At 38.0% G+C, this 119,570-nt stretch overlaps 1 protein-coding gene across 2 annotated transcripts; it reads right to left on the bottom strand.

The window, feature by feature from the left end:
• Positions 1-33,545: 33,545 nt before the first annotated feature.
• RAB28 (RAB28, member RAS oncogene family) lies at positions 33,546-96,710 on the bottom strand. Of its 2 annotated transcripts, XM_088056580.1 has the most exons (8): positions 96,301-96,710; positions 89,252-89,348; positions 83,982-84,070; positions 75,079-75,208; positions 43,234-43,337; positions 40,372-40,449; positions 35,135-35,232; positions 33,546-34,223 (listed from the first exon to the last, which is right to left on the bottom strand). In XM_088056580.1, the coding sequence occupies exons 1-7, from the start codon at positions 96,376-96,378 to the stop codon at positions 35,140-35,142; spliced, it is 669 nt and encodes a 222-aa protein (XP_087912706.1). In that variant the 5' UTR covers positions 96,379-96,710; the 3' UTR covers positions 33,546-34,223; positions 35,135-35,139. The 2 variants fall into 2 exon arrangements, with proteins under 2 accessions (XP_087912706.1, XP_005517890.1); XM_005517833.3 differs by lacking the exon at positions 35,135-35,232 and having other exon boundaries at positions 96,301-96,701.
• Positions 96,711-119,570: the final 22,860 nt, after the last annotated feature.

The following is a 119,570-nucleotide window of genomic DNA, read 5'->3' on the forward strand; positions in this document are numbered from 1 at the left end:
TTCTGGATCTGATTAATTATAACAGGAGATCAAATGTTAACAAGTTAAGAATCTTCACTCCCATCCACACATATAGAGTACTTTAAAAAGTACAATGATTTCAGAGTAATAAATAATAACTCACCTAAATTATATGGACATTATCTTTTGATACCTTTAAGGTGAATGCACAATACAGAGTTTTTATTGCAGGCTCATTTGGTAGAAGTTGCCCATATATGGCTGCTGAGAGAACCAAAGAGGAAAATTATGTCCTTTGTAAGAACATTTAATTCACATTCCTGTTCTGTTTTCTGTACAACAGTTATGCTTATGACAGGTGTGCATTCCTGCAGTACTTACAATGTGTTTTTATATGAAAAATACATTCATATTCATCCTTTGCTGAGAACATGTCTTGCGTTGCTCTGAGTGTTACAGTAATCTTGTTTCTTAAGAGAATAAGCCAGGCCAACTTTCTCAGTATTTAAAGTCCAAATTCAATTTGTATCCTTACCATTTTGCTTCCAGCTATTTTCTCAAATACTGGAAAACTTCCACTAAGCTCTGCTTCTTACAAAAATATATTGAATGTTTATTGCCTGATAACAATTATAGCAATTTTCAGTGTGATTAGAACTGCCACATCCTGTAGTCACCAATTTAAGTGAAAGGGAAAAACCATCTCCAGTCCAAACCATAACACAAATAGTCCATGCTCACTCCAGATGAGAAAGAGCAGAAACACAAGCATGTGATCCCACGCTACCAATACAGGCTTTTATATGCCACATATCACCTTATAAAATTCAGTAATGGAAGTGAATCCTTTATTTGAGGTTTCAGCTATTTTCCTTTTTCTTTCCCTTTTTCAGAAGCAGACATACTGGCCCAGAGTTTCATTTTGAATTAATAGTCAAAGTAGTCAACCTTAAGATGAAAGACTTACAAAGAAAGCAAGCCCAGTATTTTGGAAAAATTACAGCTGTAAACTTCGGCTGAAATCTACTTCCATGAGTTTTCATGGTGTACAATCAGACTTTTGGGAGAAACACCTTTTGCTTAACATATATGAGTCTGGCATCAACCAGCAGCCTACCCCTGTTGCAGGAGTTCAGCAGTACCCAGACCCTGAATCTGGATAACTTCAGGCCATGAAACACAGAAGGAGCAGGGGAACATACTCACAGCATTGCTTTTACTCTTGCTTCAGTGTCGCGCTTGAATCAGCATCAGGCAGGATTTGTACCAAGTCACCACAGCATTCTGTTAGCTCCAAAGACATGTCATCTTTATATGCCACTGCATCCACCCTCCATTTAAAAATGGACACCAGAAACCAAACTTGCTCTTATGTAAAAAAAAACAAAGGATGTTCCAGAATTCAAAATGTCCACTTCCCTATAATACCTATCACACCTTTATCTCATTCACCACAGGTAACTCAAAGAAAAAGTTTAACTTCTCCAGCTGCTTTTCTTCAGAAAGCAGCAATTGAATGGTTCATACTGTTTGCTGTTTGACTTGCTAAATATAAGAATTTTTTTACATCAGAACTCAACTAAAGTTTCAAAACAAGCTTACTTTCTACTGGATACATGGGGGAAAACAACAACAAAAAAAGAAGACCCAATGTTTTGTCTTGAAAGTGGTGAAACAAGAAAAAGAAAAATATATTTATTTCAAATTACACTACTCAAAATAACCTTATTCTTTAGACAAGCTCATTTGTTTTCCATTATATACTGTTGTTTTCCAACAATAAATGGATAAGCAGAATATAACTAAGGAGATGTAATTGTTATTTCCAAAACTGACAAGGGAAGAACTTAGATATTTGATTGGTGTCTGAGCTCAAACCAGCAGTGACTCAACCAACTTCTATCTCCTGAAATGAGCCTCAAGACATTAGCCCTGTGCTATTGTCCCACCCTCTCCTCTACCCTTCCCAAACCCATCCCATTGCACAATGATATCACCAGGAAATCACCTCACCTGAAACATGACCTTTCATTTCAGCACCTCCACTATCTTCTTTGCTTCCTGAAGTTTCCATTTCTCACCAATTCCCTTTTGGTCCATCAGCATGCATCACATTTTCTTTAAACATTAACCTCATATTTCCTCATAAACATGCAATTAAGAGTAATCTTCAGAAAGAAAGGCAGATAATATGATAAAACTTAGGAATCTGGGGTCTTTTGCTTTCTTTGTCCTACTGTTGGTGAAGGCAATTTGCTGTAGGTCTGAAGAGGCACAGTATTATTCATTGGCCTTGACCAGCTAGGCACATATAAATATTTCTGTACAGTACCATTTCTGTCTAGATTATTTTTAATATGTAAATTGTATGGTTAGGATGGTTTGTGTAGAAAACAGATATTAAATGCTACAATGATGATGGCAGCATTAACTGCATGGAAAACTATCAGTTAATTTTTGTACATTAATGTTAATATTTTTCAATACTGTGTCAGAATGACTTACCACTACAAAACAGCAAGTGGATACTCCTGTGGATAAGCACTTTCTGGATTTCAGCTGCATGAACTTCACAAGAAAAATGCAGAAACCTTCCAAAATATTAGGTGATGTTTCTAAAAACATCTTTGTTGTTAAGGAGCTTAAACATATATCTTTTGAACTTGCACTTAAGCAATTATGAAAAATATAAGGCAAATGTGAAGAAATGTAAAGTGTTGGAGTCTAATACCTGAACTAAGTTCAAGCCCTGTGGAATATGTTCATTCTTTTAAACTTAGCTCAGGATTAACAAGTAACACTAGTCAGAGCCAGGGTGAAATATGGAAACTGTCTTACTGAGAGATGAATGCATAGTACAAGCTTACAGAAACAGGTCTGGACTTTTTGCTTGTATAATGGGTCAACCAGACAAAAGCTGTAGCTCCAGGTTAAAGGTACATATATATGAAACAGGTGCCACCTTCCTCCCTTTCCCCTGGTCCCAGAGGAACACACACTTCTAACACAGTGGAGTTTTGTCTGCTGCTGGTTTTCACTGCTATGACACTATAGTGACTCGAAGGATGGAGTTCTAATTCTTTAACCTGATGCAGAAACCTTTGAGAGAGAACCAGACCTCCAGTTTTTTTACTTATTTACTCCATACATGACTCATAGCTGATACAGTCACCTGTTTTATTCACCCTTCTCAATACTGCTCAGAAAAAAAAGACAGCACATTTCCTATCCAGCTAAGCCCTGAAAGAACTATGATCTCTTTGGCCTTCTTGAAACTATGACAAGGCAAGGAGTCCTTTGACTCTGAGGGTTTGTGAGTCCTGTCACAACAACAACAATCAGCTCAGAAGGTGTAAGCAGTGGTGCTCTGTGCACTCTTCACTCAGGGCATGCCTGGCCCTGAGACACTGGAATGCATGGCTGGCCCATGGTCCAGGACAGCCTCAGAGTGCTGGGCTCACAGGCTGGAAGTTCTTGTTCTGTCAGGCTGCTGCACAGCCTCACCCCAGGACGGAGGAAAGCAGGATCCCAGCCACAGTCAGCAAAAACAGGCTCACCCTCTTCATTTCAGCTACAGCACATTGTCACAGATCCCACTCACTGTGTGCAGAGACCAACACAACCTGCTGCAGTAAAAGGTAGAGCCCTGTCTGTAACTGGAAATGATGCCCTGTGTGTCACAATTTGGCAATACTGAGTACAAGAATGCTGGGATTAGGTGAGACGATGAGTCTCCACCTTGGAGCTGCTGCCAGTGTCCGTGAAGTGGTTGGGTGGTGTTCTTAGACAAATAGTTTAAGTTCAAGATTGCTCTGTGTGAAGACTGGATTTGGATTCACTGATCCAAAGGGGTCCCTTCCAACTCAGGATATTACTAATCCAAGGACCTGGGACTCGGGTGACTTCGTGGTTATGGAAGAGATCTTATTCAGTGCTTTAGTCCAGCAAATGAGCTTCATACGATCCTTTCATGACAGAGATGATTGACACAAACCCTGCAAGGTCTGTAATTTTTAAAGGCTGCTTTTAAAGGGAACAAACTGCTGAGAAGTAGAATTATCTGGGACAATTGTGTCCCAATGTAAATATTTTTCTATTATATGTGGACTGTCATTAACTTCTATATGAATGAAAGTTTTACAAACAGAGGTTCCATCTCCTTCAAAAAAATAAAAATAAACAACTATGGGTGAGCCAGGGTAAAACTCACATTATAAGCAACAGAGTTCAATGTGCTAAAAACCATTAATCATGCTGAGGTCAACCAGTGCTTTACATATTTCCTCCCCAAGCTCTGTCTTGTGGGTGTCTGTATCCTAACAGGTTTTGTATTGCTGAGTTGTAAAGCGTTCCTGATTAATTGTTTTTGGCACTCAGTCCAAAGTCTTGAAAGCCCAAGCCCTTGAAAACAAAAAGCAGATCCCTTTTTTAACATCACTGTTGGACACAGCACTGGAACACACTCTACATTGTGTGCGTAACAGGAGAGGAGTCTATGGCCTGTGCATTGGTTTGTCTGTGATATCAGGGAGGCACAAGGCTATCAGCAGTGCTATAAAGCAAAGCCACTAGAGAAATGAGAGCACTTTTGAAAGAAAGGCTATTGATATTAAATTTATTCCGCCTTTACCCCAGTAACTCTGGGACTTGTTACTGCCTGTCTAACTCTCACCATCAGACAGTGATCCAGTACGTTCTTCTTGCTGCCCTGTTACTCTCCCTGCCTTTACTTAACCTCTCATTCTCATTAGTTTCCTCACACTTCTGACAGAAATGTGCCTTACTCTCCTTCAGTGTTTGAAGAAGAAATGCACAAAACCCATTCTGGCTTCCATCCTTCTGTTCTGCCTTTTCAACAGTTGCCATGAACAGTCATTCTGCATTCTTCCCCACTGACCTCATTCTTCACTCAGTCCAGTGTGACCTCTCCCTTGAAATTTCATCCTTCCAGATACAGTGAAGCACACCTCCTACCTGAATCCAGATGTTCTTATTTCACCTTTACAGTCCCTCAACTTTCATCTCTTTGTCATGATTCTCATTACATCTAGTCTTCCTTTGCTATTTGTGTTTTGATTTGGCACTCAACACATCTTCTTCCTTTTCTTTCTGACTTTCAACAAAGAATCCAAACACTCAATCTTCTGCTTATGCCCTTTCTCTTTTAGTTTCCATACCTTCCATAACACCTTCATATTGCAACCCACACAAATTTGTTGGAAAGACTAATTTTATCAGCTATGTATTAAAGAGTCAAATTCATTACATTCAAAATAATTAGTACTGAATTCTGTCATTCTGTAAACAGTGTTCCTAGACTGCAGAGAAAGTGGAGCCTCTCTTTTTATTTATTTTCTCTTTCTATCATATAGAATTATTGTCTGAGAACTGCTATGGTATTTTTAAGAAATAAGTATCAAAACAATATATAATTCACTGTCATATGGCACTGTTATGGTATGCTATACAGTTATACCTCATCTACACATAATCTGTCATAATTTATTTTGTCCTTCAGAAGACCACACAGAACTTCCTAAGTTATTAATAATTAATATAATATAATATAATATAATATAATATAATATAATATAATATAATATAATATAATATAATATAATATAATATAATATAATATAATATAATATAATATAAATACATATATAAAATACATATACATCTATTATAATATATATACATTATAATATATATATATACAACTATTATAATATATATATTATATAATCATAATATTTCTATTCTCACAAAAAATAAAACTTCAATTTATATCCCCTTTCGGTGTAAAAATTATAGTATTAATGTGCCTAGTGCCTGGGGGTTTCAATGTGTTTAACTACCCAACCTAATTTTTCATAAAGCTTGCAATGTGAATTGAAAGATCATTTCTCTTTTTGTTTTTACAAAGGTCAATAGGAATATATTCCTGGATTTCAGCAGAAGCTTGATCAGACACCTGTTTTCTGTGATACACAGCTTCATTCATCACAGTTATCTACTATTTATTCTGCACCACTTGACTAGGGTTGTGATTAAAACACAACTAAACTAAACAAGTCAAAGAAAGTTAAGAGACATTAAAAATCATGGCAGCTTAATAATTAAATAATAAATGCAAATAACAGTTTATAACATAAGAAAAATATAGTCTGCATGAGAATTAGCAAACTGTAATGAAGAAAAATTTATTGAAATTCTGCAGTCTTCATTCCAGCAGGAATTTGTCTAAATACAGCATACAACCATTTTAAAAACACAGTTATGGATTGTTCAATGGGATTACAATTTCAGCTGTGAGTGAAAAAGCATATTAATATAGGGCTGGGAGGACCAACTCTTTCATTCATGCGATTACATTCACTTACTTATTCCACTTTTTGTTGGATTATTTCTCCATGTCATGTCTTGTCCTTTTTTACCATTAAATGCTCAGAAATGGAATTTTTTACTTCATGTTTATAAATAAACTAGCTTAAGAGGACCTCAATCCTGGTTATGATATTCAGAAGCAATTAAACTTCTAATTATAGTGCCTTCATCGTTACTCATCGCCAGCCACAAGAACAGTCCCATTTAATTCTAGTTAAGTAGGTCTGTGAACAATATTGCTGTCAGCCCCTTGTTTCTGTGATAGAAACTGTAGAATAAATTAATGCTTTAAGCATTATGATTTTCTCTCTCATGTACAAGACAGCATGTTTTTATATAGCCTCTTCTGTCAATAAACTGAATGTGCCATTTAATTCTTGATGGAAATCAGTGATCAATGTTCCACCTCCAAATTGCTAAGAAGCATTGTGCTGGCCTCTAACCTCAGCTGCCCCAGTATCTGCTGGGGGTAAGTGGATACAGCAAAAAATTCCTTGGTCCTTCGAGCTTGCCTGTGGTCTGATTTAAAGCAACCCACGCCACGTCTGACTAGCTGTGACCCCAGAGGGCTGCCTGCCAGCTGGGATCTGCCAGAACATCGTGTGCTTTGGACATTCCCCTGTTCCCACAGAAACGTTTCTGTCGGGGGCTGCAGGGAATGTGCTAAGAAATGAGAATACCCAGCTGAGGAGACGCAGCAATTTTCCAGACATCTACAGTGTAGAATAAAGGAGCTCAGACTGACACACTCCAAAGCTGTTTGCAAAAGCAAACTGTCTTATTCCGGGATTCAAAGATCACACCACGCTACACCAGTCGTGGCTCTGAAGGAGAGAAGGGGCAATGTTGCCTGTGGAGGCATTTCTATTTTCATTTACAGGATAGCTAAGATAAACAATGCAAAACTGCAACTGTACTCAGATAGAGAGCACTAAAATAAATCCAGATAACAAGGATTTGTGTTCCAGGGCACCACTCTGTCTTGAAGCAATCCTATCTATCTTGTCTACAGTTTTATGTGTGCATCTAAAACTGTCCATCTATGGAAAAATAATTTCTATAAAATCAATGTATATAAATATATTTGATATATTAATGAAATATTTTTGCAGCCAGATACCTTTGCAAGATAAAATACCTACTTGGGATGGGCCTAAACCAATACCCATCAGCATGTTAAATTACGTGTTCCTTGAAAACTTTTTTTAATGAGGCTTAAAAGTGAGGTTCTAACTGCCAAGAGCACTTAAAAATCCCAGCCCATTTCCAGTGAGGACCTAATCAACTACCTTGGCTCACTGTCTCCTGTTCCTTCACTTCCCATCCCAATTGACTACCCCTGACTGCTCAACAGCATTGGGTGGTTATTGAATTCCTCTCCCATCGATCATGGTGCTCCAGTGCTGGGTTTCTGAGGCTGTGAATAGTTTTGCAAATCCCTGATGAAATGCAAAAAGCACTTTGGGGAAAAGTTGATAAATGAAAACTCCATAGAACTTTTTTGTTTAGCACAAGAGCTTAATGGAGCATGATCGTGGTGGGTGGTGTGCACCTTCGATGGGGGGCGAGGGGCAAGCCAGAAAACAATTGTGCTGAGAAAAAGGAGGAGGCAGAGGCATTAAACATGTAGCCATGGGCTTTGTAAGAGATGATTTTTGAAACACGCGCATTCTACTATGCAACACATATTTTTAATTGCTTTGAAATTGCATCTGCTTTTTATAAGATTATTATGTAAGAAAAGCCTATTTGCCTGAGTATGTGGTTACACATTTTCTACTGACTTTACAAATTGTTCAAACTTCAGTATTTGTTGGCTTCATTATAGACCAGTGTTATTACTGGCAGCTACTATAAGGCATTAAAAAAACTTTTTTTATTGTTACTATAGTGTGGCATTAAGGATCAGAAACTCTTCTGAAATAAGTGAAAGCTGAAAGGGCAGGAGTCTATTTACACTATATTACATTTTAAAATCTTACTAAAATAAATTATATTTTCCCAAAAGGTCAAGGTACACACAGGTCTCCCAGATGTGTGATGGTTCAGAGATATCCTCCATAAGAGCCTTCTGTGTCAAACCAAATCCTGCTTGGTGATTCTGCTCAGTTGACTGGCCTTTGTGCTTCAGCTCACTTCCTATCCAAGGCCCTTTCTGGACTCATTTAGAGTTGATCTTCCCCACATACTTTCATATTTCCTATTGGTTTTGATCTCATTCTAACTGAGCTCAGATTTTCCACCACAATCACCCATAAACATAAGCAGTAAGGAGGAAGCCACAGTGTGATGAGCCGTGCACATGGAAGCTGAAGGGCTGGCCTAGGTCAGATCAACAATAACCAGCCCTATGGACAAATTGCCCACTGCTGGGTGAGATGTTTCAGTGTCACATTTCTGCCAGTGTGGCACACTGACAGGCAGAGGAACCAACAGATTTCAACCAATTGCTCATATAAGTGGCTGATAATCTAATTTAATGGCTCAACTAATTGCCCATCTGAGTGGCACCAAGCACCAGGCAATCCTGTGTCAGAGGTGCAGGCTCCTTTGTAGGATCAAAGAGTGAACACATACAGCATTTTGAGGAAAGTAGAAAATCAGAAAAACTCCATTCCCAAGTGATTAAATCTGCTCATTGCTTATGTTTTTACTTTGTTTCATCAGAAAACTGAAATACAAAAAACTGGTTTATAAAATCTCCAATTATACACTCAGCTGAGTGGTTTCCTTCAAAATACTAAACTAGAATTGTAGAAGCACATGGAGTTTTAGGGCAGCAAACCTCTGCCTACATTCATCCTGATAAACTGACACCACAGAATGCTCCTATATGAATTAACAAGCGGGAAAATTTCAGGCTGAAAAGAATAAACACACGTGAATGTTACACAAGCTGTTGATTTTGAAAACTCTACAAAAACATCAATTATTTTTCTGTCTTTGAAATTAAAGTTCCCAAAGAACATGAGAGTTGTTTATAATCCAAAAGCCCTGAGTATGTACAGGGGTTCCCTAACTTTTCAGTGACATACCAAGTGCAGGGGGGGCTGAACTATTTCACTTCACAGAGCTGTGTTGAATGCTAATGTCAGCAGAAGCCACCGTGCACCCCTGAGGGCAAAACTCATCAGGTCTGCTCTCAGGTCAAAACATTCAGAAAAATCAGGTTTAAGGTCAAATATGGTGGGATAAAAGGGCAGAAAACAAAGCCAAGAAGCCAGGAAAATGAAGCTTTCATCTCAATTTATGGCAGTACTATATGCCGACTTCTAGAAAGTATGCACCCAGTTTGCTAAGTTTTACTGGAGGAGACGGAAGGTCAGTCAGAGGAGAGCATGGCTTTCTGCAGCATTACTAGCCTGAGGAAAAGTCCAGTGTCTACTGGTTTCACTGGATTTGACACAGCATCTGTAAAACAATCAGTTACAGCATTGCCACACTCCTGATAAATTGCCACAACATCAGCTCCATTGTTGGGTAAGGACACATGAACCTCGCTGAGCCCACTCTTCATAAACACTACACAAGAGAAAAGATGATCACTCACCCATCGGTGTCACACTGCAGTGGTACAAATGACAGGTTATTTTGACACCTACTGGCCAACTCCACGTACAGCATTGTTAAATTCCCAAATTTCCAGGCTGCGACAGTGCCAAGAGAAGGCAGACCCAGTACAGTGAAAACTATTTTTATTTCCTTTTAGGCTTTTTTTTTTAGTGGAAGTAAATTATGAGTGGAAATTGTAAAGGTAGGACTGACTCCTATATATCCTAGGCTAGTCTGACTCACAGATTTACTTTAAAATAATTTGAGAAGATAAGGACAGGGAGAGGATAGGAAGGAAGAACACAGGGACTGGGAAGCAGGATGCTGCTTGGAGAATGTAACATTTACTTGCAAGCACCGGTGTGGTTAATGGCTCTAAAATAGCTCTTAGGCATTGAGGCATGAAATCCATTGCCAGGTCCAGGTGTTGAAAAAGGACTTGACTGATAAGAAAAGGCTGGCCAGGCTTGAGAGCACTACCAATGACATAAACAGCTGTCACTGGGGGGAAAAAAGGATTAATCACCACTGGAAGCTAATCAGAACACCATTGCCCCCAAATACCGTTAGAGGATTATAGTATCAGGATCCATGCAGAGAGAGGGTGCTGTGATATCACAAGACAGTTAAAATACATCATGAAAGTAAAACCTGGGGATTCAGGATGAAAAGATTAATGAACCTTACAAGATTTTGGCGCTGTGAGTCAAAAAGCATGATTACTGTCATTCTGTCCTGACAGGTAGAGAAGCAGTAGATGTGGACACAAAGTAATGATTCTGCTTAGTTAGTTGGATCTACAAAATGAAGGAATTATTAAGGACCAGAAATTATAATACTCTTTGAGAGAGGAATCGAGTGCATTCATTTAAGCACCATTCCCTGGGTTCTCCAATCTTCTTTGCAAGAACTTCCCCACTCCACATTTCCCTGGCTGTGCATCTGAACAGAAAAGGGATCCCACAGTGCAAAGCAAAACAAAGTTCAGAGAAATGCTCAGTTGAAAGCAGAACAAATTTTCCATCTTTCTGCTGTTCCCAGCCAGTCCTTTGGATTTAGCTACACTGTAGAAAACTCAAGCAACAAGTCATATATTTTTTGCAAGTAAGGAATACAAGCAACATATTGCAAGAAAGCAAGACAAACATACTTTCCAATTACTTTTTTTAACCAATGAAATTTAACAATTAGCACTAGAGTCACCCTATAACACATTATGCACTAAGGAGAGGTGAGAAATGGGCAAAAAAGATAGATTCTAAAGAGTTGAGAGCTGGTACTACCCTACCTTAGTCAGCCAGACTTTGACACGCAGCAGCAGTTCAGCTGGAACACGGAAGAAGTAAATTTATGATAAGAGATGGAAAAGTTTTTCCAAGCTGAAAAGTTTGTGAAAAATCCTCCTAGTGAACATTGGTAGTAAGAGAGATCAAAGCCTTAAAAATTTTCCTTTTTTTCCTCTCTTATTATCCTAAGGGCAATTTAGCTTAGCTGTGCCATTAAATGGAAACTTGTCCTCCATGGATAAGGAAACTGGTTTAGACCCAGAATGGTGATTGCCCATATAACACAGAGAGTGCAGACATTTACATACAAATTTCTGCCATTTTTAGTCCTATTTCTTTATCACTCTCAACCTCTGTATTTATTTTGTTTAGAGAGAAGCACTCCATTACCTTTCTTTGCTTTATGTTTTCACTGATTTTTTCCCTGCCCTTTTACCATACTCTTGAAACATGAACCTAGTAGTGTTCAAGAGTGAGCTGAACCTTGAGAGTGATGATATCTGAACAGATTTTAAATTAGACAAAATGAATTCTTCATTCAGTTGCTCAGGAAAAGACATCAACCTGTTTAGAGAGATGTGGGGACTGACTTTTGTTTTCAAACAGCACAGAATGTTTTTACAAGAATTCTGCACAGTATTTGGGATACTGAATCATTGCAGAAGGATTTTGTACCCTTCCACACAGAGGGTTCCAGTGTTGATTGTGCTCATACAGAGTCCATATTTTACATGTGACTCAGAGAATACAGCCATTTTTTAGGCAATCAGTTTATCAGTTAATATCACCTCTGCATGGCTGCTACAAAAAAAGCAAAGCAAGGCTGAAAATTAAATACCATGAGAACATTTTTTTTAAGTTTGTCCTTATCTGGTAAAATGTGTCTCTTCAGGCTGCTTGTCTCACTGAGATGGAGGAACATTTTTTTGCTCTCCTCTGAAAATTATAGTCCCAGCAATGTAAGTAATTGTGGTGGGAGTGATATGAGCATAAATATGGATACAAGAGGAATTACAGTGTGAGGATTTAGCCTGTGCCTGTAAGCAAGGGCAATTATTGGCATCTGCAGAGTAAGAGGTGCTGACTACAGTTCCTCAAGTGTTATTAAACACATTTTTCTTTGTATTTGACTTCAGGGAAAAAAGTGCTGGACATGGACGTCACTGTTTTAGGTGTAGCCTGACCCTGAGCAGAAGAATGACCTCTGTGACAGAAACATTGCAATTCCAGTATCAGACAAGAAGGTACAGAAACTGCAGATGAGCAGGGAAAGCGTAAAGAAAACTGAACAAGTCATCCAGAAGGGCAGCAATCTCAGCTGCCAGGTGCTAATACTCCTTTTGCAGGCTTCTTGGGAAAACAGAATTTTAAGAACTGATACTTAAAATTCATCTGCATGTAAAGCCAGTGTCAGTCTCACTCATCCAATAAAACAAGAAAAATTCTTGAGTTTATGCCCTCCAGCTACTTCAGCTAAAAAGCTAGAGGGAGCATCCATTGCATCTCATTTTAGCAGTGCAGAATCAAGGTTCTTGAAACTTTATACCATCAAATGATGAAGGTAAAATTCCCTGGTTTCCATTGAGCCTGAGGTCAGATATTCCACAGCTGCACTCCAAACACAAAAAGAACTTTAATCTTAAGCTTCCCATGATACTTCAGATGCCTTAAGCAAAATTCTCCCCTTTCACATGCACACTGGGTTTCATCTCTACTGGTTTTTGCTCTCCTCCTGTGGGCAGTTAGTGGGATTGCCACTTGAGCAGAGCAGGCAGAATAGCACAGACAAGATCTCTTGATTCCTCAGGGAAAGAAGTTTTATTTTAACAAAGCTGCCCAGGAGGATCAAAGGGATACTACTACTACTACTACTACTACTATTGTTGTTGTTGTTGTTGTTGTTGTTGTTATTGTGATGATGATGATGATGATGATGATGATGATGGTGATGACACATTCAGTTCCCTCCAGCATCAAGAATGCATGTACCCATCCCTGTTACTTACATGGAAGAACAGGAAGATTGTGAAAAAGTTTTGTGATTTCATTGCCCCACCTCACCAAGACTTCATCTCCTCGTTGCATCATTAACAAACAAACACACCACACTTTTGGTGGACAGGGAAAGACACTGTTAACACATACCTGAGTGTAATGACACCCAAAATCGCTTAACAAAGCCTTTACTTCCAGTGATGAAGGCTACCCGCAGGTAGTGAAGAGAATAAATGCAGAGATGACAAGGCTAGAGTAACACTAGCATTAGTGCTATATGCTACGGGCTGTGCAGCTGTAGTTTGTATAAGTAGAAGGAAGTCATGTGCCAAGAGAGGGGAGAGAAGAGGGAGTCAGTAGCTGGCCAAACTAAAGCAATTTTGCATCTGTATGGGCTGCAGATATATATATGGGTAAAACAAAGGAAACCCCAGAGCCCACTTTTCCTTCCACTAACTGTCTGGCCTCTGAACTCTGATCATCTGCTCCCCCTACAGCTATAGTTCTCCTGGCTTGTTTGAGGATTTAATTGCAAATTATACATGTGCAAAACCAGACTGAAATCCCATTTTACCACTGGTTTGATCACTAACTACTGTCTGAACTATAATTCTAAAATATAGTGACTGTAATGTAGTTATGCTTCTTGTTTGTTCTTTGCAGTATAATAAGATACAGAAGCCAGGAACCCACTGTGTCAAGCACAGTGCAAACATATCCCTGTACAATTCTTCCTCCATGAGTTTACAATTTAAATACACAAGAGCTGAACTATGTTAACACTACTGCTACTTCCCTTTTTTTAACTAGGTTCTGAAAGGCCTAAACACCAAGTTGACTGTATATGTTATAAATATTTTCTAAACATTATTTACCCAAAAGGCAGGATAGCAACTCTGAAAGTATAAGTACGATGCAGAGTCACTTAAAACACACAAAACTTTCCCATGCCTCTCCTTTGCAATCCATTTAACACAAATACCCACTACTGTTTTCTCTTAACACCAGTATGTCAAGTATTTCCACCAAAAACAGAGCTTCCTTTTACCTTCAAGGCACCACTTGACAATCACCTCATTCCTTTGCCCAGAGAGCAATATCTTCTAACTGCCCCATTTCTGACTGGCGTTTTTCCACACTATCATAAGTTTAGCTGAACTTCCAATTAGACATGGCAGAATCCACTTTAAAATATTTCTGTTGCAAACTAATTTTTCCTTGCTACATTTAACAGAGAGCAGTTTCTGTACTGTGCTAAATTACCTTTTTTTTTGTCTTAGATGATGCCCAAAGGCAGCAGGTCCTGCAGGGCCTACGACTGAAATGGCTCCAATGAACAGCTTGACACATGTTGTAAGATGGAAACAAAGATGAAGTTTATCATAAATATATACCACCTTCACTTCTGAATCAATTCCAACTTCTTCTTCCCAAATATGTAACTTGAAAATTAATCCTTCCAGTGCGTTTCCCAGTACATATTCTCTTTCTACCTTTAGGCACTAAACTGAATGAGCAAGGGACTGGTTCTGTTTTGTATCTCACACAGAACTGAGAAGTTCTGTAATTTGTGATGAATATGTGAAAGTGAATGAGGGAATTTACCACCTGAAGTTTCCACTGCAGACCACTGACTAAATTCATACCCAGACATTAAATATTGATTTCCAGAACAGACTGGAATAGTTTCTGCTTCGTGACCCACTATCAGACCTCTTGTAATTCAGCTTTTTTTCTTTCAGGAATCATATTTAAACTTAAGGTTTAACTAGTTGATTGAAGTTGCATAAATTTATCCTCTTGATGGAGATTCTCGCTTATTGTAAAAATGTATCTTCTCCTGCCCTATTAGAGAAGCTATTGTGGTCACACATTATTTAGAATGAAATTTTCATTATAATGAAAGAATATCACAGAATCATCTTTCTGTCACATGTGCATCACTCAGGAAAATTTTCCACATTTTAAGCAGTTTACCCTTATTGCCATCAGTGGCTTCATCTCCATATATTGAATTTTAAAAACTGGTCCTGGTGATTAAAAAGATCCAGAAATTTATTTAATGGACATTTATTTGCTAAGAGGCTACCATTTTAAAGCTATTCATCATGTGTTAAGTAGTTTATTACATGTAACTAGCCCATTCAAAATTCAAGGAGCTTTGATTTCACTAATATTAATATTTGTCCTAAGTTACTATTAATGATGGATACCAGTTTGAAACAATCTCTTTTCCTTTATATATATGACCTGCAACCACCCAAGCTGCAATCCTGCTGCAGATGCACCGAAGTATCCATCTTCTAGTTACAGTCATGTCTAGGTTTTCCTCTTTGCTCTATAACTTATCAAAACAGCTGTAGGAGCTTGGCGAGAAACGAGCAATCTGATTTTATTGTGTATTCTAAATAGCTGACTACTCAGCCAAAATAAACTTTGGCCTTGTAGTAGCTTAAAGGCAGTATTGGCACATGTAAAACAAAACGTACAACAATACATACCACGATGAGTGCCAGATGTTCATGGCCGAAAACACACAGCTGTTTGGCTTAGATCACCTGAACTCATTTTAGTGCCAAAGACACCAGTCACCTTTGTTGAGCTGTCAGATTAACAGAGGGACTGCAAAGACTGGAAGCAAGGGTGGGTCGTCTCAGTTACACTGAAGAATGCCAATTTATGCCTCATCAGCCAGCTGTCATGTAAAATTCCTTATGATAGACAGAACTAAAAATAACCCATTTGTCTTAAATGCAATGTTATGTACTTTTAAATAATCTAGTTACTCTTCTATCAGAAGTTGAATGTTTCTCAAGTTAACTGCAAAACCCAATTGACCACAATTCTGTTCTTCTATCCAGAAATATCATTGAGCAGTTCAGAGAGAGCTTATTCAGGAAGACTAAATATCACCATGCCATGAATTACAAGCAAATGGACTTCCAACCCCTGAATTCTATATAATAAAAAAATATCTAGAAATTGTTGTTATTATTATCCTGCATACTCAAGCACAAGATAAATATTGAGTGACACATATCACTGATATGGAGTTCAATAAAGATTAATAGATTACAACAAACAATTAAACTATTAAAGGTGGAGTTGCCCTATTGCTGAAAGAAACTCTGCCAAAACAAGTCCCCAGAAGAGCACTTCCCTTAAAAGGATATAGCTACAGGATTTTAAGTCATTTTGATGAAAACCAGTTGTAAGACAAAACAATACTCCATTCCCAGTGCTGAATTACAGTAAAAGTAATAAATATTTTCCTCAGTTTTCTGAGCATTCAAACAGCAGGATCATGTATTCTATAAGGATTCAGGAGTTACAGTGTTTGGATCAGTGATCTAAAATTCTGCTAGTTTGCACAGACACAAACATAAGCAAACTATTTGTAAATGACAATAACCAAGTTAATAATCTATTTTTAAACCTATTTTTGTTGATATTTATCCTACGAATGTATCCTGTGAAGACACCTAACAATCTGTTGTGTTTACACATGTTGTTTCAGTTCTTTCTCTGAAATTTAGTTGGGGCCAGTTCGGTAAGTATGTTTATCGGTGTGTTTTATTTCCTTATCTTCTTGCTATTTGACAAAGTCATCTTTTACCCTTTTTAATTTCATTAATACATAAAATAAAACTCCTTCTGGCATGATATTCTTGCCCATAGTAAGTAAATATAATGATGTACTTCTGATTACATAAAGAAGCAAAGCTTGAACAAAAGCAATCTTAACTGGCAGCCATCGTTCTACTTGAGACACGAGAGCACATCTGGGATGTTTTCTCTTACTGAAGACAAAAGTGAAATTCACATGGTGGTAGCTCAAAAAAGATTTGGCTCCCAGAGTCCCCAAATTAAGTTCCTTCTTCTCAATATCCACAAGTACATCCATACTGAATTTCCCCAAGAAAACACTGTAAATGGTAAAATTATACACCTAAGGTCTTAAATGTTGTATCTCTTACTTAAGAGGACTTTCTCTGGCGTCACTTAGAACCAATATGCTCTAACAGTTATCTGATATGTAAATTAGGTCAGGGTAGAAAGCTCAGGATGTATTCAACATTTTCTGAGAAATTTAAATCAGCCTTTATGCAAAGAATCTGAGGCCCATCTGCTTCCCATAGGGTATGGGAGTCCATGAGATTCTAATAGTTTCATATTCTGCTATTAGTTAAGGACTTTATTGCTTCCTAAATAAATACAGCAATTCAATCCATAAACTTACCACTGTATAACATATTTGGTATGACAGGCCTGACATTACCCATCTGAACATGTGATTACCAAAAGCAGGTGAACAATTCTTCCTTCAAAGCACTGTATTTCTACATGTGCTGAAAGAAACATCGAGGGGAAAAAAATAAAACTATCCTAAGGAAACATTACAAATATCTTAAATATTTTCATTGCTGTAAAATCTCATGGGTGGTTTCATGGAAACACCCCTTTTTTATTAAGTCTAATAAATTCAGTGCTTCCTAAAGTTGTAGCCTCAACTGAAGAATTTAATTGCTATAATAGCACAAAATATTTATTCACACATTTGGTTGGAATTCCTTTTCTCTGACAAATTTAATCATTATAATTATCTACTTGACAGACACATAGACAAGGAAAAACCTCACCAAGATACATGCTTCAATTAATCTTTCCAAAAATTTGTATAATCTAACAGATGGATCAAACTTTATGCAGGTATTTGACCAAAGGCTATAAATCAGTGATATGTTTTCTTTCAGGCAAAGAAATTAATATTGTTTCACAAAGTCAGACAAAGGAATTGTTAATCTTACAATATTTTCCTTCCTCATAAAACTACCTGCTACATACAGAATATTAATGATACAGCATTCTTAACCATAGCAAAGAAACGATAGGTTTAATATATGTCATTCTTGTTAAATCATTTTCTTTTATTACTGTAAAGAACTTCATAGCTTTGCACTACATCAAATTAATTCACAGTAATATTTATGAACAAACAGTAAAACTCCCCAAAAGGCAGACCCCACCGTTACCATCTAATCCCACAGCACTCTGTCAAAGCAGAGACACTGCTCTGGTTTCATATTTTTCATTGCATTTTAAAAAATGCAAAAAAATTGTGATATGAAAATAAAATTTGACCAGGTAAGGTGGCAATATTCCAGGAAAAGCTCCAAAAGATGACTTGTGCTGTACAGGAGAGAGGCCTATGTCACTGACCCTCCGTGTCACAGATGTCCCCACAGTAGTGCCTGTCCCTGCTGCCCCCGTGTCCGGAGCTTTGGCACCACTGGGGCTCGGCACACCTGCAGTCAGCTCCCTGAGAGCTGCTCTGGCTGTATCAGCTGAAACCCTCCCAGTTTAGATCAGTCTGGACCTCCCAAACTGCCCTCAGAAGGAAAAGTAAACTCACAGCTTCCCCCCCAGTAACCAAAACACAGAGCAGCTGAAGAGCCATGGTCTGCAGCAGGTCACCGTGTCACCTCCCTCTCACTCTCTGTGCCCTCTACACCCACCTGGCCACGCTGGCAGTGGCACTTGGAGCCTGAGCACCCACCGGAGCTCCTGCCACCCCCCCCCGAGGAGTGACACACCAGACACATGCCAGATCTCATCAGGGAAGGGGCTCTTCTTGCAGTTGAGTGCCTGCAGGCCCTATAAAGATGACCAGAACTGCTGCTGCCTTGTACACAGTTGCTGATCAGCTGGGCACCGGCATCTTCCTACAGACCAGCTCAAGCAGCTTCAAACAAAGGGAAGAATTAAACTTTAAACTCTCTCCTGCTATGAGAGTGAGCTCCATAGCACAGAGGAATGCCAAATCCATTCATTATTCAGGCAATCTTCAAAATGAAGCCTTGTTCAGCAGCAAAGCATGCTACCATGTTGCTGTCACAGTATGCCATAAGATTGGCAATACTTCTTACCCTTTTAAGCACAAGTGAGAAGCCATAGGAAGAAAGTTTGTCCGGCATAAAAATAGTCTCTTGGTTATGACCTTCCACATTCTGCTCTGTGAGAAGTAATAGGAGCTTTGACAGCAATTAAGGAGCTGGCAACATGAAGAGCAATCCAGACAGTGTAGTGTGGAATTGGGTGGGAGAAAGAATTTAATTTAAATCTTCCACTTGTTAAATACGTCTTTCCATCTGTCTCTGAGTCAGAAACATCCCCCTCAAGGCTGACACAAAGCTCAAGAGGAAACAAAACTGCTCCAAAACGTTTTTGAACTTCACCTATCAAGCCAAAATTTAAAACCATCTGAGGTTCACTCCCTCTAAAAGAGGTTGGGGGTATTCCTTTCTGAACCATGAGTGGACTTCAAAGGTATACCCTTTTCACTTCAATGTGAAAAGCAGACCTAGTCCTCTAAAGCTACAAAGCCCTAATGCCCTTGATGTCTTAAAGATTATTTAAAATCAAATCAAAATTAATACCAGATGGGGAGGGGCAAGAAGGCCAGAAGAAGTGAAAAAAATTAACTTTCTGTTTTATCTGCAGTTATTTTTGGCATTTCATAGAGGTACTTTTAATTTCTTTACCCTTCAGTCTGCTATGACTAATTCCAAGCTTAACTGGTAGTGACTATTGGCAATTTTGCTCCCTTGTCAGATAACCACAGCAGTTAATTTTTCCAGATTTTTGTATTTAATAGTGCTAGGCAAATACATAAAAATTTATTTGCAAATACTATTCCCTTTTTGGTTATGTCTTTTGCTTTTTCATTGCACTGGTATTTGTAACCTGCTTCTTTACTTAGGCCCTGGATCCTGCTGGAGCTTGTGGACAGAACTTGGTGCTCACATGGAGTCAGACAGTGGGATTGTACATGAATTAAAAACTATCTCAAGCAAACCATGAATACATGTGGTCGAACTTTGCATTCAGAGAAAAAAAACCAAAAAAACAAAAAACAACTGTTACTTCACGGTGTAGAAATAGCTATTACAAATTCAACTTGGAAACAGAGAACAAGATAGCACATTTTTCAGTCTTATGCTTTCCATAAGGAAACAAAAAGAACAATGTGCAAAACCAACAAATGATCCTATGGCATGAAAAACTTGCAGTAACCAGCATAAGAAAAAAACCCACAGACTAAAATTAATTTGCATGGATTACTGAAGGAACTTTAAGAGCATGAACTCATTCCCAACACAACCTGTTTGTGGTAACTTGGAATAATCTTGAGGGATATATTTTAAGAAGATGGAAAGGTCCCTTTTTACAATGTTGCTAGTTCAATCTAATTGAAAACCCAACAAAAATGTAAGATAATTTGCTTTAAAGTCTACTAAACTTCTCTTGGCAGCCTTGGCTTCACCATAGCTTATTTATTTATGCATGTATATAATATCCAACATATATATTATATTATACTATAAATATAATATAATATAATATAATATAATATAATATAATATAATATAATATAATATAATAATAAATATAGTATTCAATAAAGCCATATGGAAAAACATTAAGGCTCCAAAACCAGAAACAGGAAAATCAGGAAAAAAGGCAAAGTTACCTGTTCCACCATAGTGCTGTCTGCACATGCCCATACGTTTTGACACCATCTCCCATTACACAACGCTTACTCTTTCCCCTAGAGAAACTCTCACCCAGATATTGGATATTTTCTCCCTCCTTCACCCAGAAAGGTGTGGCACACTGTTATTTACTGCCTGAAAGCCTTGCTGTGAGGGCAGGATTCATTTCCTCACTGGTGGATGTGGTGTTGCACATGCCCATAGTAACCGACTGCTTCATCCACATGTGGATTTTCACAACACCCCTGTCTCCATCCTCCATCACTCTGCTTGATCCCTGTCCCTTTGGCAGCCAGTCACCTTCCACAGTTTCATGCCCCAGTTACCCAATTCCTCACACAATCTTGGTCTCAGCCACACCTAGAGAACAAGGTTTCCATCCAAGTCAGAACTCCAGCAAAAACAAAATTTAGAAAAGGTGGGGTTTAACCCTGACTTCCTTGAATTCTTTCTGATGAGCTCCTCTCCAGCTCCTGCAGACCCACTCAAGAGGAGAAACAATCCCAACAGACAAAATTAAGCAACATTTTTAAAAACTCTGCGCAGAGAATTGGAAGGGATAATTTAATGTGGTGAATCATTATAGAAGAAGTTGCAGCAGCTCTGCCAATAATTTTTGTACAAGACACCAATTTCTAGGAAAAATGAATTTGAACTGAGAAAAAAAAAAAAGAGCACATAGGGTTAAAAACACCCTCTGGAGTAGAGGGAAGCACTCACAAAGACCACTTTCAAGGTTAGGTATAATTCATTCTGCACCACTTTAAGGGCCAGCTCTCAGCAAAACATGCCAAGGAAAGGAAAGGAATTTTATAGAAAGCAGACAACATGAACAGTTGTAGCGAGAAGTGTTGTTTATGTGTATTTTCTAGTTCAAAAAGCAAAATATATTACACATTCTGAATTGACTCTTGCTATCTTTTTAGATATGAGGCTTTTTTAAAAAAATAATAATATGAAATTATACCTCATTACTGGATTTGTTGGGGGCAGGAGTTATGTTTAAACACAATGGTAAAACTTGGAAAAAAGATTCTTGGAAACTCTCTCCTACAAAGACACATTTTGGCAGTTAAATTGACACACTGGTGCATGTTGAGGAACAGCCTCTGTTGATGAGTTGGTCACTCACAAACACAAATCCAGATTCTCATTACTATGGCTGTGTTCCTCTGCATCCCTGCCTTCAGGCTCTCCTGGAACTGACAAACAAAGCTGCATTACAGGATGAGATCTGGATAATTCAGGCAAACCTAAATTATGGGTGCATACCTGGGTTCAAATAGATCTCTTCTGCATTATTCCAAGGTTGAACTCAATGGTCTTGGAGGTCTTTTCCAACTTTAATGATTCTATGAGTCTATGATTTCTGAGCACCAGCTCCTAAGAGGAGACCATAGAGCCACATGGGGAATGCTATGTGAAATTAAAACTTTACTGTCCTAAAACTTAATGGTCTGTCCTCTGTCAGCCTCTGAACAGATGCCTCTCCAATCCTCAGAGTATGACTCTGGCACCATCTCTGCATCTCAGAGTTCACAGTCTGAGTGCAGATGCTCGAGGCCAAGACTGGTGGTCTTTGATCCAAGTGCTTGAGGCTGAAGGCTTGTCTGCACTCCATCGGTCACTGCTGTCCCCTGGAGCTCCGCTGCTGAGGACAGCACTGCAGCTGAGCTCCTTCCATGCGCTCCCACGGCCAACACCAAAACGTTTTCATTTATGTAGACTGAAAATGCCATGGCAGCACAGACATACTGGCCTTTCACTGTGCAGTTTCAGTTCTGGTAGCAAATCTCTGTTACAGGTATGAACAAAACGAACCTTTTATCAAACAATTTATACAAGAATTGCATCTGCAATGTCAGCTACCATACAAGTCGCAGCAAACAGGAGCATTCAGACTCTGCAGGAAGCCTCCCCATCCCCAAACATCACAGAGCAAGGCAGATAAATCTTTTCTACTTGCAGCTTTAAGAGCAAATACAATACATCAAGTAAAAAAATAAAAAATTAGCAGCATGCTGGAAAAAAAAATGGACTGGGGTTTATTTCAGTTTTTATCAAATCCCAGTAAATTTCTGGAACATTTATTCAGCTGTTCTGGATAAAAAGTAATATTTTAAATATTTTGAAGTATCATGAGATGAAAGACTCTCTCATAAATTACAAATAGAAAGGTCAATGATTCTGTGAGTGTAAATGGTAGCCAATCAGAAATCAAAGGCAGCAGTCCAACTATTATGAAATCTATCTCCCGACTCTATTAAGTAGGAGATTAAGTACTGTGTAGGTCCATGGATAAACTCAGTCCTTTAATCATCTATTATTTATTAAAATTCAACAAATGTTTTGAAGGCCACATGACCTTAGTATAAAAACAAACTTGAATCAAGGAGCCTCTGCTTTTTGTCCATAATTAATTTATAATTAAATACTTATAATTACTTGTAATTTTAACGCTTTCTAAAAGAGGCACTCTGCAGGTGAGGAACATAAAGTCTCCTTGGGGTAATGCCAGCCATCTCCTTGGGTTGTGATGTATTGATCTGAAGGAATGGAAAACATGTAATCTCACTACACAACAGGTACAGATTTCCTGAGCTGTTGCTGCATGTCTGTAACAGAACCAGGGAGAAGTCCAGACCTGGCCCTGAGCTGAGAGCTCTGTCCATGGCTCTCTTACAAGTGATAAGTGCCACTCATAAGTGCCTGATGAACAGCATTTAACCAGAATTTCTTTCTGATTGGGGTCCGCTAATGGTGTCACCATTTAGTACCGAAGTAGGGATTTTTTAGTCAGTAACACAGAAGTTCCTGTCCAGTCAAGGCATCCTCTGATCACAGCAGTGATGGTTCAGGCAGTGTCACCAACCAGGACAGGCATGTGCCTAGCTCTTGCTTCCGACTCAGACGGTGTTGCAATGCCACCATGTAACTTCCTCATGCTGAACATATATTGTGGGCATTACTATTCACACTGCTCATGAATGGGCCATTTTGAAGAGTAGGAATTTATGGACAGACTCCCTTTGCATTCCCTGGGAATCCACCTTGAGAGCTGGAAACAGAAGGGCTACTCAGCCTTTACCATCCAAATAAGTAATTTTAATGAGCAAATTCAATGTCAACAAGCATCACAGAAGAGTGGACTGCCTTTGTCAAAATCCAACCTATAGAGCTTTTCATTTCCACCTCTAAGGGTGCATCTGAACCTCTCTTCACTCTTATCTTTCTGCATCCATGTTTGGCTCCCGAGTCCTACTTACAATGTGAACTCTTTGTGACAAGGCCATCACTTGTTTCTGCATTTGAACAGCATCAAGTTTGGCTAATTCCAGAACAACTCTGGTGTTTTAGCACTTTTTGATAAAGATAACAAATAGGTATTTTTCTGTTTCCCCTAGCAAAGAAACAAAACCCTCCAAATCACAAAGAGGAATGTCTAGATTTGATTGATTTGACCAAATGTATATCGTTTACATGGCATCTTCATTTATGTGGCATAAACGCATGCATGACAAGCTCACACAGCAAATACAAATTAACAGGCTATTCCTAAGGATTCTAGCTTCTGTACAATCAGGCAACTTCAGCTTTCGTGCCTGTGGGCATAATGACATTAATCAGTGACAGCCATATGCTAAGCACATGATTCTCCCCACATGGCGGTTCCTGATCCAGGAACAAAACTATACAAGAAAGCTTCTAACCAGTATGGAGTCATATATGTCATAAAATAACATTCCCTTCCTCAAGTCATTCATTCACCTTCAGATGGAAGAAGAGGACAGGTACACTGTAAACTGCAACTGCTCTTTTTGTGAAAAAAAGTGCCAGAAAACCCAGGGAGGAATGTCAAGTGTTTCTTTGCAATGGATTTCAGATAGGCTGAAAGGGGACTGTGCATTTCCTCTCTCTTCTCTGCTGTTTCAAGAAACCACTAAAGAAAAAGGGTACATCATTTTGTGCCTAAGGTAATCATCTTTCTTCATTGAAATTTATATTTAAAAAAGAAAACATAAATGATTTTATAAAGAAGTTAAATATATTAATTTCCATAACATGAGGTAACCCTAGCCCTGCAAGCAGACGCTCAAGTACTCATCTCATTTTAGGAATCTAAAATATCTCTTATATAGAACAAAGTCAGACCTGTCTTTTAGTGCCAGCTATTCTTTTTTGAGGCAGCTAAAAAAATCTTAAAAATCAATATCAATATCTGTTGTGTTTATGCCATTAACAACAACATGAAAGAGAAAGCAAATGATGGTTTGAATATTTCGGAGTCCAGGAAAGGGTGTGTTTGCAGACTGGCTTTCTGCAGGTGCAACTGATGTCAGGATGAGGTCAGACAGTGGTGAGCAGGATGAGAAAAAGGTCACTTGTCTTTACAACTTTTGGATGGCTTTGAGGACTTCAGGTCATAAAAAGGTATATATTTTCCCAGGTCTGTGATTCTATGAGTTGTCTTCACCTAAACACTGACCAGCTCCAGCTCACTGTCACCTCAGCCATGCTTGAAGAATGTACGCCAGGCCACACTGAGCCTGTCTTCTAATGCTCCTCTTCCACATTTTTTAAGCTGGATCATTTTCCCATTCTAGATTATAACATAAATAATTGTGTTCCCTTAATGACAGGGAAGTGGAGGGAAGATTTCAAATACTGTATTCTGATACTGCTGTGAACATCCAAGTGCTTTGGTGAAATGACAATGAGAGTTGGTTTGCATTCCTATTCTCCAACCATCTCCCCATTGCCCTACTTCCCACTACAGCTCTTATTGCACCATATAAATAAAAGAAGGTGAGTTCTGGTCAGGCATGCCATTTTTGCTCCACAGCAAGCAACAACATTCTTGCAAGGGTCCTTGGACCTGCTTTATTTACTGTATCGATGTAGTCAACATAGCTTAGAGACAGATATATCTAATATGTGCCACTAAATATTGCAGGTATTTCCAAGTTTTAACCTCATAGTTTAATGTGTGCTTCTAGCAGTACTGAAACACTTGGTTTAAAACAGTAAATAAAGAGAGGTGGAGAGAAACCAAGCTCTGAAACTTTGCTAGCACCAACTACCAAGACACTCACTGTGTGTAAAAGTGTATGGAGGCTCACATATATTTATATACACACAAAGGTACATGTGTGTGTGAGCAATACAATGTCCTGCTAAAGTACGAAGGGACAGAAGAAACTGCTCAGCATGATTGCTGCTGAGGGTGGCTGTAAATGAGAAGGGCACAATAGAAACCACTGCTCAATGAGTGGAATGGTAAAAGAAAAGACCAGAAAAAAAAAGACTAATTTTTTTCATTAATTTAAAAGAATCCCAAGACTGACTAAAGTGATTAAGGCACACATAGGCAAAGCATTCATCTATCCCCTAGCTTTGCCAGAATGCCTCAGTGATCACTTGCATTAGCCTTCAGCTGACAGTTGAGTGTCTTCTGAGCAGAAATATACATCCTCTTTTAATGTTTATGGCTTGTATGATGTAAACAGTCAACTAAACTTGCTGGGATAACTTTTATAAACTTGGGCCTATTTGTTACCTGAAATACACCTTGTCCAGGTCCATCCCAAATATTTGTCTGCAAGAGGGATACCATCAGACTGTACACTTGCACAATGGAAGCATTGACAGGAATCCTAGAAAATACTGCTTGATGTCTCCCATGTCTAAACAAGGAACCAGTCAAAGCTACCACTCCACCACAGTACACAAGCACAGGACATTCCCACAAATGCCCACAGCAGCCCCGCTGGATGGAGTACTGTGGTCAGCCTGCAAAGAGTTCCAAGTCATAGACAGCTTAAGTGGTTTGTACAAACACACACAGGGAGCATTTGCAGCTCCTCCAACTCGGAGCCAAAGATTCTGTCATTTTTCCATTGAAAATGCTGGTGTGCCGTGTCCAGTTCCAAATAAATTCAGTGAACAGGTGCCAACTAGACCAAATTCACCAATTTTCCTTGCCTAGCACTTCTACCACGCTGGGGTACAGAAGAGCAACAATCTCAAAGACCAGAATTATGATGAACTGCTTATAGCACCCCCTCTGAATGGATACTACAGCACCATACTGAATGCTCCTCAGAGAGTCAGCTAATGAAGTGCCTGCACAAGGATCAGGATTCAGACTTTCTCAAAGCTGCATCAAAAACTGTGTCCAACCTGAATCAGTTCAGTTACTGAGTCTGCACTGCAACAAGCTTCTCAACCAAAGAGGAAAAGACTGCCCACAGCAGGAGGATGCAGAAACATTCAACCTGTTGTGACAACTAGAACAACTACAGTAACCTTACAACCACCTGAAAAAAATAATAATATTAATTTTAAAAAGTCAATTGGTGTCTTATCCAAAAGAGAGTGGAAGACATTCAACTGCTGCTGACATGTACAAATCAAACTAATTGTATCTCAGAAACTTACACTTCCCCAATTGCAGTATCTGGCTGAAGCTTCTCCAAGCCTGCTCAGCTGCACTTCCGTGTCACCACTACCTGTCACCTCAGTCTCTGCTGCTGGGGACCTGTGTGGTACCAGGTGCCCTTGACAGAGGGGATTGGAAAGCCACCTCATCATTTCAGCAGCTGACCACATGGAAGCAGAGTTAAATTCTCAGCTTTTAAAGGTTGGTCAGGAAGATTAGCAGAACTACAGTGAAAATCTAAAAGATAGAGAGTACCCTCTTTAAGACTCCTGATTACATTCAAGCTTAATTGGCACAAACACATGTTGCACTTTTGAGAATGTATAACCTGTTGAGTACAGGCTTATTTGCATCCCTGAATTTCTGGGTGATAAAACCAGTTAAGAGGTTGAAGTGAAAAACTTCCATTTCCTTTCTTACATCAGTGTGTGACTCCTGGGGGATATGTTTAGTTTTCTTGTAGCTTATGCTAAGTTGTGAGCTCACTCCCTGTTATAAATGGGTTGTCTGTATAACTGTTACCAATTGCATGCAAATTGCTCCTAAATGGCACACACGGCCCATTTGTGCCAAATGTTGGTTTACACTTTGCTCTCTTTCCAAGACAGTGGAGAGATAAAAAAGCAATTGGATTGATGAGTGGGATGTCAACATTTCTCTCCAGTTTCCATTATGCAGTTAAACATTGCTTCACCATTCTTTGACAAATACTGGAATATTTCCAGAAATCACACTTCATTATTTTCAAGATGGTGATCAAATACCTCCCCAAATCTGAGTAAGAAGTACCAGCTCTTGTTTATCCTCCATGTCAGATCTGCAATTCAGACACTACAAATGGGAACTCGATATGTTTTCCTGCACTATCAGTTGGAATTCAGTTTGCAATGAGACTTGTCAAGCACCTCCAGATTCTTTTGTTTCTGATTCATTATGGATCTGAGAAGCATTTGTTCCAAAAACAGCAACTTCCCCGATGTCAAGTAAATGCTCTGGTCACAAAACTGAACCACATTTCAACTTCTATTTTTTTCAATTTCCATATCATTCATGCTAGAGAAAATATCAGAAAAACAACATCATATGAGAAACATTTTTTTTCTTTTTTTTTTTTTTAACTTGGGAGTGGCTTTAGTTTATACCCTTTACAATGGGTAGAAAATTTAAGAAACAACACTGAAATTCCTGAAAGAACTTTAGCCTCAAAGGCATTTATTTCAATGGAGTCAGAATTTCTGTGTCAGCAGAGTATGACAGAATATATTTAGCTTCAAGTGTGTACTTAAACAGCATAGACTTCAAGGGAACTTAAAGACATGCTTAATTTTGAGCATATGCTTAAGTGTTTTTGGTGAACAGTATAGAACCACAGCATTCACCTCTTTTTACAAGGAGAGAATGCTTTCCAAAGCAACATTTACTTTTCAGGGCACAGTGTGTGTCTTTTAAATCCTCCTTTGATGTTTCTTGGTCTACTTTGTTTTTAAAAGCTCACCAGAAATCAAAAAGGATTAGTAGGTCATGATCCTCCAAGCTACCTGGTATGGATCAGCCCAGGAAAGGACAGAAACGGAGTTTAGCAAGCAAAGAAAAAATGTTTGCCTGAAGCAGTTTGAAGGACTTTTTCTGAGGCACAAATTAATTAAAACTGCTTTGGTATTTTGTTTCCTATTTATAATCATTATAGTTTTAAAGAATATTTTAAATAAAAAAAGTAGAAAGAAGAATATAGGATATTTAACAGATCATAACAACCAAATATGATTTTTAATGTGTACTAGATATCTTCAACTATGCCAGTGATATTTCATACAGCAAGCAATTTTTTCCACTCATCCTTAAAAGAAAAACTTTCCTGAACCAAAGTATACTTACCACATTTTGTTTTTAAAATGAGGACTTGAATTAATATTTTTTTAAAAACATTGCTTGCTAGTATGACATTATAGAGTAGAAGCAGAGGAAGTCTTGAAAGTGATATTAAAAAAAGATCTGGATTCCTACTTCCTCCAGAATTCACTGTTCTAAATGTGGTATCTGAGCAAACACAAGCTCTTGACCTCAAATCTATATTATCCTCTGAGGTTCGTCCACTAGGATAAGGACTGCTGTGTAGCAGTTAAATACAAAACAAACCTGAAATTTGTACCTTCTGAGGTTTGGTTCTGACCAGCCTTTGAAATAAGATTGCTTTCAGTCAATCGGTTATTTCTGCACTTGACATCACCCCCACATAAAACAAGGCAAATGGCCAATTAGCTAACTAGAAGTTTTCCAGTTCAAAATGGTGCCAAAATGAATGAAGATGAAGTAGAGTAGAAAAAAAAGAGTTTAAATTGGCTGAACAGTCAGCTCTCTATGGGAAACTTAAAATAGAAATCAGTTCATGCAACTCAGGAGCTTCACTATCTTCTATTTGGGGAAGATCAAACTTCGGCATTTGCAAGTTAAACAGGGATCCCCAAGGCTTCTAGAGAGTACTTTATAAAAAGAGGTTTTATACAGGACCTGTGTATTTTGCAAATAAAACTGCAGCACATTAAATTCTAATCACATTCTATTCATAGCATCTGAAATCAGAGTATAAATTTGCTTCCTACAGATAATTATCTGGACTGGAGTTTTAATCTTATATGTATGCCATTACCCCTATGCAAACATGGATAACTTTTGGCTTTTTCTTTTCAGCAACATTCAGCTATTTTGACATTTTAAGTGGTTGTGAGTTGGTTTTAAATAAAGACAGCCTAAAGAAATCAGATTATATGTTAAGCAGTAGTATTTGAACTGAGAAAGAAAAGAATACACCATTGTAGAATAACATCTTTGCTTGGGAAATAATGTGCAAATTCCAGAAAGAAAAATAGTTAATCATGCCAGCTTTGTAAATATAATTTCTATAAAAGTCAATGTTGCTTTAAATACATCTATCAGGCACCTCATACAAACTCTTAAGCTACATCAGAAATGCATGTAAGTATTCTAAATAGGAAAAATTCCCCTGCAGAAAATTTCCCATTATTATAAACTTGTTAGCTATGTTACAGAACAGCACTTTAATCTTCTGTCAAAACATTAGCAGCACAGTACAGCCCAAGTAAGATATACCAATATTTACTTACTAAGAAGTACTCTCTACTATAACTTTGCAAAAATGTCAAGAACATCATGAAGATTATAAATTTTTGTGAAAAAGAAACCATATTCCTGATAAAATAAATGCAAAAAAGAATAATACAACTGCAATTTCTCTAAATTTCTGTTCTCAGAAAAAAGCAGAATAACCAACTTCAAATATTATTATAATATTTTTCTTTACAAAATTATAATAACATTTTTGATATCAGGCTATCATATTTTTGATATCAGGATATCAGGTGCACCTGCTGAAAAGCAAATTGACTTTGCATTTAAAAGACTCTGCCTGATGGAAAAGCCCTTTTCTGCCAGTGAAAAATCAAGCAGTGATTTGAAGAAAAGGGGGTTTTCAGATGCCTAATGATGCAAATAGATAGCACTGAAAATTATCAAATTCCTCAAATGAGCACATTTCACATAATTTCACAGTGACCTTGTATTTGTCTATAACTTTTTTCAAAAAGAAAAAAAAGTTTGGTTAAAAAGCAGCTTCATGTGTTTTTATGACTTTTATGAACTGTCAAAAGAACAATGTATTCAGAGAGATCGTGAACTCATCACAGATTCTGGCACTCACAGTATCTGGTTGCAAGGGAAAATAACTTCACGCTGCTGTTTGTGAAACAGACTCAATTTGACTCCACCAAACTTTAGAACCACAAAAGACAAGAAGTTGCACGAGTCTAACGCTTCAGATGCGTGTTTTAAAAGCACTGATACTCTACCATGCAGCCAGACACAATGAACCTACTGGCATCCACCACATCACGGAGACTGACCTTAGCAACAACCTTTAACTGCAGAGCCGTTACTGAAATGATTAGTTACAACAGCTCTGAGCAGGCAGATCACCAGTATGCATCTGTGTAAGATCAGGGCCTGAACATGTTTCTTCCCTTCATCTGGCCTCAGCTTCACAAAAAAACACGTTTCACTTGTCCCAGCCCACTCTCCATGTCAGTGGACATTAAGCACATGTTGCCTCACTTTCAAAGAGCATTGCATTGCATTTTTTTACTTTGTAATTGTTCACTGAATTTCCTTCCACCAGCTCTTACCTTGGAAAAAACTTTTAAAGTACATTTATATGGCACAATTCAACTCTACTACACATGAACCATGTGAATCAGTAGTAGTGGGACATTACTTACAGAAGGCAACCGGACCCAGAGTCCTTACACAGTCCTTCTCTGGATTAGTGTCTATCCCTCCAATCACCAGAGTCCTTGTCTTCCCTGCAGAACACTATTCCCTCTCTCCATACCCTTTAATCCTCCAGAATCATCTCTGACCTTTCTGCTCTGCCTGGAGGAACTTGAGCCATAGCACCAGCAACAGCAGTGCTGCATCTTCAAACACAGCTGCTGCAGCACTTCAAAGGCAGCTACCACAGCCAAGGATTTAGACTGCAGCTGGAATTCGAAGGCTCAAGGTGGGGTCCCCAAGGCTGAGCAAAAAGAGCAAAGCTCATTTGTAAGGATTAAAAGGTGGACAGGTAATGGATCTCAATGGGGCAGGAAGGGGAGGGAAAAGCAGAGAGAGTGGAAGTCAGTATACAATACAAAAAGCTGAGGAGGTTAAGAGGGGCAGCAAAAGGAGGGGCTGAGGGCACGCAAGAGAGGAGATTCCTGGTTAGCGTAAATAATATACATGTATGTTAGGGAGGAAGAATGAGGGCAGTCTGGAAACATAAACAAAAATATCTTCAGAGGAGGTAGGCCTTTAACATAGCAGTTGGTGAAAAGATCAAGACAGATAAAATACAAAAGGATGTACAAGTCAAAGACAGCTAGAAAACTAGGTACTGAGAATAAAAAAATGTGAGATGAGACCAACACATAAAATCCACCTGTAAAACAGCTTGGGCTGGGATACATATAACATCTTTCATACTGCAAGATACCAAAATGCAAAAGCAAAAATTTTTTATTATTCAAGGTAAAAATGGACTCTGCATATGAAGTCATGAAAAAGCACTTTCTTTTCAAAAGTAAAACAACAATAGCTTTAAAAAAAAAAAATTAACCCAAGTAGTTGTTAAGACCATGCTACCTTTTACTTGGGAAGTAGGACCATGAAGATGATACGCATGAACTAGAGAAAGACCACAGCCACCTGCTGAGCCACATTGTGCTCAGGTTCTCAGAGGGGGCAGTTCTTGTCAGTATTTGAGCATACAAGCAGAGCTGAGGGCACAAACACACCAAGAAATGTAAGGTTTTAAAAAACTTTCCACCTGCCTTGGAGGCTATAAACTTGTGAATTGAACAACTGCTTAAGAAAAGCTCTTTGAAGAGAAGTTCTCATCTGGTTGTAGTGAAAGAGAGTTGTCCTTACAGGTGCGGTTAACTATACAGTAACGCGATGCAGTAGGACATCAACCCCATGGGAAGGAGCAAGAATACAGACTAGAATAAATAATTTACTGCAAACGACACCTACCTTAGTGTAGCATAATTTCTCAATATCTCAGCTTCTTAGAATTTCCCACATCTGAATGCTAACCAACACGCACTAAGTCATATCACAGACTCATATAATTATGTGTTAAGCTAATAAATAGGATTTTTTGCCACCTGAAATCTTTTTTTAACATAGTTAAAATAGTTTAGCTACTTTGTTAAACTACTAATAATTTAATTGTTCCAACTATTAAGCACTTTCTTGAACAGCTTAATAGTAGCATTCACCTGAAGAACCTCATACTTTTCACTTGTGATATACAAGCTTCCTTCATAGCTTCATTACTTTCTGAAACTCCAAATGTTTCCTTGTAGTTATTAGAAAGCACATTCTAGAGTTTAAACAGAAAAAGTTTTCTAGTTTGGGAATTGATTTTTTTCTCTCCTTAGCTTTCTGTTCAGATGTGCCAGCAGAGAACTGTGCACTGCTAGAAAAGCAACAGGGGAGAAGTGTGAAGATCACCAAGTGCACAGCTTTTTATTTGTCATTTACTCTAAATTCAAAAGAAAAGAGTACCAGGCCAAAAGTTATTCTGTTAGTTATTTAAAGTGACTGATGTTAATTGATCTATCAACAGTTTCTAATGCATGTTGAATATATCACTCATCATCTACAGACCAAACTGTTGACTGAGATTCATCCATATTCATAAAGACATATAAGCCTATCTATTACTGTAAGAAGTAATGTTGATGTGGTAATAAAAATACACAAAAACACTAGCATTTTTCAGAGCATCCATGGAGACAATTTGAGACTTCAGAAAAGTAATTGTTTTTATAATAACAGCTTTATTTCAAGCACTGTTTCTCCCTGGATATAATTTATATATTTTGTGCTAAGTGTATATATATTAATGGAACACTTTCAAATTTATCCCTAGATAAAATATGCATTATGTGTTTAAAATTATTTCAACAACAGCTTTTCCAAGTAACATTTTGCTGAGTGTCAGTTCAAATAACTGGAGGAAAAAAGATTAAAAATGCTTTGGCAAAATACCATTCCATGGTGATGCCTTTAAAAGCATTTTGAATGCAGGGCTTCCTCATCCATTTTTATTCTGGTATCAGTCAAATAGAGAGGAGGAAATATAAACACAGCTATACAGTTTCATTTAAATATAACTTAAAAGAATATAGATGGTAATTTTTCAAGCGTGTGGTCTCATGTTTGAATTTCAGCCATTCAAAGAACTGCCTGCTGCTTCTTAATGGAAAATGGTGCAACATGTTTCTGAAACCTCCAATTGCATTGTTGCGCTGGTTCCTGTTAAGACAAAGGTCCTGGTAATCCCAGTGTCTGTGTCAAGGCAGGAGGACTGCAAAGGTTTCAAACCAGAGAAGAACAGCATGGTCACTGAACTGCACACATTGAGCTTCTGGGAGGATTAACGGTTCTTGTCACAGGCTCCTGACTGTAGTTGACAATATCTGCCTTCACCACCCTCTGTCATAAAAGAAAACACAGTAATAATCAGGAAAAAAAACCCTTCATGCTGGCAAAGCATTCAACAGATTTTTATGAAATACAAAGGGAAAAATAACAAACCAACCAGTTTTCTTTTCACTACCTTACAGGAAGCCTCATCAGGTGCTAATTCTCATTATAATTCTAGGTTTATTCATGCTAAGCAGAAGCAAGTACCTTGGTAGGTTATCACAACACTACAAAAGGAATACAATTTTTTTGCTAAAGCAGTGAATACAGTTTTACCTTCATGAGAATTGTTCTGAATGACAGCAATAAAACAGAATTTATTTGCAGAAGTTGTGCCATTTATTCTTTAATAATAACTGCCTAAACTGTAACTGGAAATTGTACTTAAGTTTGTCTTTTTGTCTTTACTCCAAGCATTTAATCAGAAAATATGGACAAAATTCAAAGCAAATTTTAAATACAGCCATATTTTAAAAAAGCTTAGATGGGTATACTGGCTAAAGATTACATTAACATAAAAAGAAGCTCTGCATACTCTATTTATTCTCTAATATAGATCTAATAGATATTACACATTCTATTTACAAAGCATTTGTTAAGACTGATGCTCTCTTCTACATGATGAAGACAGAAATGTACAATTTTGCATCCATTTCCATCTGAGACAGCTATGCAATATTTTCAATGTACAGTTTTGAATACAGTAACATGAAGTATTTCAAAGTTTCTACGAACTATCTGATTATTAGAAACACTATGTAATTAATTGTACACAGAGTTCCAAAATAATATGTTGAGTATTACAAGTACTTACACATACAAAACACAACCTTCCAAAAGAACTTACTTTAACAGTTGTTACTTCATGTAAAAGAAATGCAGCTTATAAAAAAGAAACAAACCAAGTTTTCCATCAATACCTGAACTACTGCATTGAGCAGACTTTGCTCTGGCAGTTGGAAGTGTGATGTTGGTTATCTTCTTCGGGATATTTCACTAGTTCTGCCCTGACAACATTCTGTTAACCATGTATCAACATGATGGATAGAGGGCAAGGAGAAGAATGTGAAAAGAAAGAGAAGGAAAACAATGGAGAGATTAATCAGTAGTTGAAAAGAATGAATGGATAACATAAGATTATGCAGAAGCAAAATGAAAGTGCATTTTCAAGGCCTTAAGCAGATAGAAGATCAACATCTCTGGCTGAAAGCAGCACTCTCAGCACCAGGGCTGCTTCTCAAGCTTTTTCCAGGACATGCCCTTTCAAAGCACCAAAGTGAAAGGCTCATACATGCAATCAGCAAAAGTGTATCAAAGCTAGAGAAGGGACAGAATAAAAAGGCAAGGAATACAGTGAAAGAAAAGATGACAGTGGCCTATTTGTCCTTTAAATCAAATATACTTAAACATTAAATACTGTATTATCAGCTTGCAACAAGTGCATTAGCTGTACACATGCATCTTTTCCATTACATAACTATCACATTGCACCTAAATGTATAAACCAAAAGCAGTGACCAAATTAACAACTTCATATCAAAATGCCTTAAGTTTTGACTTTTGTTTGCTTCATTTAAAAATAAAAGGTTCCCATTTCTCCCCTTAAAGACAAACAAACAAAACTGTTTACTTATTATTAATATAGGTAAGGGATACAGGGTTCTCATTATTCATACAGGGTCAATACAAGGTTCATGCAAAGGGAAGTAAAATCCATGGAACAATTTCAGCAAAGAAGCAGCAGAGGAGGCAAGTCTGCTATGAAAGATACCCAGTTTATTATTTTTTCCTAAATACTTCAACTTTCCTAAAATATATTTTCAAGGTTTAAATGAATGAATAAATAATTAAATTCTATTATTTTAAAGGAAGCAATATATAAACTGGATTAGGAATATATAAACAGTATACGTTAAAAATTACCTCTGTAAATAAGACCTGTATGTCAAACAAGCAACAGTAATTGAATAGGCTGGTAAAGGACCTGGATTTATTAGCTGCTGAAGTACTCTTCTTGAGCTTAATTGATCACATTCATATTATCTTATCTAGTGGACAACATGCATGATTTACAGGACTCCTAGCCTGATGTTATCAAGAGAAAGGTTGCCAAATTCCATGTAGGGCAGTAGTAGGAGTTTTAGCATTAAACAGCGTTATCTGACCTCAGGGGACCTAGTTTCTTCATACCAATCTTTTGACTAGAGCTAAGGGGCAAGAAAAAAGAAAAAAAAGCCCTGCAATCAGTAGGCAATTAATTGTTCCTCAAACACTGGTCCAAATCCTATCCTGTAAACACAGGCAGGTTAGTGACCTATGCTTAGGTACACTGTAGCAAAAAACTGACAATCATAAATGACTTGGATTTTCTAATGGAATTTCATCCAAATAAGAGTTTAAAAATATCATTGCAAAATTTCTTATATTAACTTCACGGTAATTAAAAACTTGGGCTTCTTTGCATCAGATTCTACATCAAGCATATCATTGCCATGGTTCAAATCACTGTCAATAATGAGAATAACCTTTCTTGGTCCAGGTGCTCTGTATTCCAGATCTGACTTATCTGCCAAACATTTTATTGTACAAAGCTGGCAGACACACACTGGTCTGCTGAACTGGCATTTACTTAGAGAGAAAACTACACATCACTTAAAAAATGCTAGCTCTTGCCAATGCCAAGGAACAAAGCTGTACCCCATGCAGTTTTTACACTACGGTTGAAAGTAAAAAACACAGAAAGAAAAACATTTGATTAATAAAAGAGCTATTTCCTCAAATTTCATCAGGCCCTTGCAATTTAAAAGGGAGAGTATTTTGAGGACTGAAAATAAGTCAGAATCTGCAATTTTCTTATTTTGGAACTGTTCCATTTCAAAAAACATGCTCTACTTTCCAGTCACGCATGAAGAGCAATCTAGTGCTTTGTTTCACCACAGTTTTGTCCAAATAAAGGTTTGATTAACAGTCATCTCAGCATGTTAACAGACAAGGTTTAGTAGCTCTAGCTGAGATAGTTTAAAAACTTACCACCCCCAAATGTCTGTCCTATTCCTCTGCTGGAGATCATTGCTGCCAAAGGAGAGCTGGTGGAATGTAACGTGTACTTGCACCTCATCCACTTCAGCACAAAGTCTGGCAGCTTCTCTTTAAAACAACTTTCAGCAGCAGTTTAAGCTAAACTGCTCAACTTCACTCTGATGTAGCCAAAGCACATGATCACCTTCCATTTTCTGATTCTGATGTGGGAGCAATACATTCCAACAAAAGGGGCAGTAGCAAATAGCTTGGGCTGCATTAATACCTTAAACTGCTGCAGCTGTTTTCTGAAACAATGCAAAGTAAATATAATTCAATCTCTAAGGCTTGTTCTTGCAGTTAATTGACAGAAGTTGTGCTGCTGAGACCAAGAACTTCACATACTTTTCACAAGAGCTGCAGTTCTGCCAAAAATCAAAGCTCAAAAGTCATGAGCCAAACTACACAAAGTCATACAAGTTAAAATAATTTGTTTGGGATTCCCATTACTTATTTCTATCCACCTATGAGTCACATCTAAGATCTTCCTAGACTGACAATCATAACTGGCTCTAAAGACAAGAAATAAGATTTTCAGGCACAAAATTGAGTGCTAAAAATAATTTTAAAGCATAGTCTCAATATTAGACAATAAAAAATACACATATAGCATTTAACTGTTGTAACTGTACACAAATTCAGTATTTAATCTTATATTTTGTTACCACCTAGATTGAATGAACATATCTGATGTTCTCTGACAAACAGATTCAAGCAAGAACCATCTCAGTTTTCAAAGTGAGGAAATTGCATTATGCAAAATATGGAAAACTCAAATATATAATCCAGTGTGTAAACACTTCACATTTGTAAAAACTACAATGGCTTTTACGCCTTAATTAAAGATTAACTCCAAATCAACACTTGTATACTTTACAGATGAGTCACATTTATTATTGTATTGTATTTATTGGATTCTTTATAGCTTTTATCTAGTGTCCATCTATCCACTGATCTAATTTCATAGCCCAGTAGCTAGAGTATTCAATGCCTAAAAATTTTAAGGAACACACGTCATATAATTGTCCCACAAATTAAGGAAGACACGTGCCCATTTTAGAGATGGAAGAGGGAAAAACTCCCACCACCACCACACTAAAGAGACCTGCACCTCTCATATAAAAGTCTGTGGTAAAACAGCAAACTAATAATGGCATTGTCCTCTAACATCACCTCCTTCCAGCCAAGAGACCAACTCCATGCTTTTGGGAAACAGCATCTATACATCACTTCAATTAGGCTTTTCTACTGCACACAAATGAATTTCTCTCAAGAGAATTTATCTTCCTGAGAATATGAAGGTTAAAATTTTCACTCTCCAAATGATGTAGAGATTTTCCCTTTTCTATTCTTATGAAGTGATGGGGGTATTTGGTTCCATACAACAATGACCCTTAAGATACAGCTAACAGACTTTCCAACACAATTCTCATTGGTTTCTGACTTATACTGGGGAAACTTACAGCCCATTCAAAATAACACTCTTAAAAGAAGCAAAGGTTTTACTGATAACAAAGAGCTATTTCTCTTTGGAGTACATTGAAATTATGATCTATTAACAGAACTTTGCAAACTAAGTAGTTCACACTCTTTAGCTACATGCACAGTGTTGCAGCATGTAGTGACTTCTGCTGTACCTGAAAATCAAAAGTGAAGTTTCTTTTCTGTCCAAATTAATTTGCTGGCTTTGTTTCTTCTTTTGTTGTTTTTTTGTTGGTGGTGGTAGTTTTTCAGATATTTTTACTTCTTTTTTTTTGTTAATTAGAACCTGGATTCACATCAACAGTAATACATGCCCCAGTATTTATGCAAATTAACTATTTATAGGCTATTGCTAAAGCAACTTGTGTAATATCAACTTTGTCTAACCCATATATTGCCTATTCCATAGGTCTACTCAACAAAATTAAAAGCTAATTACAATACTAAAGTAGAAGGAAGCTTATTTAAATCTGACAGCAGTTTGACATAGAAAGTCATGTACTCTTGAACTAGGGCTATACGGAGCTTCTTCCTTTAAAAACAACCTAAAAACAGACCCTTTCTTTAGAACAATAGTTTTCCATATAACCCTATTATCAGCCTCCTTTAAATTGAAGGTATTTGCGCACCTTTCTACAATCTTACACCTGAGTTACAGAACACCACTCACAGCACAGAGAGGTCCAGGACTGATTCCAGTGCTAGCTAAACAACCAAAGAAAAATTGAAAAACTCTATGAGCTCAATTATTTATAGGTAAATAACAGACCTCAAAATAGTAGATGGATGGTACCTTAGTAGTAAAAGATCATTTAAAAGACACACTTAGTGTTTAAGCATAAATTACAGCCTTTTAAAACTACTCTGCTTGTTAAGTATGCTCTGTAAGTATATTTTACAATTTTACTGTTTGCAATACAGTTTTCTAGTTAACCACTTCAACACAGATTGCAAACATTGCTGTGGCAAATCACTTTCAGAAATTACATATTTATTGTATATTTCAAGAAGAAGGAGACCAAGACATAAGAAATGCTTTGCCATTTATTTTAAAAAATGTATGGATTTATTTTGTGGTACTTGTTTAACACTGGTATTTAAAAGCAGTTCCACGATATTATACCACTAGAATAGCAACATTTGGGTTCATTAGGTAAATTTAAATCATTGTAATCTCAAATGTCAATACACAGGGTTGCCTCAATAGTATAATCTTTCTTTTTGAGGTTTCTGAAACTGGGTTGTAGAAAAATTTTTCAGTTTAAACCCATGCATATAATATCAAGAATATCTCCCATGCCACCTGTATATGTATACATATTTAATTTCTAAACTAATCTTAAGTGCTATTTTTAAATTAACATCCTTATAACTAAAGTTTTTCTTTACTTTTGAACATGTTTTTCTTTTTTCAGAGAGTTGATCATGATGGATAAATAAGAAACTATCATATTTCAAAAAAGCTGTTGTGAAATTGAGTAATTATCTTCAGAACAATAGGTGAAGATTGATTTAAAGAACAGTTATAAATCCACAATAGATCACTTTTAATACTAAATAAAATACTAAAAACATCTGTGTATTTGTGGAAAATCACCTGTGATTGTTCCAATTCTGCTTTGTTTAGTTTGATGCCGAGTATGTCAGCAGCAATTCTCTGAAAACACAGGAAGACCTATGGAAAAAAAATAAATTGCATTTAAATGATTAAAAACAGACATCCTTGAGGTTCTTTCAAATATATCAAACCATTCTTGAACAGTAAACAATTATATACAAAATTATGACCTGTGCAAAACAGATCGGAAAATAACCTCATCTGGTACTTTCAATTTTGTTTAAAAATTTGAGAAAATAACTCAACAATGGTACAAGAAATGAACAGTATGCCAGATTGTTAAGCAACACTTCTACTCTGCCTCCAGAGACCTAAGTTTAAACAAGCTTTTACACAACCCACCTCTCAAATACTACTCTCAGTGCTATATAATATGAATAAGGGTATTCACTAATGTTTAGCACAGAAATGCATTACCAGAGTATTGTGAAATAAGAGATGTAGGTTTCTGAATCTGAGACTAACAGAACTGTGCATCCATATCAGCAAAATCTCTACTATGTATGTCCAAAAACTAGCAGTGTGAAAGAGTTCTGAAGAATGTTACAAAACATACACTGAATGGAAGTATCTAGGAACAAGTATGATGTTGTACAGCCTGCAGCAGCAGCCTGGCAAAGTAAGACTTTAGACATGATTAAACACATAATACTGGGTAGCAATGCTGTCTTAAAAAATTCCTTTAATTCATCTCAAGACAGTCCACCTATCTTACTGTTTAGGTAAAATTGCATTTTAAATGTGATTAAAGAACATAACATATTCAAGAGGAGCAGCTTAAGCATGCACTGCTGTTGGACACTGTATTGCCAAGCTACACTGGTTTGCATCATGGAGCTGCCACCCAAAAAAAAAATAAATCTATGTACATGCTCCCAGTCATTTTCAGTAAAAATTAAGAAAAGTGCTATCTACACAATCTCTTCTAACACCCAAGATGGGAACCATAAATAAATTAGTGGTACAACCAAAAAAGTGTGGTAGCTTCGAAAACAATTGCTCTTTCTCTCAATTCCTTGGTGTAGTACTGGTCTGTTCTACCAACACCTACACAAGAAGAAAGAGCATACTGAACAGAGATTCTGAGCCTCAGAGACCTAGTTTAACCCATACCAAGCTCTCAGGCGCTCTCAGCTACATCACCTGCCCTGAGGATACAAAAATAAAAACATCAAGCAAAAAAACACCAAGCACAAGAGCAATGCTTCAACTATGTGATTTGATGGACAGTAGAACAGTTAGTGATAACGAATCTTCCATTACATTTTCTTGCCCCTGAGACAATTTTCAGAATTTTCTATGTACACAAAATCATCTTTTGCAAACAAGTCTGTTGAAAAGATCTGATGTAAACAAAACAAATCATTTAACTGAGTGTGGCTCCTCTAGTCTATATTCACGGCAGCAATGGATGGCCTCTTCTCAAATCACTGTCTAGAATAAACACGCAAGCTTCTGAATGATCAGTGAGCAGCAACAGTGAAGGGACTAATTTAAATTAATATTGAAACTAAAAATGAACTATTGAAACTACTTCTTTTGTCAGTAGATATTTAATATTTTAGATATATAGTAGATATTTCATGTTTTCTAGGCATGTTCAGTATTACTTTTGTTTTTAAACAGTAAGCTATGAAAAGTACAATCAGTATTTATAGTAGAATGGTGATATAATTAATGACTTAATTAAAAAGCTGCAATAAAGTTTCTGTCATAATTAGCAATAATGAACGTATCAATTATAAAATGAACTGATTTTTGTGGTCTCCTTGAGAAAAGAATACATTTTATTAGATGCACATTTTACTAAATGTAGTATTATGATTTATTTCTTCTGTTTCTAGCCTAAAAAGCCCATATTTTCACACTTTAAAAAAATATGCCAATGATTTAACACAAACTATAAAAATAATCAGGAATCGCTGCATTTCTAACAGCAATATTGTTAGATTTTACAGAAAAACCATTATCTTACAAAATTGGGCAGTTCACTGCACAAGATTCATCAAAGACCTTAACAAGTTATTCCATTTGTGGACTATACTTCCATGTACTTGAACATTCAATAACATGTTCAGTATGCTACTATTACATTACGTATTATATTATTACAATAGAAGTTACTATTCAATAACATTAAAATAAACTTTCTTCTCAACACTAATATTAAGGAGACAGATACAAGACCATTTTATGAGAATGACAAACCCATTAGGCATGAGACAGAAATCAAGCAAAACAATACAATATGATTTAATTTCACTGATAGTGTCAACTGAAAAAGAACCTTTCCTTTCATATGTTTCCAACTAAAACAAATAACCCAGTTAGCTCAGAGTCAAAAGATTGTTCAAAAATGTACTCTGCAAAGCATCTGGTACAAATGCCAGAATGTTCAAATTTCAATGGACCTGCAAAGGGAATGTCTCTCACAGCTCAGGACTCATTAAATCTTTTATTGCAACAGGGTCTTGTCACATTATTTACCAATTGTTGGAAATTTCTATATTGATGGTCTCTAGATGAAACTTCACCTGGAATGAAGAAAAACATTAAACTACAGGCTGACAACAAACAGAGATGTAGCTGGCCTCAGTTCTCACGCTGATGTATAAGCCAGACCAAATCTGTACCTCAAAGTGAAAATCAGATGACACTGAAATTTACTAAGAATAATACACATTCATAGAAAGATCTACTTTTCATGCAACTAAGGAAAGCAAAAAAGGGTCAGCAGCACCCTGAGTTCTCACCAGTTTGTTATATAAAGTATAATAAAACTGCTGTGACTTGAAAAAAAACAACAGACATCTACAAGTTTGGGGTTTTTTTCTTACTTACAGAATCTCCTGTCTTGGCTGACACGAAATGGCTACTGCAATTGTTTTCCTGACAAAATCGCTGGTGCTTGTCAGCTTTCACTGTGCGAATATGTTCCAAGTCAACTAAAAATAAGTTGAAGAAATCAAAAATTATTACACTGGAGCCCATTTATTTACCCACCTTAGAAATTAATCATTGGAAACACATCAGATGTAATACTTTCCTTTACAGGTGTATGCAAATCCAAGTTTCTCTTTCTCTATAATCATTTGCTAAAATAAAAGCAATTAATTACATCAGAGTAATTTTATTTGCAAAACTAAAATAAATCCACAATTAAAATTTTATGGCTGAATGCAACAAATTCATACCTCAAAATACAAATTTATTTCTGGATACACTCAAATACTTTGTAATAACTCTACTGCTAGCTACATATTAAAACAAGACAGAACTAATATTCCATATTCTGTCTGCAAGCCAGATGCATATTGGGGATTCCAGGGTAACCTGAAGACTTTCACCAAATAAATTCACCAAGCACATCTGAATTGACATATTCTTCCAAAGTAAAAATGTAAATAAGTTATAAAGAATTTTATTGCAGAACATGGCACAGCAAAAACATTCACTATAATAAAAAAATGACTGAGTAAAAGCAATGATGCTTAGTTGCTTACATATGAGATTTTCAATTACACAAAGATGTGGTTCAAAAACTTTTAAAAAGTAAAATGCACATTTCAAGACGCAAACATATTTTCATTTTTATCACTTTACAACCATTGGAAGCAGAGTAAAGCTTTCAAATGGTATTTTATGCTGAAAAGCACTGGCTGCTTCCAAAATCTCACAGAATTCAAGTCTTGTGCAGGTTTTATTGTGTACATTCCAGTTTCTCCAATCTGATCCTAAGGTAATTGGAAACTATATTGAACAGTTTCTCTTTTTTTTATTGCATTACGGTTCCTATAAGGGTGTTGACTCAATGTAGTCAAATTATAAGGCAAATATATTCAGAAGGATTTAAGGACAAGCAGGCTCTTTGAGTTAATACAGGAAAAAAAACTTCAACTGATTTCCTGAGGAAGGGACCCAACTGACTAGTAAAAACTTGTAAATTTGCAAATCTAGTAAGCCTGTATAATAGTGTTATTTGATTATCAGCTGAAAAAATGCTCTCCTACTACATAAAAGGCTTTATTTTTAAATTATATTGGAGGTCTTTAATTTTTAGGCTCTGGAGATTTTCTCTTGGAGATTTTTAGCCTAACAGGGGATTCCTACACCCCATTTATTCTTGCTTACCTTGGTTAATGTGGAGTTTTTGACACGTATTACTGTTCCTTGCACATCACTAAGGCCTTGTTTGTAAGAACAGGCCTAAAATCATCCAGTTACCGCAGGCATTAATTTGTGAAGGACGAAAATACTAAGCTATTAACACTAATGTTTCTAGTACAGTTTTTCCATAATTCTAAATGTCCACTATGTAATAAAGTTTCATAAATAAAAGGGAAGAACAAATACATTTACTAAAATAAAGCCCAAAGTCAACAACAATTTTGTTAAAAACTCATGCATTTAATTTTTTTCTCTGAAAAATAACTACCAAGATAAAAGATAGACTTTTTTGAAATGTCCTTGAGAATAAAATACAGCATACTGCCTAAAACATTTCATTATTAGCTATTATTTTTATGCTTCACATATTAGTTTTAAGTGCAGCTCGGAAAAAACAACAGTGAGATTACTCTTTTGGGAAAAATAAAAACCTATTTTCTTTATTTTCATTTCATGAACTTTTAAAGGAACTTTAACCCCACCTCCAGATTTCACTCATTGTATTTCTCTGATTATATCTGAACTCCAAAAACCTATGTACAATTACAACACAACTAAATAAATAGATAGATAAACAGCATTCACACTATATTCCTTTAAAATACCACAACATGCTTACATAAATACATAAAAACAAGTTCACTAGTCACAATCTCTCTCAAACTCTTTCCCAGGAAGGAAAGAACAGAGAGTGTACAAAGAAAACAACAGACAAAAAGACTGATGAATTTCCAGGAAGAAATTGCCACAGGCATATGGGAAATCATATCCTCAAATACCTCTTATTTTCTATGAAGAAGCATCAATAATACTTTATGGTCAGTGGAGTATATAGTCTACTACGTAGAGAATTTAAAGCACACAAGATCATAGAAACAAACAGAGTGTAAGTGAAAAATCAAGGTGTAATTCCATTTTCAAACTTTGTGTACTTCTCAGTCCTTCTCCCTAGTCAAAAGTATTTCACTTTCTGCCTCCTAAATTTCTGTCTGCTCTGAACTGTGCAGGCACTGCCATGCCATGGAACTGCCAGGTGACTGTCCATGTGTGGATTCAGTGCCCACAGAAAATACCAGGTGATTCAAGTTGCGTTAGCTCTTGGTGAAAAGGGCACATTTTTAGTACATGAAGAGTTTCAAGTGTTAATAAATATTTAACTACCCAAAACTGCAGTTTGAAATCAGTGAAGGGCAATGATCCTAAGTCCAATTCCTTTGCATTGCCCACCGGCCAAGGCATTATTATAGAGTTACTGAAGATCAGCTAAAGACAGTGAACAGTTACCCTCCAGTCCTTTCTCTTTAACATCTGACATTGGTCAGCTCAACAGGCAGAATTCTCAGCACACCGGGAGATAAGTCTTGTCCAGCTTTTATTTAGACATCACAGCAAAAAGACTTTAAGGAGAGCTTTGGAGGAGAAAAATGGTTTTCTAAAAAATATGTTTGTAAGGAATGTAGGGACTTTATAGAAAGAAAACTAACAGCTGGCCAATGTGGGCTCATATGATGAGCCAATTAACAGCAGGAATAGGTATCTTGGGATGAAGAATGATACAAGAATGCACTTAAGCCATGAAAAGCTTAACAGCGAAGATAAGTAAGTTTTAGATAGAAAGAAAGCGAGTAAGATACATAAATATGGTTTGATTTTATAAACCAGGAAAATGATCTTGCAGAATATTCTAAATGGCTAGATAACATAGCAATGGCCAAGAAAAAGGAATTATTGAAATTTAGATACAAAATGGGAACATTTTAACTCTGGTAATGGCTATGCTAGGCCATATCTAACAAAGGTCTCAAAGAAAGAATCTGCAAGATTTGGCCACACATCAAACACAAACATTTAGAGAAAGGCCCAAAGTGAAGTTTACGTGCCAGATGGTACAGCCATCCTCCTCATCTTTACGGAATGAGAAAGAGGGTAGGAGCAGGGCAAAAAATTAATACTTTCATTTTTACCAATGAGAACATAGACTGACGGCTAGAGATTCACAATAGGATGTATAAGGGAGACAAAAGGACACAAGACACAAGTTTGAAAAGTAAAAAGAGATTTAACAATTTGCAAACAGTGACTCTCTACAGCACACAAATGTTACAAGCCAGCATTTTTGGTTGAGGGCCTGAATACAAACTCTCCTATCAGCATTAAAGTATGTTTTCTGATCATGAAAAGCTAAGGCAAGCCTTAGCAAGATGTGTAAACTTTGGAGAATGTAGTGAGGGTATTTCTTTGTTCTATCATTTCAAAAATTCTAAAAGTCTTAAAAATGAGATCAACAGGCAGAAAGGGCAGTTAAAAGTATAAATTACCAAAGCAACAGTTAAAATGTCAAAGGAGTATATTCCTAATTCCCTGGCTAGAATGGAACCAATTAATATATTTGCATTAAATGGAATATTTAAATAAACTACATGAAAACTTGTATCAGGAGAAGCACAAGGACATCACAAGCAATGGGGGAAAGAAAGGGAGGCTAGGGATCATAGTATTATTCCCCTGACTGGAATGATGAGTACAGAAAAAGGGAGTTCATCAGCCTCCAAAGTATATTCAAGGTCCCCTTTAAAGAAAAGGCATCCATGATACAAGCTGCTGCAGTTTTGCTCATACTGACATACACACTAAAAGCCTCAATTACAAAAGATACATGGCTGCCAGATATTCTTCAGAATTTCTCTCTGTTGCCTTGCTTATCCTCTGAAGAGCCCATCTTGTTGATTATCTAAAATAAGACTAAACATTCATCTTTAAGCTTTTCTAGTATGAAGAATCATTTAAATTACACTAGCAAGATAAACTGCAGTTCCATAACAGGCCGATACACATCTGTACATACCCATAAAGATACCAGAACAACAAAAACAGGTTAGAAACTCTGGGAATTCAGACACAGCTCGCAGCAAAGCAAACAGAACCAAGTGAAAATCTCCCCTTAAAGACTGAGCAAGCATAGATCAACATCTGCTGTAGCAAAAGTAGGTAAGACTTACTAAAATGCTTGCTTCTCATGAATTCCAGGGAGTTCCATTTTGATTTATAGGTGAGATTAAACAGAGATCTAGTGAGGTGAAAAGAGAAAACAGAATCTAGGAGAAAAGTATTGAACTCCCACAGAAATCCCAAGGATACTCCCCTCTAAGGCATTCCTGAAGACTTCTTGGAAGAAAACCAATTCTATCCCAGCCAAAACCATCACAGAAAAAAAAAAAAAAAAAAAGGGAATTTAGGTAAGGGAAAAGATGTAAACACTCCTGTGGCCATCTCTGTGGAGAGTAAGGGACAATTCAAAGAGGATAAGGACAAAATAGTAATTTTAAGTTACAACCAGAGAGATTTGATTAGGTTACATCTTCAGGTGATCTACAAAAATTTTCAATAACTATCCTTCAAATTGCTGTTATACATCAGTTACTTGCAATGAAAATCTCATGGATAGTGCTAGGTCAAAATGGAAAAGGAAACCATTCTTTAAAATATTGCAATGCAAGATATCTATCCTATGATTAAAAAATTCTGAGGAAACACTCAAGACAGCATAAATTATACTTCAAAGTCAAAAGTCTATATAAATTCACTTGAGAAATTAAGAGTAAGTCACTGAAATTTTAGTTTATTGGGCTGTGGCAAGGGAACAGAAAAACCTTAAAAAGTACTAGATAAAACACAAATGAGTGCTTTATAATCTACTCACACTCAGCCATCCAACAGCAATTCTATCTTGATTGAATAGTTCTGCTGCCTTTGACTTTGAAACCACTAATGGTAAATAAATTAATGTCAAAATTGCTTCTCTTCCACTATTTAGATGTTTGTGTCATACCGTAAGTTAAAAAATGGCCTGCAATGAGCCACACAGCACCACCATGCACAGACTGCCATTTCCATTCCACTACACCATATCTGGTGTAGCAGCTTAAACACTACTTTAACTCAACGGCTTCGCTAAAATCCAGGAGCTAGGACCAATATAATTACTCACCAGAGTTTGCTGCGAGGAGTGAAGTGTGATATCAAATCCCAGAACGGTACTGTCTTAAAATTAAAGCAATAATAAAATACATGTAACAATTTACCCAATACGACTGGTACAAAGACAAAGCCAGGAAGTACTTTAAAATACATATCATCAGTCAGAAAAATGATGAATGTTCCAGCTTTATAATCTTTCAAAACCATATAAGCAAATAACTGCACATACTCTAAAAAGACAACAGAGCATCACTTGTGCAGGATGTAAAGGCTGCTACACATTTTATTTATTCTCTTTCCCCCAGGACTGCCACTCACGTCTTTCATAACATCACCAGAGAAGAGCTCCATGTAAAATTACAAAGGTTTTTGAAGTAGGAAAACATCCATTTTGCATGAATCTTCCTTTCAGGTATTATTCTGGAAGAAATACCAAAATCTAACTTGTACAGGTACTTCCAAGTAGCTGAGAAACTAGTGACAGTACTTGCTGAGGACAGCATGGACAACTGAGTATAATGCATGTGAAGCAAGTCTGAGTGTTTAATAGTTTGCTGGCACTTCCCCTGGATCATGAGATTACACTTGTAAACTGTAAGCTGTTTTCAATGATTATACCAGTGATAACTACCCTATCCACTTTCTAAACCATATGCATGGAAAGAAACATGAGAGACAATTTAGAGTTTCAGAAAAGGGATGCCTCTCCACCCAAATCTGACAATCTTTTGCTTTCTGACCTTGAATTGTAAAAACTGCAAGGGTTTCTGTTGCAAAGGGGAAGTTCTCTAAGATGAACTTTTTTCTTTAATTGATAGTATTTTCCATTAAAACTGGTAGTAACACATAAATAAGTAACAATAAGTTACAACTCTGTCTTTTTAGTTATCTTATATATAATAGCTATTTCATATTTCAATATAACTAAGAGTAGTTTTAAAGTTTCAAACTTATGAGTAAACATTTTTATTAATCTATGGTACCACAAAAAATATATTCTTTTATAGTATGCTATGAAAAATGAAATATAAATCTTTCTGCAAAGTATTTGCAGCTGTGCACACAAGGTATACAATTACATAATGTTTAAATAATGAGCTATCACGATTAGCCCACACAGACATGACAAGTAAAATGCTTTAATAATTTATTAATTTGATTTACATGTGCTTAAAATTATGTACACATTTTCTCTTCTGAAAATGCTCCAGGGTCATAAAAAAGGGGTCTGTATACAACGTCTTTTTCGTCCTATTTTTTGGTATAATTTCTGACTGATTTCTTAAGAACAAAGCACCTGAAAACCTAGCAGACTGAGGACAACAACACTGTTATACAGCACTGTCCTCATGCAGTGCGTGCTGCTTGACAAGTACAGTCAGTTTAATTCCAGAATGTGACAGTTCTGCTTCCTCCATGCGTAATCAAACGTGAATGAAAAAGGGAAATAAAAGAGGGATTTCTCCAAGAGGTGCCAAATATCCACTATTCTGAAAAATAAACCAGAAATCAAGCTGAATACTGAAAACAACATTCTAGGCAACATGACTTATTTTCCAGTTTAGCAGACCTGTGTCTCATAGCATGTCAACAGAGAATAGCTAAGCATGGCCTATTGCTCTGGCCAGAAGGAACCTCCTTTCAAGCCTCTTCTGCCATAAGTAATATTACCTGGTTTTAATCTTAATTCTACCATCAATCCAAAGAAAAAAGTGAAATTAAAAAAAAAAGGAAACAAAAAACTCCCCCCCCTAGTTTTTTATTGCACGGCTTACCAGCAAGCTACTGCTTTCCTACTAAAACATGAAGCTGTGTCATTATGTGTTAAATTTTAAAGAGTATTTCATTAGCAACTTCAAGAAACTGCACTTTCATTTTCTATTTAGACACGAAGGTTCTTTCTGTGTAAATAAAAAAATCATCTCATATCTAATTACTTTCATCCACTATAACCAGATTTATAAAGAAATATCAATAATTTAATTTGCCAATGAACTGTACCAGGTCTGCAGCACTACCAGACTTGATGTATCAGCTAGCTTTGAAAATCAATTTTGATTTGGTACTTCTAAACTGCTACAGCATACAGTCTCAAATATTCCATCTCAAATGTCAGAGTGCAAACTGCAGCTTTTTGTAGTTAATTTTCTGTTAATACTTTCAATCTTTTTCTCACACTAAAGTTGCATTACTGCCAAGAAAAGAAAACTCTTTCATGGAAGGCCTGAAAACTATGCCCCTACTCTGATTTAAGGAAGCTCAAAACAAAATATAAATATAGTTCCAGTACAGATTTTCTCAGTAATTTTTTTAGGTTATCAAGAAAACATCTAGAGTGTTGATCTGGTTATACTCATGTCAGACAAACTACATGTCACATTAACTACCTCCAGGAAGTTATTCCAAACACAAAATAAACTGTTTATGCCACTTCTCAGATAGATAGCATGACAGATTGTTATTAATTGAAGACAGATGAAATACATTAATTTGATTGCAAGCATGTGTTTACTTTCTCACTGTCATGTACACTCTATTGCTGATGCTTTCCTATGAGGACAGAGTAACAAATCAAATGTTGTATTAGAAGACTTACTAAGGCAGAATAATAGCTGGTGCTGCACTTTAATACTTAAAAAACTATACTTAACATATCCAGTTAAAACAGGAAATCACTGCTTTCAGAAAGCAAAAAAAAATGATAGCTTAAAAACTCTTGTAATTTACACAAAATACTGTAACACTTCCTCCTCTAAAAAAATTAGAACTATCAGCAAATCTGCTTCTCAATTACAAGAAAAATACAGCTTTCTAAATGACAAATCCATGATCTGAGTGCCTTCAGACAAATTCCTACCGATACAAAACATGAAAATGTATGTCTAATATGGGAACGGAAAGGTGAACGATTTCTAGGTCTCTGGTTAAAAACAGAAAGATACAATGCCTGTGAATGAGGTTTGCTGGTTTTATGCACACCTCTCATATACGCCTACACTTATTTGTACAAAGCTTATGTGGAAGCATCTTTCTTGTCCAAAAAAAAATGTCAATCAAAAACACAAAATCTGAGCTTCTTGGAATATTTCACACATTAAAATCAAATTGATGAGGCTGACAGTTTGTTCTAACACGGGAAATAGTAAAAAAGAATGTGTTTACCATGACAAGTTCTCTGATTGGCATTTATGAAAGTAGCTGCAGTTATTACATTAACTTCTTTTTACTAAAAATATCCCATATTAAATGAGACTTTCAAATACTGTTAAACAACAAACAATTACAGCACTTCTGCTAAAGCTTTAAAGCACAGTGGTTCTTGAGCATCTTAGGCTAATGAGGTTAACACTTGCAAGATTTAAAATGGGTTTCAACAGAAAACAAGATGAGCAGCCAGAAGTAAATGCCTTCATCTCATCACACAAAGTGCAGCTAACTAAAGAGGACACAGTGTGACAGGATTCTTGCCTAATAACAAGCATGTTTAACGTCTGGTAGATGGCAGGTCATTTTTAAGATGATGTTAACCTTTGCAAATACAAACAGCAGGCATCTTTTCCAATAAAAGTAAAATTTCTAATGAAGGAAATAAAAAACAATACACCCAAGCTCCTTTTCATAATTAGGATGATAGATGACTGGCTTACACAGCTTGAAGAGACAGTTAAAGAGAAAATAAGAATAATTTTTTTTTTTCCCAGCTAGACATTTCCTATTTTCATTTTTAATACATTCTTGGCAGAAATTTTTGCAACCATTTCTCATTTGACTGAACAGTCTACAGCTACACTGACAGCTGGAATCTGATCTCTTCTGTTAGGTACCTGTACCACTTATCCCTACCCCTAATGCTGACATTTTTGGAAACAAGTATTCAGAAAAGATTATATTATTAAATAAAAATTTGAGCCATCTTAAATATTATTTTACAATTAAAGCATAACTGGAACTACTCTACTTTTTATTTTTTCTTTTTGAAAGGGTATTGTAAAGCCACAGAAGGCAAGAAAGGAGGATGTGAGGCATTGCTGACTGTCTTCTCCCCACCCTGCAACTAAAGTAGCTCAGTACACTGAAGATCTACCAAGCCAGCAGACAGCGAACTCAGAACAAATTAAACAAGGCTCAAGGAGTTTAGACATGGTACAGATGATTTTATGACATATCTCTGTTTGCTGCAGTGAACAGACCTAAACAAACACATCCTTAGGGTAAATTTAACAAATCAAGTGGGGCTGTGAATGAAAGAACATGAAACACTTTTTGTGCCTTCTGGTACGGAGAATGAACAGCCTGGCTTCAGCAAACTAATGCTACTCTCTCAAAAATATCATCTCACAAGACTTTAATGTTCTCTAACTTCACACCTTTGGTTAATTAGTTTTTACTTTCCACACAGAAACATATCCTAAGATTACAAGCTCCTCCTGGTGAGAAGACAATTTGTTCACTGTTGCTTTTTATCCAGTCTCTCAGATTCTTATACGGCCCTAGTGCCAATTTAAAAACCTTTTACAGTTAGTAATAGATCATTTGCTGACTAATTTGTTTCCCAGTAAATTAGGCAAATACCATTCTTGTTTTTACAAAGGGGAAATGAAACACATATGAAAAGATAAATTTAATCACAGGAAATTTCACTGCATCATCAATTTACTGCTTTGTGTAGTAAATCATCATTCATCTTCTTTCACACTTGTATTCAGGCTTCCTAATCGTTGTGCCAATGACAAATTTAAGTTATTAAGTTAAAGGTGTTAATCTAGACTCAATATGTGTCTAGACTAGACTCAATATGTTAATCTAGACTCAAACTCTTTAGGAGTAGCTATTTCCTAGAGACAAGGAGAAATGAGGAAAAGCCTAGGGCAGGAGAACACACCCCACCTGAATTTTTCTTGCTATATTAGTTCAATTATAAAAATCACAGGGCAGGTACAGTGACCAGCACAGGACAGGAACACAGTTGAAAATGTTTATTGAATGATGCTGAGAAAGCAAAGAAAAATAAGCTGTGTTCACACAAACCATAATCCCCAATGTCCAATACCATGTAGTTTAATTCCAGTCCCAACAGGCACACTAAAACCCTGGCATTAGACAAGGATATGTTTCATGAAATTATAAATTATATAATTTATATTTATATTATGCAATAGCATTAGTGTGACCATCTCTGAGAAACAGAAGTTCTGTTAATGAAGAACCATAACTGAAATATAGTAGAGCATGAAAACATGCAATAATTCTTTTGTATCTCTGAAACTCTAATTGCAGCATTTCTTCTCACATTCTTAAGATTTTCTGTAAGTAATATGTATGGTATTTCATTTTTTGGATCCAGCATGCTTCATAAACACAGTAATTAAGCATACACATAGAAAAATCAAGTCTAAAGTGAGACATCATTTTCTAATTCCCAACATTTTAGTAATACCAACAAAGAAAAAGTTATACCACTTAGAATGAAGATTTTTGCTTACCAGTGTGAGACTACTCTTTATAGAGCAACATACAAGAAACACAGAAATATTTGATTCATAATCTTTTAATAGTATTTTTAACACGGCAATGGCTGCAATATATTTTTAAATGTTCATATGCACTCCTATGGACAAAGTAATTTCTATGTGCCTAATTTCAAAAACCACATTTCTCTTTAGATTAGACATTACTGGGTTTGATAGTAGTTTCCAAAGTTTCCTGTAGTGAACTTCAATGACTGCCCCAGCACTTTAAAACAAGACTTGCTGGCAGAAAAAAAAAAAAGAAACTCTTCTCTGATTCAACATGAAACTATTTTTATCAGGATTACTGCAAGTAAGAAAAAAAGTGCTCAGATTGATTTAGCTGAGCTACTAGGGACAAAGTGCTGGGTTCAATAGCTTTTTTCAAAAATAAATTTCCTCCTTCTATTATTAAAGGTAAGTTGTAGGACAGAGGTTAAAAAAAGGTGAAAAACAAAAACACTCTTTTTCTACTAATCCAAATAGATATCTGTTGTTTTGGTTGAATTTAACAATTCCATAATGTCAAGAGCATGTAATAAAAGATATTATAGTAATGCCATTTCTGAAATTCTAAGTTGAATGAATATTATTTTAAGTGTTCTTTAGTGCATTATTGAAGACATGAAGTTGCAATGTACTAAACATTCAGAAGATGGTGCTAGTCCAATATATCCACAAGCCATGGGTGGATCAGCTTCTCTTCATCTCTCTCAAATACTTTCTCTAATTTTCATGTATCTACTACATCATCACTGAATTTATCAATACCAGGACAAGGTGTGGTCATCAGCAGTTAAGTACTAAGAGGACTACTAAACGATATCATTCTAAAAGTCATTAAGATTTACAGGATTGACAGGCATAAAATATAAAGCTGACTAGAATTTCATAAACTCAGGGTCGTGGGATCTTTACAAAAACTCATACAACATTTCTTACATCCTGCCTTCAGTCACTCACATCTGTCTCCTGCTGCAGTCACAGTTTCAAGGCCTACTGATGCCAGCACCGAAGTCTGGAAAGTCCCAAACTGCTGTCCCATGCTAGCTTTTCATTCCCACCTTCATGCCACAGTGTAACTATGCTCTCCTCACCTACTTAGGAGGCCATGCAACTCCTGTGAGCTTAGGAAGCTCAGTGAGCTGATCCATGTTAAAAATAGCCATTTCTTTTTGTCTATTCTGTTTAACCCAGATCAAGTCTCAGATCCGATTTCCCGTGGAGCAGCGGTGGTAACTTCAAGCTGCAAATGAGCTTCACCACAAGGCCAACCAATTGTGGAACTGCAGCCTCCTTGTGCTTGCAAGGGCTGAATTCCTTCTCGGCACTGAAAAAGGCTGGCAATTTAACAAAGACAGTCTCATTACTGCATATGAAAAACTGATTTTTTCATATTATTAAAGGCAGATATCTATTTATTAAGATATGAGATGCAGTCTGCAGCTACAGACAGAAATCAAAACTAATTCCATCTGCCCTCTTCCCACCAAACCCCTATAAAATCTTGGAAGTGATTTCCAGTTCTGCCTATAATTCAAACATTATACAGCCCCTTCCACACTAAGTACAGTTGGACAAGTACTTTCTTTCAAAAAATAGTAAATCTGAATATATTAAAACATGAAGTAAATTGTCTTATCCTTACCTAGCAGTTCCTAAAACAGTGTTTTCAAATAATGCATAAGAACATATCTCACAGTAATATATTTCACGAAGCCATAGAAATGAATTATTAATACCAAACTTCTATAAAAAGAATTTACCTAATAAATAACAATTCCTCAAGGACCCATGCCAGCATTCTTGATGGCTACTGCTGCATCTATCTACACTGTTTCCACAGGTATGCTTCTGTTGACTTCAGGCCAACAGCTGTTTGGCTGTCCTCTCCAGTGTGATGCTTTTATCCAATACTCTGAATTACTTGCTCCTACCAGAGCCAACCCAGGTCAACTCCAAGGCCCTTCCATGCCTGATTCCTTTGTGATTCCAGCAGCTGTAATAAGGAGTTGGAGACACTTAGTGCTTCTCCTACATACCCCTCTGGGAACTCTCCCACAACAAAAATTATAAATGAACGTGAAATCATTCACTGGGATATAAAAGCAAGCCTTAAATGTTCAAAGATCAGGCCAAGTCAGTATTACTGTTATTACAGTAAACCTCCAGCATTAAGCAATTTCAAACATCAGTTCTTCTTCCAAAATTTTTCAATGCAGAGACAAGATTGGCACATATCTGAGAGAAATTACTCAGTTACTAGGCAATTTATTACTGCTTAACTGTTCCATGTGTATCAAATCCTGTTTAAGAGCAGCCCAGCTTTACTTCCATTTGGAAGCTTTTGTAACTAATTATTACTAAACCAAACTGATTTCAACCGGCAGTTAAAAAATTAATAGTGCAACTGAACTTTATATTAAATGACTTCTTATAAGAAAAAAATGAGGCTGCTTAGTAAATAAATATAACATATTTCAATTAACTACAAAAGGAGAAATTAAACCCAAGCACATTCAGATCAATGACAGTAAATTTACCAGCTAATTCTTAAACTGAGCCACAGCACGTCAAAGACCACAAAGAACTGAAATCTAACTATATATTCTTAACGATATGATGATTTCAGAGCAGACAGTAGAAATGGAACAGTACAAACATCTTACGCATTTGCCAGTCCACATATTTCAATATCACAATCTAGTCATCCAGGCAAAAAAAAAAAAAAAACAAAAACAATTTGAATCAATACAACAGTTGGTTCATCATTGTCTTGAAGAACTATTCTTGCCTCTGAGCAGAATGAGCATATACCTCATTTCCCCAACATAAATTTCTGTCATGGTGTGAACATATGGTCTAGAACTTCATTAGCTTAACAGAAAGCTATTATAAAATCAGATATTGAGGAAAAGCTACAGCCTTTTCCCAAACAAATTTAAAACATCAAATAGTGGACACACTAAGACAGATTATACTAATATTGCAACTCTATAAAACTGTATTAACCAGTTTCAGATGAGCAGAAGGAACCAAGTCATCAGACTAGCTATAAGGGACTGAACAAAAATCATTAACTTTGTCCAAGACTTTAAAAGCTATATAATGCATAAAGGAACCAAAGAATAAGAAAATTTCTTTATACAGAATTTGTTACAAATCAGGGCCCACATTCTTCTCAAAGCTAACCCAGTCCTTTGTCTATGCAAAACAATCAGATTCCCTCTTTTTGTTTCTTTCTCACACACAAACAAAAAAAAAAAAAAAACCTAACCAAACCAACCTCACACCAAAAAGACTTTCATCAGCAAAGTAGATGGTTCAGCAGAAAAGGCAGGCCTGAAATTAGTTAGAAAAATTGTAATTTCTTTAGCAGTTTAAGCTACCGTAACTGCAAATCAAAGGGATGGTCCTGGCTTTTCCTGGGCTATTGGCTGAGCATTTCCAAAGCTTCTCATGTGACAGCATCACTGCAGAAGAAAAGGAATCCACATGTTCATTCAAATAAGAACTCCTCTTTGTTCTGTTCATTTGAGGCTGGATTAGTGAACAGAACTAACTCCATGCAGTGCTGCCATGACTGCAGATGACAAAAGCAAAAGTGCATGAAGTCAATCAAAAAATCACCTCAGACCAGGCTGTGCTGTAGGAAATACATCACTGAGAACAGCTAAATTTGAACACATGTATCCACTCTCATAAGTTTTTGTCAGGATTCATCTTGATTTGAAAATATTAAGCAAGTAAGTTAGGGTTCAGCTGGAACTTCTTTTTGTAAACTTTTGAACACTTCTTTTCTAAAACTTCCCAAAACCAAAGGTGATTTTAAGAGTTTCTGCTCCATTCCATTTTTGTTTAACTTTGAGAAATCAGTTACGTCTGACTTAAAGCAGAACTTAGCTGCTTAAAGTGTATTTTCCCAGACTATTTGGTCAGTCATGACCTCAGACAGTGAAACAAACCCAATCTATTTTTTATAGTTTGAAGTCCTCAAGCATCAGTAGTACTTCCTTTGCTAGGTTTGAAAAGGAACAGGAGAATTTGCGTCAAGAAGTTAACAAGTTCCTCGTAAATAACCCCACGATATTATCTACTAAAATTTTAGCACAGCTCTGCTGATGACCTAACTTCTTTGCGACTCAGAATACTCCCCCTCTTCTAATATATATTAAGTGTTTCCAGAGGCACAATTTCTATGGGTGAAGTGTTCTAAATTAGGATAGTAAAGAAACATTTTTAGTTAATGGTTAAACATTTGTTTCGGCCATCACTGACCACTCCGACAAATTTATGTCAACATCACAATTCTATTTAAAACATATTAATAAAAATATATTAAACAACACATTAGATTCTTAGAACTTTTCAGTGTCACAAATTCCTTTAACACAGTCTCGGCAAGAAACAGGGTTTTCAGAAAAATCTGTAAGATTCACACAGTTGAACTGGTTTAGAGAGAACAGATACTTCAAAGAAAGACCTTGAAGGCTTAAAACTAACCACCAGTAACTACTGAGTATTCAGTACTTCTCTCTGTCCCCCAGACTTCTTAATTATTGTATCCAAAGACAATTGTATTAAAAAATAAGACTGGATGGTGTTGGAATAACCACCAGAATCCAGATCACATTCTCTCACCTGCACTGTTCCAACCAACTAGCTACAAAGTAATATACAGAAATACAGCTACGCTGTCTATGGAACTGAGGCCAAAATTATAAGGATGTGTAGAGGTGCTTTGTTCAACGTCCTAAAGGATTTTTCGGACCTTGGAGTTGGGGAGAAGGAGATGCAACCGTTCCAGAGAGTGAATTTGGGCATTTTTTGAATACAGTAGTTGAAGGTCTGGCATAGACCACACCAGGAACTTCCTTTAAAGAGTATTCAGCAGCAAGTACTGGGGCAGGAAAATAAGAAACAGTACAACTACAGTGACCGCTCCTTGATACACACTCCACCCTAAGGCAGCCTGAGTTCCTCAGCTTGACACTCCATCTCCAGGTTGCCAGCAATACAGCTGAAATGTTTTATGGCTACTGGTGGTCCACCCCTTCGTCTCTGTGGTTCTTTTCTGAAGCCATGTGCACTTCTGGCTTCTACAATGAATAGGACTTCCACAACTTAGTTGTTCACAATGTGAAAAAATAATTTAATCTGTTTATTTTAAGTTTGCTGCTTAATAAAAAGGCATGAGATTTCATCAGGTTTGTATTGAAAAGATGCCAGGTAATTGTTCTCTACTCTCTTTTTATGCTTTTGTACACCTGTTTTTCTTCTTCTGACTTCTAGGAAGCTCAATCTATTTTGTCCCACCTCATATAAAAGCTTTTTCATTCCTCTGGTCATCATTGCTCTCTTGTGTAAACTGGGATCACCTAAATTTTCCTCAATTCTAAAGGATAATTCTGAGATGCATACCTAAAATTCTAATCCCAGTCTTATCAGAGCTTTGCAGTTTGGCACCAGAGATACACATTGTGTTAGAAGGAAATTACTCGCTTGGCATTTTGCCTGTCCTACTTGTTTCTTCTTTTCATTTCAGAAATGACAGCAGGAAATTTGTAGGGAATTCCAACTAAACATAAAAATGAGACATCCAGCAAACTGGAAGTGATAAACAAGCTTTTCAGGTTCTACCTTTCTAATAATATGAAGTCAAAACATACTCAGACATAGAAGGACAAAACAATGACCAAATAATTTTAAAAGAATTTACACTGCAACTCAACTCATCTTCACCAGCTAATCTTTGCCCATGCAAAGCCAACAAGGGAATATTGCAGAGACAGATGTGTTAAATGAATGTCACAGCAAACCTTTGAACACGAGATGTTTGGCTGCACATCACAGGCCACACTGTTGGGAGCAAAAGTGGTACTGAAGGTATTTCCACAAGTGTAGAAACCTCAACACAGCAAAGCAACAAGTACCAAGATCAGTGATGCACCAGTCATGACAGGATATAATCTGCTAAGATTAAAAGACAACAGACACACCAAAAAAAACCAAAAAACAAAAAATTGCAGCTTTGAAGAAACTTCAGTAGCATCTCTGCTGCCACACAAAACATTCAATGACTACAGCCATCTACCTGACATGCCCCCCAACTGTCTGAAGACAATTCCACATCCAGATGCATGCTCTGAACGAGCACTGATACAGTAAGCTTGAGATAACTGAACTCAGTATGGCCCTACCACAGGGTAACCTGGTGGGACAAGTCACACTGGCTCTGAGTGCTCCCTGACATCTGAAGGCCGTGCAGTGACCATGTATCAACTTACAGAATAGACCAGCCAGGACAAGATCAAAATAAAATGTTCAAACAAATTCCAGAGATATGTATACATGGATATTAAGTCACGGAGCTTTTCCCACTCTAGCCCCACCACCCACAATATCAGCAAACACAAAATCTTCTTGAAAGAACTACTTTTTGATTTTTCTCTTTCAGAAGGTGGATTGAACAAGGAATAGTCCAAATCCTGACTCTTTCTTTTAAATACTCCACATCTGATAAACTCTCTGTCTGTTTCTTTCCAACTGATTTTAATCAGATTTAGTAACCTGGACTAAAAAAGAGAAATTCTATGATTACCTCAAAATACTCAAATCATGAGCAGAACTATAATGCCTGCAATATATGGCACAAGGGAAGTATTATGCTTGGTCTTGGAATTCGGGGATTTCAATGAACAAGATCCCTCATTAGAATCAAATGGGGACAGATGTACTTACATGTGGGTGGGCATGGGTGGACATCAGCCCCTCCAACCTCTCTAATGAGCAATTTCCTCAGATTCAAAGAAAAATTTCATAAAAAGTTAAAGAGAAATGGCAACTTGCCTCCTATTACCACTGGCCTAACTGCTCGGGCTGCTGGTTCTATAAAAAAGGTTTTTTTCAAAGAAAATTATTGTTAAAACCATTTGGCTGAAAGTGAAGAACTATTGAAAAGTACAGTCAAACTGGCAGCTTGCTCTTAAAATTCCCCCCACCACTTTTATAAGTATCGTTTTGCTTGTGGCTTTTAACAGCTGTTCACACACGTCTAAGCTAGATGTGAACTTTTATTTTCCCAAAACTAAATGGGAAGCTTTAAACAGCATCTGATTTTTTTTTTTTTTTTTTAATTAAAAGCGGAGGTTAAAAGGACTGTGGAAATGGATGATGCAGCTGCGCTGATGCTAGGGAAAAGAATTCCAGAACAAGAAGTGAGGTAGAGTAAACACACAAAATAAATTTCCCTACACCAAGTGCACAACACACACAAGTGACTTTATTAGCTAAAGAGAAGTTAATTCTATGTTTCTTCAGAAATATTTTCCAAAATTAAACTAAATTGTATTTTGCAAATACAATAGAATTGTGATGTCTACTACACTTTTTCCTCAGACCAATCCTAAAATTAATTCCAGAATGAAGCAGTTTCACATGTTATTAGCAAATTCATTTAGAAACTCAGATAACTCAGACACTCAAGTCAGAATTAGCTCATTAATATTGCCATATATTTACTGATTTGGTTACCAAAATAATTAAACTTCCCCTGCATTTAGACATCTTCTTGGAAGAATTATATATTTTGAGTAACATTTGCAATGGAACTGAGAGACTGAAAGATGAAAGCAGGCATTCCTAGGGGCTCTTTTTAAAGTACCAAAACCAAGTTTTTTAAAGTACCAGCAATTACTGGGCAACTAGGCAATGCTTTAAGCCTGTTTGAAAATTCCACCATTCAGCAGTCTACTTTTTTAAGCACCAGCACACTCACAAAAATCCTGCCTTCTTGGCCTAATTACTTAATACATAGCACTAAATACTAAATTTTAGCAAAAAAACACACAGAAAGAATAAAAATGCCACAGCTTATTTCCACTTGTACATGTTAAGTACAAAAGCACACTATGAAAATATAACAATTCTGGATATCATATTTAAAGATCTATTCTACTAAAGTTCCTACAGAAAACAAAAGCAGCTCTAAGACAGAAAATTCATAGGATTATGAAGGAAATGCCACATTAATTCATGTGGATTATGTATCTGGTATACTGTAGCAGCTCCAAAAGAAATCTTCTTCAGTACACTAGTAGAGCTACTACTTAAACTAAAAGAATTTAGCAGTTCATCCAGCAAGTTTATTAAAAGAAGCTGTTAGAACTTCTATAAGATGTCTAATAGAGTAAAAAATATCCAAAGTAAGCCACACTTCTCAAAACATAACTATTAGAAAAGAAAAAGAAAATGAAAAAAAAAAAACACCCTGGTATATTGGGCTGATGAAGCAACATTTCCTGTTAATCTGTGGATGAAAAGAAAACCAACAACTTTAAGAGCATTCCCTTTGCACCAAGGAAGAAGATGTAAAGAGTATAAAGAAGATGAAAAAGTGGAAGAAGAGAAACAAGTAATCCAGTCTGGACAGCAAAGCCTAATAAAGAGAGGCAGATGGGAAATTACAATGACACAGTCATTTGTTTGCCTCCCTTGTCCACCCACATTCAAGAGACTCACTATAAATATGAAAATCTGAGCTAATCAAAACCAGAAATCCAGAACATTCTAGTCAGGTCCAACAAAAAATATTGCAACCTGGATCCCTTCCTGGGTTTTCTCTGGGACAATATCCTCTGGGATTCTGTCTTTGATGATATGAAGCCTTGATTTCTGTTGGGTTAGCTCCTTGCTAAATCCAGGGCAAAATTAAGTTAAATAAATGAAACCCCAGTTACAGGTGAAACATTTTATGCAGGTAATGCATATAAATTACATTTGTACACTTTAACAAATCAAAAGCAGAAAAAAAATTCACCATAGGTAAACACAATGATATAGCATTAATGTTTCTGACCCTTCTATTAAAAAAAAAAAAAAAAGTGTTTGAAGAACTGACATTAATATACTGTACACCACTTGCAGATAAAATGATTCAGATTGCGCCAATTCCATGTTTTGTATTAGACAGAGCAGAAAGGAAACTTCATTTCCAGAATGGTGAAATTATTTTTAGTCACTTTTTGTTTTATTTCCTAATTGTACTGTCCTCAGCACTACAAATTAATTATAAGAGCATCACTCAGTGGAAAGACAGAAGGAACTATCAATGACCAATATACATTTTGCTGAAACATACAGCTTCTTAATATTCCACAAGTGAGCTGGAGAAAAAGTTGGCCAAGCAACTTCAGAAATGGATACACACTATAAACACAACAGAGATCCACCCATGCTATAAAATGCTCCAAAATGGATGGCATAGAAACAGAAAATGCCTTGCTACTACAAGACATTTCTTTGTCCAAAGGATATCAGATATAATTTCTTTTCCCTACTGTCAGTTAGTACGACCCTAAATTTATGAGAAGGTAGCTCTCAATAGGTACAGAGAAATTTTCCTGTCCTGAGAATTCTTAGCTGGAAGTGTTCCCCTCAGATTAAACAACTGCAAAAGCATGTGGTTTTGAAACCTAATAAATAAAGGCATAACAAAGTGAAAGTAATCAAATTCAAATGAAAATAAAGTGTTCAAATGAAAAATAACCATTTCCATCAATAAAGCAATATAATCTGTTCAGGACAAGGAAAGCGGTTTCACTGCACGTTTGCTCAGTATTCCTTCTACACGTTTGTTTCCTAATCACAGACTGCCAAGAACCAGGCTTTGTTTACTAATGGCAGCAGAGCTTAGGATGTTAGCAGCCTACTGCTTTACAGAAAATCAGATGGCCTTTCAAATTATCTATAGTTCAGTCTGAATTACTGGACATGAAGAAAGAGGTAGAGAACAAAATATTATGACCTGTGCTGTGCAGACCAAGCCTAATCATGGAAAAAAGGCTTGTGGCTAAAATCACTGAAACAAATCTTGGTCACACTGATGTCAAAAGCCAGACAGTACCACTGACAATGGAACTAGACAGCCAGTTTTAAACTCATGAGTTTTCAGTTCCCTCTCAAAGCAGATCAGATCTTAAAGCTTATCCTCATATATCTGTCAATATGACAAAAAGAGTAGGGTACTATTCCATGTAAACATCACAATTAAAATAATCTTTCTGTGATCAATTATTTAAAAATTAAGAGACAAGGGGAGTTAATTGTTGTTTTGTTGACTCTGAAAGATCAAAACAGTGAATCTGTAAGTATGCTTCAATTTTAGAGAAACAATATACAAGGATAATTTTCTGTCCAGTTTGCTCTCCAGTGCCCTGCTTCCATTATTAGTTTGTTGCCATGCTCTAAGCTTAAAAATATGAAGGAAACTGAAGTCTTGTTTCAGTGCTTTTGAAGGTAATGAGACTGCTTGGAACAAGTGAGAGTAAGTGTATATAGTGGGATTGTGACGTTGCTATAGTACTCTTGCATGAATAGTAATTACTCTGCAAGTGTGTAAAGCAGACAGGCCCAGTTGCATAAGGCTCAATGCAAGTTTTATGAACTGCAGAAAAGCATGATTAGCATGGGGGAAAAAACATGTTTCACACTTTTATTGTAAAGAACATGAGAATCTCACAGAAACTGCCAGAACAGATGTTCATAAATTGGGCCCTTAATCTGCAGCACTTTCCAGGTTTTAAGCTATATCCACTGGTCTGTAGAACATATTCCTCTCTTTTTAATATAATTCTTCTGTTTAGTTTTTTTAATAAATAAGTTTATGACTTTAGTAGTGTTGCCAGCTGTTCAATTTTGATTTACTGTCAGAGTCTGCTTTAATATATAGTGGCTTTTGTGGCTTACCCATATAGATTACATTTTAAGCTTCAAGATATCACTATAAAGCAGCTGGAAAAAGTTTAGGCTGTGCTCAGAAACCAGTATTATTGCCCTAGTGATCAACCACTGAAACATGCAACTAGACCAGTAACCATTCTCTAACAAACTTTTGTATACACCATTCCCAAAATAAAACTGCAAAACTTACAGTGTAAAAGCAGGTCATCTTAACACATGTACTTTAAGAAGCCAGCCCAATAAAATGGCTAAATTATTAATTAGGCAGTATATTAGCTGACAATAGAGATTTCCACAATGACTGCTCTTTATTCGTTACTTATATTGTTTCCTTTACTTCTACTGTGCAGCTTGAGACAACTTAAGAAATAAAATATATTAGAACTCATTCATATAGTTCTTTCTAAATATTTTATTTAAAGCAGCACCAAATACTACTGGGAAAGTACTGTCAGTACTCTTCACATTGAACCACTTTCAACCTCACAGAATTGCAATACAACCAGACTAAAAAATATCTCAACCAAGAGAACCAAACAGTTTGATTCAGAAAGATCACTATGGTGCCTTGTGAGAGGGATTTTTTTGCTTGCCCTACACTGTTATTTTCTCCCAAGTTTAGATTTGCCAGCTGGACAGCATCCATGGTGCATTACTTTCACCAAGTCCTATCACAGACCTAGGAGGAAGGCAGACCTACATCATGGAAGACACAATGGGAAAAATAAAACAAAAATTAAACCAGCTTTTCTACCTATAGCATCAGGAGCAAAGCCTGTAAGAGAATGAAGAATGAAAAGAAGCATAAAAATGCACGTTCCATGAGACAACGCAGAAGCATCTCCAAAACAAAATAGGTCAAGCTTTTCCACAATGCTTTTGGAGGGAGATTAAGAAGTAGACTCTAAAATGCCACCATTTTCTATGTTATGAGCAGAATATAAAAATATTTTTGAAACAGTTCAACTTAACAGTATGACCAACAACACCTATACACTGCTTTCTCCTGCATGCCTACACCAGATTACTTTCCAAAGTCTCCTGTAAATGTTTAAAGTAAGGTTTTAGGAACTAAGGGTCTCTCTTTCTGTCCATAGTATCAAAGGTGTGCTATCTGTACACAAAAAAAATGCTTGGTTGCAAAATTCAACTACTTAAAGTTGTCCTCAATACACATCATGATTATATCCCTCGATTTTTCCAAAGCAAGCCTTTCCCAAGACATTTTACTGTTCTGTGTGTTCCATTCAACTATTTAGGCTGTAGCTTTTTTTAGTTACTTTTTGTTTAGCATATGAAACAAAAAACAATAGTCCTGATGGCAGCTCTTAAATGGTATGACCTAGGTATGATTGAGTTCTCCAGTCAAAGTCAGAAAGAGTTAATGTTATTCCTCTTTCTGTACACATATTTCAAAACTTTAATGAATTCTACCATCATATACTAGTATTATACCACTATGGTATATTCCTGTTATCACACATAATTAGGTAAATATATTGGACATTATTTGTAACCAAAGAAAACCCTCATATTATACAGATTAAAAAAAACGTAATCCAGAAGAATATTATAAACTAGGGCCTAGCATGAAAACATCAGAGTAAATTTGGAGTAGCTCACTAAATGTGCTCTAAATTTACACCCATGTAAACAACAAAAATTTTTATCTTAAGTACTATTTCTAGAAAAAAAATAGTTAAAAAACAAAAAAATATTAAAATATTGAAAAATTCATAAGGAACTCAGTATTTTGAAATAGAAACTACATGCAATGTAGATAAAGGCCTCCTCTTTTACAACCCTATTTTAAATAAATAGACTACTAATTTACCATTCATCGTCACTGTACTCCACCTTCCTTAACCAACACATTTCAGTACACCTTCATTGATTTTTAACTGAATTTAATGCTAAGTCTTAGATCTCTCCTTCAAAAACAAGCATATTTTGAAAGTATCCTCCAAACCACAAGGGCTGGGAACACAGAGTGTAAATAACAATACTCTCTGCATTTAACTAAAAGGCTTATCTCAGTGATCTGTTTGATAGTGGTTTAGTAATTACTCCCATGGTAACAAATTCACAGTCTCATATTACACACACATAAGTAATGACTTTTTTTTCTTTTTTTCAAACACCATTTTTCCCCTCAAAAAAAAATGATGAAATACTCCAAAGTAGAATGTAGAAAGAACCCGCAGCAGAATTGGTACTCCATCAAGAGATACCTTCTCAAATACTGGAACAATGAAGAACTCATGATCATAAGTGATTAATATGCTTAAAGCTCTATCAGAAAAGCCACACATTTAGCAAAGTACATGTTCTTGTACTGAAATGGGCATCATAAACCCAGTGTCTTAGGAATGGAGCTGTAACTGTGGCCTAAACTCAAAATGGTACCATTCATTTCCACTTCTCTTGCAAAACCCCAATAAACATGATGATGTCATGACAATAACACAATTTAAAAATAGGAACACGATGCATTCCCTGTAATTTTTCTTCTTTGTTCTTAAATCTGCTTGCACAGTGAAGGATATCCATTATCATTCCCTATAGTAGCATAGACTATTCTTCATTACCTAAATTGAGCTGGAATAATGACTGCTTACTTCCAATAAGTCTTTTTTTTTTTTTCTTTATTTCTTTTTTTTTCATTGAAATCAAAAGAAAAAGCTGAAGTTTTCCCTGCTGATTAGGAATAAATTTCTCTTCCACATTTTCTGCCCATTCAGAGTATTAAATATATTCAACTACTACATGCATTTCACTTGTAGCTGCAGAGCACACATAAACACAGAACAACTCTTACTATATTTATAAGTGACTCTGAAACTCTGAAGCTTTAAAAAAATATTAGTTTATTAACTTATCTAGCTTTTAAATAGAAAATAATGCTACAATAGCATTTGTCTTTTTCTCTATTTTGTCCAAAATCCTAGTAGTAATGCCCTATTCACACTCAAAATTTGGTTATCCTCTCTCATCAACTTCCTTCAATAATAATATATGAGAATATATTTCCACAGTAGCTAATGGAGACATTCCTACAAATCAATGTGCTGCAGTGATACAGGAATAAAAGCTTACTTCACTGTAATGATGCTTCCAGACTTCCCTCAAGTCAGGTGGTTACTTGCAGTTAATGATCTGTGACATACCACACAAGTAGTCCTAAAAAGACTTATTATCCACTGCATGTGCAACAATATTTGCTTTATGGATGGCTAAATGAATGAAGACATTCAATGTAACTGTAAAAGTAAAATCAAAAGAAAACTTACAAGTAACATGTTTTCTTTGAGTAAAAGAGCTGTGAACATTTTCCATTAATACTTAACCTTTTGCTGGAGCAGTGCAACCACATATAATGCTTGAATCCATAAAGCCCAAGAGCTGCTCAGGGTTAACACTGATTAACTACCCCCAATCAAATGTTATAACTTTTAAAAATTTCAGAGAGTTTGCCTCCACTAATGAAATTAAAATTGCATTTATGTCAGGTGGCAAACATAGGACTGGCAAAGAAAAGAAATTCTGCCCTGTTTTAAAAACAGGTAATTTTTTTCAATCCAATAAAACAGACATGAATTTGACTGGGTTTTAAAACTGTATATTATGCTCCACTGACTTCTATTAATATACTAATAGAAAAGAATAGCAAATTAACCTAAAATAAACTTCAATCCAACAGCACAGTATCTCCCATGACTCTCAGACTGAGCAGACATTCACACATTTTCTGTTTATAATTTTTTTCATTTACTAGACTCAGCTTTTGTCCACCATATGTCCACCGTAGATTAACTATTCCCTTAGGTACAATTAAGGGCTTTCCATTTGTTGTAAGAAGACCTATGTATGAAGGACGCAGCCAGCAAAAACATTTCTACCTAAACCAAAAACAGAAGCACATTCAGCCTGAACTATAGTTTATGCAGCATCTTTTTTATTGGGCGTATGTCTACATCACTAAATAAACCACAGACAAAATCCAAGGAAACAAGAGATCTCTCAGCATTTCATTTGTGTATTATTATAAAAATATGATACATATACTGTTCTAACCTTTGTATTTAAACGGTTTACTTCTATTTGCATTTTTCAATGACATCTCTACAGATTTTTCTCAATTTAAGCATAACTGCTAGGGAATGAGAATACATTATTTACTGGCATTTCTGCAGCACTGGTGTTTGAGTTCCAACTACACTAACAACTGTCTACCAGGTCCTTGAACTTGGTTGTGGTTCTTGGTTAGTGATAGCAGGCAAAACTCAAGTGCTCAAAAAACCTCAAGTGAAGCCTCAAGATTTTACATGTAGGAAGAAGAAAACAGTTTTTTCATTGTTACTAAAATTAAAAAATTGTATCATAAGAACTGTTTATTAGTTGGAATAGTTCATGACTATTCTCACTTTCTTGTTTTTAGCACTGTATGACCCAAATGAGAAAACATTATTTCCTGCAAATAGTTTACACAGATCTAAATTTCCCTGGTTCAAATGAATGCAAATTCATTGATTTTCATAGAACTACACCAGCCCTGTTAGCAGGGCTCTGTCTAGCTGTACAAATCTCAAACTCAGACAAGCAGTACAACAGTAACATATCTTCTATGTGCAAGTTCTGTATATTGCTCAGCTTCTACTATGCAATGAACCCTATACTGCAGCAGAAAAAGCAAGCTCACTACTAACTAATATTATCTGGACTTAATACAGGCATTTGATAAGGATTATTAATTACCTTTTGAGCAGCATGAGAGAAAGGATTCACCATCTAAAAATACAGTGTATACATGCTTCAATAATGGCTACCACACTAAGAAAATCCACAAGTCTAAAAATTTGCCTTTAACCATGTTACGTTATCAGCTTCTGTGTCCACTGCCTTCTCATCCTAGAGATCATTTTGTGAAGGATTCTGAAAGAAGGCTCAGTGTAAAACATGGGCTGATTTGCAACCCTTTGCAACAGACACATTTATCACAGCAAGTCACATGAAGACTGGAGCCGAAATGGAATACATACGCACAGATCCTTTCTTTCCTGCCAGGTGTTTTCCCTTCAGACAATACAATATGGCAAGGTAAATACTACACAAGAGCAATAAAGCTTCCTTCTTTTGTTCTGTATAATGTTCTGTAAATTCAAATCTTTTCCAAAGACTAGCACTTGAGGTTCAAACTCTAATCACAGTTTAGCACACTTGTCCACATGGCACTTTAACAGACAATTAAATAGATCTTTTCAGCATGGATGGTACCCAGCATTATTAATGTTAAGCTAAGCATGATTTAGGATCAAAATCTTGCAAGACAGATACTTTCTCAGACAAGCAAGGTAATTTTTGCACTCAAAAATGTGTGTGCTTCTAGGTTGCTCCCACTGCTGAAGTAATACAGAGCACATTGAGACATGGGTTGGAAATATATTATTATGGTGGATAAAAGATCACTTTCACCTCTGGTTTTCCCTTCCATTAATTTAAGTTTCTTGTTAAAAGTTATTTTTAATAAAGTTACCTGGCCATTGAAACAAATAAATCCACAAGACTGCAATTTTCTATTAACCATACAAGCTGGTTGAGACAAATATTCTATACATATTTTTTAAAGCAGAGTATCATTTTACATTTATTCAAATGAGTTTGTAAATTGACTGTAGCACAGGACAAGGTTTTCTTTTTAAGGGAGTCTCTACATGTAAGTAGTTTACCCTCCAATTCCAAGAGCATGTGTAAGGCTCAGGTGACCAGACCTGCTGTCAGGCATACAGGAACTTTAGTTTAATCAGGCATAAGACTCTAAAGAACAGGGGTCTTTGCATCAACTCCTCAACACTTGTCTTCATTACAGGTGAAGGACCTTAAAAGGGTAAGCCCATGGGAAGCAAGAACAGAAAACAAGAGGAGGTTGGGAGAGACAAGAGAATGAATGCATAGCTCTGAATTTAAATAAAACAGATTATCAAAGTGAGCATTAATGAAGAAATTCTCTGAGTACAACGAGGGAGATTAAGTATATAATGCAGCAACAGAGCCAAAAAGCAGACTGAGCAAGATCCATGACCAGCCAGATTCACACTAATACACAGGACACCAAATGTTAATTTGTATCTGGGCTGGAAAATGTTTCTTTCTGTGCTCAGATAAGATAGGTAAAAACATTTTATGTTGTATGTAAGGGCAAGTTAAAGGGTACACTAAAATGTAACCTTTAAACTTCACAATGTAACAGCATACCACTTCCTGTTCAGAGATAGCACTCCAAGATCAATTAATCATGGCTAAGAGGAACAAACGGTCAACATTCTTAATTAGTGTTGATGCATTTTCCTCTGTGCCCTCATCTGTCATGAAGATTGTTTAAAAATCTGAGTTATTAGTCTTTATTGAGGAGTGGATCTGGTTAATATCTCTAAGAACAGAAATCATTCATCTAGCCACTATACACCAGTACCTGATAATTCCTACCCCCTCTATAAGCTACAGATAACCACCGCCCTAAGACCATCTTGGTAGCTATAAATCAAAATGAGTATAGCTCCCATGCAACCTGGGTTAATTTTTGTTTACAATATATCCACTGAAAATGCTGGTATGACACCTGAGGAGACTCCTTATAGATTAGTGCAAAAGAAAATATATAAGGGAGTCAAGGCAGAAAGGAAGAAAACATATCAATCATACGAAACATGGTAAACTCTCTAATTCACACTTAATGACTAGAAGATCCATTGTGATCACTGAACTTTATCAATACCTAACTTAAGTAAAGATTCTAAGTGCACAAAACACAATTCATTCACTTGATAACTATAGTTTCATTTATACCACACAAATCAAAGTATTTGACAGCCACATATATACAAAAGTTTTGAGATACTGCATCAAAACTCTAAAACAAAAGCTAAAATTAACAGTAAGGTTTACTCCCCAATTAGCAGTGCAAAGCAAATGTGTAGGACAGGCTATGGAAAAAAAGAAAAAGGGTACAGGAAGGAAAAAAGAATGAAAACTGAAACTAAGCACACAGAAGGAACCCAGCTTCAATAAAGTACTGGTTTTACAACGGAAATCTGCATCTCTGAAGCTCTTGCTCTCCCAATAATTTTTAATAAATTAGTGGGCAATGACAGTCTTTCATTTTAGCTACTACTGAATAACAAAAAAAAAAAAAAAAAAAAAAAAGTCAAACCCACAGAAAATAAAAGAGAGGTGGGAATGTCCAGAATTCCACAATTTAGGTGTCAAGTCATACTGCTCTGCTAATTTCAAATAAATCTCTGATGGATGAGATACCAGCAACTGATTGGAGCTTTTGAAGTACAAATTACATTTCCAAAGTTTCATGAGTAAATTTTAACCTCTTACAATCACAACAGGACATTTTAATAGCTTGACACCACTCTGAAGTTAATTATCATGCTTTAAATAGACACAGCAGCTTACTGTGTTCATACTGCTAATCTACTGCAATACACAATAAACCAGAACAGTGAAAACAAGCACTGATTCATTTAAATCAGCACTGAACAATTTCTTCAAGTTTTATGGAATATTAGAGAAATCCCTGCAAACTTAACATTTAACAGAATGACTACAAATTGATACTAGAAACCACTAATAAATTATCTATAAAACCGCATGACTTAACAGTAGTAAACTGTTAAAGTAGTATATGCACCATATACTGCTATGTATCAAATAATTTGCTTTCAATGACAAAATTACCCAGGGAAATTATCTTCGTTTCATAGAATTCAAGTGACAATTTTCTGTATCATATTGTGTAGAAAAATATTTCTGTTTTCTTCCAAGCTATAGCTTTATTCCTTGAGAGAATCCAGGTATATCTCCCCCAAAAATGGAAAAAATAGGCATGTCTTTCAGATAGTATTAGTAAGAGAAAACAGACAAAGGACAGCCCAAGTAACTAAGCCAAAGTTCCAAAACAGAGGCTGAGCTTCCAAAGTCTTATCAAGGCATCTAAATACTGGCACAAAGCTTTCCAGTTGCTATGAATGAAAATTACTGCATTCTTGGCAAATTTTAAAAGCTTTTATCAGAAAGGAAGTTAGATGTTAGAATAACTTGGCTGTGGATATTGACATTTCTAGTCTTCCAGTGAGCTTACCTGGATATTTTCCTAAAAGACATGTACAGGTCAAAAAAAACCAAGTACAATCCTGCGACAGAAACCACTCACTGGGGTATTTCTCCTGAAGGATGCATGAGGTCAAGTAAGCTCATCAATTCATCAAATGGCTTTTCCTGGCTCTTAACCTGTTATTGCTCTTGCATTGTGTATGAGTGTTTTATCACTTACTAAGTAAAGAAGTTGAACAGAGTGATTCCTCCTTAATAATTTGCTAATACCAGTAGTTTTATCTCTTCATAATATGTGAGCGTCAACACCATTCTTCCATATGAACACCTTTTCTATTTATGTAACAACAGGAGCCTGACTAGAGTTTCCTCTCACAGACTATTAATGTTTTAGTATTGTGGTGAAAGGCCTTCTAGATATTCTTATCCTACTGTAGAATTCAGAAAAAGAATATACTTTCAAAGTCTAATTTTTATCATGCTGTAATAAAAATGAAGCAAAAAAAATCCCTCTGTGAACAGTATCCCCTGCATGCTCAACATGTGCAACAGCAACAAACATCCTTAGCATCACACGAAATCAGTATTTTGCTGCTTTTCTTTATGCATAGCTTCTGAAGGAAAACAAGGCAGCAAGCACAGTTCCTTCAGCTGCTATTTCCATAAAATTAAAGCCCTTTCACTAGTCATTGTCAGCCTTTATCTGAAAATTCACCTAGGAAACCAGATTCTATTTCCAGGTGCTCCCAAGGAAACATTTGGATATTAAAGATTTGCAGGCATGTATATGTGAAAAGCAAACCGGAAATAGAAAGCCTCCAAATCAAAACCAATGTATCATTTTCCACATCTATTGTGCCAGTTCAGCAAAGGAATACTTTTTAATGCTAATGTTACAGTGTATCTTACTGCAAATATGTAAGATTTGCAGAACTCCAGCTAGGAAGTCCAATTTTCGGGCAAAATAGAAACAAGTGAAAAATATTTTTCATTTGAATTTCAACAGAATCTGCATTATTGACTCTGGTCTGCTAGAGTACAACACTGTCAGTGTTACACTTTCAGAAGTGCTGTTTATATATTGTAGCTCTAAGACCTTCTCTGTTTTCTTCACAGGAAATTAGTCTTTCATAATTAATGTCATAAAATGTTACAGCATCACTGTAGCACTACTACAATTAATGATTCTGAATGAAAGTGTTGTCTCGACATTGTTTTCAAATGATTTTAAACAATTCTAACTTGCTGGATAAGGTCCTTTTCTCAGATTTGTTCATGACATGGTCACTGTAACATAGAAACAAATTATTTGGAAAGTGAAAAAAATTAAATCTTTTTCTGTTGTTCAAATAAAAGTGTTAATACTGTTTAGAAATTATATATCTGCTTCTACCACTTTGTTTCTAAAATTTTTATATGTTGCTTTTATCATCTTTAACAGAAAAAGGGATAAGAAAGCCAGGATCAAGACATCAGATATGCTAATAAGGATGTTTGTGTAAGATTTTTTAGCTGGAAATGGGGAAATTTGAAATCCATCTAATTAAGGAACTATCTAAGTGATGATCGTACAAAGTGATATATTTTGGTAGTCAGAAGAAAACCGTTCTGTCACACTTACATGATCATAAATAGGAGGTTAAAAAAAAAATCCCAAAACAACACAAAGTAAGTCACCTGATGCGCACAACCACAGATAACATTAAAAAAAAAATCTGATAAGCAACTCCTAAGTATTATGCCTAACACATAGTGTAATTTTTTAAAACATATCAGTAGTTAATGCAGCAGTCTCTTAACATACAGAACCATGAAATATACCTTTTACTACATGCAGAAATGCTCCCCGATTCTCCATTCCAGACACATGCCATCGCTATATCCTGGGGCCCTAGCAAATTCGAACACAGGCAAGTGATCTCTCTACTCCTGTCTGCTGCTCTCCAAGCAAAAAAGACACAGGGAGAGAGGCTGCAGGCTAGGCAAAGCATGATGCAGCAAGTCCCATAAGATATCCTATCTGCTCAGAGCCAGAATCCTGAAGTACACCCAAATATGTCACAGCAAAAACACATAAGATAGTACTTAGTTGCATTTTGCTAAATACCTTATGTCATTTCTTTAATAGCAAACCACTTCCACAGCTTCAATTAATATGTAAATATTAGTAACTTACTTTTATTTCCAACCAAGGCCACAAGTGGCTGTGTTTCTGATTCTTCATTCACTTTTTTTACCACATTATACCAGTCTTCCAAATTTTCAAAACTCTGGCCATTGGTAATATCATAAACCAAGAGAATACCCTAAATAAAAAGACATGTTTAAAATGTTACAGATTGTAAAAGAACTTAACATGGTTTGCATCAGTCTTAATTATTATTGTCATAAAATAGAGCACTAACAAATAATGGCATCATATCTTTTGAGGGTCAGTTAAAGGAATTATAAATTTCTATACTATACACATTATTACAGTATTTCTCCTGCATTTCATGTGCTCCAAATCCATGTTTGAGAAAAAATAAAGACAACACAGTCAAGAGCACAATTAGTTATATAAGAAATAGTACAAACTGCATATGCTTTCTGATAAACCCAAACCAGCATTTCACACTAATAGGAAGGTAAAAATCACACTGGAGAAGGACTTTTATTTTAACTAATATTAGCTGCAGTTTCAATGTTCCCTTTTCCAGAAAAAAAAAAAAAGGCAGTTCAATTTTGTATCTCTGCACATTGTCATATTTCTGATGTGTTTTGGGGATAAAGGCCAGATTCCATTCCTACAGTGCTGTAGAAGCTGAGTAAGAAGTATTGGCGAGCTTTAAACTTTCAAAAGAGAACCTGAAGACATGGTGAGAACTCAAAAAGGAGTCCCACATATTTCAGGGGGTTTGGGCCAAGCTACATGTGACAACTATTCAAAGCAGACACTGCTGACAATTCCTCAGCATAAATATCCAATATTAGAAAGCACAGCCTATTAACAGTCCAAATGATATCCCCGTCCCCTCCAGAATTTTAAGATCAGCTCTCAGATCTTATTGAGTCTTCTGTCCCTGCTTTCCACTACACCATAATAAAGTCAGTATCTGGTAAATGAGGAATAAAGTCTGAATTGGCTTCAGTCACATTTGCTGTCATGGAGTTCACACCTGGCAAAAAAGCCCTAAATCTGTGCACTGTTTCTCACATGAAATTTTTACAAATATTCTGAAAAAACAATATGATCCATATAAAAATGGCTGGGTCAATGACCTGCTGTCAATAGAAAAGATTTTTCAAGTTCTTTCAGACATTTGTCTGGGCCCAGTTTTGACTCATAGTCAAAAGGAGTGTCTTAGATCATGAAAAAGAATGTACAATTAATAATTTCACATTTGACAACAAACTAGTACAGACTGCAAGACTATTTGAGGAGAGTTTAGATTTTATGATGACAAACAGTATAAAATTAATAGGATGCAATTCAATAAATACCACGACAAGTTCAAAGGAAGCAATAATCAAGTGCAAAATAGGAAGCATCTGGCTTGAAGGAAGTTCCATATAATAGGACCAAGGAGTTACAGCTCACAACTGAATATGTCAAGTATATTTTGCAAATATGACTGGCATAAAACATTCCAGGTGAAATAATGCATCCATCTTTGGACACTTGAATGTCAAAAAAAAGGGTACACTAGAAGAAACCAGTACCAATATCATAAGTTTAGAAATCATGACTGATATGAAAGAAGTGGGAAAAAAATCAAAACTGATTGCTTCAACAAATACATGACTTATGGCAGGCATGATGATGCTGGTACAAGTTTGAAAGTAACAGAAATTCTCTTTTTATATGCTTTTATACATAGTTTGCAGAAGCCACCAAATTGGGAAGACCAGCCAAAGTGCCTGAGGGCAGGGTTACCACAAAGGGCTATGCAAACATGCTCAAGGAATGGGTGAACAGGAACCTTTCAACATTCAACAAGCATAAGTGCAAAGTCCTGCAGCTGGGAGGGAATAAAATACAGGCTGAGGGGAGTAATACATGACCAGCTGGGGGGCAACTGAAAATGACCTGCAGGTCTTGTCAGACAGCAGGCCAAATCCAAGCCAGCAACATTTTCTGGCAGCAAGGATAGCCAACATGATCCTAGGCTGCATTAGCAGAAGTACAGCCACCAGACCAGGGAACTTTTCTACTCAGCACTTGTTGGATCGTATCTAAAAGAATACATCCAGTCAGAACACATCCTTAGGCCCCTCAAGACATCAGAAAAGTGGAGTAACTTCAGCAAAGGGCCAGCAGGATGATCAGAGGCTGGAGCACTTTTTTTATGATGAAGAGATGAACAAACCCAAATTCTTCAGCATGGAGAGGAAGTGGCCCTGGGGGTACCTAAAAGCAGCCTTCCCATGCCCATGAGGAAGCAATGAAGAAGATGAGCCAAGGTCTTCACAGTAGTGCATGACAAGATAAAACTCAGTGGGCATAAGCTGAAATAAGAGAAATTGAAACCATATCTAATGAAAAGCTTTTTCACCATGAGGAAAATAAATCAGGCTGACCAGAGGTTGCTCAGTCTCCATCCTTAGAAGTTTACAAGCAGGAACTTTGTAAATCCTTGAGCAGCCTAGTTCCACCTCTCAGGTGACCCTCCTTAGAGTGTTTTACTACTGCCCTCCTGACATCCTTCCACCCTGAGCTTTCTTACAAATCTGTGATCAATACAACATGCGGGAATAGGTTTAACTCACAGCAAGGGTACATACTAAAAACAAGCAAACAAACAAACAAACAAACAAAAAACCTATTGAGACTATAAGAATAGCAAATCTCTGAAATACACCACCTATAACAGTCACCAACACTGAAAAATTTTTGAAGGTTGCTAAAAGTCATTACACATTGATAGCTTTGCAGAAGGGCAACAGATCCCACTGAGATCTCTCTAACTCCTACTTTCTTATGACAGCAATACAAATCTATCTTGTTTCCTCCAATGTAACCAACTCTTTGGCAAACTTGAGTTTTTGTTTGTTATATTTATATAGTTGCTGTTAATTTCTGAGGAGCAGCTTCCATCAGATCCTTCAAAGGAAATTAAGAATTATGACATCCAACTTTCCCCTTGCTATCTTTCTTTCTTCATCTCAGCTAGCTAAAACTAACTAAAAGCCAGAGAGAAGCTCTGTCCCGCTGTCTGTCCGTGCTGCAGACACCACAGTCCAGGAGCGGGATGTGTGGGAGTGATGTTTTTCCTTAACACAAACTGCGCGCTTCTTCTTCCCCCTCTCTTGCTCTCAAAGCCAGTCTTAAAGGTGCAGAACTTAATATATAACATAAACCAGACGATTGGGGATACCAGTATCATAAAGTCACCCCAGGACAATCAGTCAAATCTAATATTAAACATCCACTTCCAATTTTGGTGCAATTTATTCCTTAATATCTTGCATCTCTAAGTTAATTTCAGTTAATTTCTCCTATTTTTATAGCTACCCAAATGACTGGGCATGTATGTAACTGTCTCACAATCTAGGTTTTGCTCTAGGAAGGACATACTTGTGTTATTAAATGCTCAGTGGAAAAGAAACTCAATGTAAAGGATAGGTATGGAAAAGATTTAAAAAAAAATGCCAGCCATAAAGCTGAAAGTTGTAAATGGGAAAAAGCACACAGCAATGCTTCTTTAACCAGCTGTCAAGTTCTCTCACCAGCTTGCAAAGGAGCAGATTATCTAAACCATCTTCAGCACTAATTAGAGTTAGATGGAGAAAAATATTTAAGTGTGAGTATTTAAGGTTAGCCAACTCTTTCTAACCAATTCTTCAAAATTCTACTCTGCTTCACGTCCTCTAGACAATTGTAGCCTACCTACCCCTTTGGATGAAAGTGGACTTACCATGAAAGGAATCATTTAACATAGTTTGCAACTAGAGTTGACCTAATATCTTTTTGGTCCTTTTCTGTACAATTTGAAACACTGCTTTTAAAGAACATTCTTTTCTTAACCATTTTTTTAGTCTTGTCAATATTTGCCACACTTAAGAAACAACGACGGCAAGTGTAACATCACAGAGATGAAAAAAAAGGCAGCATGTCATCCAGGTCATAAAGAATACTTTCTGCTTAGATTTTCACAACAGCACTCTGCAAGCAATTTAGTGTAATATAGATAATTAATGAAGAATTATTCATAACTCCATGGCTAAAATTCATTTCACCTTTTTTTTTTATTTAACAGAGAAATCCAATAATTACTTTCAATAAAAATACACCATATTTTACATAAATTTACAGTATATGGAGCTCAGACCAAGAAGACAGAATAAACACTGTTGTTTCCCTATTATGTGTGAGGAATTAAGGAGGAAAATTAACACTGGCGTCTTTACACAAATATTTCCCTGCCATGAAAAAGTTTGAAACACATGGTAGACAACATGCCAAGAACAGCACATTGATTCTCTAGTCTTCAGCAACGTGGCAAATAGTCCCTGGTTGCATAATTGCACTCCAGTAAGAGAGACATTTTGCCTACATTAGTGCATATGTGAGTGCTTTTTGTTTTGAAATTATAGAGCATTTTCAAAAATAGGTCACTGGAAACTAAGAATATTGCAGAAATTATTTGCTGCTCCCTGGAGAAGGTAGAGTCTGCAGTACTCTTATTAACAAGCCAATTTATGATGTAGCATATGCCAGATCTTAAAGATAATTTAAACTAGATATGTGTGTAGAGGCAGCAATTACAGGTAAGACATGGGAGTGATTCTGAAAGATTTACCATGCAAACAACACCAATGTTATTTCAAAATTGAACTGCTAGTATAGAAATGTTTTAACCAGGCAATATATTCATACCGATAATCAAAATTTAAGAGGTGTCAAGTCTATGTCAAGATTTGTCACAATAAAAAGAAGCTAGAGAAAACAGTAATTAAAAACTTATGTTTTCTTCTTCATTTATCCACAGCAACCCTCATCCTAGGACTGACTTTTACATCAAGGAACTAAATTGGCTTTCATATTTTCATCATTATTATTATTAAATAAGTCAGGCCAAAATTCTAGAGTACTTCTTTTAGTCACAGAATATTAATTTATTAAAGAGAAACTTAATTGTTGCAGAAATGTGTAGATGAAAACACAGTTTTTTGCAAACTAAAGCAGTTTACAGTCCACATATACTTAACCACTGATGTCTTTGTTAATACTGAGGATGTGGTCACTCAGATACATGTGATTAAGTAGCCATAACTGAATGATTACTTTCTATCAGTACAGCTGTGGCAACTGACAACACAATTACTCTCAGCATCCCTCAATTCTGAGATAAATGTGGTAGTTTTAAACAGCTTTCAGTCAGTGTCAATTATTAGTACCTTTAATTATAAAGATCAAAACTTTTTTCTCTACAGCTTGCAGAGTTCTGCCTCACCAGTGAAATTCAGCTACCAAGATGGGATGCAGCAACTACACTGTTCTAAATGAGCAACATCAGAGAAAAAATGGGCAGGAGGAAAGCAACTATGCCAAGACAGCAAGTGAAATGCAACTTCTCCAACTGCAACCATGAAGCAAATTATGCAAACTCTCACGCTCAATTCTGTCATTCTTATTCTAAAACATGGCACAAGAAATAGGGGATCTAAATCAAAATACGGCATCTCAACAGTAACCTAACCAAAAGATTTATCCTAGAGAATTGTTTCAGCTCTCATTAGAGAGAAGGAAACCTCCAGTGACAAGTTTTTGATACAAAGTATAGATGGATGTTCCACTTACTCTTCCTGATATCCTGGTCAAATTTCAACCAAGATCAGGTGAACTGTAGACCATAACCTTTTCAGTTGCTTTAGATTCTCTAAACTTCTAAAATCCTATGGCCAGCTGGAGATAGAAGTAGGCCTACCATACACATAGATTTCTGAGCACAAAAATAAGAATTCTGCCACTTTTGATTTCTGAATCTCACAATGATCAAATAGACATAAATTAGGCTGTGGGCATCTGCAAGTACTGGATAAATGCATAATCCCTACTGTAGGTATGCTACAAACAATTCCACACATATACCTTAGATCTGAATTATTTAGATTTGAAGAATACAGAGATGAACGCAATTTCAAAAACAGATCAAAATCATCTGCTTTATCTGTATCTGTACAGCTTGTGTATTTTATAAACAAGATATTTAAAATCCCAGCAGCAGCACACATGCTGACCAAGTGCAACAAATCATTGGCACATATGGGTTTTTTGTAGCAACGTTCACTGAAGTTACTTCATTATTTTAAAGGCTTACTTGCACTGGGGAACCTCAAACTGAACACAGTACTCCAAATGTCACCTCAAAAATGTCAGACAGCATGATATTCACTTTCCTTGATTTGACTACTTCATTCTTACTAACACAGCTCAGTACTCAGTTTGCTTTTATTGTTGCAAGAGTGCATTGCAAATTCTTATTCAACTGCTTTTTACCTCAGTAAGACAACCATCCAAGAGCTTTTTCCTCCAAAGCCATTTCACAGAATGACTGAGGTTGGAAGGGACCTCTAGAAGTCATTTGGTTCAATGCTTCTGTTCAAAGCACTGTCACCCTAACCCAACTGCCCAGGACCATGTCCAGATAGCTTTTGAGTGTCTCTTAGGATGGAAATTCTATAACCTTTCTGGTCAACTTGTGCCAGTTCTCAGTCACCCTCACAGTAGAAAACATATTTCCTGGTGTTCAGAAGGAATCCTGTATTTCAGTTTGTGCCCATTGCTCTGGTCCTTTCAATAGACACCACAGAAAAAAAGCCTGGTTCTCTCTTCGTTGCATCCTTCCTGCATGGATGTATACATATTGATTAGCCTTCTATTCTCCAGGCTGAACAGTCATAGCTCTCAGCCTTTCCTCACAGGAGAGATGCTCCAGACCATTAATCAATCACCTTTGTAGCCCTTCACTGCACATTCTCTAGTTGGTTTGCAGCTGCATAGGATCATTCTATACCAGGCACAGGACTTGGCATCTGTAATCAGCCAAACCTCGCAAGGTTTCTGTTGGCCCACTCCTTCAGTTGGTCACAGTCTCTCAGCAGCAGCCCAACCTTCCAGCACAATGACCATTCCTTCCCACTTTGGTGCTATTCATTAACTCACAAACAATATTTTGTTCCATTGTTAAAAGAATTAGCAAAAGACACAACCCCAGTACCAACCCTTAAGAAATAAAACTTCTAATCAGGCATCAGTAAGACATTGATCTATACACCTTTAAATCCATCAGTAAATTTATGGTCTAGTCATTCCACATGTATCTCCACATATTGTAATAATAATATGTCAAAGGCCCTGTTGAAGTGAAGATAAATTACATCCACTGCTCCCCTCTCCACAGAGCTAACCATCTAACCACAGACAACAAGCAAGCTGGCTATGCACATTTTACCCTCACCAACTCCATACTACCTCTTTCTAATTAATTTCTTGTTGTTTTGTTGTCTAGTCACAGGAATTTTTATCCATATTTAAAAGAATCTTCCTTATAAATACTCCTACTTGTTCTACTTTGCCTTTCCTCTTATGAAAAGCTACAGATATTCAACATGAAATAAGCTGCATTTATTTCTGCTATGCTTAGAAATAAACTGAAAGCAGTGCCTTTCCAAACTACTCATGGCATTTCATGAATAGATGAAAATGGAGGCAGTTTTATGCATCTATAACAGGCACTGTTACAAAGCCAATATAAAAATGTGTTAGAACCCAACTTTGATGATAAGAAGCCTCTTAGACACTCTGGGAATACATGCCAACACTGGGAGAGAAAAATCACTAGTCCATCAAAAAAAAATAGGGTTAAAATGAGGACTGGGGGAATTAAAGACGAAGAGATTGGACATAGGGAGTATGTTCTGGATGACTAAAAAATAAATCAAAACTTTAGTCTTATTGATATCAGCTGTTTATGCACTTTTGGGCACTGGTATTAACTTTTTGACCTGCTATTTTTGGAAAGAAACTCCTAAGATTTTTCACCAAATTTTCAATTTATTATTCTTCAATGCAGACAAAACTAATATCCTTTTATTTCCTTCATTAAATTTGCTTTGGACATATGGCAACAATTTGTGATTCATCAAATTCCCTCTGTCATGGAAGCCACTTTCTCCTATTGCTTGGTAGATCTGTAACAGGTCAACAAATCTGTTTTTATTTTTTAAAAAAATGCTATAAAACAGATGCAACAGCCAAAACATTGATTTTTTGAAAGTGACAAAATGTTACATTGACAAGTTTCTCTTTAATTAACTAATAAATCCCAATCTCTTTCATTAGCCATTCCTGTGTTGTATAACATTACCTAATAGCACATTTTATGCCTATTGTTCTCATTACAAACTCCCCGTTAAGGAACGGAGTACATTTTAGGATCACTCATGCAAAGAAGCTTGGCATTTATAATATATACTCCTAAATCATCTCATGACTCAAGATACGGTTATAATACTTAGATCTTAATCCTACCATCCACTTTAAATTGCTTAGTTAACCTGAAGATTAAATTTAATTTTCACTGGACAGGAGTTCTGCAAAAATATTTAGCTACCTGGTTGTCTCCTTTTGTTTGCCCTCTTATAACCCCAGTTACATGTATGACTTTAATAGTGTAGGATTGCTCTTAATTTCCTCCTTCTACCTTCTCCCCCCAGGAGGCAGCTGTTCTGAAAGCAGCCACTCTATCTACCATGTGGAAATCCAAATAGCCTTTACTACTTACTGTGATTGCTTTTCCTAACTCAAGACACAAAGCCTGGAAACAACCATCTGTTCTTGGGAGTTATTCAGTTCTATAAATGCACACACTTGCTTTGCTTGTTATGTCAGCTCTAAAAAATTAGCTACACACCAAAATTAAAGTTGCCTATTAAAATCAATTAAGTTTAGATTGAACAGACATTCAACATTTTTGAGATTTATGAAACAATCAACTAAAAGCTATATATAATGTATGTATGTATAATTTTAAGAACGTTTCAATTAATTTTATATCAGTGCTATAGATACAATTATCAGCATTTATACTGTACCTGAGCTCCATAAATATATTTATCCAGCATTTTGCCTCCCATCGTTTGTCCCCCTACATCCCACACTTGAAGAGTAACATTCAAATTTCCTGGAAAAAAAATTACACAGATATTGTGTAACCTGGAAAATTTAGATACAAATACATTCAACAACTATAGCTTTTAACAAGTATACAAGAAATAGGAACTAAATTTTGAAACAAAAATTATTTTATCATCTGGGAAAAAAGTCATTTGTGTCCAGCTAAGTCATTAAGATACAGTAAAATTATAACTAGTTATTAACATATCTAATATTAAGAGAAAATATTTAAAATAGCATAAATTATAACACTCCTGACTAGAAATTATGTAACATTTTCCACTGAAAAAACATGTAAAATTTCACAAAGAATGTTCTACAGTGTGGTACTTGGAACTGAAAGGTAACACAATTAATATCAACTTATCCACATTATTTCATACTGTGTGCCCCTTCCTCACTCCCTCTCCAAAACTTCTTGACAGATCAAGAAGCAAGGAAAATCTTCATGATAACTTAATTTTGGTAGTGATGCTGATAGTAGTATACAGCTACAGAATTACTGAGCTGACAGGGTAAAAAAATGGAAATACTGACACACATCTTAGTTGAAGATGCACACTATGATTTACTTCCTCCACTCACCACCTTAAGGCATGAAGCCAAATTGGACACAATTTACATAATTTCACCTTGAAAGAATCTACACCAAGAATAGACCTTCCTTTCTACTCTGTTTTTAAACTATGTTGAAACTGTTAACAGGTTTTTAAAAACAAAACTAACCAAAAAATCAGTGTAAATACAGAACATTTAATATCCTACAAGTCATACTTATTCTGTAAGACAAGACTCAGCAACTCACAGATCAAAAATACACACAAAGGTATGGTACCATATACATAAAAACATATTAAAGTATAATTTCTCACATTTTGCATGGTAAGAACTGTTTCCAGAACTCTACTGATTACCTGGGAGCACCAAACTCTAACAAAGTACTGAAAATTCTTTCTAATCCACATATAACTCACGTGACACTTACATGTTAATACAAATACTACATACTCACAAATAATCACAACTGCCTATTAATTTTACTCCTGAATCTAAAAAATGCAACAAATTTCACATCACAACAATTGCAAATTGAGTGAAAATGAATACATTATTTTGGCTTGCTAAGAAAAACATATTCTTAATTCAACTATTTTATGTAGTTGACAATCTGATTTTACAGCACATGATCCATTCAGCTGTAAATTTATAACTGATATGCTCACGTTGGTTAGACAAAGAAATGTGCTCCATGGAAACGTCTCACAGGACCAGATGAAAATAACCAGCAAATTAATAGCTATATAGCTGAATATATGCTATTCATGTGGTATTAAATATACATCATATTTTTATAATGCACCTTGCTTTAATATCGTTAAAAGCAGATTCCCAAAACTAGTACCTTGGTCTCAAAAATACAGAGATGAATATGAAACAGTACTATTAAGCTACACTAAGTTTTATGTAATACCAAGAGAATTTCTACATGGAGCTTAGAAAACACATCATAAACACCCCAGTTCGATAAAGGCAACTTTTTATAATCAACAAAAAGCTTACTTGTTTTGATAGTTCATATTCTATGCATTAATTAATTATTTTTAAATCTTAGACCATAAATGATCACAAACAATGCAGGAAAGTCTTCCATAAAGCATCTGGCATGAGTAAACTAGTGCATCCACAGTCTGAAAAGACTATACATCCTCAGTGGGTAAACAAACTATGCAGGCTCAAAGGCTCACCATGCTGCAACATTCTATCCCTATGTGTTCTACTGGAAAGTCAAAAAAAAAAAAAAACCTTTCTAAAGGTTCAAGTGCTCTAAAAAGTTTCAACTTGATTTTACCTCCTAAGGAAATAATTATGCACAGCATATTTGCCTTAGTATCTGGACAACTGCATGGAACAACCTGGGAAATTTTAGTGCAGTAACACTGAATGGTCTAACTATGATTGCCCAACTAAAAAATCTCCTATTACAAGTTATTTACTCTCTTTCATGAAAAACAGAAAAAAGAAGCAGGAAAAAAAAAAAGATTGGTAAGTTCATTTAAGGTGAACTCCTCCATAATTAGGACCTCACTAACGATGAAATTCATGCTCATCACCTCCTGTGCAAAATGGTTCATTTTCCCTTTTTCTCAGTTAGGTTCTGTAATATTTTCTTTGTGCTTACATTGATTGTGGAGGAGAAAGAATGATGTTAGGATTATTCTGACAAAAGGAAAAACTGCAGGCAATTTACCTAGCAAGTATTTAATTAACAACTGGGATAGTAGCACATAAAGTTTCTGCAAAAAGTTTGAAATCTTTTATTTTTTTCAATTTAACAGGAACATAAAAACTAGAGTCTTACAACATAACAAAAAGAAACCATACATATAATAAAAGACAGTTTTAGAAACAGTCTTAACACACCAATAAAAATAACTGAAGAATCCCATCAAAATAACATGTAATACACTAATAAGGATAAAAACCCCAGAACTTTACTGTGTAGTAAATGCACACAAGTGCAAAGCTGAAATACATGAGGCAGCACAGTGCAGGTGTGTAGATCACTTCTGGTATGAACTGAAGCCACTGGGCTGCAGCAGCAGTGACCCTGCAGGAGGACACTTGGCGTACTGGTTAACCTTACTTAAAGTGCTGCACACTCAAGATGGAACCAAAGACACAAGTCTGACCACTTTTTACACCAACGACTTAAAAAAAATCCTTTTAACAGAAGAATCCTGTTTACTGAACTGCACCCACAACCTCCCAAAAAGTATCCAACTAATGGCTCTTAAGAGTCTCTATCAGCAGACCCTCTGACTAGCAGACACACTATTTAAGCACTAAAATCTGTATCACGGTTACATCCAGACTATACAAGATTCTGCATCAATAAATATAATGAAACTGATTTGTACTTTAAAAAAAGTATTTTGAACAAACAGCATTAAGTGAATTTGTCATGTTGAACACTAGACACATGTTGAACCACGTTGAACACATTGTTCAAAATTTATCAAAGGATTTCTGATTTGTATGAAACTGTGTTGTTTTACCATGCAAAACATTTATTATTTTCGCTTCAAAACTCCATTAGTTACTAAAACAACTGGAGATAAATGCCATTTTTATCCTAAAAAATAAAAAAAATAAATAAAAAAACAGAAAAACAGCACTTTATTTTAAAAGTTGTAATGTATTTCAATTGTAAATTGAAATGTAAACTTCAGTGCAATTCTAGAAATCCATCATTTTAACCCCTGGAGTCTTTACTGATTGACAACTTATACTGAAGAAAAAAATCAACGACTGAACCATATTTGTTTAGCGATTCTCATACTGAATAAGAGAAGCCAAGTCTTTTTTCCTACTGATACACACATAATTTCTGTGCAGTGGTATGAATTAAACTTTCAAGTAAACATAGCAACTCTGCAAACCCAGAACTAATCAAGAAATTAGAAAAATCCACTTACTAAAGTAATGCTTCCCATTCCAATATTTAGAAATTTTACCTCCCTCCCTCTCACTCCCCACAATTAGCCCAGTTTACCTATAAAATAGAGAGCCACATATACCTACATACACGTATAGGCATAGGCAAAACCAAAATGACAACCTACAGAAAAACGTTTCTTCCTGAATATGAATATAAGTGCTACTATTTTGAGGAAAACAGATGTACAGACTTTTTGGTGCTTTTACCTGCATTCTGATTTTATTACAAAATAAACTATGAATGAATGAAATTCACACACAAAATAAACTATGAACAAAAATGAATGAAGCAACAGTTGATAATTTTCCAAATTTTCTACTCAACAAGAATATTTATAATCCCACTAATGTACTAATAGCATCTGTATGCTTAACAGCTGGAAAAAAAACTTGCAAAATACAAGTTCTCAGCATGCACACTGCATGATTTGTGTACACATTCCACTTGAAAGTACTGCTGTTAAGTAACACAGTGGTATTTTTAGAGGCAGGAGCAGGACAATAAAAAAATTATTCTGTTGATTTTATGGAGAAATACTGGAATACTGGAGAACTGGAATTTGGTACTTTATCACTCTACTAAAAAAAGTACATACTCATATGTACTTTTTCAAAGTACTTATTCAAAAAAATACAGCAAAATGGCCAAACCAAAATAGTGAACACAGGAATAGTCTGAAAAGATTATTCTGTTTCACTTAAGAAAATATATAAACATAATCAAGAAATTATTTTCAATATAATTTTTTTAAAAAGTTCAATAACTGCATATATTTTCTTTAACTTCAGGTTACAGAAAAAATGCTTAGTTTCAGAGTTTGCTTTCCGCCCCACCCTTCAAAAGAAGACATAACTACAGAACTTGCATCAACTTTAGCAGATCTCACTACACCTTTTAATAATTACACAAACTTTTTTTGACTTCTGATTTCTGAACCCAGAAGTAAATGTTTTTAATTAAATACTTGCATACTTAGAATATGAACACACACAAATCAGAAAAAAGATGTATTGTAAACCACAATTGTTCAGAGAAACTTAACCAGCAATTATGTCTTTTTAATTATTTCTTTGCATTTTCCATGCAGTGTGCTCCAACTGGCATCTAAATAGTTTCTTTGCCATCATGAAGTGAAACATCTTGAATGCTCAAACTGTATTTTTATGACTGCCAAGGGACCCTAAATTTTAGTGGTCTATTAAATGCCAGCAATTTCATGCTGCCTTGCATAAAACAGCATTCACATATTAGAGCACTGTGAGTCCATAGCCGCATTATGCTTCTCTCACAACTCAAATATGAGTTGCATATTTCATTAAAAAAAATATATATTTCTTTCAAAATACGTTCACTTTTTCAATTAATATGTTTAAAGTTCCATTTCATTGTTGTGTGTTATACTATCCAAATAGAAAGTGTGTGCACTCCAGCAGGGATAACAAAATTCATCAATATAGATAACATTCCTTTTATTTGAATTCACTGTTTTACTTAGAGATGTAAGTTGCAAATGCATAACTCTTTGACACCTGGCAAGAATGTATAAACAAAATATTCTCCAAACAACCTAATTTATTTTGCCAAAAAAATCACTGCACTAAGCTTATTTAGTACACATTACTCTGAAGAATCTGTTCCTGCAAGTCTTGCTGCCACCCTGCCTTCCAGTGTTAGCTTTTATTCTCTTACCTGGCAATAATATCCTTTTCAAGAAGAAGTCCAATCCTATGGTTTGTTTGTATTGTTTTCCAAATGTTTCTTGAGCCAAACGTGTAGCTAAGGATGTCTAAAACAGAACAGTATCAAATAAGTTGTCATTTTTAACAGCAACAAACTTTATGTTAACCCAGAAGTATGAAATACAGTTCAGCACTTTTTAAATCAATGAATGCTAACAGTGTTCATGGATTTGGATTGACAAGCACTCCAGTCAGTTTCAACATAACAGGAGGTGGCAAAAGCTACTAATTTATGCAAAAAGAAGCAAGGTGCATATTTGCTTTGATTTCAGAAATACTCTAACAGTCCTGTTACAAAATATTACATAGATTTGAAAGAGGTAACATTAGCATGGTCAAACTGACACAAATCTAGGTGACACTATCTGTACCTGAAGATCTTAGTATTTTTAAAAAGCATTGATTTCCAAAACAAGGGTCCTCCCCAGGTAAAGAACACCGTGATCCCAGACCAACTTTCTGGGAGGGAATAGAGATCTGCACCGTGCAGAATCCCACAGGGGGCTCCCATGTGTGGCAACATTTCTGCCACTGTACATCAGTTGCAGGATAAGGGATTACAGGAACTCTAATATGGGAAGAATACTTTCTTGCATACAGAAAAAAAGTTAAACTCATACTAAGAATGCACATCTACAGAATCATTCCTTTCAACAGAACTCTGAAAATTTATTTCTTCAATTGGTATTCTGTGGATTTATGAAAGCAAGCCAAATACACCGTTGACCTAATACTAAGCTTTTACTTTATATATGGCTGAAAGAATACACAACTAACCTAGGCAAACTACTGAAGCAAGGCATTTACATTCTGTCAGTAGAAATTTAGCAGCAATTTAAGATCTCCTTTTGAGAGAAAAAAAAAAAAAAACGGTGGGCATAGAAAAGGAAAGAAATAAAGAAAGAAGGCCCACAAAAAAAGTAAAGGAGAAAATAGTGGTACAATCATAAATAATACAAAAGTTGGTATTGTGAAGAAAATAATACTATATATTCAAAACTATAAAATACAATCAACATCAAATTAGAATACACTTAAAAAATCTCTTGTTGACATGATATTTGTAAAAAAAATACAAATTAACTACCGAAAAAAATAATCCAAATATTTATTTACCTATATGAAGAAGGAAAAAACTAAGAGGCTCACAAAACCCTTACAATGTCTGAGAAAACTCAAAACAGGCCAGAAGGGTTTTTTCTTGCCAGTTTTCTGTTCATCAAGACCTGAAGATATGAGTCACACCAATTGTTATCAGAAATTGCCTTTAAGAGCACATTTAGTCAAAAATGCAGTAGCAAAATAGTGCCAATATTTCTGAAATATGAGAATAAGCAAGGTCCATGAATAGAAGGTTATAACAAAGATCTAAATTAGGTTAACGTCAAATGTACACAGAAAAAAAAAAAATTTTTTTTGCATTAAAACACAATTACCAGAGCTCTAGCATTAATGCTCTAGTATGAATAGGCAAACATTTATTCAACTATTAGATTCCTATTAAGTAAATAAAACAAGATTTACTGTTTTTGTGTTTCTATATCATATTTATATTCCTATCACTGCCATACATATAAGGAATGATATCTGGTATCAGAAGACATGTTTAGGAAACAATCCAATAAGTCAGTGTTAACCTATGGCAACATTTTCATTTACTTCACTGAACTCAAGACCCAAGAGGATTAAAAATACGAAACAAATGGGGAAGAAAGCAAGCAACCTAGAAAGAGCATGAGTATGCTTATATATTCATATCCCTGTAGAAAGGGGGAAGACCACAGAGGATGAATCATTCTTCTGCCTACAACTATGTGACAATAATACTAACAACACACACAAAATAAAATTCAATACAGATTCAGACTACAGTATTGAAAGAGTCAGTAGAACTGATTCATTTAATCCCAATAGTTAGCATGTCAAGATTACAATGATATTATCTTTAATCTGTCATGACCTTAGAGATGCAGATGACAATAAGATGACTGCAGGAATAGACTATTCAGTCTTCATGAAATTTTTGGGAGAGTAATTGTGCCTAGAGTACAAATTCAAGTATCACCTGACTATATCACAGTATTCTATATTCTCCAACACACTAATTTAGATCCTCATTAAATAAGTAATCACTCCCTTCTTGTTTTAAATGCTCAGTAAATACTAGTTTATCATTCTGTGACACTCAATATTCCCTGAGGACTCCTAGGGGTGTTAGTAAAAATAAACAACACACGTTCAACTAACAGCCAACCTATAAGATCAGCAAGTAATCAACAGCATGGCAAAGTCCTCTTAAACAGTTTTTCTCCACTGTGCTCTTGAATGCAAAGGAATTTACAGCACAAAATCATTGACTGACTCCTTCTTAAATTTTTTTCCAAATAAACATTAGAGCTCAAGGAAGGTGTTGGATTGCCATTCTAGTATCCTCTATTTGTTCACAAAACAAGCATTTATCTACAAAATGCTTAGAGCAAAAGTTCAAACTCCTTTACAACAATAAACAAAATGTTATGCCAATGCATATTCAAGTACCTCTACAATGGGAATATGCCCTTCAAATCCCAGAAGTGTTCACTGCCATGGTTGGCAGAAAAAATTTTGCTCAAGAGTCTTACCTGAGGATATGCTGAATACAATCTATATAAGAATTAATGAAAGTTAAATAATGGTTCAGTAGAATTGTAGCTCTAAAAATAAGTAAGTAATCAGTGACCATTTTTTAGAAAGGTTGCATTCCATACAATTCCACCCCTTCATGCTGGGGTCAGGGAACAGTACAGCAGCACAAAGGCCTTGTGTCTTCGCCCCTCTACTAAGACAACCAGGCCACAAGCTTGCAGGGCAGAATTTCCAGAAAAAAAACCCTCAGTTTGGAAGGTTCACACACTTGTCTTAAATACTTCAAAGTGAATGTTGACATCCTATTCTAAATATCATACTCTATTGAAGATTGATGTTAAAAACCCACCGTTAAAAACACAAAAATGCGTTTGAGCTCTAATGTACAGCAACGAAGATAGCAGGAAAAAAAAAAAGTAAAGTATTTTAAGTTCAAAATACAATAGGATATTTGGGAAGTTTTTTTTTGAAAGAAGCAAAGATGGAATTTAACCTTTCATGAAAGGCATGACAGTTTCTTGCTTCTATTTTTCAATATCAACAATTCAGTATAAACTGCTGACATGCTGTTCCTAAAGATCTACATAATGAGTAAAGAGGAAAAAAAGCAAAAAATATCTATGAAATAAATGAAAAGGTCAATAAATTGAAAGTCAAATGGAACAAGCAATGATAGCCAGCTCTGACAGCAACTAATTACCAGGGCAACCAGAAACTTATAGGGGAAACCCTACCACTGACAAATCTTTGAGTAAAATCCCACAGAATTAAGTTTTGAGAAAGCAGTGCCAAAGTGTATCATCATAGTTGTAAGAAAGAAAACTAATCCCAAAATTCAATTAGATGCAAGCACACAGTTCTGAAGCCATGAATTTCCATTCACACACGAACTTCAGCCACTACAAAAACCACATCTCTTCCCTCATTCCCTTCTAGAATATCAATGCCATTATCCAAGCACAGCTAGACTCATCCCTAAGTCATATCCTATCCTATTGGCAAGAATTTTAGGAGAAACAAAATTAAAGCAAACACTAGGCTAAATAATGAAATTCTATACCATAAAAACATGCAACTGTCCACACTACAACTCTGCTCACTGAAAAAGAAAAACTTATCATAACTTCTTGACATCTGACATAGATCTATTTGATGCAGCTGGGACAATCTACACCACACACTTCATTCAATTTTCCATTTGCAAGACTCAGTGACAACAATATTTTTTGCCACCATCAATGAAGTTTTTGAGCCCAAGTATAACAAGACAATTCAGAACTGGAACAATGCTTAAAAGTCTGGTATCCTAAAAAATACTAAAGTAAGTAGGAGACTGTTCTTTATGCCAACCTATGTTTTAGCTCCTGCAAACTTCCATACCAGCTTGAGTATTCATTCTCTCCTTTTCATCATCCTTTGTTACAGAAGGAAAATGTAGGATGTTTCTGCTACAGTACTTTAGTCCCAGCTACAACAGAGCAAATAAACAGAACCTTGGCACACCTATTTTTCAGGACCTCCCTTCCCAATAACAGTTCTGAGATTTGTTTACAGAGGCCCAAAACCTTATTCAACTGTAACAAATCAACATTCTATCTCAAGTCAGCATCTTTCTGTATTTCAGTATTAAGCCAATCTATGCACAAAAGGAGTAGAAATATCTGGATCATAACATGATTTTTTTCAATCCATACTAGTACTACTGGTTTATTTTAATGGAAAGTCATTTTGGCTCAGGAAGGGTGGGTTGATTTAAAATCTAGACACATAAGGCTAGTGTGTGTATTTATCTTCTTCTACACAAAATCAAAGAGCCAACTGCTATTAATACTTGCTGTGTTTTTTCCATCTCACATTGTCCCCACTTCTGATTGCTTTTTAGATTGTTTTCCTAGCTTGTCCAGTTCATTAAAATCATTCTCTAATATCTTTTGACTAACCAGTCTTGCTTCCCTCAATTTTGCTTTTCAGTTTACCATTACCTTACCATCTCTATTTTATCCTACGAGTTTTACAGATTCTACTCTTTCTCATCTCTCTTATGCCTTCTTCCACTTTTACTCTTCTCAAGTTTGCTCCAGCAGTGCTTATTGCTACCCTTAAAATTTCAATTATCCAATTATCCATCCAACCACCTCAAAACAAATTAACAGAAGAACAGCATCCCTCCCTTGCCTCATGGACAGAGCAATTCCTAGCTAGTCTAAGTACAAGCATTACCTTTAGCTTGAACTAACACTGATTTGTTTTTAAGCTGCCATCAATCCTTGCACAGAACCTGTCACATTGCTTCTAAACAATGGGTGAGGAAAACAGCAAGTTTCCACCCGACCCACAACAATTTATTTTTTTTTTTAAAGAGGGGGAAAAAGAAGACAAATGTGAACACCTCACACTAAACACAAGATAGAGCATTTCAGATACATCCCTTCATTTTCTACATGCCTCCTGTCTCATGATCCCGGAGTGACAGAGGAAGAGAAAAACCAACACCTTGCACAGTAAAAGAGTTAAGTGTGCATGTGTGTAAAGACCAGCTGTGAACCAGATGTGAGAGCCAGGCAATTCAGAGTTGAACATAGACATACACAGGTTTCAACATGTAAGCGTAACGAGTAGTCAACAAAAGAGAGGAACATCAACAATTTAGTCTTCTGAGGTGCTTGAAATAGCACTAGGTACATTTTATCCTTCCATTCCATGACCCAATTGCTTCTTTATTTTTACAAGACCTTACAATACATCTGTTATGTCATGTGTTTGCTGCCAAGGCCATTGGGATGGCAGGAAGGAGCCTCTATTACAGCATCATCTAGGGGGGACAAGAGGAAAAGCAGCCCACCGGAGTATTGCTGCTGCCCAATAACCTGCCGCGGAAGCGTGAGATTCCTAGAGTCAGCAGGAGATGCAGTGAGTGGCAGCTCCTGTGAGAGAGGTAGGAACCAACAGGAATACACATCAAAACTCAAGAATGCTCGAAAATCCATGTTTGGTGAGAGGTCTTGCCACAAGCTGCTCAACAGCAGTAGAGAAAGGATTCTTCAGTTTGAATGGAAAACTCCTGGGAAATGCTACCCGTGAAGCAGCACTTCAGCTGTCAATGCTGTGCATTTATTATGCTCTCATCACACAGCTGGTTGGAATTGCCCATCTACTGACTCAGATGAACACAATACCACTTCAGACTACGTTTAGAATCACTGGAGACAAAAAAAAAATGTTTTGTTTCTTTATAGAGCTCTGAATAAGTAAGTGAGCAAAACCACATGTACTTTCACTAAGAGCATATTCCTATTAATGTAAGGCAGTTCATTTAAACCAGCTTTAAGAACATTTCCACTTTTTATATGAACTGTGAAGCAAGCAGAATTTCTTTTCCCCACAGTTTCAAAAGTTAACAGAGGAAAAAACTTGATACTTTAAGCATACAATAAAGTTACTATTTTCAGGTGTATCTCACAAAATTATTCAGGCTACATATGACAATAGATATGTTCAAGTATATAGGTAAGATCAGTGACTATTTTTAACTGTTAAGAAAGCAACCTCTCTTTTACCTTCTTTGGTTTCTCCTTGTCTCTCTTTTACAAAGAAAAACTTGTTGGATTATTGTTTGATTTTTTTGATTATTGTTGATAAATAAACTTTTATAAACAGGATTTCCATTATGGTGGTTACAGATAGGGGGGAAAAAAATTCTAAAAATATATAAGCTACAAACGAAAACTAAACAGACCCAGCAGTGCCTTTCCAAACTCTGGAACAGTAACGCCACTAGATGCAAACTCTTCTATCCAGCTCAGGAGGCTGCTAGCTCTGTATCCGAAACATAGGGTGCCTGCTAAGGCTTAGACCCAGCTAAGCGACCTTCCCTGCTCGTCCCTTTCGAGGGGAGCCGCGAACCCAAGTGCTCGACCCCGACCCCAGCCCTCCGGGGCCGGGGCATTGCAGCCACTGAGAACGACTTTGGGCTTTTCCAGCGACTCCAGCCGAGCAAATCCTGCCTCCAGCGCGCGATCAGCAGGAGTGGGAAACTCCGTCAGCGCCACAGGAATTGCGTTATTCGCCGCTCCTTTTCTTACGGCTCAACAAAATTGGATTACAGTCGTGTACGTCTGTTTGTTGACGGTACCTCCACGGGTGCGAAAGCCCCATCAGAGAGGCTGGCTGCCTGGCATTGCGCGGATACCGGAGGGAAGAGTCTTCCGTGCAGGGCCTGAAGCCGAGGGGGAGCAGCCAGCCAGGTATCGCGACAGCGGAGACAGACTGCTCCCTCCTCAGCAGTAGGGCCAGGGGCAGCTGAGGGGGAAGGCCGGGAAGGGGCTCGGGGCACCGCGGAGAGGGAGAGGAGCTGCCGGCGGGGCCGGCACTGACCTTGCCAGTGGTGCCGTCCCCCAGCACCACCAGCTTGAGCTGGCGGTCCCGACTCTCCTCCTCCTCTGAGTCCGACATGATCTCTACGGCCCCGGCGACAAAGAAGAGGCTGAGATCAGCCGGGAGGAGCCGAGTGCAGGAGCAAGGACGGGGCAAGAGGAAGAGCGATCGCCGCGCTCACGAAACCGGCAGCAACGAGAGAGCCAGCACCGCCATTTTCCTTCGGCGCGCCCTCCGTCGCTAGGGTCCGCACGGGACGAAACCAACGACAGCGCTGAGGAAAGGGGGTGGAAGCGTTAAATTGTGGGCGGGAGCTACAGCAACAAGTCCAGCTGCTGCTTCAGGATACACCCACCTCTGCCCCCACAGGGTAGGGAGATGGTTCAGCCCGGCTGTCGGCCGCGCGCCGCCGTGGCTCGGGCCCCGCAGTGACGCCCCGCGCGGTAACCGAGCAACGGGGGCGGGGCGGGGGCGGGGCTACGGCTCGGCCGTCACCGCTGAGGGGCGAGGCCGACCCGTGTGGGGCTGACCGGGGAAGTGGCGGAGGTTCGCTGTGGCAACTGCATATGGCAACTAAATAAATAGTTACGGCAACCAAATCATAAAGTCACTGAATGGTTTGGGTCGGAAAAAACCTTAAACATCTCGTTCCAACACCCCTGCTATGGGAAGGGCCACCTTCTATACCAGGTTGCTCAAAGCCCAGTCCAGTCTGGCCTTGAATACTGCCAGGGATGGGGCAGCCACAGCTTCTCTGGGTAACCTGTGCCAGTGCCTCACCACCCCCACAGTGAAGAATTTCTTCTGAATGTCTAATCTAACCTTGCATTCTTTCACTTTAAAGCCATCCCGCCTTGTTTTGTCCCTACATGCACTTCTATGAAGTCCCTTTCTGGCTCTCCTACCCTCTTTAAGAGGGTACTTAAAGGCCTGTACAGTAGCATCACTCTGGAGCCTTCTTTTCTGCAGCCTGAACAATCCCAATTCTAGGGACTCCGCCACTTTCTTACACAGCCTCAGAACTTTTCTATCCGTATAGGCAGTCACTAGAAAAACTTGTCAAGGTAGCCCTAGCTGAATTTTAGACCATTACTTTATCACATACCATGACCAGGGAGAGCAGGCTATAACCTCCTCTTTTTCATCAGTCTCCCCTGAGTTTGAAAACTGCCAGTGTCCCTTCAGCTTGTCATCCTTCCCACAGACTAAACAACTCTTCTTCAGTCAGTCTTTCCCTCAGTTGTCTTTTCTAAAAGAGTTATGATTATTCTTGTTGCTTTCCTTTGGCCCCTCTCCACTTTCTTGCAGTACTGTGCCAAAAACTGGATACAGTACTTCTGTTGAGGCCCTGGGAATACTGAGCAGAGTGGAAGTATTACTTCATGTGTCTTGTATACGAGACTTCTGTTTATATATCCCAGTATGATGTTTGTTTTCTTGACAGTATGACACTGCTAACTCATACCAATCCTGATTTACTAAAAAAGCCTCTGGATGCTCTCCTATTATTGGCATTTTATACATGTTGAAGCTTTATTTCTGTTCAACTATAGTGATTTCTGCTTTTCCCCATTGAATTTAATCCTATGTTTCAGGCTACTTGCAACATTTGTCAATATAATTTTATTTATAGTATTGTCCTCCAAAATGCATGTCAACAACCCCAGCTTGCTTATATCTGGAAGTCTAAGAACCATACTCTCTATTCAAAAGTCATTAATAATGATATCCAATAGTACCAAATCTCTTCAAGCCTCTATTATTTTTCTAGTATGAGTGACAACAATTATTTAGGCATTTTTATATGACAATTTGAACAGAGACATCTGTAACTCTTTAAAGTATAGATGTATTTTAATGGATTCAATAACAAGCTAAGATTTTTTAGAACAACTTTGTATAATGCCTGAATAGCAATCATACCTGGTTTGGTCTCTTTCAGGTTTTCTTTATGAAATGTATGTCTGAAATTTCCTGTATTACGAGTACACTGTTTTACTCAATCCTCAGCAGGATCAAGAAGGTTCCTTATTGATCATGTATTCATGTGTTTGCACAATTGAAGCTAAATGCTTTTCCAGTAACATTCTGGGGGTAGATACACCATAAAGTACATTAAATTCTAATGGAAACAAGACACACACCTTTGTCACTCCATACTTTGAATCAAATTAAATATGTTCATTATTTTCCACTTCAGATAATCTTTTAGCCTAATTGTACTGCAAGTTCTCTTAACTTGTCACTTCAGCCAAGATCAGCATCAGGGCTCAGCTGAACAGCCTTTCTTGGAAGGAAGAGCAATAGGGACACATGGAATTTTTCTCTATGATTTCTGACATACTGAATAGTTGTACAATGGCATTAGACATTTAAGAGCTCCACATCTCGCTCCAGAGCAGACATGTGATTGATAAACCACTGTTGGAATTGCTCATATATCTGAAATTCTGCCTCAGTCACATTAAGAAAAAGATCTATAGAAGATGAATTTAAAGCTTTCTGATGCTTTTGAGGAGAAGCAGGTTCTATTTAACCCACAAGATGAGAAGCTGCATGTGTGAAAGCATGATGATGAGAGCAAGGTGCTCCAGGTGTCCATATGGTGTGTATTTTCATTTGCAATACCGCAAAGAAATGCATGTGTTATAATAAACATCCCAAAATTTAATTTAATTCTTCTTTTTCATCTTCAATGTGGTATTCATGGGCTTAAATTTGTCTTGAGCCTGTGTATGTGATCTGTTAATGTAAGCAGTTATATATTAAAGCATAATTTTGGAAATACAATGAAGACTTGGCATGGAGAAGCATGCATGCTTGCTGTTGACTAAGAAAAATTAATGGAAACTACCCCAGGAGATGCCATAATAACGCAATTGGACAACTCAGCTCCCAAAAGCCTCCTTGCTTAAGTCTATGAATGACAGGGATCTACTAAAATAATTTTTTACTGTATAAAAGATCAGTGTACAAGAAAAAAGCTGCCTGGTGGACGTAATGCTTTAACAATGATAGTACCAAAGACTGTTGTTTACCATTATTTAACTTTAGTAGCATAACAGGGCAAACAATCTTACTGCAAATCTTTACACATCTTGCTCGCAGTGTTCAGCAAGCACATTAACAGTGTGGTGTGGTATTTTTACACAGAGTGGTACAAATTTTTGCTACCAACATGTCCCCTCTGGGAGGCTTTCAAACGGATCTATTTTTGTCATTGCCATCTTTACTAAATATGGACAGCATTTTATAGATTAAAGGAAGATAGTTCGATACTTCACAGTTAAAGGAAATAAATGAAGTGTCTTGAAAAGCACTGGAATTAACAGAATATGCAGTAAAAAAAGAATCATTGATGGCAGCATAGAAATAATTTGAAACTCTCATGCATTTTTAAAATACTAAGAAAAAATCCTTGAGTAGTTACTTTGAATGGAGTTTTCACTGAAAAGTGCCTGGGTCACCCAGGGACACAGAAAATAAATATATATCATCAAATAAAAATATATTGTTAATTAAATGTATATTTTTTGACATTCTGTCTGTATTTTGATATTTGCTCTTCTGGATTTTTATCATACTTTCTATATACTTTATGTTATTTCTTTATGATAAAAAGTCACTGCTAATCCACTGGTAATTGAGTATATTGTGGATAATAACTGAGATGGCAACAATTTTTAAATTCCTGTATTTCATTAAGGCTACAAACAAGAAAATAATTGCATCCTCATTCTCTGTCAAGTTTTGGCCTATTACTTTACCTGACCATTTTCCACTGAGTTAAATCGATTTTTTTATATGTGAAACAAATGGTTTTCTATATCTGTACTTCAAAAACAGCAAGAGCAGAGCTACATGATTTCATTTCAGTTCCCTTCATTTCAATAGTTCTTGATCAGTGGAGCTGTGAGTGTTTGAAAACACCTCTCAGGAGTCCATGGAAGGTTACTGAGAAAAGTAAACGTAGAAGACTTAGATTTAGCCCACATAAACATTCGCTTTCACTTGAGGACTTTGAAGAGTATGTAAGATCAATTGTTGCTGCTGCTCACTTCCATTACTAGATCTTCCACTTTTATCAGCCAGGCAGTGAGTTTAATAAATGTTTTCACTTGGTTTGGTTCTTCAGGATATCACTGAAGTTATTTCAGTTCAGTTTTAGTTGCAAAGGCTCGACTATTTAAAGGCTTGGTAACTATCCCAAGTAGAATCACTGCAACTGCTGAATGAGTTTTTGGGAGACAGAGGTAATAAAGTGTGACAGGAGGTGCCAGAGATGTTTAGGAGAGGAGACAGGCAGCAGTGGAGGAGTCAGAGCTTCAATGTAGGTGAGGAAGGAGGGCTGGAAGGGGAAATCTCTGGGAATTTCTGAGGGCCAGAGACATGGGTGGGAGTTTTTAGTATTCACTCTTCACAATCCACAACTTTTATGCAACATCCTCATCTGTCTCAAGATACAGAGCCAGGCACCCAGCTCACCTCATCTGGGTCTAAAGGAACTTTCCTTCCTGGGCTCTGTGAATTTTTGCGCTGCTCTTGGATGCCAATTGTTCCCTTCTTCATATTTTCCCCTACAAACCCCGGTTAAATTTGTTAGTGCAAGCCATTGATTTTCATTTCTGTTCATGATTTGAGCTGGCAGTCAGAAATACTATCTTTTTTCTTTTCTCCTGTCATTTTGTTACAGTTTAATTAGAAAACCATTTTTTGGTAATCAGTTTCAATTTGAAGAAGAAATAGCACAGTTCCAGTTTTGGTTCCTTTACCCCCCTTGTTCTTAAGTTACCCTGACTAAGCAATTGTGGCATACACAGTCAACCATGTTTGCAAATGCAAACAGTACAAATGCAAACTAGACTTCTGAGTGTGGGAGAGGTTTTTTTAGAATACAGTATAAGGTTGCATTCCCTTATGCAAGTATCTACAAAAGCACCAAAAATCACAGCCTACATAGGAAAGAGATATATGCTTCTCCCAGGCTCTGAGAAAAGGTGTGAATCAAGCTGAATGAGATGGAATCCGCACTGAGAGAAAAGGAATAGCATGTGTGAGAGCCTTCAACCTTTTTGCCATCCTCTCTAGGAATGCAGGGTCATTAGCTACCAAGTCATCTGTGCTGTCCTTACAGTGTTTGATGGAAACAACACATTTCTCAGTGACTGACACAACCTGTGTCCTCTGTTACCAATGCAAGACATTCTTTTAACTTTTGTTCTGCTTTTTCTGACCATGCTTACACAAAAATATTCATGCTCTTTTGAGTTTCATTCATACCAATATTTCTCTTTCAAGTCTCTGTAGCTGGGATCTGTAGATGCTCCTCTTCTTCAAGGTGGAAATTGACATTATATTTGTTTGAATGAGGAAAGTGTCCTTGAAAAGAAAAGCAAAATTGTTGCCACAAAAGTGGTGTGCATTCAAAAAGAAAATATATTTACTTCCATTTTAATGTTGGGTTTGTTGCTCATCTCTGGGGCAGAATAGAGAGCAGATGTTGGTTTTAATTGCAGTACAGATTTTCAAATAAAACCCAAATTGTTTCTACATCATCAGTATCATCTCTAATGTCTTTACCAGACAGTGTTTTCTTCTGCACTGCTTGATGACTGTGCCCTGAGTGAAACTCCGTGATTAATGTGCCTGACTAGACAGACAACTGAGTGGAAATGGTAAATAATGACTTGTTTTTGTACACGTAAGAAACGGTTCCTACTCAGGTTGGAAATCCTTGCTTTTGGAAGGGCATTCTTCCATCTTGCTTCCTGCTAACCTAAGGTCACTTAAGGAGTAACTGTTTTTAATGCTGTTGATTACAGTGATGTAAACGTCTCTGGCCCAGACACTGCAGTGAACAAGACTTTCCACGCAGGAATGTGGTTAGGCTGAAGGCTGCAACTTTTATGAACTACATTGCCTAATAAAACAGGGAAGAACCACTAGCCAGCTGTTCCTCACAAACTACCCAGTAAAACAGGGCCAGTGAGGTTCACCAAGCACAAGACTGTGGAGGCCAGGCTAAATGTTCAAGAGAAAGCTGACCGCATCCTCCCCCTGGCAAAAGTGACCATGGTATGTGGTCCCACTGAAACTATCTCCTCCCACATTGTCTGTGCTGGGGAGGGAAGAGAAATGTCAGCAGTAACTTTTTAATTTGTGTAAGGCGCTACCTTTTCCCCTGTATTGTGGAAAGGGAAATAGCTCACTGACACCTGGCTAGTATTTAAGTCATGAGCAGTAATTACAGCCACAGCTAACATGAAAAACCCACACTAGAAACCTGTTCTCCAGCTGTGTGAATGGACAAACAAGTTCTCTTGTCTTTCCACTAGCTGAATTTACTAATAAAGCCACACCACTTTTTCAGTGCGGTGCATACGTTTTCTTACTAAAGCACACTTTGTAACTCAGAAACTCAGAGTATAAAGTCCAGCAACAGCCAGGCTACAAGAACAACAACAGCTACAGAAGGAGAAGGGGTCAAAAAGAGCGACAGAGTAAGAATTCATTTATAAAGGAAGTACATCTAACTTCTACTGAGACGGTCGTGCAAGTTTGGAATTTCCCACATGAACACAGAAGACCAATGGGAACTCCTGTTTCTTGTTCCCAAACCGCAATGCTTTTTGGAATAATGGAGAAAGCTGGTTTTTTTCGCAGTTTTGACCTGTCACCAGTTAAAAAAAAAAAAAGCCTTTTTTTTTCCTTTTATAACAACATGGAAAATCTAGAATTATTTTCTAACCTGTACTGCAGCTTTGGAAGGACCCACCTGAATCACTGATGTCCTGTTGTTGAATTCCTGAAGGAAACCATTGAGTTCCATCACAAAAGCAGGAAAGCCATTTACCCTCACTCCTCTTCTTGTAAGTTTTTCTAGGGTCTGGTGGCTTTATTCCATGTTATGGGTTTACTCTTCCAATTCTTTCACCAATCCTGCTGATGGTGGAGTGTGCAAGCAGCTGCATGGGGCTTGGTTGCCAGCTGGAGTAAACCACAACACCCCACCTGACAGAGAAGCTTCCACTCAATCACTTGCTCACTCTCCCTCAGCAGCAGCAGGGAGAGAATCAGAAGGACAAAAGCAAGAGACAAAGCTTGATATAATGACAGTTTAATAAGTGAAACAAATATACACAGCAGTAAACTGATTTTTTTTAAGGGAATTAATTTTTTACTTATCATCAGCAGGCAGATATTTAGATGCTTCCCAGAAGGCAGAGCCTCAGCATGCCTATTTGGGAAGATGAGTGCAATAATCTCAAATGTCCACTTTTCTTCTCTTTTTCCTCCGTTTTTTTACTGAGCACAACAATTACATTTGCTTTTTCCACACAGAAATTATATTTCCAGTAGATGTAGTAGCCATTCCATTCTTCTCTTAATCTGCTAGCTGTTAAATCTTATCTTCTCCTGAAGATTTAGCTACTAGTTTCCAAGTGTATGACTTTGCACTCTATATGGCTGAATGTTACCCCACATCAAGGGTTTCAGGCCACAGTTATCCAGTTCTTTTGGACCAGTGTCTTGACCCTCTGCTGTAGCTTCCCAAAATCCTCTTACCAGTTAATCAGCCTGATCCTGCTTTTTGTGGGCTGTCTTTAAGAAATGCATTACACAATGTTGCACCTGAAACTTTTTGCTTAGGTAGCCCATCTCCTGCAACCTGATACTGTTTTCAGTAACATCCATCATAATTTTCTCTTTATCTAATTCTCCCATCTTCACCTTATCTACTGGTTTCCACTTTTCTGCCTTAATGTGTAGCTACTCCCTGTGAAAATCCTCACAGATATCTTCCTGAGGTGGATTGACCTTGAGTACCAGGTGCCCACCAAAGCCACTCCATCACTCCCTTCCTCAGCTGCACAGGGGAGAGAAAATATTATGTAAGTTTCATGGGTTGAGATAAGGGCAGGAAAAGATCTCTCACCAACTACCATCATGGGCAAAACCAGTTTGACTTTGGAAAATTAGTTTTATTTATTACCAATCAAATCAGAATAGAAAAAAGAGAAATAAACCCAGAACTTAAAACATCTTTCTGTCACCCCTACCTTTTTCCCAGGCTCGTCTTCACTCCCAAATTCTCTAGCTGCTTCCCCTGAGAGGTGCAGGCGAATAAGGTGTGGGGGCTGTGGTCAGTTCATCACACATTTGTCTCTACCTCTCCTTCCTCTGCAGGGGACGACTCCTCACAATTTTTTCCTTCTTCTCTGTAGGTTTCCCAAGGGTCACAGCCTCCTTCAGGGATCTGCCTGTTCCAGCATGGGGTCCTCTAGGGGCTGCTGGTGGATCTCTGCTCCACCATGGAGCTCAATAGAGCACCTGCCTGTCCACAGTCTGCACTACAGGCTGCAGGGGGATAAATCTCTCCTCCGGTACCTGAAGCACCTCCTTCACCTTTGTCTTCACTGACCTTGGTGTCTGCATATTCGTTCTTCTCACATATTCTCACTTCTCTCTTCAGATACACTTGTGCAGGTTTTTTCCCCCCGTCCTTAACTCCTAGAGGTGCTGCCACTGTTGCTGTTGGCTTGACCTTGGCCAGTGGCAGGTCCATCTTGGAGGCCCCGGGTATTGGCTCTGCTGGACATGAGGGAAGCTTCTGGCAGCTTCTCAGAGAAGCCACCTCTGCTACCAAAAGCCAGACATGGAAACCCAATACACTATCATGTCTAAATTGCCCATGTCTAAAAACCTTTCAACCAATCAACTATCACGTTAATATGACACATGAAGTAAACCTGTGTTGCAATGTATCCTATTTTTCACTTGCCTAGAGGTCCTTATTAGCATTCTTTTTCACTCTGAACTATATGCCAAAAGAAATCCCTTGGAAATACATCAGTTAAAGCCTTTGTATAATCTGTCTGTGAAGACTGTATAAGCAATTCATAAGAAAACAAACTCAATTTTCTGAATAAATTAATAATTTGCAAATTATTTTTAATATAATTTGACATTAATATGATAGTGAGTACATCCCATTTGGCACTTTTATGATCAGTTTTCACAGCAATAATTAAACACTATTGATTTTCATGCAAGGAACTGCACGCACATGAATTGAATGAATCTTGACACTGGAAACCCTCTGCAGTCCCTTTTCTGACAAGTCTAGGCAACCTGCTCAAAGCCATATATGTTGTCAGCCTCAAAGGCAAGAAAAGAGCTCAGGGTTTCCTACTTTGACCTCTCCAAATATACACTTATCTCCAACATTAAACTGCAGATGTCATAGTCATGATGGTGCAGCTCTGTGTTCACTGCAGCACATGCCAACCATGCTTTCAGAGTTCTCAAAGCTATTTAGTTCCTCAGACTTCCAGTCTTTATTATACTGGTTGCTGTAGGGCCTCTACTCCTCTGCTCGTTCACTGTGCAACCTCATCTATAAGTACTTGGCAGCTGAAAGGTACTGATGATCCAGTATAGCTGTCTGTCATTTTGTATAAAATTGACTCATTGTTCATTGATTGTCCATGACTGTGGCAGATTTCTTTTTCTTTTTCCCTGATTGTAATTTGCAGTTTTAAGGAGTAGATATGATCTACTGGCTATACCTATGAACATCACCTGGTGAACTGAGATACTCATGTCTGACTACAGATTTTAGCTGCTGTGAACATTCAAGCAATGCACTCATACATAGCTCAGTCTGGAGTCATTGGATGCACACTTTCCTGTGAAACTTTCATGCGAGAGGTAGGTTTGCACTGACTGTACAGATCCAAGACTGATTTTCTTGAGCAGGCAATTATTCCAGTCCAAAATTAATTTGAAATATGTGTGAAGTGGCATTTAGTGTACTCCAACTCAGCTATGTCCTTTTGTTAGAGTCTATATAAGATATATCCAGAGATATATAAGATTCATCCAGAGGATGAAGCCTAGTGTTTCCTCCACAAACCATCCAGCCAGCCATCAGCTGTGCCATTTCATTGCCACATCAGCAAATGAAGGCAAAGCACCAACTAACCCAGTGTGCTTTGCCAGAAAATGATCCCCAACTGAATAGCTAAATGTAATATCTTAGTTAGCTTTGAAATGTCTTCTGTGCCCAAAAGGCATGAGTGTCACTACCCACTGTGGCAGCAGGCTCCGACTGTGTTCGGGATCCAACAGTTGCAGCAGTTCAGGATGTCACCATCCACACCCTGTCTGTGGTTTGCCACCACCATTGGCAGCAATGAACATGCACCCACACCACAGCCTCACCTGAGTGATCTTCCTCAGCAACCCAAGCCATGAAGTGAGCAATCAGGCTGGGCACAGGTCCCTCCAGCTGCTTCAGCTGCTGTGATATCCAGCAAACCAGAGAGCTGACAATCCTGGCTGGGAGATGGGTACCAATTCGTTAGCTGGCCTGTCATAGCTCTAATAAACATGCTTTCTTAGACATTATTTATGTCATTTAGCACAGTAAAGTTCACAGCTCAGTGTCAATGTGTCTCAGCTGGAATGACAAATAAATAGTATTTCTGATAGTTTCTCTGTTTGTCTTTCGTATTGCACATGACAAACTAAAATCAGAACTGTCTCCCAATTTTCCATAAGGGACTATGACCAGAAGAATTACATCTGCAGGATAACTGGTTTTCAAACCCCTACTTTGTATCAATTTTCTCCTGATGCGGTATCAAAAGTTGTGACTCACTCAGAGTGTTTTTCCTCAACACTAGCTTATGTGCTTCCAAACTAATTTCTTCCCAGGAAACTTTACATCTTGAGGGGAATTCTATTACTGCTGCCAAAACTGTAGGTGTTTCTGATGGAGATGAAGTGCTTTATAGCGTGATTGTCTCAGGTCTACGTTGGGCCAAACCATAGAGATGTATTAGCAACATGATAAATATAGAAAATACCAAGGAAGAGAGAGTTAGGAGAAGCACACCAGGAAAAGCTGAAAGAAAACTGTGACAGGATTTGCATATCTAATACTGTACTCAATTAGACCAAGAAGAAACATTGCAATTAAGATTTTGAGAACTTGTAATTATTACCAGTGAAAGATTAGGTATTATTTTCTGTTTCCTGAGAATTCTACTACATATACTTCTAGCATCTTATAATGGATCCGTTTCTGTGGTTTTTACCTTACTTTACTTAGGTAAAATTCTTTCCAGTTAATAGCACACTGAAATTCATATTCAGTTTGACAATATATTCAGTAAATTGAGAGGCTACTCAGCTTATTGCATAGACTTAATGAAATACTATAAAAATATCTAGACTTCTATGAGAATTGAGATTCAGGCTTATAATTAGGTGTGGTGTCTCTTTAATCCTTCTCATGATTCAACACAATTTGAAACATTTGGAGAGATTTTCCATTCTTACTTGTAACTAGAATAAATTATTTTTAAAGGAAATATGATATTTGAGTTGTTAGTGTTCCTTTTAAGTGGACAAATGTACATCCACAGGCACAGACAGTATGTATCAGTGACTGCTGGAGCACATCAAATGAAGTGGCTGGATTTTAGATCCCTGCTGGCAAACACAAACCTGTTGGATGCTGTGCAATTCTGTCACTTCACTTTGGTTCTTCGATGGCAGTTGTAATCTTCCAAATAAAAATTGGTTTCATAAATTTATGAGCTGTTTGGCCAAGTTCCTGCAATCCTTTGCCTGTGCAGAACTGCCTTCTACTCGAGCTTTGTTATCCAGCAAAATATTACTAAAGTTCTCCACTGATCTCACTCTGTCATGCAAGAACTTTTCCAAGATATTGCCTGCTAGATTTCAGCTTTAACTGGTAGGCGTTTGTATGTTTTCATTTTCCTGAATCAGGCAATGTCTGTCTCAAGAGTAAAACAAGGATCCTTGAGCCAGACTCTTGCACTGCACATGCAAAGAATTTTTTTTGAGATCAAAGGAGAAAATCTGGATGGTCTGAAGGGTGATATCACTGCTAATCCTGTTTTATTTTCTGCCTGGTGAGAATGAAGAGCAGAAAACTTTATACAATATACACTGTAAACATAACAGAAGGCATGAGCCTGTCAGCCTATCATTGACACGAGACATGCAGACCTAGATCCTGACAAGGATATCTTGTGAGCAAAGGCAGTAATGAGGTTTTGAAAAGCACACATTTGAGAGTAATGGATGCTTCAGAGCTGTGCCCCTACAAGTTGTGATTTAAAAGGCTGGAGGCTTTAATTTGAACCACTAAAATTCAAAATGACAGAAACTTACAAAATTTTATTGCTCTGCATTTAATAAAATTTACATTTACAAGCTGTCAGTTTGAAATGCTGAATAACTCATAGTTTAGAATACTGAAAACCAGTTTGAATAACTCTTGCATTCCATTGCTTCCTACTCACAATCTTTCTCAGATACCCAGAATAATCCATCCATCATGCACTTTTCCTCTCTCTTTTAATTCATCTTTGGCCCCAAAAATACCCTGGCTTTGAAGGAAGGTCACGAAAAGAAATACATCTTCCTGCCATTAAGAAAACAAAACAAAACAAAACAACCGACAAACCTAAGCATAATGAAAATCTCCCTTTCTTCTTGCTTTATGTGCTAATATTAGAACATTAAGGCAAATGTACCATCTACAGCTTAGTTGCTCTGACTGTCTGGATTTTTTTTATTAATTTACAGACTTAATTATGTAGACTCTTAAATTCACAGCATTAGTGGGTGAGAAGGTAGATGGTAATGAAAAAACAGAGTAGGAAACTTCTGTTTTATATGTATCTTGGGTAACATTTCTAGAAGAACAAGGATCAAAGATTGTAATTTAAAGAAACTCTCCAGACAGGAATAAATGTACATGACTTTAAGGCACCCCTAAAAATTATGGGATGGATAATATCCTCATGATTCTGTGGTCTGTTCTAAAACAAAAATATTAAGCCAAATGTTTGGCTCTATATAATAAAAACAGATTATCTAATGGTTTCCAGTGAGAAATATGAGAAAGAGCATTCATAAAGACTGTAATAGTTATGAATTATAAAGACTTCCTCATTTTCAGTATGAACTGAGACCCCAGTAGAAACTGTTAGATATTTATTCACATGCCCTCAAAGGGACTGTGCATGGACATTTTTAATTAACTTTATTTGCAACACCTTACTCAAGTTGTTCATTATCAATTTTACATGTTTTGAAGTCCTGACCAGAAAGTTTTCTTCACTTACTCTAACAACACCATTCTTATGTGATTTTAATACTTTTGAAGGGTTACAGTGATTTGCAATCTATACTTATTTTAATGAAGAAAGAAAACAATGGCTAAGTAATCAAAGTCATAACATTAAAAAAAAAAAGAAGTCTGGAAACATAAAATAAACTTTGGCTTGCTATAAGGCCTTCTCTGCAAGAAAAAACAAGCAAAAAATAAAGGTACAATTTGACGGCACTTTTGTATTTTCAGAGATGCCCATTTTGTTGCCATTTTGCTCTTCTCTTTTCAGCTGCCCAAAATTTTTTGACATTTCTTACTGGGTATAAAACCTGTATATCAACTTCACCTCCATCTGTCCTCAGTGGCCTGATGTCTGTGCCTATCAGTTCAAGTGATTAAGATAAGGTAAAATGTCTTTGTCTTGCCTCATTTGAATGATTTTCCTTAGTTTTCTCTTTCATGCAGTTTTAGCTGTTGAAGCAAAAACTGCATGGTGAGTCTGCAGAGATTTGTCGTAGGTTACAACATTGGTAGCAAAGGCAGAAAATATGCAGTAAAGTATTGGTATGACCTTCATGTTTGTGTCTGCCCAGGATAAATAAATTCTGTTTCTTTCTTCCTAGAGAATGGTAAACATAACTAGAAGAAAAGCGACACTGGTGAGGCCTGGGAGTACCTGAGATCTGTACCATGACAGAGAAATCTGCTCATCTTCATGAAGATCTCACAGGCTCAAATATGTTTAAACTTTGCTCTTTAACAAGAAGCTAAAATGTTGAAATTTTACCTTTTAAATACAACGGGCACTTGGCACCTGCCTTTGAGAGCATGTGTTTAACTGTCTCAGCTACACCTTTTATGTTCGCAGCTACACGTTTTCATTGAAATTGGTTTTGCAAATAACAGCTGGAACTGTAGAACACAAGATGGCAGTGTCAGACACCACCTACCAGCAGGGGACTGTGGGACGGTCCAGCGGGATCTCCTGAGACGGGAGACAAGCAAGAGGCGCTGAGGTCTTCCTCCTTTAACACCACTGTGGAACAATTGCTAGGAAGCGACCAGACCTTTTTATTCCAACAATACCTAGAAAATACTCTGCAGAAGGAATAAAGATACAGTACACTCTGCAGAGTAGGTTTTGCTCTACACAATTCACTGGGATCTCCAGGTCTAAGGTGGTGTGTTAAGACCTTTGTACCTTACAAAGATATCAAGGAAAAGGGACCTTCTGTCTCTGAAACATTGCATCTCTTTCCTTATCCTGGCAGAGAATGAACATATAGGTTCTTTTTTTTCTCTTTTCTTTTTCCCCTCCAAATTTATATATCAGTCTCTAGATCGATACATATGATAAGAGGATAATCTTTGTCAAAAAACATATAGGAAAATTTATTTGCCAGTTCTTGAATATCATGGTGTTTTTCCTGGTTTTAGGAAACTCACCATAATCAATGAGGGCGTGCATGTGAAGGTCAGAGTGGAGAAGGTGCGAGCGTGATCTAAACTGTGGCAAAAGCCTCAGACTGAACCTGTCCGAAATAGAGCTGAGTCCAGCCTGGCAGAAACTTTGGGGGGAAATAATTTTAAAGACCGTTTAATCAAACCTGTATGTCCAAAGCAAGAGAAGGTCATTAGGAATTACTGTTCTCCTGAATTTGAGGGATTCTTACTGGGCTGTCGTTCATTACTTCCTTAGTACTACCGAGCACCTGAGCCCCAGTCCCGCTTCCAGCGAGGGACGTGGGGCTATTCCTTTGCATGATGCTGTTCGGACCCCCAGTCTTGGAACTACGGGGTCCCCCGGAGGTGTGCTTGGCCCCGCCTGAGGAGGGCTGTTTCAGTCCCACTCCCGGCAGTCAGGCTGTACCTGCTGACACTCTGTTGCTCTGTTTTTTTAGTAAGTACTGGGCCGGTGATTTTTTTTTTTTTTTTTCCATCATCTTTACCTCAAATTCGGGGGCTGAGAAAGTATTTTGTTTAATTCTTAGGGAAAGTGCAATAACACCTCAGACATGCCTTGGAAGTTGAACTAGAAATAAACCTCCTCATCAAAATACCTCCTCGGGAGCGAGAAACCTCAGACAGGCAATCCCTCTAGTCTTTATTTTAAAGTATATGGAACGCTAAATCCTTGCACTTGCTCAGTTAAAAAGGCTTTGAGAACCCATTTCCTGCACCTGTCCAAAGCGGGGGTCAGTGTGTTTGCCGTGTCCAAAGCGGGGGTCAGTGTGTTTGCCGTGTCCAAAGCGGGGATCGGTGTGTTTGCCCTTCGCGTGGCCGCTTTGCTGCCGTGGAAGGTGCAGCGGGGCCGGGGCGGTGCCGGGAGGCTGCCAGGCCGGATTCAGCACTTTCCCGACGATGACAGTTCCCTCTCGCCACACCGAGCCGGAGTCCGGCCGCTGTGGCTCGGCGGTGCCCGCGTCCGCATCCCTGTCTCGCCAGCCGGGGCCGGCAGTCGCGGTGTCAGTGCCCATCGGAGGAACGAGTTCAGGAGTGGATTTTGTAGAAGCACTCGCGGGGAACAGCCTGGGAACTCATTTCACCAGGGGTACTGAGAAGGCCCGGGTAATCCCCCGATGTGTTCATCCCGGTAATCACCAACCGCCTGTCTGTCCCGCTGGAAACACGCGTGCCTCGTGGCCCTGTCCGGGCTTCTCTGTCACTCTGTTTATTGGGCGTCAGGGAGCACTGGAACCAATGTGGGGCAGAGTAGAACAGCCTCAGGATCCGACTTTGCTCCCTATCTACCCCTCCTTGCAACTGTGACAGGGATATCCACAGGCAGTTATTCCTGACGAAGGAAATGTTTCATGTGACTAGTCAAACGTTAGTGCAGCAGAAATACTTAGAATTTAAGACGGAGACGATGCCTGCTGCTCTGTAGAAACGTGGAGTTTCTGCCTTGCACCACTTGGGCAGAAATGGTGTGCCACAGACATTGCGGTGGCGCTTCTCTCGTGCGGGAATTAAAGTCAAACATCAGCGGCTTTTTTCGTTTAATCACAATAACAAAAACCAAAACGAAAACCAAACACAACTAAACAAACAAACAAAAAACAAATAAAACCAAACAACCCCAAAGAAATCAGCTAGGGTGAATTCTCACACTTCATTTTCGCCAAACGACACCCGGTACAGGGTGCATCTGTCCGCGGAGCGTGTGGGTGCCCCACGGCCGGGCCGCGCCGGGTGACTGGCGCTGGGGCTGGGACGGAGGCCCGGAGCTGCCGATTCTGCTCCCATTGGCTGCACAGGGTCCCACAGAGACACCTTACATCGTGTGCATCTAGTTCTCGGGGAACTGCGCAGGTAAATACCCCACGAAACGTGGCAGAAGCAATTGAAAGGCACTGCGCGCCCTGAAAGGCAGCTGAACCTCCCCCTCACGCTTTGCTGTCTCTCCCACAGAGGACAGTTCAAGGCCGTGGGTCGTGGAAGATCGAAGCACAAATACGCTCGGATTTCCCTGGCCGCGATGGTGATAAGAGCAGCGGGAAGGGAGCGGCCCGCAAGGACGGCCCTTGCTCCTGGATTAAGCAGCTTTCCATCTGGGATTCCTCTGAGGTGTGTAAGCGCCTCGGGGGCGAGCACAGCCCGGCTGCCCCGAATGGGAGCGGGGAGAGAAGGGCTCGGCTGCTCCGCGTGGGACTCGCTCCGGTCCCCGCAGGCCCGCCCCACGCACACCCACGGCCGCGGAGCTGCCGTCCGGGGGCTTGCGGTGGCGAGCAGCCGGGCTCGGGGAAGGGCCGGGGTCCAGGGAGTGGGTGGCATCCCAGGTGCCCCGCTCAGAGGAGAGGGGCTCGCTGCAAATGTCATCAGGGCCTCGCCGCCGAGCCCGGCGCGTTTCAGCCACATATGGTGGGTGGATTTAGGTGTCAAAAGCCGGCGAATTAGAAATGGTAATTGTCGGTCATTATGGGTGAAACGCGATCTATCACAACAACTGGAACATGTCTGGGCGCTAGCAAAAATAATTTGAATGATTAGCGATCATTATGGATGTCAAGCTGTGTCCATTAAGTTGTATGAAGAAATTATCCTTGACGTGCGAAATCAGACTACAAATACACAGGCCTGGCATTGAGAAGAGCCTCCCTGCCGGGCCGTGGGAGGCCGAGAGCAGCCCCGCGGGGCACTGGCAGGGCTCGGGAGAGGCGCTGGGACTGATGCGCTGCCGGGGCCGGGCCGCCGGGAGCTCCCGCCCCGCTGTCCGCTACGGCCGGTGACGAGAGCCCTGCCGAGGGCTTGCATGGCCCTGCTCATGGCGAGGTGACAGCGATCAGTCACAGAAAGTTTTGCAGGGAGTGGGAGGCAAGAAGCAGAGAGCCGGGAGGGATGCAGCAGCCATGGGAGGTTGTCCCGAACAGACAGCAGGCACCTCCCGGAGGTGCAGGACAGAAAAGATGGGGAGACCTTCTGGAATATGTCTTCTGCCAGGCACACGCTGCATCCCCCGTAGCTGCTCCTGTCCTTGGTATGAGGGGATGTCCTGGGAGCCGCTCCCCCGGTGCCGAGCGGGTGCAGCGGACCCGGCCCCTCGGCACTCTCCAGCAGCCGCCGCACCCCGCTCACCTCCGCCGCGCCTGCCTGGCCGAGGGCTTTGCCACCCCACTGAAAACAACATTCTTCCCAAGGCAAGATGGGTTTACAAGTAGTTTCCATGTTGCAAATCTTGCATATATTGTTTTCCAAGATGAAAAATGTCGGGGTTTTCCTTTTAAAGTTCGCCCCGTAGAGAGGACTTGCGATAGATTTTTTTTTTTTCCTCGCACCTTCGTTTCTGTTCCTTTTTAGTGAAATAGTTTGTTCGCAAAAACGAAGTGGTTATTTCAGTATCTTTTGGAGGTATTTTGGGTAAAACTATGTTATTGTGTTCCCACGAGCCATGACCTGACATGGACACCTAAACACAACTTTGCAGTGACAGTGAATCTGTGCAGCAGTAAAGAAAAGCTCTCCTCAAAGACCGAGAAAACCCGTCTGCTTCTTCCAGACTTTGATTTTTTTTTAATCCGGGAAGTTAGTAAAATTTCAGACAAATTAAAGGAGCCTTCACAGTTGCTTGACAAAATCACAGTCTGCACTCCTGCAGAGTGGGGTTTATAACCAGCGAATGAGCACATGTGTTCTTTTCTTGTTCTGGTCTCTGGGAAAATGTAGCATGTCCATAGAAATTTCCCCTTTGCCACCGTTTTTCATTCTTAACTGAATAAAGAGAACCGCAAATCGTCTATTAATATTATTTTTATTGTTATTTTTATTATTATTAATAAGCCAAGTAAAGACTAGTTGTCTTACGTGGTCATTTGGAAGCACTGTGCTACCGTGCAGAGCAGAGTGGCAATGCCTCCACCTCGGTAAATCCGCGCACGACAAGAAGGAAAATGTCCCCGTGGCTTCTCGGGTGTGCCTTGAGGGCTGCGCACCCCGCCACTCCCCTGCCGCCCCCCGGTATGGCAGTCGAGTGCCTAAAGGCAAGTCCCAAAACCGACCTGTCCCTCTCTTTCCGCTCCTGAGCAGAGGAGCCCGGCACAAACCCCACCACCGAGTCCTAGTTCTGCCGACAGCCGGCAGAACCGCCTTCCCTCCCCTTCCAGCCTACCCAACTTTATTCGTACAGTTCGCAAATCTGTATTATTCCCGCACAAGCCAAAAATAATATTAGTCCTCTCCACGCGCATTTCATCCCTAATTATCACTCGAGTCCTTTGCGACACAAAGTGTTTCTCTGGCCAGTTTAAGCGCGGCGCAGATTCGTGGGCAAAGTGATTTACCCCGACCCGGGAGACAAGCAGTGGGGCTTCCGCGTCGGACGACTTTAACGGAGAGGGGATCACCGGTGCCGAGCGGGGTCCTCAGACCGCCGGAGCCGACAGGCAGAGTCGGGCTCTGAAGCAGCGGACAGAGGATTTTTCAGAGCCGTCACTGCCTGCAGGATTTGCTTTCCCCACGGAGCAATTTAGGAAGCAACGCCGTAACCCGCGCCCCCGCCCCGAGCAGCGGCTCCTGTCCCGTGGGTGCTCGCCCCAGCGCCGGCCCCAGCCTGGCGGCCACCCCCCCGCAGCCCCTCTGCCCCCCGCCGGCTCCCCTGCTCGCACGCTGATACCCTCCAGACCCGGAAAGCTGAACATCAGACCCGTCTTTTCCTTTCCAACAGTTTTATGGTTTTCTACCATTCTTGTTCGGTGTGGAAGCACTGTTTTACTTGTCAATCGGCCGTGCATGAAAAGGCTGTGTGTGGCCTTCCTAGCTCTCATATTTCTTTTATTTTTTTCCTTTTTTTTTTCTTCTTTTTTTTCAATAAAGAAAAAAATGTTTAAAATACCTACAAGCATTTTAACCTGTTTTTTTTTTATTGTTATTGTTATTGTTATTAGCTATGTCCCTACTCTGGTGGGAAGGACATGGTTCACCAGTCCTGCTGGCTACTTGCATCCCTCTGTAGATGTCAGGTAGTCCCCGCGGGTCGCCTTCTGCGCCCCTTTCTGTCTCTCCCAGCGCCGACCCACTGCTTCGGGAGAGACTTCCCTGGCTAGTTTCTGTTTCAGCAGGGGATGTGTTGCTGGCTGCCATTCGTGTCCTTCGGGATCCCAAGCCGTGGACTCTTTACTACCGAGTCAGGTTTTAGACAAGAACCCACAGAAGCACCTGAGAACCACAAAACATCTTAAACTGCAGCTCTGCAGCCACCACTCCCCACTCTAATTTTTTTCAAGGATCACCCTGAGTATCGCCAGCATCACTTGGGATGCCAAACACGTCTAGTGACTCTGGAATGGATCAACAGGCTTGGTGGAACACCGGAGAAAGAGCCAGAGATGGTCCTTCTGCCACCCCAAGGGCCTCGGACCGAGGAGCCAAACCCCTCATCCTTTGCCAGGGTTTTCCTCTGTGGGCCGTAGGACCTGTCTAGGAGGGAGCCAGGGAGGTGTCTGCGGCTGTGGGTGGAGGAGGACAGCCCTTGTCCCTGGCCTGCTCCAGTCACCACGACACCCTCCTCCCGAGCCGGCCCGGGCGTGAACTCGCCCTCTCTCTCCACTCCATCCCTCCCTTAAAAAAAACAAAAAACAAAAAAACAAAAAAACAAAAAAAACCCGCAGAGAACTAAACCCAAGAAAAAACCCCAAAACCCCACAGAAGCCAAACCAAAGAAAACTCAAAAAAACAAACCCATCACACAAAAACAAACAAACAAGCAAACAAAAAACCCAAAAAACAAAAACCCAACACCACGGATATTAAACATGTTCTAGGAAAACGGCAAGCCCCACCTGCGGGTTAGAGTCCCTCCTCTCCCGCGGTCCCTCGGCAGAGAGCCGGCCAGCCGGGGTGCGGGTTAGTGCGGCTGCCCGGGCACAGAGCGGTGCGGGGTGCCGCAGGAGGCAGCGGGGCTCCCGGGCAGAGTCTGCTGGCCCACCGGAGGAGGGAGCGCTGTCTGTCCCGGAGCCATGCGGTGTCCCGGCACTGACCGCTGTGACACCAGCTTGGGAAAGGCGTCATTTGCTTTCTCCCTGGTTCATTTTGCTCCCAGTTAATCACGTTTTTCCCCCGCAGCAGCGGAGAACGCGAAGGAGCGGTCCACTTTCTTGCGGCTTTCGGAAAGGTTCGGAGAGGTAATATCCCCGATTATGTGTCCGGGACAAAAAGACCTGCCCTTTATTTTTCCCATCACCTCGGGAAGAGCCAGGCTGCTCTATGGAGACACTACTGGCAGTGCCCTGGATCTCCAGGGGCCGCGGGCTCTGGCTTTCTGGTCGCCTGGAGGAGGACCCCATCTTTGTCTTCGGAGCCGCCCCAGAGGAGCGGCTGCCCCGCTGGTTTGGTGCTGCACACCCGGGAGAGCCGCTGGAAAGGCGGCCGGGATCCCCCGCGGGCCCGGCCCGGGGCCGCTCTCGGGGCGCGTCGCCGTCCCACTGACAGGAGAAACGGAGCGGAAAAAAGCCTGCCAAGGCCTGCCGGGGAGAGGCCCTTAACCTCGGGCCACCTTTGGCCTCTGCTCCCGGGAGCCCCTGGGAGGCTGGGCAGGTGCTGCACTGCCGGGGGGGGGGGGGTGCTGTCTGTGCCCCGGTATCTTCTGCTGCTGCTCCTCCTCCTCCCGGGAAAGTGTCTCTGATTTCTACCTGAGTGTGTTTGTGTGAGTGTGTATGTGAGGAATGGGGGAAAATCAACGTGGTTTCCTGTTTTATTACACTGCGAGCGAGCGGGACGTAGCTAAATATAGGCAGCCTCCCGGCTGCAGAGTTGGACTCTGCGCCTGTGCGATTGTTTAATACACAAACACAAGCGCCAATGGAGACATATGCAAAGATATACACAATTTACATTACATTTCAACAATCGAATTTCTTGGAGCTGCGGTATTTCCCCCCTCTCCCCCTTGTCTTTGCAAGAATTTTCTTTTAAGACTACAGCTTGCCCATGGTCAGATGGAAAATGATTCCCACGGCCCCTGTGCAATTCGGGGTTTGTGAGAGGCCGAAATTGGGACACGTCGTTAGGGAGATTATTTTTACGTAGCAGCCGTGTATGTGCTGATGAGCTGAATGTGTGTTTGAGGATGTGTGAAGAGAGCATGTTAAAGCCCAGGTTTTGCTGATGACTTAAACGCCAAAAATACAGAGTAATTCCTTTGGCCTCGGTACAGTTACACGCATGTTACTGGGGATTTTACCATAAAGAAAAGAAAGGATGCAGAGAGTTTATATTTCAAAAATCAAAATTATAAGTAAAAACAGGAATAGAAACGCCTCAAATTCCAGAAAAAATCCATTAAATTATCGATTAAATTTTCCCAATATCAAATACTGACGTTTCTCAAATACCAGATTTTGTCAACATCAAAAGAAGATGCATAATACGTCAATGCATAAATGTTCGATATTAAACACCAGTACTAAAATTGCGGACAACTTTACTCGGATCAGCTTTTCCAGCAACTTCTATCTCGAGTAAAATGCACATTAGTTTTACCTGGCTCATAAGAAAATAGTTTGACACTTTATTCTCTCTTTTACCCAGTGTTACAACCCAAGGAATCTCTAATAACCATCACTTTCCTTTTATATCAGGAGGTTCCCTGGAGCACTACATCGGTTAGCAAGCACTAATCAAAATAATTCAACACGATGACCTAAAGGGAAAGAAAATTAGTCTTAGCAATAGTCTGCTCCCTCGGACAGGGGGCCCGATAGGGACCACAGCCGGCTTTGCCAAAAGCTGCCCTCGCCGGGGACAAAACCTCCTCTGGTGTGGGGGTACCATCGAACGTGACATAGTCAGCGGCTCGGTGTCTTGTACGGGGCTGCAGGCAGAGAAACGTCCCCAGGGGCCAGGAGAAGGCAAACTGCAGGGCAGCAGTGGCATCTCTTTACCTCCCTAAGTGCACGGGGGTCCAGATTCTGCCGTCCAAAAGCTTCGGTTTTCCAGAAAGTAAAGTGCTGGGAATATCGGAAGAAAATAGTTACCAAAAGAAAAATAAAAATAAAAATAAGAAAGGGCGAGGAACTTCGGGATCGGGCCAAATAAATGTCAGTCTTCCCGTATCTGCCAAGGGACTGCTACATCTGGAGCACGCTTTTCGGCTGCAGGACTGCTGACGCGCCCGGCAGAGCAAAACCAAACCCTAAGCATTTCCCCCGGTGTCACGACGGCTGTCGGCTTTGGGAACAGAGAGCTCGTCCCCAGCCCGTGCTGGGACTGGGGCAGCCCACGGGCAACCACTGCCGCCGAGTGCTGCTAGAGGTGCCAGCCGGGAGACATCTAATCTGCGGGGTGCCCGAGCCTGGGGAAAGCGAAATAACAGCAAGGGAGGGCCGGAGCGAGGGGCTGACAGGGAAACAGTCCGGCTGCACCTTGGGGCGGCTTGCAAGCATAGCGGCCGGGAAGCGATGGGGCAGCAGGGGCTTCCTGCGAACCACTCCACGCCCGGGAGCAGCAGCGAAAGCCCGTGCGAACCAGCGGGAAAGGAAAGAAGCCGGCAGTGATGAGGAATCAGCGGCGCCCAGGCAACGCGGCCGCCTGTGAGCGTGGTCCGGGCAGAGCTCCATCGGGGCAGAGAAACAGCTGCAGCCATCACCGGGTCCGGAGCCTCCGAGAGCCACTGCCCGGCCTCGGC

Source organism: Pseudopodoces humilis, chromosome 6 (assembly GCF_049639895.1).
Source record: "Pseudopodoces humilis isolate 2021_Gansu_Grassland_sample_001 chromosome 6, ASM4963989v1, whole genome shotgun sequence".
In the NCBI taxonomy this organism is placed as follows: domain Eukaryota; kingdom Metazoa; phylum Chordata; class Aves; order Passeriformes; family Paridae; genus Pseudopodoces; species Pseudopodoces humilis.

Coding starts and splice junctions, on each gene's coding strand:
- RAB28 (XM_088056580.1), bottom strand. CDS start 96,378: ATGTCGGACTCAGAGGAGGAGGAGAGTCGGGACCGCCAGCTCAAGCTG. Junction 75,209..83,981: donor AATATATTTATGGAGCTCAG/GTACAGTATAAA, acceptor CTTTTTATTTAG/GGTATTCTCTTGGTTTATGA. Junction 35,233..40,371: donor CAGAATTGGAACAATCACAG/GTGATTTTCCAC, acceptor CATGGTTAACAG/AATGTTGTCAGGGCAGAACT.